Source organism: Drosophila grimshawi, unplaced genomic scaffold, assembly GCF_018153295.1.
Source record: "Drosophila grimshawi isolate 15287-2541.00 unplaced genomic scaffold, ASM1815329v1 contig_1367, whole genome shotgun sequence".
In the NCBI taxonomy this organism is placed as follows: Eukaryota; Metazoa; Arthropoda; class Insecta; order Diptera; family Drosophilidae; genus Drosophila; species Drosophila grimshawi.
In genome coordinates, this window is record NW_025062889.1 from 4,637,134 (window position 1) to 4,777,446 (window position 140,313).

Consider the following 140,313-nt stretch of genomic DNA (forward strand, 5'->3'; position numbering starts at 1 on the left):
AGCAGTATTAGTGGTGGTGTTGTGTGGTGCTGTGTGGTGGCTGCAATGCGGATCTCGCACCAAATGCGACTTGTTGGCAAAACCAAACAATAAATAAAAAGAAACAGTTGATAGGGTTTAATGTGCACTTGGTGTGCGATTGGTTATAATTGACAGTTCGCTTGGTTAGCTAGCTGGCTAGCTAGCCAGCTAGTAGCTGTCGCTCTGTCGGTCTGTCTGTCTGTCTGTCTCTACGTCTATCTGACTGTAGCTGGCGACGTGCTTGGCTGCACCACTGCACCGCTGGTGCACCACCAAACCGACTCGTCGTTATGTCTGTTACGTTTCTTGGCAGTTAATTGCCAGGCAGGCGCGCACATTGATTTACTAGTGGATTTTTATATAAAACTGTCGTATTTAAGTTATAATTATGAAACAACATGGCGTATGAGCAATGCTTACCGACACCAACACACACACACACACAATACAACGCTTTTGGCCGTTTGCACATCTGAATTTATTGCATTGCGCATACGCCGTGGGGGCAGCTAACCTAAGTTCACACTTGCTTACAGCAACAAAAAATCCACATATGTGTTGTATTTATTTCTTTGACTATTTTTCACACTCTGCGGGCGTCTTTTGAACCTTGAAATAAAAGTTTTCCCACACTTGCAATGGAGCGATTTTCGATTTTCCTTTTGCCATTGCCATCTATCTGAACGCCAAGCTCCAAGCTGCAAGCAGCAAGCTCCAACTTCAACTCCTAGCTCTTAACTCTTAACTCTGGCTGGCTAATCCAGCGCCTGATTCCCAGCCAGCCCAAAATGGTAACAGACGTAGACTTTGTGGCAGCAAAAAACTAATGAGCAACAACAACAACAACAACAGCAGCGCAGCAGCAGCAGCAGCGGCTAGAAACAGCTACAAACACTGGCGAATGCAAACTGCAAACTGCACCTGCCAAACGGGCAAACAAACAGCCAACAACCAACAATAACAACAACAACAACAAGAGTCATTTGAGCGGTATTTCTTTAGGTTAATACAACGAATTTGACACACTCTACTTAATATAACTGTTGCATTGTTTATTGCTTAATAAAAGAGAGCCTTGATTCAAATTAGCTCACTTGGATCATATGCAAATCATTTTTTATTGTACTTTATTTTGTAATCATTTTAATTATAGCATTTTCCATTCCTTTTTTAACGAATCTAATAAAGATTACAATAAAATTAAACGTTTTACGATAGATCATATATAAAATATGTACAGCTTTTCTCACAAGATCAGTTGAGTTTAATAAACATGTTCTTAATTTAAGATCCACACAGCATAGAATTGGTTTATGCATGTCTGATGACTACACACAAAAACCTTAGAATATATGTAATTTTCTCGTATTTCAACTTGACTTAACAAGCTGCCTGTGCAATCGGGCATACCCCTTCCTTAAGAAGGGGTACAAACTGGCGCTGCCCACAGCATCGTTGTCGTCATCCTCCTCGACTTGGACTTCTACGTTGTTGGCGCTTCGTTAGCGGCTGCCGTTTTATTTCTGTTTGTATTTCTATTTGTATGTGGATTTTTCTACTTTTTTTCATCGGTTTTTTTGTACTTCAATTTTTTTTCAATGCTCGATTTGTTTTTTACGAGCAAATTGTGCAAATATCTTAAAGCTTAGCAAAACTGACAACTAGATAAATTTAAATGAATTTCTGCGCTCATAAGCTGACAGCAAAATGGGCTGGCAGCTCTGTTAGCCACGTTAGTTAACTGCCTGTTGGCCAGGGCACATTACCGGCATGTACAGAGCAAAAAACCAAATAGAAATGAAAAGAGAGAGAGAGAAGGAAAAAAAAAACATTTAATTGTTTGATACCAATTATGTATTTGTCAAGTTAATTGGTATGTCAACGCAACTTGTTTTTAGTTAGCCACAAGTTGGCCCCGATGGTGGCTTGGCGGCGTGGTGTTTGTCTCGTGGTGCCATCAAAGCAACTGAAACGACCACCGCCAAAGCCAAAGCCAAAGCCAAAGTCAAAGCTAGCAAAACGCCAGACGCATTGTCAATAAGCAGCAACAGCTGCCAAGACGCTATCGCTGACGATGTGGCTGAGGATGAGATACCGACGCAATGCCAATCATCCAGCCATTTTACACCAGCTCTTGGCCTGGCCAAAAACAAAAACCACCATGTTAGTTACAGTTGGCGATTGCGTGTTACCCTCTAATTAGCTCTAACAAAAATTACTAATTAAAAGCAACAAAATTATTATAAATAAAAGGCTCATTGATTGTTCTGTAATTTTTGTGCTTGCTTAGAAATACTATTTACTATTTTAACATTAAATAATTAATAATTAAGTAGTAATTTAGCTATAGGCCCTATCAGTTATGCTATTTCTAACTGACTTCTAAGCTTTACACATAAACCTAATATCTTCAAATAAATGAATTGTACTTAAACTCTTACCAATTTCCAAAATTCATAAAGAAGTGTTTTAAATTTGATAGCAACTATAGTCTTCCCGTTGATTTATTGTCTGCCTGAGTTATCTACCTGATCTGCTTCTGGTGCACTCATTTCTGCATGCCAGTATCTAGAACTCTGCCTCTGATATTCTCTATGTAATATATACTTTATGGATTCATAAATCTGTGCTGTTGATTGTCGCATAAATAAGCGAGATAACATGGATATCCCTTTCACCGATTTATAATTGGCTACAGGGTATATCAAATAGAATGATGCCACAAACGGCAGCCGCGTGAAGGTGTGAAAAGCAATGCGAGGTAGGCAAAGACTGCAAAGACTGTGTTTGCAACTGCAACTGGAACTGGACCTGTTTCTGTATATGTTTTTTTTTTTTATTTTTTTTTTTTGTATTCAGTTTCGTTAGCTTGTCGCACACTGATTGTCAGCGCGTGTTGCTGCCGCTGTTGCCCACCGATTGATGCACTGGCAAAAGCCAAATGGCGGCGTTGATGGATGTGCCACTGGCCAGTTACGGGCACAGGCAACCCAGATCGTAGCCAAACACCTTAGCTGGTGCTGCTGCTGCTGCTGCTGCTGCTTATCTGTGCAATCTGGAGCGCTTAACAAATGCTTTACGCTAATGACAATTTTGTTATACATTTAATGCATGCACAGAAGCCAGCCGATAGCCGATAGGTGATAGGTGGTAGGTGGTAGGCGGGCAGAGATGGAGGCGATGGCGGCAGAGACATGGCGTATACGCAATGCCGATTGACGATAGCCGATGGCTGCGATAAGGCGACACACAGACAGCCGCACAGCCGATGGACAAGTCGATAAATAAATTTATGCACAACCAAAGAGGCGTAAAATGTGCCATTTGATTTAATGCCCAAGTGTGTGTGTGTGTGTGTGTGTGTGTGTGTGTGTTAAGTGTGTGTGCGTGTATTTTTCGCAATGATAATCGATTTATGGTGTGTGAAGTTTGTTTCTGTTGCTATTCGTTTTGTATTTGTTTCTCTTTTTTTTTTTTTTGTGTCATTGCTAATTGTGTACAAATATGGACAAAAGCGTGGACACGAAGCAGAAGAAGGCTTTCCAAATGGTCAGCACTCGGTAAGTAGGCAGCAGCCAGTTGGAGTCGAGGCTGGCGAGCAGTTAGTCAGCATCAGCATCAGCTTCAGCATCAGCTTCAGCATCAGCCTGAGTAGCGGAAAGTTGCCCAACAGGCGTTTTAAAATGCCTCGCGGAAATAATTTATGCATTTCTTTTTGTCTGCAACAGATAAACGATGCGACGGTCACTTTAAGCGGTTGCAACATCTCTCTGGCTGTCTGTGTGTGTGTGTTTGTGTGTGTTTGTGTGTTGTACTAAGTAGAATACACGTTCCTTGCATTTTTTTTTTAGGCTGTTAGGCGTTTTGTGCTTAGCGTTGTGATTAATTGATCGTATTTGTTATTGATTAGATGGTAAGAGAAATTGGCTTCTATCGAGGATTACGACATGAATTGCTAAGCGACAATTTGGCAACGATCGATAGACTTAATGGGCCTCAAAGGATTTAAATTGATACACATGAATCATAATTAAATTTCGATAAAATCTATCAATTTGCTATTCAATTTGACAATGAGACAAATTACAATATGAATAGTTTAATTTTATGGCTGGCCATAATTTGAATATAATAGAAAATTGATTGATAAAGAAATCAACATAATTCAATTTCTCAGAGTTAATAGTTGGCTGTGATTTATTTTTATGTTTTATGATTTTATATGCAATCTGAGTTCGATTCAGAAGTCTAGCAGCAAGTATTATTTAGAAATGTTATGCTTTAAATATATGTAAATGAAATTTCCAACCTTGCTGCGAATGACCTTTCATAAATAAATATTCATTATAAAATACAAATGTAAATATTATGTTGTTGAAGTTAATGGCCCAATAGATTAATCTTATCAGATAATATGTTGATGTATTATAAATATATACGAAAAAGCTGCAATTCGTGAATTTTGAGATAGGATTTTTAGTACAATCTAAAAAGATCAAATTTAGTTGCCATCTAAATGACATTAAACCTGTACAAATACCTCTGAAGAGCCGCGTCCTTTGCCACAAACAGAAACGTGCGTCTCTAATATGCGATAGTATCCATGAATTAAAGTCTGGAGAGCTGCTGAGATGGTGAGCTGGTGAGCTGGTGAGCGGTAATTGCCGCGTGTTAATTCAAACAAATGTCGGGAATTGCGCATTTAATGTGAAAATGAAGAAACATTGCGAATAGTTTGGTGCTCGGCCTGGGATAGCCATGTGGTGGATGAGGAATGGAGTGGGTATATTTAATAGTACATACTACCAGGTACCAGGTGCCAGGCCAGGCCGAAGTCAGGCCAGGCCCAAACGAGCTAGCGAGTTAGGTGGAGCGAGTGAAATAAATGATCCCAGCTTCATGTTTAATTTATTTGAAAGTTAACACACATATAACAACTACAACAACTACAACAACCAACAACAACAACTACAGAGAGTCGCGACGCGCCGCCGGTGACTGTAAAACAGTAAAAACAAAATACAACGGCAGAGATGCAACATGCGGCATGGGGTGAGCTGCAAACTGCTGGGCAGGGGGTGTGGGAGAGGTGGGGGATATCTTGGCCAGCACGGGAACGGGCATTAATGCGTCGTAATCACACTAAGCAGACATTAAATGCGTTTTCGCTGTTTGAGCACCAGCCCCGAAGTCGGGACAGAGCCATAGAAAAGAGCCATAGACATAAGGCAGCCAGGCGAGGAGCAACAGCAACAACAGCAACAACAGCAACAACAGCAACAGCAACTTGCAACTAGCAACAACAACAGCAAAGAGCGCCTAAATGATTGATAAAATAATTGCTTGCACGTGATGCACACTTAGCAAATGAACAAAAAAAAAGTGCAAGAAGAAGGCAAAACGATGGCGAAAACAGAGAAAAAGGAGACGAATCGAAATAAAAAGAGAAAGGTTTGCGGGCCTCACGCAACGGATCGAGGAACAAGTCCAAGTGTCGAGCCCAACAGCTTAACACAGCCAGAGGGGATGCCCCAAACTTCAACTTCAAGCTAAAAACAAAATAGCAAATGAGATTAGCTGAAAGCTTGGCAAGAAGAAAGATTTACATTGATGAGCACTGAAACCTTTAAACAAAATAATTGATAACTGAAGCTGTAATTTCAATAATATTTAGCTAGATAAAATGAAGTTCATTGAAAGCTTAAAAGAGCTATTAAAGCTGCTTGTTATTCAATTACCAAGTGTAGAAATTAACACAACGACAGCTACTTATTTTGGCCACTTGTAGACAAATTTCTTGCTCTCCTAATTCGACTGCAACACAATACGAAAATACGAAATTCTAATGCCTGACTTGTGCTCAACTATGGCTAACTACCATTTTAAGCGAGTGTCATTAGAACTCCAAAAAAAATAACAAAAAAAAAAAAAAAAAACTGTATCAAGTCGACAAGGCCAAAAAAGAAAAAAATGAGCATGAAAAATAACTGAAGTGAGGGCATTGAAAATCTAACGAATTATAACGTGGGAAACAAACTGAGGGACGTTGGCAGCACAAATTGCCGCAGTTAACGGTTCCTGTTTCGTCGCAAATTTGGCTAAGGCAGCGGACATACAAACACAAACATACAAAAACAAAAGCAAAAAAAAAAAAAGAGACAAAAATACAGAAACAGAAACAGAAACCGAAAGACAAGCTGAATGAAGCATCCACCAAGCCAAGATCCAAAACCGAAGCAGGCAGTCAGCCAACCAGCCAGCAAGCCAACCAGCCAGCCAGGCAGTCAGCTTGGCAACGATTGCCACGACAAGTGGCCCCCCGCACGGCTCCTCCAGCAACAGTTGCAGGCCACAGTTTGCCCGCCCACTCGTGCGCCACATTATTTCATGCAAAATCATGCCATGGGAACCACGATGTCGCTTCTCCCCAAATACAGCAGTCTAGAACTATTATCCAGTCTCTCCATCTCGCTCTCGCCCTCTCTGTCTGATCAGCCTCCGCCTGGTTCTACGCCTGCTGACTGCAACTAATGCACAATCATCGCAGATTATTTCATTTAATGTCAATACAAAAACAGCAAGCGAGCAAGAAGCATCTTTGCTGCTGACTGCCTGCCTGCCAGCCAGCCTGCCTGCCTGCCTGCCTGCTTGCTGCCCCGTTGTGGCAACAACCACATTCACATCCACATCGACATCGACATCTGCGGCATCCTGGCGTGCACTGAAAGCTGAAAGTTTGACACTCCAATTCTCAATGCCGCTGGGCAAACAAATTGAGTGGAAGCGAGTGCTGCAAGCGAGAAGAGGGCGGTAGGTCGCCGGAGAGGACAGGGGGCGATGTGGAGAACAAGCCCGTTAGTGTTTTGCAAACGAGTTTAAACTGCTGTTGACTTTTGAAAAGTCTAAGGGCCACAGACCAGAGCCCAGTCCCATTCCCAGTCTCAGCCTCAGCCTCAGCCAGCTCCAATGGGCCACAACATTGCTCATACGCTCCGTTTGACCTTGCAAAATCGACGTTCAACGATTTTCCTTCTTTTTTTTTTGGCACAATATTTTTCGTTGTTGTTGTTGTTGTTAGTATTTTTTGTTCAATCGATTTAGTGTTTTTTATTTATGGCTGAGCGTTGTGATATTTATTTGCGGGCCCGTCGCTGATGGTCGCTGCGATCGCATCCGTCATGCGCCTTCTTCCCCATATTGAAGTGTGCAATCAATTTTAAACCAGTCAAGATTTGCATAAGCCACAAACGAAAAAGAAAAGAAAACGAATAAGAAAACATGGCCAGACAGCTATAAATGAAGTAATCAACTGAGACGAACACTGATAGAGTGAAATGTATACAATTTGGTAAGGATGCGAATGATGGACTACGGCACACCAGCCCAGCCACATAGTAAGGGTATACAGAATGCTTACTTAGCAATTGAATCACGTGACTGCCTTTTTATCTATTCTCATGCATTCCGTTCATTTTCTAGTACTTATTGAATTGCAATTTAAATTTTATTATTGCTTTAGCCACAGACCTTAAAGTTTTTCTTTTATTTTCAATTTAATTATTTTTATCAAAAATTGTAAAGTGTCTGAAAATTATTGGTCTTGCTAGCTGCAGCTGTGGTAATGGCAGAGTCATTAAATAAACGGAGCTTCATCATCTCTTCCTCTCTCTCTTTAATATTATTATAACCCTGTCAAAACTGAACCTTATTTCAATCCACAGGCTAATCATGTCATTATTTATTTACTAGTTGAGTTCTACAACTAAAATTGTCTTCCTATTTCCAATGCTGAATATAAATATCTTTAGCTACTGGTTAACTCCATCTCACAGCAATTGTATTCCCTTGTTGAGTTGCCTAATCGATTCGATGTCATTTAAAACTGCTAAAGCAATGTCATCCTGTCCAGTTAGGTAAACTTATCTGTGATATATGTTTAACAAGATATGGCCAAAGAACAAGTGGCTTCGATAAGACACAAACAAGACACTAAGCCAACTTAAACTAACTGCCATAGTTTGAACAAGCAAACAATATAAGTTAACAGATATAACAACAGTAACAACAGCAAAATAAGTAAGTAAGTAAAAGAAACGCAAGTCCTAAGCAGATATCGGACAATCGCTTAAATTAATTTGTTGTCACCAGTTTGTTGAAATAATCTTTAGGCAAAACAAATGTGTGGCCCCGGCTTGAGGCCAAACTCCGATCTAACAACAAAAGCGGTCCAGGTGGGTGGTGGCAACAGCCACCAGCAGCAGCAGCAGCAGCGACACATGCCCAACAATTGTTGTTGTTGTTGCTGTTGTTGGCTGGTTGGTTGGCTGTTGTTGGCTGCCTGGCAAGTTGGAGCACTCGGACCGCAGCCCAACCCAAAATTGTTCACCTGTCAAATCAGCGCGCTGCGATCTTTTATTGGCCACAAAACAGCGGCAAAACGGCCAAGCGCCAATTGTTGGCCACAGCAGCAGCAGCAGCAGCAGCAGCAACAACAACAAAAACAACCAGATTTATTTATTTAAGCGTTCAAGTTGTGCACCCATTTGAAATTGCTGCCCGTTGCCTCGTAAAGACTTAATTAAGCCCCAATCTCAACTAACGTTTGGGGCAGTCTCCTAACCTGAGTCTCCGTCTCCGTCTACGTCTCCGTTCCCGTGTCTCAGTGTCTCCAGTGTCTGTGTGTCTGTGTGACTGTTGTTCAGCTGCATTCGTTTAGCGGCGATAAATTTATGCGGCTAATTTGGCAGCGTTAACTCAATTTGTGACCACAAAATGCACAATTTGTCGCGGCTTTTGATTGCCAGCATTCGGATTGGCCAGCAAGCAAAGCAAACAGCGTCGAGTCTGCCGCAGTTCCACATTGAGTTGCAGTTGCAGCAGTCTGTGGGCAACGCCCCAATAAGCTCTGCTCTGTTTGCCGCTTTTATTTATTGTCTAATTATAGCCAAGGCAGTTTGGCCAGACCAACAATAGAAACTGCAACAACACCAACAGCAACAGTTACACCGTACAAAATTTGTTGATACTTTTTTAAACACATTTTTGTCAATTTTTTTCAATTAGATTGAAAATATATTGTATCGAAGGTCAGCGAGAGTCTTAATTTAAGGCCAAGTTTAGTGGGAGCAGTTTAGTTAGTTTGGCTACCAACGAGAATAATATTAAAACCTATCATTTAACTTTAAGCTTTCTTAATTATATTTCAAATACATCCCGTTTTTTGAATTACTTAACATATTAATACAATTTGTATGGTTATTGGAGTCTGTCTCTTGCCACATTTGTATACTAAAGCAATTATTCAAATTGATATAATCTGCTCTCAAACGATTAAGTTTATATTCATTTTATGGAATCTGCTTCCGTTAAGTCTTTAACTGGCTTTATTGACTGAAAACTTTGGAGTTCATATTTTAAATTTCCGTTAACATTTTTGTGTTCGTCTGAAAATATAAAACTATATTTTAAGTATACATTTTCATATAGCTTACATTAATATAAGTCAGAGTCACCAAACTTTAAATGCACAGATAGGTAAACCAAATTGCCAGCCAAATAAATTGTTTACAGTGTAAGAGGCAGTAACGAGATCTGCGCAACGAAATCGCGCCTCGAGCATCTCCTGGCCGGGGCACCCATGCTGCGAGCTGCGAGCTGCGCGCTGCAAGCTGCAAGCTGCTAGATGCTTCACAAGCGGTACTCTGCCTCACGCTCACGAGTGCATCCAAGGCATCCTTATCAGCACAAACAAATCTTTGCCACACAATTGACTGTCGGCTGCCCCAGCGGTTGCTGCTGCTGCGGCTGCTGCAGCTCTATAAAATGAAAAGATTTTCCCATAGTTTGCCGCTTCATATTTTAAACAGATAAAAGTGTGAAGTGGCTAAAATGTGGTTCAGCTATATGCATAAAGCTGGCAACATTCGCCGCCTTATATGGCCGTCTAACGGACGGGGCACGCACTCTCTGCCTCTGTGTCTGTGTGTCTCTGTGCCTGACTCTGACTGTGACTCTCTGGCGAATCGCTGCTAACTGGGCTCATAAATCTCAGCAATTAATTTTTAAAGTGTTGTCGACGCTTGGCAAACTCTGTACAAAACGCTGTTCAAACACAAACACCAACTGCAACTGCAACTGTTGACAACTGTCAGCAACAACTACTTGCAACAAGCACGCGGGACACTCGAGTTACTCATAAGTGTATAAAACACATTGCTCACATTTGTTTAGACGCTTTGCGTAATAATTAACGACTGCACAGGCTTTAATTAAATCGCAACTAAAATCCATAAAACGAAAAGTGAACCACTAATTAACAATATGACATTAAGATACCCTGCTATCTCTGACGTGTTTTGTAATTCGCTTTTGGTTTTTTCATCACATTTCGCAGCTGCGGAAGGATAAAAAATGGGAAACGAGCAACAACAAAACTTGTTAACAGATTGTTTGGTATTTAAGGAGCTATTTACTAACTTTAACAGCTGCAAATAATCGCTTCTGATTAATCGAATGCCTTTCTTCAAATGTAAATGCATTCAGTTTGAAGATATTCCTTGAAGACATTACTTCTTTTATTATATATGTTCGTAAGCCATCCAATCAATTAGGAAAATAATACGCCATTTGATTATTGTTTCTATCATTTATTATTAACCGTATTATAATATTACAAAAATACTCTTGATTGCACTTTACAAAACCCACTTAAAACTTCTACAAATACTCGAAATTCACATATCAATTTCAATAATTTACTTGTTATACTCGCAAAGATTTAGGCAACTTAATTTGTGGAATTTGGTTGGAATAAATAATGAAAACAAATACACTTACCATATATAAAAGCATAAATATTTCAAATGACATACATCTTAATATGGGAAATACAATTGCATTGCATCGATTTAAAGTCGCCAAGGCAACAATTTCACTGCAAATACTTTACAAGCACATCACATTCAAATCGTTAGCCAAAATGCGCTCAAATTTTTTTGTTGTTTTTTTTTTTGTTGTTGTTATTTTGTTTTATTTTCCAATAATTTGCGCACACAAATATTTTCACGAACGTGGGAAAAGCTCAACTGTCTGCACTCAAAGTGTCCATGTTGTAATATGCCTCCCCAGACTCAAACTCAGGCTCAGGCTCAGTCTCCTGTCTCTCTCTCTATCTCTCTCTAACTGTCGCTCTCTCTCTCGCAATTCATGTCAAGCTGCAAATTCAACAAAATTCGAGCGCCGCGAATGCTGTGTGTGTTGCAGTTGCAGTTGCAAACGCAGTCAACCAATTATTTTTATCGATTTGGTTGCAGAGACGCAAGTCGGCTTTTCATAATCAAATGTGGCTGCTGCTGCGGCTGCTGCTGCTGCTGCTGCATGGTTGAGTGGCATCACCGACGCAGCTAGGTGGACATGTGGTAGGCGCAAATGTGCGACTTGTTGTACGATTTCGAATTGTATTCACATTCACGAATGATTGAATGCATGCATGAATGACTGCTGCCGACTGCTGCCGACTGCTGCTGCAGATCTCACTGTCTCTGTGCGAGTGTTGAAAATCCTTTCAATAAATAGCCAAAGACAAGTAGCCGTTAAAACGCATTCAGCGCCGATTCAGTTAACCTGGCTAACAGTCTGTCTATCTGCCTGTCCGACTGTCTATTTGTCTGTCTGTCTGTCTGTTGTTGTTGCTGTTGTTGTTTGGCTGTTAGCCTGCTCACTCAGTTAGCTGTTTGTGTGCTTTGATTCATGATGCTGCTGGTTGGCAACTACGTCTCCGTGTGGCATGTTTCAGTTGTTGCGTTTTTGATCGCAATTTGACAATGCGAACAACAGCAACAGCAACAGCAACAACAAACAACAACAGGCAGACAGAACGACAGACAAACAGACACACAGACAGACAGATAGTCGCTAAAGCGTACATGAGCCCGCTTGTCATTTAACATTTTTATGATTTTTAACATGCAAACCTGGCTAAAGGCTTCAGTCTTCAGGCTTCAGTCTTCTGGCTTCAATCCTCAGTCTTCAGGCTCACCGTCATTAGTCTTTAACTTAGTCGACTGGGCGCATTTCTACATTGAACTGAAAATTGGTCTTCGGCTTTTATGGCTTAATTGCGTTGGCCATCTAATGAAACGATTGAATGGCAGCAACCACAGGAAGTGTTTAATTGTAAATGGAAATAGATATTGCCCAAGTGTAACTCACATGGCATATCAAATGCTAAAATGCATAGCACAACTTCATTTTGGTTGCATGCCACACGTTATCATTTATTTCTAATTCTAGTTTTAACTGCGGCGCTGAATTCCCTTGACAAATTGTATATAATAAAAGTCGAAACTTTATTAAGAGTATTTTGGTTTTAGTTTTTGAAACGATTCTCAACAGATTTTTAAATATTTGGCATAATCCTGTCTAATTAACTAGACGATTAGTTAGTTATCTAGTTAATATCTGAAATAATCTCCCATCTTTTTCACATCCAATTGACAGCTTACATAGCGTGTTTCATTGCACTTGTGGCATCAACTAATTACTGCATTCAATACCAATTAAACTTAAAATCAGTGTGTGCTTAATGAAATTCACACCTTATTTGACTTCCACATACAAAAACGATTCGAATAATCCAAACAAAAACTAGAGAAAAAAAATGTTGCTCCAATAAAAGTCAGGCGCATAATAACCAAAGCAGTGAGAACTGTTTGAGCTGGCTGCCAGTTGCTGATGATGCTGCATTCGACTCAATCTCAGTTCCGATGATAAACAAAAACACAGAAAATCACCCATAACAACAGCAACAACAACAACAATAAGAAAAGGGGCAAGCACGGCGACAGCAGCAACAAAAAAATAGAACGTGAGAAATAATATTCGATGAAGCGCCAAAGTAAACGCTTCAAATGTTGTTCGTTTTTTTTTTTTTTTTGTTGTAACTCTACTGCTGCTTCTTCTTGATTTTTCAGTTGTTGTTGTTGTTGCTGTTGTTGTTGTTGCTATTGTTGTTTTGCAGCCCATTTTGCGCCTGGTACACGCTACTCGTTTGTGGCAGCGAAAAACCTTTTGAAGGTTGATTGTGAAAGTCACGATTAACGGAGGAGTCACAATCGAAATCGGAGGAGGAGGCGTAGTTTTTACTTAGTTTTTTTTTTTTTTTTTATTTCTCTACGGTTTCATTTTATTTATTTTTATTATTTTGTGTCTTTTTTTGTTGTTGGTTTTTGACTGATTTAGATTCAGAATCATTAGGTAACATTCAAGTTGCACGTATTTTAATTTGTCGGTTTGTCTCAAAGTCTCAAAAGGTGACAAAATATTTGTTTTGCCATTGCGATTGCAAGCTGCAGTTTCTTTTTCGGATTTTCCTTAGTGGCGTATCATTAAAACGCCGTTTGAAATGCACCGACTAGACAAGAGTGAGACAAACACAGGCAGGAGATGTGTGTAGAACACACCTTATAGACATCATTTTGGCAGCATTGCGAAATTGTCGCCAGTGTGTGGAGACACACCCAAGATATAGAGAGCTAGCTGGCTTTTGGATGTGGCACAAAACTTTGGCGCTTTTATTATTATTTCTTTTAAATCACTTGTGAGGCAGCTTCCAACTGACTGGCTGACTGACTGACTGACTGACTGGCTGACTGTTTGAGTGGCTTGCCACATTCTACACCTCCGCATTGTGTGGCACCCACACTGCCAAACACATGTATGCTTGATACGTTCTTGCCGCACATTTCGCTTACAACAAAAAACAGAAAAAAAAAACGCAGATCCACACCCCAAAAGCAGCAAATACAGTGAAACTTCCGTAAGCAGTCGACAGTTTAATGACTTTGATGACGCAGCGTGTGCTTTCAATTTACGGCCGAGAGTCAAACACAACACACAATTGCAACTGACACTCTGCCTCTTTTTTTTTGGGGGCCTCTTTTAGGTGTTGGCTTTTTTAGTGGGCGTTTCTAAAGCTGCCTGAAGTTGATTGTTTCCTTAAGCAGATTTGCGATCAGCATTGGCAACCAGCAACCAGCGATTTGAAGAGTTTGGGTGTAGCAAGCCAACAATCTGCGAGCAAATGCAATAAAATACCAAATCGCTGGAACTAATTAAAATAAAGCAGTTAAATTGCAAATTACGATTTTTACTGGTCTTAACTACACTCACACATCGCTGCGAACGGAAAGTTGATTTATGACTGTGGAAAATGCTGATGCGGTTTTTCAGAATAGAATTTGAACATGAATTTCGGCAGGAAATCGTGTTTCTAAATTTAAATGCACTTTTCAGTTGGAGGCCAAAACAATCACGAAAAGGCCTTTGCTGTGGAAAATCGGTTCCGTTTTGAAAAAGTTATAATTGTGGCAAGTTTGAAAACTTCCTTTGTGGACTGCTTTAAGGGGCAATTTTAAAGTAAAATGATTTCAACTTTAAGTGCTGTGTTGATGTAGATACTAAACTCTTTACTCTTGAAAATCGGTTCAGTTTTAATAAAGTTAAAGCTACTGAAATCTTAGAACTGCCCCAAGTTGATTTTGAAATGATTTTTTCTTTAATTTTATTAAATTTGAGTGTAGAAAGAGCATTTGCAATGCATTTTGCAGCTTTAAAGCACCTTAAAATCTGCCTTGAATAACGCCTTAAGCATATTATACATATTAATTAAATTCTATAGAGAAAAAAACCAAATTCGACTTAAACTGTCACAACATCGTTCAATTCAATGTTCTATTGAGTTGACAACTGCCACTGGCTGTGGAAATCAACATAACTCATACGCCATGTATGCGGCGCAATTGATTTACATGTTTTATTGATGGCTTAGATGCGATTGTCGTGTACCCCAGCTCTGTGTGTGCTATGCATTTTCATTAAGCTGCAATAAATATTTGGCTACCATTTTCGGTTTTTTTTTTTTTTTCTTTTTATGGCCAACATGTGCCGCGAAAATGAGCCAATTAAAGAAATGCAAACAGCAACAGCAACAACAACAGCAACAGCAGCAAGAACCATAACAACCTTGCGACCAATTCAGTTAGGTAAAAAAAAAAACCAAAATAACAAAATAAAATAAAATTGGCACACACAAGCAGTGTTGTTGCTGTTGTTGTAGTTGCTGTTGTTGTTGCTGGTCAGAAGTAAAACCAATCAAGTGGCGCACAGTGTCACTATTACCACCTGACATTTACACAAATCTTGCTTTATGCCTCAACGAAATGAAACAACAACAACAACAGCAGCAGCAAGAGCAACACAAAACAAACAAACAAACAAACAAACAAACGGTCAAAGCGACGACTTCCTAACAACGCCGCTCGCCGCCTATCGCATGGCAGCGATCAAAAGTGCTTGGACTTGGACCCAAACCTGGCTAAGACACGGCCAGGCCAGGCCAAGCCAGGCCAGGCAGAGGCAGCAGAAACCGCAGCAGCAGCACCACCACCAGCAGCAGCAGCAGCCACGGCGGCTTATCTTAAGAGCCGACCAACAGCAGCAACAATAACAACAACAGCTAAACTCTTTTGTATGCGAAGCATGTGGTGGCTGGTGCACCACTGCACCACCGCTACACCACTTGCAGCCAGCCAGCTAGCCAACCAGCCTGCTTGCTTGCCTGCCTGCCTGCCTTAAACTGATCGCTAACAATCAATTTATTGATTGAGGTCTCAGGTGTAATCGATAAGAATGTTTTTCAGCTTTGCTTTTGACTTACTGCTCTAGTTTGCTTTTTTTTCTTTTTCTTTTGGATTTTTTCTTCTGATTTTTGCTAACATATGACATGACTACATGACATTATCCGATTCACATTTGTTTATCTATTATCTGGCATCGCTGGGGCCACCGACTCTAAGTAGTTGCAAATCTTGGCCAAGTATCGGCAACAACTCAGAGATGGACATGTGCACAGCGCACAAAAGCAATCGTAAATCCCATTTGTTCAATTAATATAGACATACATTTCAGATAACATTAGCACAACGTTTTTTTTTTTTTTTTTTTTTGCTTTATATTTAATTCAATTAAAGTCAGACTCTGGAATTCTACTGTTAAAAAAAGATCAAGTCATTGTTCAACGCATTCCTTTATAACACTTGTCAGAATCTACGAAACTCTTTCAAATAACTAGACTATGAATTATGCTTGGAACATTCTGGCTTTAAGTGTTATTCATTTTGAATTTATAATTCGAATTTTATGATAAAATCTTTAAAAAAAAATAGTTTTCGATATGAATACAGTCTAGATTTGAATACAATTTCCTCAATTATACACTTAAAAAAGGGAAAAGGGCACAATGAAGTTGTGCAAAAGTAAATACGCATCTGCGACCCCATAAGGCATATATATTCTTGATCAGCATGAAAAGATAAGTCGATTTGGGCATGTTCAACTGTCTGTCTAATCAGCAAACTTATCATTTATTAACACAAATCAAAATCAAAACCAAAAAATACATTTGTCTAAATTCAACAAACTGCTTTCTTTATAAATTTAATTAGTAGCTTAACATATTAATTATAAAAAGAGGTCAGCAAGCAATAAACAACTAAATTTTTGATTAGGCTAACTAAATCATTAATTATTTCTGATAATTCACTGACGCTCACGCTGTCATCTCTAGGACGACTATTAATTAGTCAGTGGCTCATTGATTAGATGGCAAATAATAAAAAATGAGGAAAAATGAGTGCATTGCAGTACACAAATGGCCAACGTGGGCGTACCGCACACTCTCACACACACACACATAAACACACACTCACACACTTTATAGTTTTTGGCCATTTTACAGTGGCCTGCTACAGATTTGGTTAACAGTTAACAAGCTTATCGCTCTCTATACGGTAAACAAAGGTGACGCGAATGCAGCTGTTTTTTTTTTTTTTTTTTTTTTGTACCCACTAAAAATACACATAAACAATTTAGTATAGTATTTTTTGTGCGCTCTTTCTTTTTGGCCATGCAGATAATTAAGGCAAGACGTTGCCAGGCCAGAGTGGCCAGCTAGACAGCTAGCCAGCTGCGGCTGCCAATTTCGGACCCGCAAGGAATCACAACACAGTGGTTCACCCACTAGCCTATAGGCAGCAGCAGCATCCACAGCAGCAGCAGCAACAGCAGCAGCAACAGCAGCAACAACAGCAGCAGCATCCACAGCAGCAGCAGCAGCAGCAGCGGCTTTTGTTGTTGTCTTGTTAGCCGCCAGATAATGATCAGAGCGTGGAGCGGGCAATTTAATGGTTACTATTAATAACGTGATACGAAATTGGCGTTAATTTGTAGAAACACAGCCGCAAAAATCCCGCTGACTAATTTGAGCAAAACTAAAAGTGTAGCACTGTGTGTGTAGCACCGCCAAAAAAGGATGTGAATGTGCTCTTGTTGTTGCTGTTGCTGTTGCTGTTGTTGCTGTTGTTGCTGCTGTTGTGTGGACGAAGTCATGAGTCAAATTTTTCTGTTTACACGAAGGCTCCATTTAGGAGTATGTGCGCGGGTGCTGCTGTCTGGGCACGAATTGGAGGCGGATGCAAAGAATTCTTTCACAGCTACGTACAAGCCAAAGCCAAAGCCGAGTCAAGTCAAGCCAGGCAGCCAGGCAGCCAGGCAGCCAGCCTATTGTTGCCTGCTCTTTATATAAGGCCAAACAGTTGTGGCAGTGGTTGGAAAGGCCTGAAACCAGTGCAGACACCAGTTCATACAGTCAGTTGTCCCTCTGTCCCTCCGTCCCTCGGTCCGTCTGTCTGCACACATGTTGCGCCCCAAACAATGCAAATTGCTAATATGCTACAGCATTTTGGCGGTTTTTGTATGGAGACAAATTTTGCAAACAAATTTTTCTTATTTTTTTATTTTTTGTTTTTTTGTTTGTCGGCGCACTTATGACCAATAAATATGCAACTACAGTATTTTTGTTTATTTTTTTATTTTTTTGGCTGGCATTGTCTGGCGAAACGCTTGCGAAATTAGCTGCCAACTAATGAGCTACACGAAAATAACGAAAACAGCGCTCGATGCAGATGCGATCGATTTGTATCAGCTCGACAAACTGAGCTGCCTGAGCAAATCTACGTAAATGTACTTATGTATATTGGTTTAGGTTTTTTTTTGTTTTTTTGAGGAGCAGCAGACAGCTTGTGTCGTGGCTTATGATTCGTTGTCGTGTGGGCCGTCTCTATCTGTGTCCATATAGCTCGCACTCACAGCCAGAGTCAGCCACATCGATCGTCAGCACACAGAGAGATCGCGTCGTTAACATGTTATTGCACAGCACTTTTGTCAGCTTTCGAATTGTTTGCTCACGAAAGCGTGGATCTACTTACCGCTCTATGCTATATCCTATATGCTATATGCTATATGCTCTATGCTCTATGCTCTATGCTCTGCACTGCTCTATGGTCTATGCTCTGGGCCCAGGCCCTGCTTGGATTGCAACTGCGTCTTGCTTTTTGTTTGCTGTTTATTTTTTATTTATTTATATAGATATATTTGTTTGTGTTTTATTTTTTTTCGCATGCTACTCGCAGGCTGGGAAGATGCGCAGTTTTACACACACACACAGTCGTTAAAGCCTGGCTAAGACACACTGTGCAGCAGGTTTCGTTTTTGGTTGCCCAGCTAAGCCACATGGGCGTTGATTTATGGCTCCACACGGGCCACACTTTATGAGGCCCAGAGGGATGCAGTGGCATGCAGCATGGTGCGCTGAGCCACTTGTTAGTTAGGCGTTAACTGACGCCAAAAGCAACGCATGTCGCTCTGATCAGTCTCAGGTTACTGAACACTGTTGTGCTTACAGCAGCGAGAAAAACAATGTCAAACTATGGCCAAGACCGGTGTACTTAGCAAGGCAAATTTTCAATTAATATTAATAGACACATACAAGCTACAAGCATATGGAGTCTTAACTTGATTCAAATATAGAAGAAAGACAAGCGAAATTGAATGTTTAAAAATAAAACATTTTTATGCTCTCGACTCGGATAGCGATCAAAATAGTTGATTGTATTTATTAATACAAAAACAATAATAATCGAAAGAGCCAAAACAATAATATTTCATAATTTAATATTTAATTACTCAATTAATGTGTTGAAATTATAATTCATGTAAACAACACTTTAAACATATTATTTTGGCTTAGCAATTTATAAGTATTTCTAAAAATATATTTCAAGTTCTAACTGTACTACTAATCCTCAATATAAATGCATTAAGTGACAACAATGTTGCATAAAGTGCCAAGCAGTTGAAGCACGAAAATGTTAATGAATTGTTTTTTATAGTCAAGCCAAGTTTTGGCCAAATTATTAGACGTATGTAGGCAGTTAATCGGTAATCAAAGTGCCTGAGAAATCCCATGAGGAGCAGTAATAGAGGCATCGGTAATAGAGGCATCGCCAACCGACGACATTAAAATCATCCTCAATGCAAAGAAGAAGATGAAGAATAAGTAACTGATTCCCCACCCAAATTGTTGTATACACTCCCCGCCCTGCGTTGCATACCACAGCCGCACCCTGTGTTGTCCAGTGTAATTTTTGGTTCGTGTGGCATATGCTGCTATAACATTTCGATGTTGTTGTTGTTGCATCTGTTGCAGTTGTTACTTGTTGTTGCTGCTGTTGTTGTTGTTGTTGATGTTGCTGTTGCTGTTGCTGGTGTGTCAGTTGCACGATTGCCAGAGAGACAACGTGTCTCCAGTGTCATCAGCATCTCCATTTTTTGTCTGTTTTTCTATGTTGTTGGTATTTTTTTTCTGTTTTTCTGTTTTTGTTTTTTTTTTTTGGGTGACTGCTGCCACCGTCGTTTGGTTTTGGGTTTGGATCTAGGAGGTTTCTACTAGCTGGGGAGCTCGGAGCTGGGAGCTGCAGTTTGAAGTTGGAGGCGACGCTGCCCGTTGTTATAGTGCAGAAAAATTACTATGACAACGCTGGAAACAAGTAAACCACAGTTTACATTCACTCAATTTGGTGCGACAAGCTGGCGGGCAGAGGATGAGAGAGAGAGGATGGGGAGAGGTAGCGGATGGGTGGGGAGCGGGAACACAGTGTGGCAATGGCAGAATCGTGGCGTGGTGGTGGCACGCTCATCTTCAATTTTTCTACGACGACGTCTCTTTGGGCTTTGGGTCGGGCTCACACTCGTGTAGCAAGACTCCCCTTACTCCCCCCACAAAATGCCCCGTTCCCCCTCAGTCAGACCACGACTACACTGGGGGTTAAAGGGAAGACAGAGAGAGAGCGGGAGCGCGAAAGAGAGAGAGAGAGAGAGAGGGAGAGAGAGAGGGAGACGAGTAGATCTGCGCAGCAAGATGAGTGGTTGGCAAAAATGTTTGAATGCGATCACGAACTTGACCTTTCACATAACCTCAAAAAGGCAGTCACTCAGTCAAGTCGCGAGTCCAAGTCAACTTCGAATCCGTTGCTGCAACAACATACGCGCCATGTTAAGCAGCAGCAGCAGCAGCAACAGCCAAAAATAAGAACAAGGAGAGACCTGTGTGCAGTAGAAGACCTGTAAGCCTGTATGTCTTTCCTGCCTGGGTGTCAGCTACAAACTGCAAACTCGAGCATAATTAAAAAACAATCGCACTCTCTCTAACTCTCTCTCTTTCTCTCTCTCTCTCTCTGTCTCTGTCTCTGTCTCTGTCTGGCATTGTGCGGGCCAAGGCATTTGCAGTCAAGGAGCGGCATGTTTGCCTGCCTGCAGTTATGAGTTGTTCGTTGGACTCGACTATCGCTCGAGATGCCAAAAAATCAGCAGCCGCATCGATGAAGTGCAGCAACGGTAACACTACAACAACAATCACAACAACAACAGCAACAACAACAACAACATGCAACTAAATCTTGCATATCATTCAATGAAGTGGAGTGGTTGGTTAGAGTGGAGCGCAGTGGATTGGATTGGTTGGCAATGTTGCAGCGTCTTAAGGTCGTTCGCTTTGGCAACGACCCGCGTGTCGCCGCATCTACTTAACCTGAAAGCCTATGCCCCCAAGTGCCCAAGAAGAAGAGTAGAGGACTACAGACCGAGTCTTTGGGTCTCGAGTCTCGATGGGTAAGGCACCATCCAACATTCAACGTTCAACATCCACCAGGCAGCGTCACCAACGCCTGCACCAGCTTCTTGCTGCTGCCCCCCTCTCGCTCTTTCGGTCGGTCTATCTCTTTCTCTGTCTCTCCTAACCGGCTATGCGGCTAGTTCAACAGCTTTATTTATGGGCTGTTTGGGTAGCTTAAATAAATCAAGTTGTAGTTGTTTCGCTTTAGCTGCAACGCTTCCCAGCCTGCAATTAGACTTGGTGGGAATTCGCACTCGAGCTTATGCGAATTCTGCAGACGGTCTTTTAGCTCGGCATTTTCACAGATTTTTTTGTTTTTGTTTTTGTTTTTTAAACTATACCCTGTAGACGTTAATCGTTAGAAAAATTATAGATGGGTTTTTACCGTTACTCATCTATTTTAGGGGATCTATTTCTGCGCTAGTGTTAACTTTAACTTAACTGTATTAACCCGAAATCTGCCAAATTGCTTTATAATTGGTTAATAGGTGTAGAAAATATTTGGAAAGCTCTTTAAGTTGTATTAGGGAGAAAACAAGTAAAGTTGTAGAGCTTATAGTATATAAAGATCATACATTTAAGGCATAAATTGAATTCAAGATCAAGAAAATATATATTTTTTAAGTTTTCCTATCTTGATCAACGTTTAACTTCCAGCTGCTCAAGATTGGAGAGAGATTAAACCAAAATCTTATTTTATATTAGCCAAAGCACTTTTACAGGGTATTTTCTAGTCAACCAGTTGAATATACACATTTTTTTTGTGGCTGTCTTTTGTGCCTCATTCAGTTCATTCGCAGTTTGGGGCTATCGGCTATCGGCTATCGTGGCCGCTGCCTAATTGCATAATTATTTAAAAGCTATAATTTATGTAGCCAAATAGTCAAGTGTATACACATCCAATACCAATACCAAATATATATAAGGCGATGCTGAATGACCGTTAAACTTGAAAATTAAGCTGAACTCTGTCTCTCTCTCTCTCTCTCTCTCTGTCTCTCTCAATCTTTCTGTCTCTTTCTCTGACTACCACACACACAGCACAGCATATCACAGCCATTATGTGCCGTTTGTTTTACAAATTTTAACGCTATTTAACACATTTGCCACAGTTCCGCAGACAAGTCGCGCGTCTCTCGTTGGTAGCACGCCATAAAAATCGTGGACCTTAAACCATTAACACGTGAACCCAAAAAAAAACGGAGACAACTAACTGCCGACTAGAGCCTCTCTCTGCACTTCTCATTCAGGCATTCCGTATTGACAAAATTAATGATGCCCTCACTAATATCATGCCTAATTGATTAATATGCACAGTCGCCGACTCGACTCTTTATATTTTCTGTATTATATACACAAATATATATAAACACTTCTTTTTTTTGTTTTGTTTTTGTTTTTTTGTTTTTTGTTTTTTTGTTTTTTGTGTGTGTAACTCTTAGTCGATTTTCTAATGAACGCAACGCGTTTTTGGCTGTTAGCTGTTAATCTTACTGTATAGCCATTTAAGGCAGCCAACAGCTCTGCTTCTTAATTAAATTATGTGTACCGCTGTTGGGCACCCTACGGCCAGCAGCAGCAGCAGCAGCAGCATATAACCACATAACCATATAACTATCCATCTATTAATCTATCTGTGTATCTGTGTATCTATCTAAGCAAGGCAACCATCCATCTCGAAAGATAGTCTCTCTAGGCTGATGATGTCGATGTCGCTGCTGATGATGAGTTGAGACTCCGGAACGGGTAAAGTACCACAAGAGTTTTGGGGCGTTGCTGTTAACTTCACACACACACACACACAGTGCGCCAAGTCAAAGAGAAAGGCTGCCAAAAAGGTCAAATGGTCAACAGCTGGTGGTCGGTCAAGTGGTAAAACCAACAAGAACTAAACAACACCAGCAACAACAACAATAACAACAATAACTACAACGACACACGCTCTCTATGGGCTTGTTAGTTGCGCTAGATTGTGGGCCTGCCTACCCTCTATCCCCCTCCCCACTTCACTTAACTCTTTTTTTTTTGTTTTTGGGTTCTGGCTCAGTGGGTAACTAACAGCTGTGGCTCATTGTCGTTGCGTTAGAAATGGAGCTCCGCTTAGAGAGAAACAGCGTGAATCGGATTTTATGGGCCCACAAGTGATTTCCATGATGATTACGAGCGTTTGCTTCATGCTTGCAACAAGTTGCACGCGGCCAGTGTTTGCTCACTCGCAGCTCACATTAAATGGAAATGGAAATGGAAATGGTATCGGGCAGAATGGGTAAATAATACTGCGCATGTCTTATCATTAACTAAATGAGCTGTATGTGTTTTGATGCTTAAGCATTAACTGCCGCATTAAAATTTGGATGCGTTTCGATTTTCACTTTCACATCGAACAGTTTATTAATGAATATTTAAGAATTTAGTGATAGTAGGCACTTAACTTATATCCCTGCAGAGCATTAATAAATATATGAAAAAAAAACAAAGAAACTTTAACACTGAAATATTCAATCAAAATATGCAAAATAAAAATATAAACAAAAATACAAAAACAAATATGAAAGTGAAACCGGAACGCGGCTACTTCTGGATGAGTTAGTTTCGTTTCAGCCAAGGACGACGAGAAGCCAATATTACACAAAATCGATAAAAGGTTTTTGTATTTAATTAATCTTGAAACGGCGATTTGCATTTGAAGATAAAATATGCAGATTATGGCGCAAAATGTCACAGAAAATTAAAAACTAGACTTTTTATAAACGTATCTCAAATAAAAAGAATTTCAACGGTTAACTGATTAATGAAGGTGTTTATATCATCTATAAATATATATATATATATGCAGATACATAGCAACAGAGATGCGAAAGTCTTGTCAACAAAGGTTGATATAAAGTCAAATTAAGTTTAGGATGTGTTTTTTTTTTGATGTCATTAATAATCTGTGGTTTTAGAAGTATAGCAATTCTTGTTGATCTTATAATGGCAGAAACTTTCCAATAATCAATTATGAATACGCTTCAAAACCTAAGCTTTCAAAAACAATTTAGTCTACATTTAAATCTTAAGCGTTTGTTGTGGCTATCAGCGAAAACAATTTATTTCTCTATGGCTCGAGCACAGTCAACACTTAAACACTTAAAAGCTACCACAAACTTTTCCAAAAAACTTTCAACTTTCATTAAAGGTTCCGCTTAACTATAAAACCAAAATGTTCTGCTTATCAATTACGAATTATTCACAAGCCACCCACAAAAAAAAAGAGGAGAAAAAAAAACGAGGGGCGGCATCGTGCAACCTGCCAACTGTTATAATTAAAAAACCCGCCTTCATTTTAGGATTTCACCCGAGATGCAAATTGGTTTCTTCTCAATATACATATATTTATATATATTATTATTTTGTTTTTGTTTTTGTTTTTTTTTGTTTTATTTTTTCAGTTGACCCGCTTAAAAGAGTCAACTTCACGGAGATGATGGTTGATTAATTACTCGGAACCACATATGTTAATGCTCTTGGCCTGGCCAAGAAAACGGTAAGTGTTGTCCAGACAGGGCTTAAATATGTATATGTATTTCTATATATATGTGTGCATATGTATATAATTAGCAACTTACCGCGCGGCGAACGCAAACTCAAATCAACTGGTTCAACTTGAACCGGAGGGCCCTCTGCCTGCAAAAGACAAAGAGAGAGAGAGAGAGAGACAGTGAGAGAGAGTGAGAGAGAAGCAGAGATAATGGTTAAGAAAGATCATCATAATCGAGAAGAGCATTAAGAGCGCTTGGCTTATTAGCTATGCAAGTAAACAATAAGGCCACGTCTAATCAAGTTTGACAAAATGCTGCTGAGAACACGATTATGGCCCAAAAGGGAGGGCTGCTTGAGAGTAGAGTGTGTCTATATATTATCTATATATTATCTATATATATATAAATTTATAGTATATGCTGTGAGCTTATCTCGTACACTCGATCTATAACGCTGCGTGCTTGGTAGCTGTTTGGGGCTTATTGAATTCAACTGCGTGGAACCGCAAATGACTTCCGTCGATGCTTCTGCCCCATATGGGAAACCGCAAGCAATTGTTGCGCATTGTGCGCTTACGAAATCTTCGACCAATAAACTAACGGCAATAAAACGAAGCGAACAAACAAATAAAAAATATAAAATACAAAACAAAAAAAAAACGAAGCGAAAAAAAATATGAAAAAAATATTTATATATAATAAAAACTATAAAAAAAAAAGTTGGTATGAAAAACAGTTATTGGCTGCCCGCAGCGCAATAAAACGGATAAATTTTAATTTAGCACTGCATATGCATTGGCCAAAACGATTTGAAGTTAAAGCCAACTTTTGATGCTGAAAACTGTTAAGTGGAGGTGCGAAAGCGCCAACACTTCGACGGCCCGAGAGCTGGAGAGCTTTTGGCCCAAACGGATGCAGCTAGCTTGCTGTGTTGCATATACAACAACAGCAACAACAGCAACAACAGCAGCAACAGCAACAACAACAACAACGAGAATAACAGCAGCAACAACGCTGTGATTTTTGCCCAGTGGGCAACAAAACGACAATTGTCAAGCTTGTAGCGCAAATTATGAAAAAATGTCAGCGTCGAGTGGGCGATTTACAAGCCGGGCCAACTTCTAGATGCTGAGACTTTTAACACTTGGCCACAGCCACGCGATGTCTCATACCCTCTACACATATCCGCTAGCTAATTGGGTATGCTGAAATTTTGAAATCAATTTAATTATTTTCCTACTTTGTTGTTGTTTTCCTACTAATGTTTTGGCTTTGCCGTTGTGTTGAGCTCGTTTATTAAGATAATCAGTAGTTTTTCTTTTAATTTCATGTTTAACACTTGTAATTTTATTTCAGTTGAAGAATCTTTCAAAGTAATTTTGAGCTTGGGTTTTATAAAATTTCCAAAACTACTTAAATTGTAGTCTTCATTTTAATAGGAGATAAGAACCATTTCAACTCTTGTTATTTCTCGTAATTCTTCTTCTAAAATGTCTTGTTGAAATATTATTTAAATCTACTTACTTAGTAAATTCTAGTTAATAATGAAAGTAGACACTCGCTGTAAAATCAGCGTTTCATTCCCATTCGTTCCATTTGAACGTCAAGGGTGCAAAATGATGGTTGTGTGTAGAATTTAACTAGTCTTATTAATTAAAATTTGCCAATACTAATTTCTAGACATTATCTATTGCGCCTTGTAATTTACCAATAAATATCGTATCGAGATCTCTTGTTATTTATGTGCAGTTAATGAAAAGTCGCTCGCTTGCTGCTAGTTGTGGTAATTACAAGGTATTGGACTAGTCGATAACCCCGCCCTCGTGCGAATGCTGCTGCATTTATTTATACAAACAAATGCTCATTGCCTTTGAGAACAACATTAGATTAGATAGTTTGTCTTCGATTGTGTCCGGCAAGAGGCCGCTGGGGCAATTGGCAATTGCCAATTCGCAATTGGCAATAGGCAATAGTGTTGAATCAAATGCATGCAATCTGGCATGACTTTTGGGAAGCTGTTTATTTCTATCTAACGTATTGCATTTGACAACAACTTCATTGGGACCCAGCCAGATACCAGATACCCGATACCAGATACCAGATACGAAGGTCCGAGATGTGAGATGTGAGATTCGAGATGTGAGATTCGAGATGTGAGATTCGAGATGTGAGATTCCAGATTCGAGATTGCAATTGATATGCGGGCCCAGCAACTGTTCAGCCATTTTATCTAATTGCCTTCGCTTAACTGTGCTGATTTATTGTCAGTGATCACTCGTTCTGACCAAGTGAGATACCTCAAAGCCCACCCCACTCTCGCCCGCCACCAAGCCACCCCTGTCCACCTAACATGCCCTTCTTTATGATATTGTTATTGGCGTTGCAATTGTTGCGCTAATTTGTGTGAGACGTGCGGAAATTTCTCATAGGCGCCGAACGAGAGGAGTTGACTATTAGACCTGAATGCTCAGAGCTGTCTACACTCTTCACTCTACTCTGACACCCCTCTCTGCCCCCTCCTTGTGCTCATGTGTTGATGGTTGATGGTCAGTTTTATGGATTGTTCGCCGATCTGCGGTATGTGCGCTGGCAAATGATATTTGCAGCAGGAATTTTTTGGCCAAAGAGCAGAAAAACACAGGCTGCAGAATAAAATAGAAATGTTGCTGATGTTGTTGTGCGGCTCTTTTGCTTTGAGCAGCAGCAGCATGCAATTTGCGCCCCGATTGATGAGTTTTATAAGGCGACCAATTGCAGAACTGGGAATAGTTTGCTAGTTGTCATTAATGCCAACAGACAGACGGATAGACAGACAGACTGTTAGACAGACGGAGCGTAGAACTATATCACTTACTCAACGCGAGTCTGCAATGAGTGTCATACACCAAGTGCAAATTGCATTAATTGATTGGGCAATTACATTGCTTGATGTGATTCGATTTAGGTTTTATAGCAGACCTGAATTCTAAAGATTTATATGATAAAATACGGATTAATTAGCTATTGATTTTTCATTGTAAACGCTTCAGCAACAACAAGGAAAGGCTTTGCCTAATTGATTAGCCATTAATCTCAGTCCGTTTTTAGTGGAACAAAATATTCTTTAGCTGCTCTTGGAACTTTTCTATAATGTAAATATGTCAAATGATTTTTATTTAAGGTTGATTTGTATTATAAACAACAATTCGACTAGTTTTGCGATTTACATTAGAATGCAGAACTAAAGTTGATACATTTCTTTCACAATAAAATCCCGCTTTTTATGTAGGATCTTTACCTGATTTGATGTCTTACAAAAAACTTTGACTTCCTCCCAAGCACGCATCTATTTTACTGAACTTATAACTCAAAATATTTAGCTGCTTATTCTTAAAAAAGGATTTCCCTTTGGAATAATGCTGACTTCAGCCAGACTCTTTTCTGCCGAGCAACGCTGAAGCTGCAGATGTTAAGGACCCTCAAAGTATCATAATTAGTCTAAATTCTCAGCAGATACTTTTGATTTAAGCAAAGATTTTCTTTGATTTGGAATTTATGATTTTTTTCAATTGACTACATTTATTTAATAAATAATATTTAAGCTTAATTCTAATTAGAAGTTAAGCATTTTTAAATGTATATGGAAACTCACCTCCTTTGCTGACAGAGGGTCGGATCCCAGTCCATTCTGCAACCGAAAAGCGAAGAGAGCAAGTAGAAGAAGAAAAAAGAGTGTGTGAAAAATGTGTGTAGCCTAATTATGCAAGCAGCTCTTGGCCAACGAAGGTGTTGGCCAAGTCAAGTCGAGTCAAATCAAGTCGGGGCTTGGGTTTAGGGTCTCTGTTTTCCATAGAGGGCAAAACAAACAGGCCAAGAGGCAAAAGGGAAATGGGAACTAGAGGTAAGAACACAACTTGACACAACAAGGAACTACATAGTTAAGGAGGGTGGATGTAAGAGGCAGGTTTGTGGGGTGAGGAGATGATGGAGAACTGAGAACGGGGGCACATGGCATATGGCGTTGGCGTTGTCGTTGTTTTGGAGTCGAGTGGTGCTTACCATGAAAACCATTAAATTGTAAAACGTCTTACAAAATAATAATTGCCCGCGCAACGTTCTGGCCACGTTACGGAACTGCAACTGCAACTGCAACTGCAACAACTGCAACAACAACGATGACGATGACGATGATGATGACGACGACGATGACGACGACGACGGCGACGACGATGGTGCTTGAAATAATCGCTGCAACTATTGTAGTTAGTCTCTATTGTCGCAGCAGCAGCTGTTGTTGTCGTTGCTGCTGCTGTTGTTGTTGTCGTTGCTGCTGTTGTTGTTGTTGTTGTTGTTGGCGTTGTTACCGTTTGCTTCTGCTGCATGCTACCCGCCAAATCAATGACAACAAAACACACACACTTACACACAACAACAACAACACTGAAGCGCAGGCAGCGAGTGCAACGCACCAAGCGGTCGCTAGTTGCAATTTAAAAATTGGTTCCTCTTCTTCTTCTTCTTTTTTTGTTTTGTGTTTTTGTTTTTAGCGACGGCGTCGCAGCCAACGCGGCGTCAGCAGCAGCGACGTCGACCGCCGCATTGTGCAAAAAGATAAAACAAAAACAACAACAGCGAAACTTGCAGACGAAGCGAAAAGCTTTTCGGTGCGTGACGCGTGCAGAAAGCGGGTGGCGTTGGGCAATCAGGGAAAGAGACGGGAGAGAGTGAGACGGGGAGACGGAGAGACGGAGAGAGAGAGAGAGAGAAGGAGCTTGGTAAGCTTAGGCCATAGGCAAATCACATTTGATGAGGCGGCAGGGCAGAACCGTTAGTTGTTGTTGTGTTTTTTTTTGTTGGTTGTTTGTTGCTGTTCCGTTTGTTCGCTTTGTTCCTATGATTGCAGCTGGGTTTGCAAGGCGTCGTAGAAACGCAATGGAAACTCATAAATACATCCGGTGGGTCACTTATTAGCACTTAGTGCGACAGCTTCCTGGGCGGGGGTGTTACACACACATACACACACGTCGCACACACAGATACACACATTGACAATGTGTTTTTCTCTTGCATATCCGCTCAATTGCCGCGGGCGCAACAAACAGCAATCAACACAACAACAACAACAGAGACACACACAACACACGCACACACACGCGACGACGATGCACACTTAATTCGATCAACAACCGTTGTTGTTGTTGTTGTTGTTGTTGCTACTTTTGCTGGTGTTGTTGCTGTTGCTGTTGCTGCTGGGGCGTTGTAATCACGCGCTAGTTGCTGTCGTTGTTGTTGTAGTTGTAATCAGTAAGAGGCTAGGCACATGCTACGCCCCAACGGGCTGCCGCGTGTTTTCTACGTTTTTCTCTTTTTTTTTCAATTTATTGACACTCGTCTCTACTCACTAAGTATATGTTTTTATGTATGTGTGCGTGTGCAAATTACAGCACATCCGTCATTTTAATTTCACTTAAAACGCCATTTAAATCAAACGCTAAACGCAAATAACACAACGAACAACGCACGCACGAACGGACGCACGCACGCACGCGCAGAGCAAAAAATGTAGTCGAAGATAAGCCGGCAAAAAACGTAAACAGTGCAAAACGACGGCCTGCAAGCGAAACGCATGGGAATTGAAACACAGGCGCAGCAAAAGGAGCAAATGTTGTACCGAATTGAGTCGAAGCGCGACACACGACCGACTAGCGCCACGTTCGCTGCTGGAATGAAACGTAGCCCAGCGCAAGACAAGCAAACATGTTGCGAGCACGTTGCTAACGAACGAAGCTTGTATGAAGCACGGTGTGCGATTGAGTGTATGTGTGTGTGCGTGTGTTTGTATGTGTGTGCGCCAGTTTGTTTGTTTTGTTAAGGTGGAGCTAGGCTAAAATGACAAGTTGGCGCGCATATTATTGGGTGGCCAACTGTTTACATTGTCTCACACACATGCATAGAGCACACACTCATACATGTATGCGAGACAATGTAAACAGTTGGCCACCCAATAATATGCGCGCCAACTTGTCATTTTAGCCTAGCTCCACCCTTAACAAAAACAAACAAACTGGCGCACTCACTACAAACACACGCACACACACAGAGAGAAGCGTGACAAGTGGTTTTTTGTTTTTGTTTTCTGCTATTTTTGGCGTAGGTGTTTGTTGGCGCCAACGTTTCTCATTGGCTGCTCGACGCTCGCCGCTCGTCAATTAATATAACAGCACATAAAGCTTTTGCTGTGCATGTGTTTGACAGCTTTTTATCAACAAGGCTTGTTAAATGTGTGTGTTTTTTTGTTGGTTTTCTTGTTGAAGCTTAATCTTGGCAACTGCATCTACGCAAACGAGGCGAATTCGGCGCTGCGCAAGCTGTGGGAGTTTTTTTCGCGCTCTCTTTTTTTTGGCTATTCGCTTTGACTGCACCGTTAGCCGGCTGATCCACTTTTCCACGCGCTTTGACGACCATTTTTGGTAACAATAAATCGTGATACATCATCAAAAGTCAATTCAAATATGTAGACAACTTTAGTTTGTTTTTGCTTTGCGCGGCTCTGCTCTGCTCTGCTTGCTGACATGCCGCAAATGCCAGCAAGGCAACAACAAAAAAATATTTTAATTTTAATTGATTGTCGAGCGAGATTTACGTGCACCAAAAGTTGCTTCTCACGCTAACAAACACACAAACACACAAATACATACATACATACATACATACACATCGCTGATGCAGGATTAGGATTGCAATTGTCAAAATGGAAAGCACGCAAAATATACAAAAAAAAAAAGAGGAAGGCAGAAAAACTTTTAAGTGCGCACATTTCTTATAAGAAAATGCATTTTTTGCTTTTTAACGTAAAGTTTTTTGTTTTGATTTTTTTTTGTTGCTTTTCGCATCTTAAATCAACATAAACGCAATTGAAATCAATATACTACGTGACTTAAGCGTGGCCAATGCGTAAAAAAAAAACGGCAAATCACTCAAAGCAAAACAGAAAAAACACAACAAAAAAAAAACAAAACCAACAAAAAATGCCAACAAAATCAATCAAAAACACAACAAATGATGTGCCATAAAAGCACAGCTAACTAGAAAGTGCTGCATACTTTTGAGAGCTGCGCTAAAAAGTTGCCATAAAAATGGGAATTTATGACTCAAATTTCCTTTTGCTTTTCCTTATTGCAGTCCTTTATTGCATTATGTTTGTTTCTCTTTCACACGTTTGCGATCACTCGGTTAGCTAAGACAACAACCGTACCGCTTTTTATGTTGGCCGCGCCAAAGTATGCAATGCATTTTGAAACGAAGAGATTTTGTTCTGATCAATTTATTAGAAATAAATTAAATTAACAATCAATTAACATGGTATAAAGATAAACGCATTATTATTGGTCATATACTGTTGGAGTTGCCCGCCAGGTAAGCAAACCCGAGCTGAGAAAAAACCCTCGCAGTGGTTTTTCTGCAGGACCTTCGCTCGCTTTTGGGTTAGGTAAGCGCGTCAGGACACGAATCCGGCCGTATTTTCCAGCGGAAGTTCGCGTCGCGCATTAATCGGGTATTTTTGCTCCGCAGGCAGGCGGATAATTATATCCGGAAATTTGACTTTCTCGCTCGTATTTTGTGGATTTTTCTGTGTGTTTTTCTAGTTGAGATTTATGACTGTCTAGTCGCATGTGTGTGTGTGTATGTGTGTGCGCGAGTGTGTCTGTGTGTGTGTGTGGGAATTTACTAATTACATGAAACCTAATGAAACCTTTTTGTGGTGTTTCCCCATTTGGATTTTTAATGCAGGGTTGAGGACTTAAGTTCCACGACTCGACAACTAAATCGAAATAAATTATTAGATAATCGACTGGATAAACTTAGATTAACAAGAATGTGGCTAAAAAGCTAAAAGATCCATAGCTAAATCCACCAAAATATCGAAACTATAACCATTATTTTTAATGATATACTTAATTTAAGTTAAATCATAATTAAATTCACGTATTAAAGATGACTTAAGTTGGTCTTTAAACATATACTTCTCAATAACAACGCCCAACTTTATTAAAATAATTTTAATACTTCTTTCAATGACAAATTAACTAATTTCATGCATATTATTGAAATAAAATCTTTAAATTAAGCATTTAAATTTCTTATCTTTCGAATATTATTATTCCAAGCTTAGCTTAAAAATACAAGCTCAGATTTATCATTATTTTTCCCAGTTTCTGCGCTATTTTTTATTTGTTTTTAACTTCTTGGCCATTTCTTACACATTTCCCAGTTGCTTTTTATTTACAAAGAAATCGCAAAAATAAAACCAAAACCAAAAAAACAAAAGAAATAACCCAAGTCTCTCTCTCCCCCTTTGTCCCTCTCCCTCTCCTGTCTCCCTCTCTCGGCGACTAAAAACCCAGGCGCCGAAAATTGCAGCCGCTGAAAATCCAAGAGCGAAAGCGAATTGAGCACTGACGTCATACCTGCCGCAACGGCCGCCATAGGCCCAGCAGCAGCGCTGCGTACGTTTGCGTGCGCGAGAGCGAGACAACTGGTGTGTGGCGCACGCAGCGAAGAGCGAGCAGCGAATGGCAATTGAGCTCTGCGCAAAACATCGATCTGAGCAATGGCCGGCAAGGATCGTGCGTCAGTTGAGTTTCGTCATTGCCGCTGCGCGCACACACATACCACAATTAACGGTAAACTTAGATCGCGGGGCGTGAAATATATAAAAAAAAAAATATTTAAAAAAAAATATAATATAGAAATACTTTATATGCAATTGTGCAACGTGTTGCAAAGTGAAACATACAAAATTGAGTATCAAACGATGAGCGCACGCTCCGCGTCCCCCAAGGTGCTGCTGGACATTAGCTACAAGCCAACGCTGCCCAATATTATGGAGCTGCAGCACAATGTCATCAAACTCATCCAGGTGGAGCAGCAGGCCTACATGCAATCGACGCCACACTACATGCAACACCAGCAGCTGCAGCAGCAACATCCGCAACAACAGCAACAATATGCGCCACTGCCAGCGGATTATGCGGCATATGGCATAACGGAACTGGAGGATACGGACTATAATATACCCAGCAATGAGGTGCTCAGCACCAGCAGCAATCACAGCGCTCAAAGCAGCCTGGAGCTGAACAACAACAACAATCAAAACAACTTTGAGCAACAGCAACAACAGCAGCAGCAGCAGCAGCAACAGACGACGGCAGCAACAGTTGCTGCTGCTGCTGGTGCTGTTACTGCTGCTCCACATGGCTATATCCTCAATGAGCATGGCAAAAGGGCGCGCGGCAGCAGCGACTACAACGATTGCCAAACGGATGTGTTATCCTTGCAGCCCGAGCACAAGAAACTGTTGCAACAGCAGCAACAGCAACTCTATGTGGACTATTTGCCCACCACGGTGGATGAGGTGGCAGCAGCGCAGACCCAAACTCAGACACAAACTCAGGCACCAACAACACAACAACAACAACAGCAGCAGCAGCAACAAAATGGCTGCATTTCCCCACTTTCGCACTCCCATTCGCACTTCGATTTTGCCGGCGATGAGGAGTTGCAGGATCACAAGCCACATATCTTCAAATATGGCATCTATCCGCAAACAATTGCTCCCTTGCAACAACAGCAACAGCAGCAGCAGCAGCAACAACAACAGCAGCAGCAGCAGCAACAGTTGCATTTTCAGAGCAGCTATAGATCTGGGTAAGTGAAATCTATATATATAAATATATATATTATCTGAGTTGAGATCTTGTGCAGATAAATGCATCAAGTTAACAGTTGTTGGCATTAAATCTGAACAATCTTACGATTGTTGCTATGACAGCTAAAGTAAAATCCTTTTGAGTCACATCCTTTATGAAAAATGGAAATATAATATTCAGAAAATTCGTGATTTTTTTTGTTGACATTCGAAATTTGTTTAAAAAACACTGAAAACATGCCTGAAGTCAGCAAAAAATATAGTTAAATTATTGAAAGACAATCTTAAATAGTTAATCCCAAAGAAAATATAGATAAGATTATAGGCACTCTCATATCGATTGACAATAATACATCATGTCTGTATATATATGCAGTCCACATTCTTTTATTATTATATTATTTACATCAATTATTTAAAGTGCATTTTATACAATTTTTTATATGTATTTAAATGGTTTGAAATTAGAATTAATAACTTTGCCAAAACGATTTAAATACATATAAGAAAATACTTACAGAAAGTAACTTTTCTCTGAAATTGTAGCTGGAATTATATCAATTATCAATCATTAATTAATCAAACAAAAATCAGTAAAATATTAATGAAATTCCATGCACATTTAAGTTTATACAATTTGACAGACAATAACAATATATATATATATATTTATAGTTGCTATCTCAATTAAGCATTAATTAAATATATCGATCCTTGGGCACTTTCACATTACAGCCAGAATTACGATGCCTACGAGCCAGCAAATAGTCTGAATGGCAGCACATATTCCAGCTCCGATCGTGATGATATGGAGTATGTGCGCCAAACGGCGCTCAGCTCTGTGGGTGGCTATGCCAAGAATGAGGATGAGTTGGAGGATATGTCGCCGACGTGTCTGGTCGATGATAGCAGCCTGATGGATGCCAGCGATGTGGCTGGGAAAGCGTTCCGCAAACCGCGTCGCCGCCTGAAACGCAAACCGAGCAAAACGGAGGAAACGGACGAGTTCAGCAATCAGCGGGTGATGGCCAATGTGAGGGAGAGGCAACGCACCCAGAGCCTCAACGATGCATTCAAGTCGCTGCAACAGATCATACCCACCCTGCCCAGCGATAAGTTGAGCAAAATCCAAACACTCAAGCTGGCCACAAGGTAAGTCTAGTCTCCTCCAGCCGGGATTTTGCTGAGATACCTGGTCTTAACTACAAAGCTGGAAATTTGGTGGCAATTTCAACAAATATGCATATATTAAAAAGTATTTTATGTGGCCAAGAAACAAGTCCAGTTCTTAAAGAAGACACAAACGCTTCACAAACAAATTTGAATTTAAATTCAAAAGTCATTTTTAAATTCATTTAAAATATTGGTAAAAATATCTCATTTTTTCGTGCTTAAAATATTCGCACTTCAAGTTCATTCAAGTCTTAATTTATTTACTTTTGAATTCAGCTAAAATATTCAAATTTCTTCTTGCTTTAAATATTTACACTTGAAGCTCTTTCAAGAATAATATTTATAAAAAATATCTACAATCTTAATCTTGCTTATTTCAATTATTTATAGATATATTTAATATGTTTACTAATCAAGCTGTTCGCAACTCTTTTCTTGTTTATAGATACATTGATTTCCTGTGCCGCATGCTTAGCTCCAGCGATATATCGCTGCTGAAGGCGCTGGAGGCGCAATCATCGCCAGTATCGCCGGGCTATGGCAATAATAATATGAATATTAATGCCAGCACACTGCTTAGTGCCGCCAATGGGGCCGAGGCTGATCTCAAGTGTCTGCGCAAGGCGAATGGAGCACCCATCATTCCGCCCGAGAAACTCAGCTATCTGTTTGGTGTGTGGCGCATGGAAGGCGATGCCCAGCATCAAAAGGCATAGGCAAAGGGCTGGGGAAGTAGTCGGACTTGGAGTATTAACAGGAGGAGGAGCAGGAGGAGGAGGAGTCGTATCGATTGCCATTGGGGCTTCCAGTTACTGAACAAAATGAATACACACAGCGTGAATAATTCCAATGCAAGTGCCAAAATCGAGCACTTGCAGATCTTTCCATATCTTATAGATGACTAAGCTAAACACACATTATTTAAACAAAATATGAGAAAAAAAACACAAAGAAAAAACCAACTATTGTTTAGGTATAATTTTATGTACTAGCGCTAACTAAATTAAATTGTATAAATTAAACAAAACTATAAAAAAAAAAACAACAAACAAACACAATTTTTTCATTTCTTATTTCTTTCTTTTTGCCCCAACAAATTAGGCGCGAAAATGTTCGACGTTGTCGCCATTGGGGGGGTCTCGACAATATATGCAATATACATAAATTCACATACATTTATGTAGGATACATACATACATACATACAGACGACGACGACATACTTAGAGCGTAACGTCATGCCACAGACAGGCGGCAGCATTTATGTATCTCAAAGATACAAAATGTTGTATCTGTCGCTCTCTCTCTCTCTTGCTCTCGCTCTCTATCTAGCTGCTTCATGGGAAGAAAAACAAAAATCGAAAATGGCAACCGGAGACGGCAAGAAAGAGGGTTGCAAGCTGGGCAGGGGGGAGGAACACCATCCACATCCGGTGATTTATGTGCATTTGTTTAATTCTCTTTTTTTTGTTGTTTTCTTTGTTTTTTGTTTTTGAGGTTTTCTTTGGAGTTGTTTTTAATTTTTGTTTTTATTCCGCTGCTGCACATAAAAAGTGTTTACAATGTGTACACAAAAGTATTTATGTCGCCAAAACTGGCTATTTAAAATGCTCATAATTAGCTCAGTCAGTTGATTTAGCCCGTGGAAAGCGCTTCAAAGGCGAACCAAATATCATTTTTAGTTGCATGACTTAATTGCTTTTTAAATGACAGCTGGCATGAGCAGTTTGAGTTATATACAAAGTACGATATCCCATAGATATATATATATATATATATATATATAGACATACAGTACAGAGATAAATATCCAGCCAGACCAGCCATCGTTGACAGGTTGTTGCAGCTACTGCACAGCTCATAAGTGGGCTAGATCAAGAACATATATGCATATATATATATATATATATATATATACAAATAGATACTCACTTTGCACACTTGTGAGTGTTTTTGAATAAGTGCTACTAAAGTGTGTGTGCCCATCTATCTTTCGCTATCTAAATCGTTTGAGGTGTCAGCTGAAAGGGGTTCATTTTGAACCTAGAAAGTCAAGTGTTTGTATCTTAAATGGAACAAGCTTCAAATTAGATGTCATTTAAGGGTTGAGCATTTTGAAAAACTATAATTTTTCTTTCTTTTAAATGAAATTAATCTAGAAGAAAGTATATTATATAGAAAGTATTGGAAATCATATTCAATTCAGTTTTAGATGTAGAACGATCTCTAAAATGATGTTTATACTTTGTCACTTATAACATGAATTTCAACAGAAAATCCGTTTGATCAAATTTAAATGCATTATTAATCTAGAAGCCAATCCATTCATAAGAAATTATCTTTTTTTTTTAAGATTTTAAGCACCACAATTGAATTTTGATGGATAGACTTCTTACATGAATTTCTAACTGAAAAAGTGTTTTGCAATATTAATCTAGAAACCAAACCATTCACAAAAATGTATTGTTTTTGAAATTAAATTCAGTTTCGTCAAAGATATGACTGTAGAATGTTGGGAATCATATCCATGTGGATATTTGAGGCTAGACTTTCAGCAAGAACATCATTTAAAAAAATAGTTTTTAAACATTGATGCAGTTTTAATCCAGAGGACAAATCATTTATAAAAATATATTGCTATTGAAAATTGGCTTGGTTTTGACAAAGTTATGGCTACAGATGAATTTGAACCGTTCCCAAGAGGATTTGAAGTTGAAACTTTTAACAAGAATTTCGACTGAAAGTTGTGTTTTCAAATTATAATGTAGCATTAATTTAATGAACAAATCATATTCAAAAAGACATTATTTGTTCAAATCAGTGGACAAATCTTAATCAGTTTGGATCAATCTTTAATTATAAAGTCAATATCCTAAACTCAATCAGCGATTGCACTTGACTTTAACCCCTACAAATAAATGAGAGAATTTTGAATATTTTTCTTGTTATTGGATACCAAAAACTCTTTCTGTTTTCGAAAGCAAGACAACATTTTTAGTTCCACTCAAATGCAATATCGAGCTAGAGTTTCCCTGAAACGAAGTTCTTCAAACAGAATAGAATAAAGAAAACCACCTTGATGCGATGCGGTGACTACCCCAACTCTGAAACTGTCAACGCCCCCCAAGAAAAATACGTAGTTGATTTCTTTACCCATGTTTTGAATATTCAGGCACCTAAAAAGCAATCGAAGATCATCTCAAATAACGCGGCGCATAAATTGTGTAACTAATTTTAGAAAATGGGCATGAGCTGCTCACACACACACACACACACACACACACACACACACACACACACACACACACAATACACACACGATCCTCACAGCAAGGACGAGCCATTTTCAAATTTTCTTTCTTTTATTATTTTTGTAGGTCTTTGTTTTTTTGCATGGCCAATTCACATGGCTGTTAAGCAGGATTGCTTTGCGTTGTTGTGCGCACATGGGTAATCAATGGCATGTGCTATGCGCCTGCGAATCACAGCGAGGACCTGGCCAAGGACCTCATGTCGTTTACCCACCAAGTTTTCCCAAACATATGTGACAGCAAACAGCTCAGCTCTGAGTTCGACTCGTAAATGAAATGAAAACAATGCGTGTGGGAGTATGCGAAGGATGCGTGTTGTGCTATTGTCCTTTCTATTCTTTTCTTTTCTTCTTTTTCTTCCAACTCGGCTGAGGCATTCCCTGACTTTAAGTAGGCGCCGCCTGGCAGCGCCTAATGGTTCCCTTTGACTTTGTAGCTATGTTTTTTTTATGTTATTCTGATTCATTTTCAGCGCTTCATTCAAAATGCCTGCAAATGGGCGTTGAACCAAGCAATGCTCATATAAATCATAATGATTGTTTCCTCTTTTTTTAATATTTATTTTGTAGTTTGCCTGCCATGTTCTAGTTTTAATTAGTTGCAGTTTTTCACTGGAAGTGAGTCGACATGAATGAACATTAAATTTATCTACACAAATACTAAAAATGTTGTACTAAATAGCCATAATCGCTGAATGTACAAAGAGAAACCATAAAGCTATTCATTTAAGACTCATATTTGCAATGTTTTCAAAGAAAACTTTAACAGCATATTTTAAATAGTTTTGGTTGTTTGTTTAAGCTTATAAAATGTATATTTATTTATCCCAGATATGGATAAAGTGCCATCAAACTCGAAGAAAGAAATGTGTGAGGAAAACTCAGCTTGCAGTAAGACTAAATAATATTTAAATCGGCAATCGCAGAATATAACTTAGGGAAATGCACACAGTATATGTTAAATATTAATGGAATTTATTTATGATTTCTATGAATGGCTATATTTATTGGCAAAACCATAAAAACAATATCTAAAAACAATTGCGGGTAGTTGAAGAGCGCAGACAAACATATATATATATAGATACATGCCCCCATATATTGGTGGCAACACGGTGTGTCCAAAAAATATACGAAGCGTTTCAGATTTCAAAGTGCGAGTAACGAACAACGGAAGCCCGAAACGTAGATCGGGCACAAGCAGGAGATGGAGCAGGAGCAGGAGGAGGAGGAGGCGGAGGCGGAGGAGATGGACTGCTCCTGCATTGTGTGACCCAGAAGGCACCCGTACTCATTTGTGGCCCGCTGATTGATTTTTAGTGAGAAGCAGCGCTCCTCGCGCTCTGTCTGCCCCACACAGTTGGTAGTTAGTAGAACATCTGCTTCATGCAACGCTGCAAGCGACAAAATATGCACAGACTGAGTAATTAAAATCAATATAGACTCGTTTTTCGAGGTGTTCACACACATTTTTCAGTTCGAACTGGGCCCAACAACAGCCAAATGCAATCAACAGCAAATGTAGTCTGCCAGCCTCGTCTTCTTCTTCTTCTTATTGTTGTTGTTGCTGTTGTTGTTGTTGTTGTAGTTGTTGTAGTTGTTGTTAATATTATTGTTGCGAGTGCATTTGGCAATCAATCAACGATCAAAGTTCATAAGTTGACCCAGCTGACTAATGGCAAACGCCCGACTTGCCATCGAACGTCAACAGCAGCAGCAGCAGCAGCAACAATCAGAGCAGCAGCAGCAGCAACAACAACAACAAGTTACGCTAATGTACGAGTCGATCTAATTTGTATACATTGACGTACACACTTACATCAATATGTATTTTAGTGTATTAGTATCTGCGTACATCCAATAAAAAAAAAGACTTGTAAAAATGTTGCTGCTGACGCACACTGAACGACTGAGAATTACCCTGTACATATTATACAATTGGAGAATTTCGTATGCATAATTTTTAGCAGAAACAGCTCGTTTTTAGTAGGTTTTTTCACAAGTCGATTTCAAAGAAATATTTTAACTGGTTTCAGTCAATGTTGTTAGCTGCCAGTAAACATTTTTTGGCAACTCCAGAAAGTATGCTATATGAAATAAAACACGTTTAAAAAATGATTAAAATGCAATGCATGCGAAATCTATATATAAAAAAAATATAAGCAAACCAATTTATATGAAATCAATATATTAAAATGGAAGAATTTTAAAAAGTTCTTTTCACACATTTTAAATTATTTTAAGGATCGGTTTCTCACTCACTCTCTCTCTGTGTCTCTCTCTGTCTCTCTGGGATGTCCTATCTAATATGTATCTTTTCTCGCCATCTCTCTCCCTCTCTCTTTTCTCTCTCTCTCTTAGATCAGTATATATCTTGTCTACAAACTTACCCATGTAATGTTATTATTAAAAGAAGCTTAACCATCCCTCTATCTCAATCTACCCCTCTCTCTCCCCTTCTCTCCTTTCGCCAAACCCTCCCATGCAGTGGATATACCCTCTAGGATCATTATTTTTAGCGTAGTGTATAAAAATCGAGTAGTCGCACAGAGGCGTGAAAGGGGGGTGGCAACTGAAAACAAACCGACCAACCAACCGACCGCTTGCCTGCCAGCCAGCCTGCCTGCCTGACTGCCCCTCCGTACTGTGTCCGTCCGTCAATTTGTCCGTCCGCTTTGGTAGCGGTTCTCTCGCGTCGAGCGCATAAATATTTTGCTTTTATATTTTTTCAGGCGAAGATGGAAGATGCGCACAGCACACCAACACACACACACACACACACATATAAGCCCCTATATGTAGTTGTAGTTGTTGTCTATAAACAAAAAATGGGTCCATAAAAAAGCACAGAGCCCAAAGACGGACAGCGACGCTGGCAGCGACGTCACGTCAGCGTTGGCGGTCGCCAAACGAATAAAAACAAAAAACAAAGCAACAAAACAACAACAACAACAACAACAAATCGCCGCACTTTTTGTTTATTTACACAAAAAGATTTTAGTGACTCGGGTAGGCAGCCAGGAAGTAACTAAGTAAAATGGTTGTTTGAACTCCCCAGCCAAAAAACAAAACGAAAAAATGAAAAAAAATGAAAAATAAAATACCAAAAAAAAAACCCGTTTACAGAGTTGCTTTTGCAAAATGGTTGCCTGATTGGTAGTTGTGCTCGTCGTCGTCCTGCTCGTCATCAGCCTCTGCTTATTTCTTCACAGTTTTCTGGGAAGAGTGTCCATCATTTGCATCATTTGATGTAAACGCTTGACACTTTGCGCCACATCCAGAGGCGAGCAAGCCGCAAGCAGGCAACATCTGGCGGCAAACCCGAAAAGATTAATTTCTGACAGCGCGGGAGCGTCCCCAAACGCAAATCATACATGTATACATACATAATGTATATGTATATATATATATATATGTATGTATGTGTAGAGTTTTATAGTTGCTGATGGACACTTTGATGCGCGTTTTCCACGCCACGCTTTTCACGGTCGCGCATCCATCAATTCGTTGCTGCCGCCTGTCGTAATTTAAGACATTCAAATAGAAATGAATTCGTATTACATTTATTTTGTTTTATTTCTTTCTTTCTTTTTTGGGTGCCGGGCGTCAATGGGTCTCTAAAACTAATCATGTGCCAAGCGCGGAGACATAAAACATCGCTGCCACTTGACAATATAGGAATATATATATATATATACATATATTCCTCTCTCTCTTTGTTGGATTTGCTGTTTAGTACTTCATTATAAGCGCACTAACGATGTTATTTTAATGATCTCAGACCAAAGAATCCACTTGACAAAATGCAGCAGCAGCAGCAGCAACAACAACAACAGCGCCTCAAGTGTTTCACACAAAAGGGGCAAGAAGTCTCTGAAGGGTAACACATATAAATACATATTTATATACAGCCCTACATGCACATATTTATATATATATACATATATATATTTATGTATATACTTTGCTGCATTTCATTTTCCCATTTTTTTTTTTTTTTTTTGCACAGGCAGACATATTTATGCGCCTGGCAAATGTGTGAAAAAGTCCGTTTGAATGTCGGGCATTTCTTTGGTGCCTTGTTAAATTTGTTGTTGTTGTTGTTACTGTGTATATATAGAGTTATAGTACTTATATATCTGGTCGGGGTACTGTTGATTGGCATAGCTATAAAAATTCTTAGTGCCCCCATGGATGAGATGCCATTGAAAGTTGTTGTCGAAAGATGATGCCCAATGTTAGCCAGGTATTCCCACATCAAAAGGGGAATATGCAAATAGTGTGTAAATCTGAAGCAAGTCCAAGTTAAACAATAATTAATCAATATTATATTAATTTGTTGTTTTATAATTAGTCACACACTTGATAAAAAAAACTTGCATAAAATATTAGTCTGCAAATAAATTATTTAAACAAGCATTTAATATTTGTATTTGTTTATATTTAGCTAGTTGATTGAACTTTTGCAAATTGCTGCGAGATGCACTAAACCTGTAAATGATTCAGTTGATGTTTCTATACACAAATAGTTTATATATAGTAAGTATACCTATTGCAGGGAAAAACACTGTGACGTCCCTGATTAGCTGCCATATTTTGTAATCGGTTTGCAATAGAACACAACTGCATAAATTGATGGGAAAGCCGATTTGTCGATGAAACGTAATTAATACCCATTAAAGAAGAGAATAGTGTCGGAGCTTGCTCGACTAATCAATGCAGTTGCTTAATCAATATGAGTAACTATTTATTATCAGTTTATTCTTACTACTAATACTTATATTGCTGATATTCGTTATTCAACATAATTCCAATAAGTGCTGGCAACTTCAGTTTTGCTTTTGTCTACAGATATTCATTATTTATTTTCGTCTTAAACTCCAAATCATGTGTTTTGCCATTTACAATTAACCTCGTTTCAAAATCCCCGATGAGTGCTTGCAATGCATTTGCGCGCTGCTCTTGAGACAATTTAGGCTAGTCATGCAAGTCTGCAGAGCGAACAAAATATATATATGTATGTAAATTGTGTGTATGTACAAATGTGCGTATGCTGTACAAAATCTAATAAGCATGTATGTATGTAAGTGCATGTTAAGCTTTGCTCTTGCACTTGTCTGCACACAGGGAAGGGAGAGGGAGCAAAGCAGCGACAATGCAACGCATGAATTGTTTGTATAAGAGAGATAGAGAGAGAGTCAGTGATGGAGAGAGGGAGAGAGACAGTGAGAACGGGAGGGAGCAAGCGTCGAAAGAAGAACACAAAAAAGAATGCCGAAGAGTGCAGAGTGAAACACGTGTTTCGAATTAAATGCAATCGTCTCTTCCCCTGCACGTCTCCCCCCACACCCCCTCCACCTTGCACTAAGTCAACCATCTACACCACTCTACTCGGCTGCGTGCAGAATTTCTAATAGCAATTTCTTTGGCCTCTCTTTTTCGCTCGCTGTCTTCGCTGGGCGACATTGTGCGATGTGCCTTTTTACGTCCCTTGCTGAAATGTTAACGGCAATTGCTGAGCGAAAGACAAACATATAAAAAAGCAGTGTGAACAAATACAATAGACGGGAATACCCTACAAAATTACACTCAAAAGTATATCTACAAAGTAATAGTAGTAAAAATATACAAAAAAAAACTTTCCTTTCAATTTTTACATTATGCATTTATTATTATTTCTATTTAAATTGTTGTGTATTCGTGTCGAGTTCTTTGTGGACTTCGAAACAGCAAATAAAATTCAGTTCCGCATAATTAAATATTAGACGAATTTAAACAGGTTTTGTATGGTTTATATTTTTTGTATTCTTTAAATGAAATAAAAACAGGAATATTAACCGGCAGCCAAACAAGTTACTTAACGAGCCACACTGATTACAGGGTATATTTGCAAAGCAGCAATTTGCAAGTGCGTGCAACAATATGAAAATATGCAGCCAAGGAGATAAAAACTTCAATCAAAACCAGCAATCAAATTGTGTCTGGCGATACTTAATAATAACAATGCAAACGCACACAAATACAAACACACACACAAACACACAAACACACACATACAGTTGCAGCTATGCGGCGAAGTTAACATTGTTTCAACCTGTTGTCGACGCTGACGCTGACGTCGACGTCGACAGCAACAGTTGCTGCTTTGGCCTTTTTCAAGCCAAGCTTTTGAGCCGCAGTTGACGAGCTGAGCTGCTGGCCTAAAGACGCGAAACCGGCTGAAACCGACTGAACACAAAACATGCTGTAAATTTGCAACCAAATTTGAATGTGCAACAATAAAAGTTCTAAGTGCGTGAAATATATTTCTGTAAGCTTCAAATAATATATTTGCAACAAAAAACAAACAACTCAACTCAATTTTTGACTTAAATTGAGTTGGTTTGTGCTATTTCTCATGGCTTATCGATTTATATCTTAATCTGTGCTTATTGTCGGCATATAAATAAAGTGCAAAAAAGCAAAAAAGCATCGTGAGTGAAACAAGAGAAATGAACTCAGTGAAAGTGAAGTAGTCTCATCATCATTATCAGCGAACAGCGAAGAGATTGTTCAAGTTGTTATGGCCCGTTGTTGGCTTGTTGTTGCTGTTGTTGTTGTTGTTAATGATGCTGCCTGCTGCTAATGGGATTTGGGCTCCGTAATTGTGATTGCAACTGAAACAAGGAAACGACGCCAACGACAATGACAACAAACAATACTGAATGTTTGCATGTGCAAATATCACAAACAGCACAAAGCAAATGCAGATTTCGACTAATCTTTCAGCGAACAACCTGCCAAAAGGCTGCAGCTGTCGTTCATGCGTACAAGTATCGAGATATGAGCTATGTTTATGCATGATAGAGCCTGTGAAATAGAGCATTAAATCAATTGAGCGAGAAGCGAATAGTAATTAGTTGCTCATCACAGCATACTTAGCTTTTCTAATGTTTTTGCGATTTATATATGTATTAGTTGTTCATGGATTAGAACTATCTGAAAAAAAGTTATTTAATCTGCAAAAGAAAGCTTGTTTTCGATAAAGTCATGACTCATGATGACTCTTTCATGTCTAAACTCAAGGATGAGTCTAAAATAAATGTCAACCACATCAAATGATCATAAATATTTGTGTAAAATCCGCTTGAATAACTTGGTTTTTTGAAGCAGTATATTAGGCAATAAGTATAATAAAACTTAACACATAGTTTCTTCATAAATATTACCATAAATATACATATATATATATATATATATGTATATACGCAAATTGAAAGTCTACAAAATAGGGTTGGGCAACGCTTTAAACAGTTTTAAATCGCATTTGAAACAAAATGCTTCCCATTTATCTCACCTTAAGCGCACTGGCTTGAACTTTAAGGTTCAAGTCATAGGAAACATTAAAAAGCAATCAAAATAAACAGTTTTAATTCAAGTAGTTTATAACAGCAGCTACGATGCCAGCAGATCGTAAAAAGGGCGTTTAATGAGCTGCTGAAATTGCATCCGTCCATGCAAAATAGCCAAAAACTTGATAGCCAAACCTAAACGCATAAATAAAATTCAGCCACCGTCAGCCAACAACCGGCAACTGGCAACTGACAACTGACAAAAAGCATAAAGCCCCTCCCAAACAAAAGGAAAATAAGGTGTTTAAAATTCACCTTGAGTCTAACCAAAATAAAAGAGCCCAAGTCGCAGCCTCCACTTGCGGAGCCACAAACAACAACACCAAAAAAAAGAAACAACAACAAAAAAGGCAATCTTTCTCTGTGCCAGTTGGCCACAATTGGAGTTCACAGCTCGGCACCGGCTAATTACCCGCAATTTCATTTGAAAAGTAACAAATAAGGCAAAGCAGCAAAGAGTAACAAATGCTTAACTTAATTACCCGCAGGTAGCCTGCTGCTCTTAATCAACACTGTTAATCGACTGTTAAGCCAACTGTTAACCGGCTGTTAAAGTTAATCAGATCGCAAAATGAATGATGCTGTTGCCCCTGGAAACGGTTCGACAGCCTTGAACTCCACACAGGTAAACTACAGATGGGAACGTACACCTATCATTATTATATGTATATATTTATATATATATATATATATATATATATATACAGCTCTTTTTTTTTGACTTTGTGCTTAATCTGAAACCAACCAAGTGACTTTTGCGCTACAGAGCACCAAAAATGCGTATCTGCTAAACCAGTTTTTTTCCACGGATGCTTGTTTTGTATTTTTTTATACTGTGTAGGCCACAAATGGGTTAGCGGGTTTTGTTCAAACTCACCTGCAGCATGTAACAAAACAATCAGCAAAGAAGACTTTATTGACCCAGTTTATTACGTAACCCTCAACTGCAATTTTGTTTCCCAATCACTCATCGATTTTGGTTAGTTATTAAATGTAGTTCAGGGTCATATGTCATGTTAATTGCCCCCCTCATCACAACTACAAGTACAGGGTATTAAACGGGCTAACCCCCTTTGCAAGTGCAACACATTTTATTCTTTTGTATTTGGGTTTGTTTTTGCTGCTGGCAAATAGTCGCACATAGTGCAGATAAGCATCTACAGACAGACATAGTTTTCAGTTAACTGAAACTTGTTTCAGTTTAGGTTGGCAAGCGATTCAGTCGCATCTTAATTGTGATGCCGTCGTTTATTTATTATTATTATTGGTTGACTGGGTTTGAAAGTCAAGTCCATGGCGTAGGTCAACACAAAACTTGTTGACACAATGCCAATTTTCTTCTGTTTTGAGTGCTGGCCAGTAAAACTTTAAAGTAGCCATTTGCCTAAAGTTTGCTTACCGAACAATGCAATTTTTTATACAATTACTGACAGTAGTAAATAGGTCCTAAATAGTAAGCCTAAAACTAGTTTTAACTGGCTATCATAAAACATTAATGAGGAAGTAATTGTTATTCACTTTACACTTATTTTTTGGGTAGTTTTTGTAGAATTTTAAATAGCAGCTGATCTAATAAAGAATAACAAACAATCAACACTCAAACTTTACGTTAATTTCAAGTTATATCCGTACACGTTAAAAGTATTATTTACTTGGCCATATTTGTTCTTAGAAGCATTAATGATGGCCAAAAAAGATGGGCTCGCTTTAAGCTGTTCAATTGATTTAGTAATTGCAGAGATTCCACAGATATATAAAGATGTGTGTAGAATTATTGGAAATGTTTGTTTATTTTATTAGAAGCCTATTAAAATTATTATGAATATTAATGATATACATGGAGAATACATAGATGATAAATAGTAAACTCGGATAGCTATCAGACCTCAATATACATCTTAAGTATATTATTATAATATACTTGACATTTATTGTAAGAAATAACTGACATTTCAGTCACATCAGCTTAGAATTGTTAGTCAACTGTGCTGAAAGTCAAATATAAGTTGATTATTTGTGAGAGCCTGGTCAATATTTGGCCATCATGATGAAAAGCACCGACAATGTGCAGTCAGTTGAGGAGGGGGGCGTGCCGCCTGACGCATTAATGCGCATTAATATCTGGCACAAGGTAAATTATAAATATGTTGCAAGCTGCTTGGAAAACACACACACTCATAAATCGCCGCAGATACTCTTCTTTTTGTTGGGTTTGACCTGTGCCCTCACTGTTTGTGTGCTGATTCGGTTGGCCAACAAACTGAAAGCCAATGGTCAACTTGAGGATGTGATTCACTTCGAAGAGGGCTCGATCCACATCGGTCGCAGACTTGATAATTAGACACTCCTCGCACTAGACGTCTTTAACCAATATTTACCAACATCAAACGCCTTCTGTTTAAATAAAGCGCTAATTGATTGAATAATGCGGAAATTGGGCTTGGGATTTGATGTGCAAATTGAGCAAACAGCAGTTCAACAAACTATTCGTGAGGAAATGCTTTGACGCTGACAAAAATATATATTTAAGAAAGAAAACTATAATTAGCCATAGGCATTCTCGATTAGACTACTATGAAAACTCGTTTTTGATGTTACCCTTGACACATTTACACATTAATTATTGATAATTGGCTTTAATTAGTCCAAGTAAAGTTCAGCAAAACAAATGCTTGGAATTACCCCAGTTCTAGCTCTGAAGATTTAGAATCTATATTTATATTTCTGTGTCTATAAAATAGCAGAGATATGAGAAAATATTCTCAATATTAAATATATATATAAATAATAGATAGAATTGAAGTTAAAAATGATTTTAATCTGTTTTCATCACAATTCAATTAAATTAATGAGCCAATAGTTATTAACTCTGAGGAGGGGTATATTAATTACAGATCTTAAATACACCGACCGACAACTTTAGCTATATACCATTAATTACGTTCCAATCAAGACTGCATGACTTGCATTTTCTTAAGGTATTAAGTATTTAAGTGTATAGAAATCAATTTAAGTTCCCCTCTTTAAGCTACGCCTTCAGCACTTCGTCAAACCTGAACCGATATTCAATAGCTATACAGTTTTGATCATGGTTTTATCCGACAGATGACTAAATCTGAACCGATTAATTCTATATAACAATTTCAGACTCCAACTAAAGATGTTCAGATCAATATAGAAACTGCCAAAGAGGAGCCGAGTAGCAAGGGCAACTGTTGCAGCTGGATTGTGCTGGTGGTCTTGGCTGCTGCTCTAACTGTGGCCACCGCCATGGTCTGGTATTATCAAGGCACTTGGTGCGGATTGGGTGCGCTCTACGGCAGTCTGGTGCTGCTGCTGCTGGTGAAGCCGGGCTGGCGCTGGTTCTACATAGCAGCCGTCACGGGACCACGTGACACCATGTAAGTGTGACCCCAGCAATTAGATGCACTGCCTCCAAGTACTAACCGCCATTGTTATGCCAACCAGCGCATTGATTGCCTACATTCGAGTGTTGCTGTTTGTGAAGCGACAGGAGCGCAAGAATCTCAATGTGGGCGACATCTTTGAGGCGAATGTGGCCCAGCATCCGGACAAGTTGGCCATTGTCAGCGAGACCCAGAAGTGGACCTTTCGCCAGGTGAACGAGCATGCGAATCGTGTCGCGAACGTCTTCCACAGTCATGGCTACAAGAAGGGCGATGTGGTTGGGCTACTGCTGGAGAATCGCGCCGAGTTTGTGGCCACTTGGCTGGGCCTGTCCAAAATCGGTGTAATTACGCCGCTGATCAATACGAATCTGCGTGGACCCTCGCTGCAGCACAGCATCAAGGTGGGCAACTGCACGGCGCTAATCTATGGCATCAGCTACAGATCGGCTGTGATGGATATAGCCAAGGATCTGCCCGCCCATGTGGCGCTCTATCAGTTCAACGATGAGGCCAACTCAGCAAAGGCAGCCACCGAGGGTCTGTCTCAGGGTTTGGCGCAACAGTTGAATGCTCTGTTAGAGTCGGCAGCCAAGGATAAGGTTGCCGCTGGCGCCAGTCGTGCCGATCATCAGGATAAACTCGTCTACATCTACACGTCGGGCACCACAGGTCTGCCCAAGGCAGCTGTCATTACCCATGCACGGTAAGTGCAATTATCATGCATACATTAATTTATATTACAGATGTAAAAGGGTTCTTAGTAAACCTGCCTGTTGCGCAAATTCAAGTGTCTAATTGGGGTTTTCCATACGGGTCAAAGTATGCAACTTATGAAAGCTCACAAATTATATATTTTTTTTTATTATTATTGTGCATTTAAAATTTAATTGTATGCATTCGGCGTAATCCATAATTTCCCAGCGAACTCTGTTAACCCCTCGAAAACTAACGTAAATATTTTTTATTACTCGATTCGTCTAGGTTTTTCTTTATAGCGGCTGGCATTCACTACGCCTTGGGTTTCCGGGACGATGATGTGTTCTACGCCCCGCTGCCACTTTACCACACAGCTGGCGGTGTGATGAGCATGGGGCAGGCTCTGCTCTTTGGCTCCACTGTTGTCGTACGAAAAAAGTTCAGCGCATCCGGCTATTTTGCTGACTGTGCGCGCTTCAATTGCACCGTAAGTCAACTGAGAGATTGGGTTAATCCCCTACGGGAATGCTCACTCCATTTTCAATTGCAGATTGGCCATTATATTGGAGAGATGGCGCGTTATATCTTGGCAACGCCGGCGGCAGCACACGATCGTCAGCATCAGGTGCGCATGGTCTTTGGCAATGGGCTGCGTCCACAGATCTGGACGCAGTTCGTCGAACGCTTCAATATTGGCAAAGTGGGTGAATTCTATGGCGCCACCGAGGGCAATGCGAATATCATGAACAACGATAGTACAGTGGGCGCAATTGGATTCGTCTCCCGTATATTGCCACAGATCTATCCCATATCCGTCATACGTGCCGATCCCCATACGGGCGAACCCATACGCAACGCGAAGGGTCTCTGCGATCGATGTGAGGCCAACGAGCCGGGCGTCTTTATTGGCAAGATTGTCAAGGGTAATCCGTGTCGTGAGTTCCTCGGCTATGTGGATACGAAAGCCTCTTCGAAGAAGGTAGTCCACGATGTGTTCTGCAAAGGCGATATGGCATTTATATCGGGCGATCTATTGGTGGCCGATGAGCGGGGCTATTTGTATTTCAAGGATCGCACAGGGGATACCTTTCGCTGGAAGGGTGAGAATGTATCCACCAGCGAGGTGGAGGCACAGCTCAGCAATATGATCAACTACAAGGACGCCATTGTCTATGGCGTCTGCATACCACAGACGGAAGGCCGCGCCGGCATGGCCGCCATCTATGATCCCACCAGGGAGGTGGACGTGTCCACGCTGGGTTCCCAGTTCGCCACAGCTTTACCGAACTATGCGCGACCCGTTTTCCTGAGATTCCTGCGACGCATCGATTTGACGGGCACGTTCAAGTTGCGCAAGGTGGAGCTGCAGCAGCAGGGCTTCAATCCTGCCGCATCCGAGGATGAGCTATATTATGCCCAGGCCAATGGCAGCTATGCAAAGCTCACGCAGGACATCTATGAGAGGATTCAACGCAATGAATTGCGCTTTTGAGTTGAGGATAAGTCTACTTTTAGCTTTAAGCTCCCATATAAGACTAATAAGAAGGCGGAAATCATATATATATATAAATATATACATAAGAAATAAGATGTTTTCGATCAGCTAGATTAATTTACAGCTTTAGGTAAATTGCCATCTGGCTCAACAAATGGAGGAGTAAAAAATACATAATGAATACTTTTCGGCTTTTTATTATTTAGCTGGAATGTGAGCAAATATATTGCATACTTTCGGGCAGCGCACAAAAGCGGCATTTGCTGACTTGTGCTGCATACTTCAGGGGATGTGAACTAAGCAATACGCCCACAACTATTTGCAAAAATGGCTCGAACTCAATTCTTACAGATCTTCGAAGAACATGGTGAGTTATAATCATAAGGACAACCCCTATCGAACTACATTCGAGGATTATTGGTTCATCTGAGAACCCAAACACTTGCAAAAATTTCAGCGTAGGACGAAGGAAAATGAGCCAAAATCACAAAATCCTCAGTTTCTCGAAAACTACAGGGACGATTTGGATGTCCTTTGACCAGTTGGTAGCCCTGGTTAAGTCAAAAACGAATGTCCTATTCTGAATTCTGTCGAAGTGCATTCAAAGATTATGAGGTCATATGGGTAGCCAAGTCGGCACACATATTTTAAGGCAGCTCTTACATCTTTCTGCTAAAGTTAAATTCTTAGGTTTTAGTTGATAGATTCGTGTGTATTGTGCTAGCGTATTAAATAATAAAAAATCTTAATGGAGAACAGTGGAACAAATGTCTAGGCTTAAATACTTTCAGCATAAATCGCAGCAGCAGCAGCAGCAGCAGCCGCATCCGAACTCAGTCCTTGGGCGGCACATCCTTGACGAGATCGGATCGCTTCTGTTGCTCCATGCGCTGCTCGACCTGCTCGAGTCGGTCGCTCATCGCATCCAGAGAGTTGAGCAAACCCGCCTGGATTTCGCCATAGCGCTTCATGGCCAATATCAGACTCTCCTCGATCAGTTCGCTCTGCTGGGCATATTCCCCATTGTTCTCGGTGATCTGCTTGAGTTTGTCCAGGCACTCGCTGGGTATACTCCGAAAGTATTCCGCACCCAGTGCCGGCTCCAGTTGCTTCACCCGCTCCAGCTGCTCGCTCTGCGCATAGAGTTCGGGTGCCACAGCATTCAGATATACCTCCTTGGAGCGCACCTGTTGCTGCTCCTCCAGGTAGTTGGGATCCAGATACTTCTCCAGTTCCGCCGCCCGCCCCACGCACTGCTGCAGCTGGCTGCGTCCCGTTGTCGCCTCACTCAGCAAGGCGTTGGCCGAGCACAGCGAATCCACAATGTTTGCCGTCTTCGGATTGCAATCGCCATCGCCAACATGTTGTTCCGGCAGTGGGCCGAGTACTCGCGTCAACGCATCTATTCTCTTTTCCAGTATGTCGAGGGCTTCCATTTTTATCGTCAAATTTCTCTAGGAAAGCGGAATGATGTCAGTGCAGTCTGCAAAACAAAAACACACAAAAATACCAAAAACGCGTCGCATTGCAGTTGCGGTATTGTACAACACTAAACAATATACATATCGATAGCTGACCTATCGTCAAGCTTTTACAGCGAAACGACTTTTTGAAAAGTAATTAAGAGAAATTGAATATATTTACATTTCTTTCATTTCATCAAAATTCACAATTTAAAATTTTCTAGTGATAGTTGCTCTGCATCCTTGTTGATCTGCGCCGAACTATCCTCAGAGATGATGCGTACCACATCCGCATCCAAGTCACCATCTGCCACGCTGTCGTCCAGCACACACAGCAGTCCATCGTTGTCCACGTAGGGGAAAAAGAATTCGGGCTTATCCCAATTGGAACGCTGCCCAATGCTACAATGCGTCTCCTGCTGCATGTGGTCGGAAAGCAGAGCAAATTCATCGAATTGCAGATCACAGCAAATGCAGCGCAACAAGCAAATCTGCCGACGTATAAAGTTGACAACCTTGATCTTCTGATAGAAATTCAGGGAACTGGTGACGGCATCAAAATCCAAGTGATGCACATCGATCATGTGCTTTTTTAGGACTGAGAACTGAGCCTCTTCCAGTGGACAGTAAAGGCACTTGATGGAGTGGGGCTCCCCATCAGCTGCCCAATCGGACCAATCCGAATCATGATCCCCATCCGAGTCCTGGCGTGCGAAATGCTTGTCAAAATCAACGCTCACGTTGTCCTCGGCCAAGGATCGACGTTTCGCTCGCTGCTGCTGCTTGCGTTGCGCTGGCGCTTGCTTCGCTCGATTGTAGTTGACCAGAAAGAACTTATCGTACTCCCGGCGATTGGGATTGATGCGCTTGTGACCCTTCTTCCGCATATGCTCCTTGAGTGTGGGACGATCCTTGAATTAGGAATGTAGAACATATCGATATTTGGATTTGCTTTCTCGATGTTGTCGATATTGATATCGATGTTATGTGCGAAACACACCACTTATTAACCGATATCATTATAAATATTCATCGCTTATAAAAATACTATCGTACATATACTATTGATATGTTTCGTTTAAAGCAAATACCTTGAATATCTTCTCGCAGTACAAACACAACAATTTGTTTATATTCTCCTCGAGCTGATCGAGCAACTCATCCACGAAGACCAATTTCTCCGGCTTGCCCACCAACAGGAAATGCTTGTCGAACAGATGATCGAGGTAATCGGCGCGCAATCCCTTAACAACTGTCCGACAGAAGAGGCATTCCTTGCTGAAACTACGATCCGTCAGCTCGAACTGGTGCCGCTCGAGGGCTGCATTTAGGCGCTGCTCCTGCAGCCGCTGGCGCAGCTCAAAGTCCTGCGGCAGTATATCACAGAGCAGAAAATATTTCTCATTCTTGGCATAGCTGCCATCGGGCAACTGGTCCAGAAACATTGTCGTGCAGTATTGCTCGAATTCATGAGCTGCGACGGAGTAAAGTGAATAAAAGTTATGTTTATTTACGTGGTTAATCACACTTACCCTGGAACTCCTTCTCCCAGTACTGCAGGTAGTCCTCCAACACGGCAATTTCATCCACATCCGCAATAACGAGTCGGTGCTCAAGATACAGGTGCGCCAGGCAATCGTCCCTGTCTCCGGGGAATATGTAAACCTTGTCGCATTTCAGGCATTTAATGGCTGTGTTTCGGGTGGGTTTCAGTACTTGAGCATCCTTGGGGACAACTGTGGCCACAGAATCGCCAGCGATTCCAGCTGCTTCCATTTGTTCCATTTGTTGACACAAACGATACTAGAGGTGATAAGCGATTTCAAGGCAGTTTGCGATAAGCGATATCAACTATCGATTGCTGGAATAAAGTTTAGTTTGCTGCATGTATGAAGAAGTCATTAAAGAAGCACATACATAAAAATAATGAACTATTTAATATAATATAACTACACGAATGAAGTTGCTTAAACCTGTTGAATATTCAACTGATGCGCCAGTAATCGATATATGAACGATATAATTATGTGAACTAGTTCCGCAGAAAAATACTCGAATCTTGCAACACGTGTGTTCCTCGGCCATTTTCCTTAACCTGGCACCGCGTGCAAACGTCTTTCGGACATCGCTTGTGCTTAAGTGTTAAATAAAATCCAAATAAAGATGACTGACGTTGGTAAGTGTAACCAACGCATAACACAAACAAAGCGCGCCAAATGCGAATAAAGCACAAATCATTGCAGACTCGCGAAAGAAAAAAAAGAAAATCAAGGAGGAGCCGCTCGATGGCGAAGATCTTGGCACTCTGCAAAAGCAGAACCAATTCCAAATAAAACCCTCCTCGAAGATCGCCGAACTGGAAACATCGCAATGGCCACTGTTGCTCAAGAACTTTGATAAGCTGAACATACGCTCGAATCATTATACTCCGCTGGCGCATGGCTCTTCGCCGCTCAATCGCGACATTAAGGAGTACATTAAAACTGGCTTCATCAATCTGGACAAGCCTTCGAATCCCAGTTCGCACGAGGTGGTCGCCTGGATCAAAAAGATATTGAAAGTGGAGAAAACAGGCCATTCCGGCACATTGGATCCCAAGGTTACCGGTAAGTGCTGAAAGAATCATGTGTTTTTGTCTGCTAGAGATGAGCAAAGTGGTGATTTGTTGTACGATATTTAAATATAAAGCGCGTTTTTTATATCTGCCAGTCACTATTATCTAGTTCTCTCTGCCGCATGGCACTCTCACTCTCACTTTCTGACCTAACCTCACTTAACCAACACGTGCAATTCGCAGGCTGCTTGATTGTCTGCATTGACCGTGCCACGCGTCTCGTCAAGTCGCAACAGAGCGCCGGCAAGGAGTATGTGGCGATTTTCAAGCTGCATGGCGCCGTTGAATCGGTGGCCAAAGTGCGTCAGGGTCTCGAGAAGCTGCGTGGTGCGCTCTTCCAGCGTCCGCCTCTCATCTCCGCCGTAAAGCGACAGCTTCGTGTGCGCACCGTCTACGATAGTAAATTGCTGGACTACGACGAGACTCGTAATATGGGTAAGTTCTCCATTTCCTTCATCATAACGTGGAGCTAGTGCATCGCTGTCTGGCTTAAGGCAGCGTTGCCAGATCTAAAAATGTATATAAAAATTCAGTATTTGCCTACAGGCAGAGGCAAATGCACAGTTTTGTTTGTAACACACTCGTCTCGTTTTCATTACTCACGTGCTTAGGTGTTTTTTGGGTTAGCTGCGAAGCCGGTTCCTACATACGTACCATGTGCGTCCATTTGGGTCTAGTCCTTGGCGTCGGTGGCCAAATGTTAGAACTGCGTCGCGTTCGTTCCGGCATCCAGTCGGAACGCGATGGCATGGTCACAATGCACGATGTCCTCGATGCCATGTGGCTCTATGAGAATCACAAGGACGAGTCCATGCTGCGTCGTGTCATCAAGCCGCTGGAGGGTCTCCTCATCAACCACAAGCGCATCATCATGAAGGACAGTTCCGTAAGTTTGCTAGGAACAAGGTGTTCTTACTTACCCCATGATATTAAGCCGGCAGACGCTTGTAATTTAACCAGCGGCGTCTGTGACTATGACTGGGAACAGTAAAGCCGCTGATGTGTGTATGTTGGAATTGCGCTTTATCTGCGCATCTGACAAAGATTTATTCAGACTACAAAACATAAAAATTGACACATAAATATTTAATTGAACAAGCAGCAATTAATATCGATCTGTATTTGTTTATTCTTAGGTGAATGCCGTTTGTTATGGTGCCAAAATAATGTTGCCTGGCGTCCTGCGCTATGAGGATGGCATTGAAATCGAGCAAGAGATTGTCATCTGCACCACAAAGGGCGAGGCGATTTGTTTGGCTATCGCCTTAATGACGACGGCGACGATGTCGTCGTGCGATCATGGAGTTGTTGCCAAGATCAAGCGTGTGATTATGGAGCGTGACATATACCCGCGCAAATGGGGATTGGGTCCCAAGGCGTCGGCTAAGAAGGCGCTTATCGCTGCCGGCAAGCTGGACAAGTTTGGCAGGCCCAATGAGAATACACCCAAGGAGTGGCTAACTGGCTTTGTGGACTACAATGCCAAGAAGCCAGCAGCGCAACAACAAAAAGAATCACCCACAAACGGCAACGAAGCCAGCAAGGTAAGAAACTAGAAAATAAACTATATTATAACATTTCGCTATAATAAATTCAACTATTTTCTTTTTGTTGTTGTGCAGCGCAAGCTGAGCACCTCCAGTGTAGAGGAATCGGCAGTTGAACCCGCGCCCGTCACCTCCGAGAAGAAGAAAAAGAAGAAGAAGCACAAGGGCGAAGAGGAGGCGCCAGTTGAGGAGGACGAAACAACTAGATCATCGGCCGAAGTGCCCGTAGAGAAAGAGAAGAAGAAAAAGAAGAAGAAGGACAAAGATAGGGATAGAGATGAGGCTCAGGAATAGAATATTTTCTGTATCACTACTAGTAGACACTTAGGCTTTGATGTCCTCCACTATTTTGAGAGCATTTTTTATATATATTAAGTTTAAAAGTTGTAGACAGCGACTTGTTTAAATTGAGCTGTACAAATGCAAATTTTCAATGCATTTACAAGAAGTGACATTCGCAATGCAATAAATTGTATAATTTTATTGTAAACTATAAAAACGGTTTAATTAGGGTTTATTTAGCATCTTATTCTACACTTAGCGACTGCCTCAACTCTTCCATTTTAAAGGTGAGTTTCAATTGCAATTGTGACTTTATAATATATACGATTTTCAAATGTTGCACGCTGTTTCCTGATGAGCAATAACTTTCGCCCCTAGCTGAACACTTAAGTGAAACTTCTCATGTTGAATGCGAGATTGGTCTTACTGAATTTTGACAGCCAGCACATTTGAAAGTTGTCTTTCTAATGCAAAATCTTTATAGTTAGCATGTTTTTATTTTAATATTAATATATTTATTATACATTACAGCTTGCATAATGGAAACTACCGGTAATGGAGAACAATTATGAGGTGAGTTCACAAAAATTGAAGTACTCATGTAAATTACTCCTCTATTTTGTGATGAGAATTTAACTTTCGCCCCTATCTGAACACAAATGTGAAACTTCTCATGTTGAATGCGATATTGGTCTTGCTGATAATAAAACAAGTCTCCAATCAAAGCATTTAAAACTTTGAAGACCTATATTTATTTATATATATTTTTGTATTCTTGCAGATTCAAAATAATTCCTGGCCTATTCTACAAGAGAGCTGAGTATCTTAGCCATCAAATAAACGGTTAGTACACCTTTTATTTTCAGTCTGTGAAACGCAATTTTGTGATGAGAATTAACTTTCGCCCCTAGCTGAACACTTAAGTGAAACTTCTCATGTTGAATGCGAGATTGGTCTTACTGATATCAAACTTATTCAAACATGATTTTCGAAGTTGTTATTTTCTCAACTAATTGATTATTCGTTCCATTTTTTCAGAAGACACCGAGATGCATTCATTGGGAATTAAGACTGAGCTCAAGGTAAGCATTATCATTCTTAAGACCCCAAGAAAACTTAATTTCTACGTGATGAGAAATAACTTTCGCCCCTAGCTGAACACTTAAGTGAAACTTCTCATGTTGAATGCGAGATTGGTCTTACTGAAATAATATTTATATCACGATAATTTATATAATAAATTATTTGGTATTTTACTAATTCAATTTAATTCAATTTCAGTTCCAAATGGGTTTGTCTTTTGGCTTTGTAATCATCGTCTTTGAGAGGTAAGAATATATTACAAGTCAGCAATTCATTAAGTATTCTTTGTGATGAGCAATAAACTTTCGCCCCTAGCTGAACACATAAGTGAAACTTCTCATGTTGAATGCGAGATTGGTCTTACTGATAATATGATTTTATAACACTAAAGAAGGGCTACTTTTGAAATCTTTAGTAAAGTTATTTTCTTTTCTTTATCTTACAGTTTTCAACACACAGAAGTTTATTCCTTAAAGGCAATTCTGATAGGTAAGCAAAACTCATGTTGATTTTGTTATATATATTGAAATACTTAAAATGATGAGAAAGGAACGCTGATATGTGGCATGATTCACAAAATCCGCAACAACACAATCCTCAAAAATAGGTCCTACTGAAAAAAATACAAATAGAAATAAAATGTATTTCATTTTTAACAAGGTCATTAATTATAAAATATATTTATTTGCAGCTCCAACCAGTATCAGGAGAGGGGAAATTTCAATCATAATCAAAAAGGTGGGTTAAATTTGTATGAAAACATGATCAAAAATCTTCTAGAATGATGAGAAAGGAACGCTGATATGTGGCATGATTCACAAAATCCGCAACAACACAATCCTCAAAAATAGGTCCTACTGAATGCAAAATTAATAATTACAACTTGTCTTCAGTCAAAAATGTAAACACAAAACTAACTTTATTATTCTCTTGTATTTGCAGGTACTGTACTTTCTCCTCAACAAGTGACGTTGGTTTTATATATATATATGTACAAATTTTGACTGCCTGCACAAAAATAAATAAAGAGATTCATGGCAAACACGTGTTGTTTTCAATGTGGGGCGGATAAAAGCGCGTATAACCTGAAAATGTTGTGCTGTGCTTTTTCTTGACGGCTATTTTTGGCGGGAATCAAAATCCAGAGTTGCCACCCGGCGCAACTTAAACGATATTGCTTTTATTCATTTGGCGAATGTGCCGCCAAAGCTTCTAATCTAGGAAGTTGTGCTGTGTTATTATAAAGCGTGCTTCTAAGCACGTGTTGCGTTGATCTAATAAAATGTGAGTAACTGTTTTATTGTGACAATAGCGTCCTCGAGCTTTCATATAAAAAAAAATCCATGTTTCTAACCTGAAAAAAACCAACTAAATAATATAATCAAATACAACACACATCATGTTAGAAACGTGTCTCGATTCTTTTGATAGCTTTGAATATCATCAGGCTAGATTTTAAGCACATTCAACAGGCCTGTGTTCAAATTGAGTGTCAGTTGCTCTGTGACAAGTGCTCCAATATTAAAATGAACAAATTTTCTTACTTTTTTAGTGTAAAATGTAAATATTTGAATAATTTATGCACTAATTGTGTAAAAAGCTTCGTCGCGCTTTTTTCAACAGGTTTAAATATCAGTAGATTACAGTTATAGCGCGCTCTACAACCCTGTGTTTCATTCCACGCTGCAGCTGCCTTGACGGGCTGTTATCGGTCTCCATATTGAAATTCATCAAGCAGTCACCGCCGATACATGTATGTGTCAATTTTTTTTGTGCATGTATTCGCTTGTACGCTTCTGCGACGTACGACATCAGCAGCGAGAGAGCTGCAACTAATTGCGCAGTTAACTAAAGGAAAAGTACAAATATCGAAGAAAGACTTTGAAGTTTGCAATTGGGCACTCTTTGTGAAAACCTGCTTGTGCAGGTGAGTGTTTTAATATCAATTTCGATTTCTATGTGGCAGGACATTTTGTGTGAGTAATGCATATTTTCTCAACGTCATTCGTGTCGTGCATGCGTGTGAAAGAGACGGGTGCTGCTCGGTGCTTTACACACTCTGACACACGTGATCAGCGGCGAAAAGAGTGTGTATCTGTTGCCGCGACGCCATGTTGGATTTATTTTTGAGGTTATCGATTTATTTCGTACGCTTTACAACTATTTGATGTTTTTACTGTCAAACTAATTAACTAATCAATGTGTATATTTACGGTTTTATTAAATTACACAACGTAAGTAGTTCTTCTTGTTGTTTTTTTTAAACAGTTGTGCAATTTATTACGTAATTTCGAATATAAAGATCGCAATCAAGATTGCAAGCACCATATAGGTTATGTAAAGTTTTATTATTTTAATTTTTTAAAAGGACGTTAACAATTGTATTTGTGGCTATTTAAGTAAATAGGTTATAGTTGGTTATCCCAATGGTGTCTCTCTCTCGCTCTCCCTCTGCAGATTTTAATCAGTAAACACGTGCGCACGCACACATGTGCACCTTAATACATAAATATATACATGCGGCACACATATTAATGCCATTGCATTTCGTTGGAACGATTGGGAATGGAATGGGCTCGCACCAAGCACACACACACACACGAACACACCTTGCGTTCACATACACATAACGACCAGCAGCCAAGCAGTCGTCACAGGGCCCGCACAGAGCTGGTTGTGATCGCAATTTATTTGCACGCGTTCTTCTTGAATTTAAATAAAAAGTTGTAATAATTGCATTTATTTTGAACAATAAAAGAATGCATTCATGCGCAATGGTTATAAACATTTGCAACTGCTGGCATTAATTTAATGTGGATATGCAATTGCCGCATTGTGAAAATAAACTTAGCGTGTAAAATGTTTTAGTTGTTGTTGCTGCTGCTGCTGCCGCTGATGCGTGTGTGTTTGTTTGTGTGTGTGCGTCAGCAATTCAAAGGCGCTTAATAATAACAGTGGATTGTTCGTTGCTCGTTGGCTTTTTACCGTTTGTTGTGTGCTTTGAAAGTGCGTAAATATTTATGCATGTAAATAGCTGTAAATTCGCTTTCCTGTTAGCTATTGCGATACACACGCTGCTTGTAGATTTCGATAACGAGTCGATAACAGTGTGTTTAATTATTAAGGTCCTTGGAAGACAATTGATGTACATAATTATTAATTTTAATTTTAGATGAGTGTGTGTGAGTGAATAGCAAATATAATAGTTCTTTGTCCGCTTTTGTCGTCGCCATTTGCATGCGTTTTCTTTGTATGTGTGTGTGTTTATGTGTGTTGTGTATTTATTAGCTGGCAAGTGTTACCCATTTGCGTGAAAAAGTTTAGGGTTGGCTGAGGGGAAGCACTTTTCTTTTTTTAGGCATGTGACATATTTGAAGTGTGACAAGTGAGACATGTTTTGGACTTGACACATATTTTATTGCATTTGACGTTTGTGATTTTAAAAAGCAACACAACAAAGAATTTTGGATTTACAATTTTACGGGTGGACAACTTTAAAGAAAATACAATTTATAAGTTATCAATAACAGTGTGGCCGTATTTAAACATTAATTACATCACATTACTGCAAAATCATACGTAATATGGTTTTTAAAATTATGATTAGATAAGTTTCAGTCGAAAACTTTATATTTATATATTTTTATAGTCTTAACCAAGAGGGCTTTCAACAGTAGTATCATATTCGGCAATTCCTTCTAGTTTCGTGTGATTTGCATTAAAGTTCTTGGCTCCAGAAACACCAAATAATTGTTTACGAGCTAGAAATAGAAATAAATGTAGTTAATGTTTATTGTAATCTTGTTATATATGACGAAGTTTTTGTATAAAAACGTTTTTCATATTCAACATTGGTATTATTATTGATTTGTTCTCCTTTTGTTTTAGAATGATACAAGAATTGCCGCCAATTGTGCTAAGGGGCAAAGATCTGCGCAAATTTCATCATCTGAGACGCAAATATCCCGTTTCGTTGGAATTCTTGCACAGCAACTGGGGAAATGCGAAACGTTTCATCATCTACGCCCTGAATCCGCGATGTATCCTGCGCAAATATGCGTGGCGTAAGCGGCGTAATCGAGTCGTAATCCTTGAACGATCGCGTCTGCTGCTCTTCGATCCGCGTCGGAAGAACATGATTAAGAAGCGCAAGGCGCACATAAAGCAATGGTCATCGAGCATTGTGGCTTACTATAGAAAAATGGGTCGCATATCGGAGTACGAGGAGACGGAACTGTACGGCGATGAGCTGTCCAAGCAGATGAAACAACAACTGGAGCTGCTGAAGAGCGGCAAGCGCGGACTCTCCTTGATCGAGGATGCCAACAAGAATTTGGAGCTGCGTCAGGACAAACAAGAAGAGAAGAAGGGAGCAGAAGAGACAAGGGAAGAAGATGTGCAGAGCAGCGCAAAAGATGGCCAAATTGAAGAAGAGAAGGAGAAAGACGGAGAACACGATAAAGTAGAAGAGCTTGCTCCAACATCTTCAAAACGACTTGATTCAAAATCTTCTAAAGAACTTGCCTCAAAATCTACAGAAGCGATGACTCCAAAATCTTGCCAACAGCTCACTGTCAAATCTCCAGAAAAACTCACTCTAGAACGTGTTCCAATATCTCCAGAAGTGCTGGCTTCAAAATCAACAAAATTGCTCGTTCCAAAATCAAAAGAAGCGCCAACAACCGCTGGTGTCCGTTGCAATAGTCCTGCCAAAGTAACTGAAAAGTCGTCGGAAAAAGCCGGAGGAAGCAAATTCTTAGACATGCTCATGAATAAAGTGCGCGTCAAGAATTTTGCCAAAGAGTCTGCCATCGCCACGAATGAGGACTGTAGCCCCAACAAGGCAGCAAGACAAACGGCTGAGTCAAACAGCGAATTTTGCTATAATGATGACACCAGCGAGGATTTCGTTGGTTTCGATGAGACCGCCCATCAGCCGGGCATGCTGCTGACTCCGCTGGTGCCGCAGAGCGGCAAAGCGCTCGATGGGAATGGCGCCTTTGTCAGCGAGGCGCTCGAGGCCTACATGAAAGAGAACAATCTGCGTGAGGATCGCGACCGGCTGCTCGAGCCGATGTATCAGGATGGACGCGTCACGGCGCATAGTGTGCCACCGTATATGGATATGCCGGCGGTGCCGGATAGTTTGCAGCGACTGCGTACAGTTGCGGAGAGACGACTGTATTTGCAGCGCTCCAAGAACCAAAAGATGGCCATCATCAACAACGAGGCGAACATCTACAGGGAATTGCAGCGTAAGCAGCGCCAGCGTAAGGTAAAAATTGCCGCAATGCAACAGCTACAATCGACTAGCAGCCAGATGCCCTTCACCCGACAGGGCTGGCAGGCGGCCAGCTATTTGGCAACGGAGCATGATAAGTATTACTATCAGGTTATACGCGTCGATGGACAAATGGTGCGCCTGCCTGGTAGCCAGGGCAACAATACGCACCGCGAGAAGCAACCGCATCACAATCAGTTGAGCGCCAAGGAGTTGGCCCATCTGAAATGCCATAGCAATTGCGTGGATGCATCGGTGCAGGCCGATCTGAAGATCTTGAATACGCGTCAGGTCGATACAAAGAAACTGCAGAAGTTAAACCAATTTCCGCTGCCGGCCATCTTTCGTCCGTGTCCACTGTCACAGAAGCCATATCAGAAACCGCTGGATGATGATACGGCTGCTCTGCTGTTAGCTGGTGGCAGCATGGCTATTGTTAGTATGCCCACCGTTCAACTGGATGTTAAACCACAGACGGGTCGACCCTTGGACGAGATAGCCAAGCGTTATCTACAGTATATACTGCCACATCATGACATCACCCGCGAGTGGGCCGAGTTCAGTGTGTCCACGTTGCAGGAGTCGCCAAATAGTATGCGCGAAGCAGAGGCACAGGCGGCAACAATGTCGATTGCCGGTCGTCGCAAGAGCTTCACGTTTGTGATACCATATATGAATGATCGCAATCATATCCTGGTGCGTCGCGTTGTCGATCGCTCCGAGCAGTTGGACGAGAATTTCACGGCCGCCCAACCCGAGGAGAAGCTGCGGGAATTTGAGTTCCGCAAGCAATTGCCAGCCATATGCGATGCAGTTGCCTTGGACTGTGCCGATGTGATTAATGACATGATCAACACGGTCGCAATCAGTTGCAGCGAGAACTCATTCATCGGCATCGATCCCGATGCAGTGAGTGCTGCCAAGCCGGAGCCGACTGATGGCGATGTGTTTGCCAACAAGTCGATTGGCAAAGGGATTGCAACCAAGCAGCAACAACAACTGCAGCGACGATCCAACAACAACAGCAGCAACAGCAACAATAGCAGACAGCAGCGTTTGACCAAAGAACTGAGGCGTCTCAATGCCACCATTATCGATGCGGCTGCCATTGCCAAGGATGGTGAGTAGTAAATAATAATAAATAAGTATTATTAGACAGGACTTGGATCTGTTTTAAACTGATTGATTAGTTTCTACAGACTATCAATAATTGTTACATTTAATTCAGTAGTTGCAAATATTTATTTATATTTCCACATCAAGTGCTAATAATTTCCTTGACATACTCAGCAAATAAACCATGCATCAAGGATTTCTGCCGGCTGGGCTGCGTCTGCGAGAGTCTGGTCGGAGTGCGACCAACCCGCGAGCATTGTGGACGCGCTGAATGTGTCCTCGAATGCCGCTGCACAGGAACCGAACTAACGCGCATTATGCACGTCGAAACCGATGTGCGTAGATAGAATATCTTTACTCACATCTCAGCTGTATATTAACGCATTCCTCTCCTTTCACAGGGTCGCGGCATTTCCAATGAGGATGCGTTCAATTTGCGTCGCCAGGCAACGGCGCGTCTGGCCAAAATGGAAAAGGATTTCACCTCGACACTGGTGCTGACGGACAACGAGACGCTGCTTATCAATGAGACGCAGTGCGATAAGAAGCGACGCTGCACCAAAGCGCCCAAACGCTACGAGGACTTTGACGACACCCTGGACGACGATGAGGAGCCGTGCGCGCGTCCGACCAGATCAGCCAAGCGTGAGGCGAGCCTCAAGCGCAGCCCCGACAGTGTCAAACTGACGCCACCACCACCACTGTTGCAGGCCAAACCCTGCATTGTGAAGGATGTCGACTATGAGAAGCTGCGCCATTGCCGGGTCGCCTTGCGTCGCCTGCCCGATGTGGCTAATCTGGCCACGTTCTGCATGACCCATCAGCTGTACAACTGCTTCTGCGGCGGCCTCGCCCAAGATGGTAAACCAGTTGTCATTGACAAGGAGGAGGCAGAGCTGCCCGTGCCGCATTATGTGCCCGAGTTGGCGACTCGCGCTCACTACAGCTTCGAGAGGGCACAGGAGACACCGCCACCGACGCACAGCAAGAAGCGCAAGAAGCAACAACAACAACAACCGAAGACGATGCCTGCCAAACCGTCGACGCCGCTACCGCCATTGATACCATTGACGCCGCCAGAACAGCCAACTGAAACTGTGGCCAACCAATCCAACGCGACGTCGATAATACCTGTTCTGCCCGAGCAATCATCGGTCACCGCCGAACTGGACACAATCCTCAGCTATTATCGCTGTCGCCCCGACATGTGCCGTCGCGCCATAGTTATTCCCAAGAAATGTTATATACGCTCCAATCGCCGGCGCAGGGAGCGACTGCGTTTGGAGATCGCCAAGGCGGAGACGCCACGCACTCAGAATCTGATCGAGAAGCGCATCTATAGCGCCGTGCGCTACTATCGCGCCGAACTGGATAATCAGCGGCGCCAGGAGAAGCGGCCGTGGTTGAAGCAACAGCAACAGGAGAAGCTAGCCTCGGAGCCAACTGTGATTGTGGTGCGTGACGATTCCGATGAGAGTGATACCTCCAGTTTGTCGACACGCAAGCGGAGCGCAGAGACAACGGAGGAGCTGACTGGCTGCATGGAGGAGCAGCCCCAGCCATCCAAGCGAAAGAAGAAGGAGCTCAAGGAGATGCCAGTGAAGAAGCCATCGCCTCCCATTACGTTTATACCAATTGGGCCCAAGCCAGCGCCGTCCGTGGCCGAGCTGCCGCCAATCCCAGCTCTGCTATTTCCAACGCCCGATACTATGGAAAAAATGCCCATAATCTCCTCATGCTATTCGCTGTATAACAATGCTGCCATCGAAATGCCCCAGAGCGGCATCATCAACAACAACAATGAAACTGTTGCGTCCACATCCAATCGTGATGAGAATACCGCGATGGATTCGTCGACCTTTCACTCCTCCTGCAATGATGTCATCAAGAAGATGAACACGCTGGTTAGCAAGAAAATGCAGGACATCGATATGGCGCTGAAGCGTGAAAGTAAAATAATACCACCACCGAATGCCGAGATACTCTGCATCATTAAATGGACCAACTTTCTGGGGGCCTTCGACTCGGACTACGTTTTCATTTGGGATGTGCAAATGACGAACTTCAGTTTCCTGGCGGCGACCATAACGAACATGATGCCCGCAATCTGTGGCGCAATTGCTGTTGTCAACACACGCTTTGCACCGGATCCAAGTGCGTTGTCGTTGATGGCCCGGATGCTGCTGGAGGGCCAACGGAATGAGCACACCTCTCGGCTGGCTGTCGTCATGCAGGGCAGACAAGATTATTGGCTGGTCAAGGGATTCCTGCGCTACATGGAGGACAATACGTGCACGAAACCAACGCCACAGTCGCATCCCTTCCTCACCAAGAAAATCAACATATTGTGCACGCTGATGGTGAAGCAAAAGATTAAGGAGAAGAGACCTCAAGTCGAATCAGTCGATAAATCGCCATCAGAAGACGCTCCAGCAGCAGCAGCAGCAGCAGCAGGTTCACCAGTGACAGCCACAGCAACGGCAACGGCAGTTTCCACAGCTCCTTCAGCATTAGGTGCTGCTACTACCATCTTAGCTGCTAAGCCGGCTGCAGCAGGGGAGCAGGTGAAACAGACGCCAATCAATATATGCAGCAATGTTGAGATCCGTAAAGTAATCCAATTGGATGTGCCGGAAATGCAAATACCAGAATTGCAACCGCACGATCATCGCTGGCTTGTGCTCAACTTGTATGACGATTTCTCGCACATCTTTGTGCCGGCATTCAGGGACATGATCTCACTAGATCGCATACACAATGTGATGCACGTGGCGCAGGACACCCGCAAGGTGGTCAAGCTGCAATTCTTTCAGGATGCCCCATACGATGCCTTCGTTACGCCGCTATCCAAGCGCAAAATCTACTTTGGACCACTTCGCCTAGATATGCAGCCGCCGGTGCTGGTGCTGCTCCAGAGCGTCGATGGCAAGATGATGTTGCGTGAGGTGTATCAAAGGGACCACAATATTCCCGTGCAGCATGACAGACGGACCATGGCCTTCTGGCTGATACAGATTAACAAACAGGTGCACTTCGATATTGAGATGTGTGAAAAGGGCAGATTGGCCAAGGTGGCGACCACCTCCTCGCAGACATTGGCAATTCAGGAGCAGGACTTTCAGGCGGCATTCAATGCTGCCATGTGCGACGATGACGACGACGACGACGATTGCGTTATCATCAACAATGATGAAGAGGAGGAGGCGCTGCTGCTGGACGACGACGATGAGGATGAGCAGGATGCGGACGAGGAGCAGGATACAAAAAAGTTGCTGCAGCCAAGTCAGAAGCAGCAGCAGTCTGCTAAAAACGCACAACGTCGATCGCATTTCACCATTCAAACTGTGCCCAACAATGGCGGCGCTCTCCAAATAACATCAACTTTGCCACGTTCCAGCAACTCCAGCGATATTCCAGAACTGAAGACCGGCTTTTTGCCGTTCATTGCGAATATGCCTGCTGTGGGTGGCTTTGCACCTGCCACACAATTTCTTACGCCCCAAGTGCAGGTCACCAAGACTCCAGTGCCACCTCTTGTGGCAAGCACTGACAATGAGTCGCCGCCAGCTAAAATCAGTCGCATCTCTGTGCAGCGTTGTGCGGATGCCAAAGAGACGCCAGCGCCAGCGCCATCGAAAATCAACGATTCGCTGCAACAATTGCTCAGCGGTGGCAATAACAACATACAAATCGGCAGTGGCAGCCGCGGAGTTACCATCACCAAGCTCAAGGCCACCAAAGAGGCGACTAAGGTTCCAGCTGCTGCTACGACTACGACTTCTACTGCTTCTACTGCTCCTGCTACTGTGGAGGAAATTAAAATAGGCAGCAAGCGCAAGTCGCCACAAATCGCTGCAGCAGCCGCAGCAATTGCTCCGGCAGCATCGGGTGGCATGTCTGCTGAGTCCATGCTAGAGCAAATTGATATGCCCAGCTTGGGCAAATTGGAGTCGCTGCTGATGCATCCGTTAGAAGCAACACCAGGAGCAGCAGCAGCAGCAGCAACCACATCACAAGAGTCAAAGACACAAGTGCCAGCAGCAGCAACAAAATCTGCTCCGCGCTCTAAGATGCAATTCCCTCCAGCAGTCGCACAAAAGTACAAAGCAGCACAGCAATCCAAGGCCCAACTTGCTGCTGCAAAAATGCCCAAGATTCAATCCACAAAGATTCAATCTTCAGCAGCACCAGCTACACAACAGGCCAATAATCAATTGCCAGCAGCAGCAGCCGCACAGTCATCAAAGATGACAGGAGGAGGAGCACAACCATCGAAGATTCAATCGCAAACTGGAGCAGCACAGTCAAAGATTCCATCGGCAACAGCTGCAGCTACACAGTCGAAGATTCAGTCACCAGCAGCTGCACCAGGAGCAGCACAATCACCGAAGACTCAGTCACTAGCAGCAGCAGCACAGTCGAAGACTCAGTCATCAGCAGCAGGAGTAGCACAGTCGAAGATTCAATCCCAAGCAGCAGCTGGAGCACAGTCGAAGACTCAGTCATCAGCAGCCGGAGTAGCACAGTCGAAGATTCAATCCCAAGCAGCAGCTGGAGCAGTAGCTCATATCAAGGTGGACACACAGCAGTCCAAGGTTAAATCGCAGCCAAAGCAGCTGGCAAGCAAACCGACCGTTTTCATTGTGCCGCGATCATCACTGCCAGCAGCCCAATTGCCGCCAACTGCTGAGCATGATGAGCAGCCGCCGAGACCGCTCCTCTGTGCCCGACCAACCGATGCAAAGAAGAGCCGATATGGTTATTTTGTGGCCGATGGTTTGCCGCGTTATCGAGTTAAAATGATGGATGACAAGTTAGTGATCAACGTGCCCGAAGAGGGCATCTTCTCCTTCAAGAGCAGTGCGAAGGCCAGCGCCTTTCTTAATCGGTGAGTCCTTAAATACATTTAATACTTCAACTCAGTTAATAATTAACTATTTTTATACTTCAGCTGTTTGTCACGCAAGCCGAATTTAAAGATGCATTTGCCAGCTGATTGGAAATTTTCTCCCACTACCCGCAGCACTCCCATTGTAATCGATGATTAAGACTCAGTAAAAAAAAAAAAGGAAGAACAGAACAAAAAACACCCGCGCATAAAATATAAATTATAATTATAACTGTACTGCATATGCAATATGTTAGAATTAAGTTGATAATTTAAGTAAAACAACTTGAATTATTTAGTTTGTTTAATTATGAAATATGTGAACGGCTTTTATTGAGAAGATGCCACAAAAATAAAGATATAACAAGAACAAGAAATTCATTTCCAAACGTATCATTTCATGTGTTTCTTCCGTTGTTCCAACATTCCATTTCGTTTCAACTCAACAGCATCGGCACGCACAGCTGATGGCAGTGCTCAGTTCTCGTTTTGTTGCGTGCCCAGTGGGAGTGTGTTTGCTGCAGGAGGGCAAACGCAAGGCAAGGCAAAGCTAAAAGTAAATAAACCAAAAACTCGTGCACCGATTATTGTTTATAAATTTAAGCACTCCAAAAAAGCTGCGATAAATGCCTGATAAGCTGTCTACAGTTTAAAGCAAAAAAAAAAAAATATACAAATTATTGGCAACAGAACGATTTAAGGGGTTAGTCAGTAGAAGTACGCAGCCAATAATACACACACACACACACACACATGCACATGTATTTATTATAGTGATGAGCGATCATTTGTCGCTCGCCGGTTTTTTGTTTTTGTTCAAAGCTTGAAACTGTTTTTGTGTAGTTCGTGTTAATTGTCCGTTTTATAATAGACTAACTTAACTTCATGATATTTAGCTTAACAATCACAAGTAGGTTAATAGCTAATTAGAAATAAAATACTAGATTTATGCGCTAGCAAATACCCATCGATTTTATTATTTGTTTTTTTTAATATTTACATAACACGTCTTTTTTTTTCATTTTAAATTAAGTTTTTAGTTACAAAATTTCATTCGTGAAAGACAATAATATCGCTCATCTCTAGCTATATGTAAGTTGCAAGCAAAAAGAGAAAAAGAAAACGTTGCTAATAACAAAATAGCAAGTAAAGCACAATGAGCTTTGCAGTATATTTATTCTTAATTCCGCATTTCAGTTCAAAGAGCAACCCACGTCGAGCACAAGCAATAAAACTGTCTTCAGGCAGCTGAGGAAATAGCTAAGCATCAACAACAATAAAATAAATATCAACTGGAATAAGGACATCGACGAAATAATTGGCTTAGGTATGGATGAGAATCGTGTGGGCTATGTGAGTTTTCAGGATATTCTGTCACTAAATCAGGAGCACTGCAAAGTGCGCGATCGGCAAGCGGTGGAGCGAATAATCAATGAATTTATTTGGGGCGGACCTGAACGGATGCAGATGGTGTCCGATTTTGATTTTACGATTACCAAACAGCGAACGGATGATGGCATCGCAGTGCTCTCCAGTTTTGGCATCTTTAATAATTGCAAATCTCTGCCGCCGCACTACAAGGAGGAATCGGACAAATTGTTTAACAAATATCGACCCATCGAAATCGATCCACATATGCCCATTCCGGAGAAGGTGCAGTACATGATCGAATGGTGGACTAAATCGGGTCAGCTGACCAGCGGCTTTCCCTTCGACCTGGCCGAAATAGATCAAGGGGCTGGCCAATTCAAAAATGCGCTACGTGACCGAACGCATGAGCTGTTTGACTCGCTACGCCAGTTACAAATTCCAGTGCTTGTTTTCTCCGCCGGTCTTGGCAACTCGGTTGTGTCGGTGCTGCAACAGGCGAATATTTTATATCCCAATGTCAAAGTCATATCGAACTTTTTAAAATATAGTGACGGTATGCTGGCCGGCTTCCAGGAGCCCATGATTCATACGTTCAACAAGAACGAAACCGTTTTGGATGGCAGCGAATACTATGAGTTGGTGCACACACGCGATCACATCATTGTCATGGGTGATTCCCTCGGCGATGCGCATATGGCTGCCGGTGTGCCAGCATCATCGCATATTCTGAAAATTGGTTTTCTCTTCGAACATGTAGAGGCGAATATGGAGAAGTATATGAACACGTTCGACATTGTTCTCGTCGATGATCAGACAATGGATGTGCCGAGAGCACTGCTCGGTCTGATCGAGAGAAGGCATCAGCTTCGCCATCCACACATCGCACCGAATGACGCCGCTCTCCAGCTGAGTGCACTTTGAGTTTCCATGGGTATTTTGGAGTTTTAGTTGTTAATTGGCCTGAAAATACACTACAAAAGCTACTAATTAAATGGTTTACAAATAAACGATAAAGAAAAACAATCACTCATGTTTATCATCGGTATTTATGTGCATGTTTCATAATAAAAAGACATTTGTTTAGAAACGCATTAGCGTTAATTACTGATAACAACTAACAAGATTTGCTTTAACTGATTGATTTCACGCTTTGGGCTCCTAAATACAATCTAATATACTGCGAATTTGTCTAGATAAACTTTATGATTATTGTCTTAAGTGGAAGCAAGAGCGAGAATTGTATTAACAGCATTTTATCAAGGGAATACAATTGTGGCTACGCTCAGTGTAAAATTCGGAATACTTTTTTTTTTCGCTTGTTGCAGTTTACGAGCGAATCAGCTGATCTGAGTGGGTGGCAGCTGATCAAATATCTGATTAGCGAAATAACAAAAATATACACATGCAAATATGTATTTGCAACGCGCAAATAGAAATAGGGAATGTGACGCATTTTTATGAATATATATATATATATATATTTAAATATATAGTTAACAATATATGTTTACTTGGCGAATGCTCAAAAGTTTCAAAAAATCATAAACAAGAAACCAAATTAGAATCGCTAATAATGGTGACATGCATTAAACCATATTTTTTATTGATTATTATTGTTATTTCTTGTTCACTCTGAAAATATAATTCATAGTCTGGCAAAATGTACACACATTGCGACTTATCGCTCAAAATGTGAGAAAATATTTAGAAAAGTAATAAAATCAAATTGAGTAAATAAAAAAAACAACAAAATGCAATTAACAATCAAATATAACGTGCGCTGTGCTGTTCAACTGACTCGTTGATATTTACCAACACTGCCGTACTGTGAAGTGCTGGACAGCGACTGAACAGCTGGCACGTTTGCCATTAATTAGTGCTTTTGTGCAACACAGTGAAAATATACAAATCATTCGTATTAGCAGTGTTTTTTTTTTGTTTTTCTATACGCAGCCCGAAAAATTAACATAGTCAAGTGAAAAGAGTGTATTGCAAGTTGAAATTTAAGCAAGCAACACATACACACACACGAACAGCTGCTGTTAGTTGTTGCACGGAGGCAGTGACAATTTCCCCATCAGGCAAACATACGAATTATGTGTTGAGCTGAGAGCGATTGATCAGCTGGTGGATATTACAACAATAACAGTAATAGCAGCAGCAGCAGCAACTGCAGCGTCATGTTTGGCTTCGATGGCGAGTATCGGCGCCGTCCGGTGCAAAGTCTGGGTGGCGCCTCGCAGACCTGCGACCGAGACACGGCCATACGGAAAGCGGCCTTGGAGCGCCAAAAGCGCAACGATCTGCGACAGAAGGCGAACGGTGCTGTTGTCCTGCAATCCTATGCCCGCTCCTTCATCCATCGCCAGCGACGCAAGCGCGCCGAACGCGAAGCCTTCGATGCGTATCTGCATGCGCATCGGGATCGCGTCACCGAGGATGAGAGCTTGTGCTTCCTGCTGCGCCGCCTGAGCTTCTTCTACAGCATTCGTGTGCAAAAGGACAGCGAGCGACTGGTGGGCAGCAGCTACAATATATATGCATATATAAATACTAATTAATGTCTTTTTTTTAGATTGAAATCTGTCAGCAGATCCTGCGCAATCCTGTTCGGCTGCTGCAGCATTCAGCGCACGATTCCGTTTGGCTGCTGCGCGTCTGCAAGCTGCTGGATGCGTGCCTGGTTCAGTTGACGCTGCCGCACTGTGCTCAGGCCATACCGCTGCGCATGCTGGAGACATTCACCACGGTCGCCGCCGTGGAGCGTTACGTGGAGGATGAGACGTTGCTGTACAAGTATCTGGCTAGTGTGTTCAATTTCCTAATTCAACGCAATTATTTTGTACGCTTGCGCCAGCTGCTCGACGAGAAGTGCCCGCCGCTGGACGGTGAGACACTGGTGGCGCCTAGTCCGTTTGTCGATGCACTGCTGCAGCTGCTGCTGCGTCCGTTGACGGTGGCACGACGTCTGCCTGGCGGCGAGCATTCCCAACTCTTCTGTCGCAAGTTTATTAGCGACATCTTGGCCATGCCGCATACAGAGCCAATGCGCTACTTTGTGCTTCCCTGTCTGGCAGAGAGTGCTGAGTTTCCCTTCTCTCTGCTGATGCACTCGCTGCACAGTCTGCTTGAGCTGAGCACGGCGACGAGCGCTGCTGACTCTGCTGCCATAGATGATGGCGAGCGCAACTCAATGTTCTATGGCGTCACTCAGTCCATCGATGTGAAGCAGTCCAAGCCACAGTCTCGTGAGCTCTTCAGCTCATTTCTGCTCAACTCACTGATGGTGCTCGATCGCCGGCAACTGGGTGAGTAGCACAGAGTAGTATATCATATACATATCTGTCTAATCTATTGCACACTCTCCCTGCTGGCAGCCACATTGGAGCAGAGCCAACTGCTGATTGTCTATGTGCGCGTTATTGCCCAAATGATGCCTAATATTTTGCAGCTGCCAAAGTCAACGCTGCGCACGCATGCAACACCGCATCACCGCCACACAGACTCCGATGATGAGGACGATACGGATGAGTCCGATGAGGAGGACGAGGATCAGCCAACGACACGCCAACTGGACTATGATATGGAGCAGTCCTGTCGCACCACAGCCGAACTGAGCGCCAAGGAGCGCAATTGTCTGCTGGAATCGATAGCCATACTAAACGAAACGCAGCGCGTGGATTTCATTGTGCAGCAAATTGAGCCGCACATTGAGCACAGTCAGGTTATCTATGCGCTCTGCGAGATCTGTCACAATCTGATGATATACAATAAGCATGCGGTTTACGAATATAAGTGCGTCTCCATATTATATGTGTCTCCAAAACGATTCTAATGCCAATTTAATCTTTGTCCATCTAGACTGCTTTACACATTGGCCTTTACGCCAAAGTTCATACGCGCCGTTTGGTTCAAGCTGGCCGCCGAGTCCACGCAGCTCGGCTTCTCAGCGCCGCTCACACTTATCTCCAAGGGTGTTGTGCGTGAGTATAAAAACGCAGCTTAAATGAAATAGTGCTCATGGCATTAGATTCTTATGTTGAGTAGCCATTTTCACACTCTTGTTCACTCTCAATTCCAATTGCTTTCAGCAGCCAAGCAGCAGGGCGTGGATCGTACTATACCTTTGTTGGCCACGTTTTGCATGCTCTTTGGACGCCTCTTGCCCACGCTGCACGATGTGGAGTTCGTGGAGAATAAGCTGCTGGTGACGCCAGCCCTGCAACATGTGCGTCTGATGCCATTCTCTATTGCGGAAATTGTGCAAATGTCCAAGACGTTGAAGGACATAAGTCTCGGCCTCGTTGAGCTGGCGTTTCGCAGTGTGCTCGGCCATACGGATGCGGATGACAAGAAGCTGCGTCATCAGAAGCAAATCTGGGCCAATCTGTTAAATGTTGTGGTATTCGTGCTCAATCAGATACATACTCGTGATCTGCGTCTGGGCTTCTGTCCGGAGGCACATTGGACAGTCTCCCGCTTGGATTTGCCGCTCGATAGGCCAACGGATCTGCCCTTGACACACAGCAGTCGCTTGCGTGGCATACGACCATTTCAGCCTATACGAGACTTTACGCGCGAGGATTTCGAGAACGGGCCGCCCATGTCAACGAAACAGAAGCGATCCATTACCATCCTACGCGAAATACCCTTTGTGGTCGCATTCAATAAGCGTGTGAGCATACTTCAGGGCCTGGTCGCGGCCAACAAGATGCGTGTGCAGGGACATCTGCAGGCCTTTCTCCAGGGCCCCTCCATTATGATAACGGTGCGCCGTTCGCATCTCTACGAGGATGCCTACGACAAGCTACGTCCCGAGAATGGTGTGTACAGCTGCTGTATAAAAATGTTTGTGATTGTTTTATTAATTTGTTTTTGGATTTACAGAGCCGGACTTGCGTTTAAAGTTTCGCATACAGTTTGTCTCCTCGCTGGGATTGGATGAGGCGGGCATTGATGGTGGCGGTGTTTTTCGCGAATTTCTATCGGAGCTCATTAAAACCGCCTTTGATCCCAATCGTGGCTTCTTTATGTAAATGTGCCAAGCATTTTAGACTACTAATCTCTTACTAATCTCTAATTTTTCGTGCAGGGTGACAACGGACAACAAATTGTATCCCAATCCCAATGTTGCCGATTTGTTTGGCGACTTTGAGAAGCATTACTATTTCATTGGTCGCATTTTGGGCAAAGCAATTTATGAGAATCTGTTGGTCGAGCTGCCGTTGGCCGAGTTCTTCCTAACCAAATTGGCCGGCAAATATTCCGATGTGGATATCCATCAATTGGCCTCACTCGATCCAGAGCTATATCGAAATCTGTTGTATCTCAAGGACTATACGGGCGATGTGAGTGAATTGAATTTGGATTTTACGGTCGCCAGCAGCTCGCTGGGACAGACACAGGTGGTGGAACTGAAGCCACAGGGCCAGAGCACGCCGGTCACCAATTCGAATCGCATCGAGTATCTGCAACTGATAGCCAACTATAAGCTAAATGTGCAGATCAAACGACACTGCAAAGCCTTCCGCAAGGGACTGTCCAATGTGCTGCCCATCGAGTGGCTTTACATGTTCAGCAACAAGGAGCTGCAGATACTCATTTCTGGCGCTGAAATACCCATCGATCTGGAGGATTTGAAGAAGCACTGCAAATATGGCGGCGAATATACACCCGAGCATCCCTCAATCGTTGCCTTCTGGGCGGCTGTGGAGGGTTTTAATGATCTACAACGACGCCAGCTGCTCAAATTTGTCACCAGCTGCTCGCGTCCACCGCTGCTCGGATTTAAGGTGGGCCGCAAGGCATAAATTAGTAAAATAGTAACACATTGTATAATAATTATGTATATATATATGTATTTGTAGGACTTGGATCCGCCGTTCTTCATACAGAACGCTGGCGACATGGAGCGCCTGCCAACGGCCAGCACCTGCACGAATCTGTTGAAGCTGCCGCCCTTCAATACCATTGAGCAGATGCGCGAAAAGTTGCTATATGCCATACAGTCTGGTGTGGGTTTCGAACTTAGTTAAAATGTATACCGCTCACCCTCACAATCTACACACACACACACACATACACATACACATACATACATACATACTAACACACACACACACATATCGAATGCAATAAGGCCACACACCGACACCGATCGGAGTTCGCCTAATCCAGCAGCAGCAGCAACAGCAGCAGCAGCTGGTCAAGCACCAATTCCACTTCATTTAGAGTTGTACATTATGATTAACGTACTAATTAATTGTCTAATGTAAATGTATGGAAGCTTATGAGATATGTTTTTCCAGGTTTTTCTTTTTTAGTTAATTTCTTGTGTTTTCTTTCGTATTACACAATATAAATGTAAAAAAAACAACAAAACAAACCAAACTGTATTTTGTGTACAAATCTTTAAGCGTCAAAAGTGCGAAATCCCTTTAAATTTATAGCCCATTTGGGTGCCAGGTTATTCATGTGTGTGAATGTGTGTGTGTGTGTGTTTCTGTGTGTGTCTGTACACTGTGCTATTTCCGTTTCGTTGCAACACAAAGCATGCGGAAGTGCATGCAAATGCACACAAGAGTTGAACACTAGGTGCCGGAGTCCTGCTGCTGTCCAGTGTCCTTGACTTGATTTAACGACGACTGTTAGTTGAATTTGTATTTGATTACAAAACTGTATTTAACTTCCTTCTTTTTTTTATGGGAAAAGCAGTTGAATCTTACGTATAAATATTGAATCTTATATGTAAAATAATTCATATGTTCATACATCTGAGCATAAATCTTTTTTTTCTGCTTCCAAAACAAATGTTTATAATTGAATTAATAGTGAAGTTATATAAATCACAATATTTTAAGATAAAAGTGGGAATTATTTAGTGTGTTGCCACAAATAATAAATGGTCTGTTAAGGTCTTATTCAATGAGGCTTTAGTCCTCAGAATTTAATGTATAGGTTCTTGCACAGAAATGACGAAACTTTTTCCCCTCTCACAAAATGAATTAAATTGAAATTTCAAGTTCAATTTTGTAACTTTATCTATTATATTCTTTAAAGTTAATCGAACAGCATTAGCCTTTTATAATTACAAGGAAAAACTTTTTTATTCTAATACTTAAACCATTTTTTAATAGCTTGATAAATTCTATAAATTATTTGTGATTTAATTGGCTATATTCGGTGGCCTGTTCTATGATGCGCTCGTAGATAATGTGCGGCGCTGTTGTTGCATAGAGGAAGTCAATGTGATTGTATCCTTGCACCTGATAGAGCTTAATGCGACTGTTTTTCAACTCGCGGACAAGACGCAGCACATCCTTGCGGGTGGACAACGCATCCCGATTGCCATGGAAAAGCATCAGATTCAGGCGCACATTCTGCAATTGATAGGCAGGAGGTGTTGGCTGCCCGTAGTGCTTGGAGTTTAACCTGGCCGAGCGATAGTCAAACTGCTGGAATTTACCTGACAGAGCGAGAGAGATGAATAGATAGAGAAAGAGAGAGAGAGGGAGAGATAGAGAAAGAGAGAGAGAGCATAGAGCTGCAGCTGACAGTTTCGACAGGCAGCAGATCCTGTCAGTTGTACATGAGTTGTGCATTGTCTTACCGCTGTTGATGAGCTGACCAAAGTGCAGCAGTTGGCCACGGGAGATGCCCGCCGGTGTCGTCTCCAGAATCCGTGGCAATATGCTCTGCAATATTGCAAAAATTTTCAATTGATGAGGCCCAAAAGCCAATGGCCAAAAGCATTCAAATTTACGACCAGCCCCCCAAACCCGCCTCCAAAACTGACTGTCAGATCTTTGTGTGTGTTTGAAAAGCTGCTATTTCCGTTTCAGAATGACACAAAGCACACGGAAGTGTTTGCAGGTACAATACAAACACACACACACACACTAACACACACGACCTGTGACACATGTGAAGCCTGAAGGTCCTGTTTCGCCCCCTCCCTGACCTGAATTGACTTAGCGACTCATTGTTAATGTTGTTCTTCTTCTGCTTTTGAAATGATTGGACTGATTAGGGCTTTAAAGCATTTTAAAAGATTGCAACCAACTTGCTGCAAGTGCAAAATTAATAGTATAATCCAGCAAGAAGTAGAAACTGTCGACAGCTAATCGAAAGTTAAATTGAATTAAATCGGCAGATTATTTTTCAATTCTTTGCTTGCTTTGGTATTTATTTGTGTACTGCTGAAACGAGAATGCATTCGAAACAAGAAAGAATGGATAAAAATGATAATATATATATACTTTTTGTGTAGAAAGCTAATAGTTTTTTAAGCTGATTTAATAATACATTTAAAAATAAGCATTTTTGAAATACTGCCAGATTTCGTATTATTATTAATATTTTTAATGTATGTTCTCAATATTCCTGAATAATTAAATGTGTCATTAAATGTGGCACTTAAGCAACTGGCATCGACTGAAAATCTCTCTTTTTTCTTGTTGGATTGTTTTGACGGTTCCTCAGATTGGTGTTGGGTGTGTCTCACGTCCTGCGGCGACATGTTTGGTTTTGTTTTGATGCTTATTTGATTTTCCGGTTGTCCGCTGCATTTCATTTCATTTCATTCTTTTTCTCCGCTTCTCCGTTTTTTTCATTTTTATTTTTCTGGCTTCTTTTCAATTGCTGCAAGTTGTGGCAAATAGTTTTGTATATCGCTTCACAGCCGGCAGCTTGTTTGCTTTACTAGACTTCTTCAATGTGTGGTATTTGTTTCATTTTTAGTGGGAGTGTTGTTGTTGTTGTTGGTGTTGCTGGTTGCCACAAATCATGCTTCACGCATTGCAGTTGCACAGTGTGTTGAACTTTATGTGGCGTAAACTTAAGAGATGGGGCGCAGTGGGGATAGAGCTCTCAGCTAAATATGCACAAATATTTATTTGCGCGGGCAGCAAGTATGGGCAAGGAGACAGGAGGGGGTGGGGGTTGTGGTGGGGCATGTTTGGCAGTTGTCACAGTGGCAATATACTGCCCCTCCTTAGGCCCCTCCCCCGCCCATTGCTGCTGTAGGTAAGTCATCGCCTGGTGCTATTTGCTTAGCAATTTTGGTGCCTGAACAGAGTCGGGACCTGCCTCAGTTGTCGTCGTCTACTTGCTGTTTGTTTGGCTGCTTGTTTGTTGACATTTTTTATGGGAGCCATGACGATCCCAGAGATACGACACGCGATTGCACTTTGCTCCGTGGCTGGCGCTCTGGTGACTCGACTTTAAATTTGAGCTGAGAGATTTTTCTTTCTTATTTCTTAGTTTATTGTACGGGCAGAGTTCAATTGAGAATTTTGAATGCTGCTTTCTAGAATATTTTAGAGCGTTAAATTATATGAAAATAACAGCTAAAACTTGATTGAATAGTTTAAACTATAAAAAGGGTGTCAAGCTGCATCACAGTTCCGTTTCCTGTTCCGGCACATAAAGTGTAAAATTTCTGTTGGAATTTATGGATTGGTTTCAAATTTTGTACGGTATTTCGTTCCGTTATTATACTAGACTAATAATATCGTTTCCTATAACTTTTTTTCTTTCTGAATTAAAACTCCAATTATTTTTCGAATTTCTTTTCAAATTTTACCTATTTTTTTTTTTAACTCCCTCTTGCGTTAACCAATAAAACTTTATGTGCTATGCAAAATATTTTCGAAAACAATGCAAAGAGTGTTGTTAAAGCAAAAGTTCGTAAAGAAATTCATATTTCGCTCGAGCTGACAGCAATTCATTCACTTGGCCCAATGTTGAATAACTCAATTTTACACTGCCTGCCATCAGAGCGAGTTGAGGTATAAACCAAAGTTTTTTGGCCGCACTACAAAAGATATTCGGAAACTATCTATTGCCTGTCAAACTTTTGCACCTCTTTCGGGCCAGCTATAAAATAAAAACAACTGCCACAGCTGCTCTTGCCACATACACACACACACACACACATGATGTCTTACAGCTTACAGTTAGCTATTTCGTGTTTTTTTTATTTTTTCTTTTTTTTATTGTTGGCCAAAGCCAATTGCCAGGACCCTTAGCCTAATAACTAACAAGCACTTGGCGCCAACCTCTTCGGGACGAGCATCTCGTTCGCTTTGTGAAGCGGTTAAGCCTTTTGAGCACGCGCCCAACAACGATGCACAGATAAGCCATAAAGTTTGGCTAAAATAACATGAGCGCGATTTATTTGCCATATTTCATGGCAAAACAAAATTTAAATGTGCCGTGTGCGCAAAAAAACAAAAAGTGTTTAAGGCAACGTGGCGTATACGTAATGTGTGCTGTATAGTTAACCGTTGGAGAGCTCGGGCCAGGGGTGTGTGTAGGGGTGGGGGATGGAGGAGCGGGGTTCGTGACCAGGCAGCTGGCGCTGCTAGGGCCAACAACCAACGGCAGGGCGAGGCAAAAGTTTAGCGCACCTTTTGGTGCACATTACAGCAAAAAAAATCCCTCTCGAATGTCAACGAATATAAAATGCTCTTACGGCGTGACCAAGACAATGCTAGATATAAGTGTGGCATGCGTTTGACTAACACAAATGATTCAAATTATGAGAGTTGCAGTCTGTCAATTGGTTTAAATCAATTAAAATGTGCTCAAAATCCCAAATGTGACAAACTTTATGAGCAAACTAAGCAACTTTTGCAAATAAGTGCGAAAACAAACGTGCTACAATAGTTGGCACAACTGGCAGGATGCTGGGCAGGCAGCTCGTTTACGCATTTAAATTCAAATAACTTTTATTACTAAAACTAAACCCGGCACTTGAATGTGTTTTCTGTGTGCGTGTATGTGTCTGTTTGTCGTGTGTGTGTGTGTGGGTGAGTGTGGCACACTCCTGAGTGTAATAAAAACTTTTCCATACAACGCAACTTTAAGGACGCTTTGTTGGCTAAATTATGGCTGCATATATAATCGTAGTACTCACACGATCCAGCGGATACTCGCTGAAGCCCACATAGAGCGATGTGAGCAGAGTGCAGAGAACGGAGGTGGGCAGAGCGGCGCTGCACAGCAGCTGACCACCCGCCTGGGTCAGTGTGGTCGATGGCAGTAGCTCGTGCAGACCCAGTTGATTCAGCAGCTCCTGCAAGAAATGACAATGGATTACAAATGTTACAATCGATTTGAATCGATTATACTCTGATCCCAAAGTTAACTGATCTGATAAAAGAGTTTACTGGTAATCAAACTTTCAGTATTGTAGCTGTTCATTTGATTTAATCTGTGTGAAATGTTGTATGGTCTTAAATAGTGGAAACTATTTAGGTTTACCGATTTCAACTATCGAACTATCAACTACATAAATGTTTGTCGATTTACCTGCGCTTAGAGAGCATGAGAATTAAATCGAAACATTTTTACTTAAATACTTTATACATATTTTGTACCTTGTCAAAATATGAGATTTAAAAAGTGGAAAATATATATGTTGGTTGATCGATTTCAACAGACAGACAGACAAATAATAAATATACTCCTTCACTTTTGGAATCCGAGTTTAATATCAGAGTAAGTGCTATTTGCAGCATTAAGTATACGCACCGTGACGACGCCTGTATCGCTGGCGAGTAAACGCAGTGGAGGGCTGCTCAAATGTTGCAAATACGCAATGGGTGCGAGTAGAGCAACGCTGGCGAATCTCGCATTGAAAGCGGGCTGCTGCGAGAGGAGGACAAGCAGCACCGTGGTGCCCTGTGAGTGGCCCACATAGTGGAGGCGCTGATGACCCGTCACACGCAGCACATGCTCCACAAGGGCTGGCAGATCGTAGACGCCAATCTCGTGCCAGCTGAAATGCCAAAATTTCGCCTGACTGGCCGACAAAGTGCGATGTCGCCGCGATTGTGTTGTGCCCCTCGCATTGGGCAGCCACACATCGAAGCAGCGCGCATGCAACTGAAATGCCAACGCGCCTGCGCGGCCAGCTGCCACAAAATCACCCGCCGAACCGATGAGTCCATGCATCAGCAGAAAAGGCAGCTGGCTGGGGCAACTGTAGTTACGGGGCGGCGGAATGCGTTGCATTGTCAGCTGATAACCATCGACAGTTTCCACATGATGCACTTCACACTCGGCTCGATTGTGTTGCACTTTCTCGCATATCGCATCCAAAGCGAACGTATTCTGGCAACTAAGCAGCTGGAGTCCGATTGCAGTAAGTACATACAATAAGCAAACACACATTTTGTGGCACCATTCAAAATGTATTTACTTTTCTCTATTTATTGATATTATTCTTGTCAACGTACTTAATTTTCAATATTACTCTCATTTTACTTTTATTTATTTTTGGTTAGCTGAACTAAGTTTAAAAAAACTTCCACTCGCACAATTTTTGTTTATTTATTCACATAATACTTGTCAACCAAAAATATATATATTTTAAATTATAGTTTTTACACACAATTTGTTTTTATTTATTAATTTCATTGATGTCAACATATTTTGTAGTATTATTTACATTTCATTTTCAATTTTTATTATTATTATATTTAAGATTATTCCATTAATTATTTAAACGATTTCGATGCTTAATTCACTCCATCTCCAAGATGACTATCTAACGTTCAATTTAAGCTCACCAAGAAAATAATTGATAATTTACAAAAAAAAAAATTCACCCAGAAGTATTTAAGACGTGTTCCGCGCATTAAACGCGACGTTCGAGCTTCGACTGTGGCCCAATCGTGAGCTGTTTACAGGTTTTATTAAATGCGGCGTATACGTAATGTAAACAGTTAAAATGGGAGGGAGAGAGAGAGAGCTAATCGCACACAGACTTACATACAGGGCCATCGCTAATGCCACCATAAATAAACAAACATTGAGCTTTGTGTGTTTTGTTATAGCTTCCATTGATCAATTGAATAGGCCTTAACAATGTATTACAGCTTGTAGCAGGAACTAATATATTTCATATATTACCCTTTTACCCTTCTGGAGAGTATTGGAATTTCGTCGTCAAGTTTGTAACGTGTTTCTCAGAATAGAATTTCAGCATGAATATCGGGAAAGAATCCCTATGCTAATTGTGAATGAAGTATTAATTTAGAGTTGAAGCAATTATCGAAATCTAATCACTATTGATCAGCTGCAAAGATTGACCAATCTCTTTGAGTATAATATTAATATGATTTTCAAGTCGGAGCCAGAGCAATAATGATCCATAATAATGTTAATTTGGTAACGCAATTTACAAGAAATGTAGTTAAATGGTGTTAAGTGTATCCGAGTTGTCTGCTGGCTGGCAATTCAAAATATAGTAGCATGTTTATCTAACTTTTGTAATGGCCAACTTGTTAGATTTATGCCAAACACGGCCGACGTGTTAATTGCAGAGTCAAACGAATGGTTCAACATAAACAACTCTCCACGTTGGTGGATCCGTGGGTCAGACGCGCCTCAAACGAGGTGGCCAAAAACGATGGTGATGCGGCCTTGTCGCCCTAATTACCAATATTAATTTACTGCAAAATTTTGTGTGGTTGAAACTCTAGCTTCACATCTGGCATATAGTACATACATATGTGTGTGTGAGTGTGTTGTGTGTTGTTGTTGTTGTTGTTGTGTCAGTTGAGACTGCACATGTTTAACGGCCTATGTGATTTACAATTTGAATTGCGTCTACGTGTTGAAAATGCAATCGTGCTAATTAAAATGACCGCGATAGGGCGTGTGAAATTATTACATAGCAGCGCCAATATGAGAGTTTGCTAGAGAGACAGAGAGAGAGCGAGAGAGAGAGAGAGAGAGGAAGTGAGAGAGAGATGTTCTGCAGGAGGGGCGAGGCACAGTCACCGGCGAAAGCTCAGTGCGGTCAGGCAGCTGGCAGCAATGCGTTGGGCTCTCTCATCAAATTTAGTTGGTTTGGATGGCTCTCCATTGACGTCATCAACAAGTTGAGGTTGGTCATTTTGGAATTGCATTCTGGGCCTCTTTGAGCGCTGACTCGCTGCCAGTTAATTTGTTAGGAACATCATCATCATCCATCAGCCATCAGTTATGAAATTTTGATGAAAATCGAATGTTTCCAGAGTCACTCGATTTCTATTTGTATAATAATGTTTATGATTGAAAATGCAGCTAGTCAATTAACTAGCAATAGCATTTACTATTATTATTTTCATTTTAATTATTATTTTTGATTCGAAAATAAACCAATTAAAAATCATTGAGTGGAATTTAAATAATATAATAGTAAATGAAATAATTATTAGATGTTTACTAAATGATTTAAAATAAAATGAATCACAATCAATTTGCATTTTAATACACTGCACTCATCAATAATGGATAGACAGGGTATTGTGAAAATCGAATACAAAGAAAACCGCAACCAAGTTGCGCAAAACTTAGCAGCGCAAAGCAAAAACAATTAAATGCTTATCCAAATAATATATAATAATGCATATGCAGATTTTAAATAAATGACTCCAAAATACCTCAAAAATATCTCTAGAGAGAGTATCAGCTATCTCTTCTAATTTATATTTGTTGTTGCAGCTTTTGGCTCATTGCGATCCACTCTAAAAATGTAATGTGTTAATTGTGTTTATATTTGCTATGTGTTAAATAAATTGGAGTGTATATTAAAGTAAAATTAATGGATTGTTGCTGCCAATTATGAATAGCTGTTGTTGCCCAACTTGTTAGCTTTTTTTTATAACTTCTGTTTTGTGTTTGTGTAAGTGAATAATGAAAGAAAGAAGGAATTAAGACAAAGATGCTGCTGCTGCTGCTGGTAAGTGCATTATTTGTAATATTTTTAACTTTACCAACATACACAGAAACATTTAAAAGACAATCTTCCGGGATGTACCCTGTACCCATTTACAATTAATTACCAAGAAATAAGATGAGGACTTGTGAACGAACACCAATTACGCTTTAATAGGAAACACAGGCAAGATTATAAAACATTATTTAGATTCTCATATGTAATGATAAAAAGTTGTTTAAACTTTAAGTAAATAATCCAAGCAATAAGCTGAGTTATTATTATCTTATATTGTATTATATGCTTATGCACATAGCTAAATAGATAATATCTACTTAATTAATAAGCTAACTCTTCACCCCAGTTGATAGCTTGTTATTGTTGGGTTATCTATTTTAATTAGATGACCAACTATTATGATACTTATCTAGACTGTGCATCCATTTATCTGTTCTCATCCATTTATTTAGACTTTGCATATAGAACGACTTAATTAAAATTGCAGTGCTCATTAAATTGAATGCGATTCCTCAAGCAAAATTGCCAGACAACGACAAACGTTGCACCTGCCCCCAGACAGACAGACAGACTGATAGACAGACAGACAGACAGACTGACAGACAAACAGACAGAATGAAATACTGACGCAAAACAGAGACAAAAGATACGGTCGAAAGGATGATGCAGTTGCTTCTGGGCGAAAAGGGAGAATGGCAAGTGGGTTGGGGGGGGATTGAGTTGATGACGACGTTGATGATGACATTATCTCATGCTCATTGAACGCAAATGTGGCGTTTTGTCGCACACCATAAAAGATGAGAAGGGTGGGGTGGGGGATGGGGTGCAGCAACATCAAAAACAAATGCCAGAAGAATAAAGAGTACGAGTATCAACAGAGCTGAGAAAGAAAACTGCAACCGAATTTTTGTTTAACGACACTTTTTGCCAGACATTCATTCTGCACGACACTGACAAGCCCTCCATTTCCCCCACCTTTCCCACCTTTTCCACCTGTCTTCTCCTTATGTCATAGGTTTTGCTTGGCTTTGTTGTGTTGTGTTAAAAAATGCTTTTGTAATATGCCAAAACCAACAACAACTGCAACAACAAAAACAATAGCAAGTGCAATCGGAGCTGAGGTTTTGCGTTTCTCGGAAAAGTGTAGAGCACAAAAGACCAAAATAAGCAGAACAAATGCAAATCGTGGTTTGAGTTATGTGGAAAATGAAATACTCTCTTTTCTGGATTGTTATTTATCTTTGCGATAGTTTTATTACTTTTATTATTTATGGATTTTTATCTATTTTTTGTTTTGTTTTCAGATTTTTTTTAATCATATTTAGATAAAGGTAAACATTTATATAAGTAGTAGAATCGAACGACATTAAGTCAAGTTTATATATGTTTAAGTCCCTTGACAATCTCATTAAAATGCCGAATAGTCCCTCTTCAAAAGTTGAATGATCGCACAAATCGGAAGAGTGCATACCTTTAACCCACCCACACACAAGTGGTGCTGTGGTGCCAACTGTGCTTCAGTTCAGTGACTTATTTGTTGACATAATTTCAAGGAAATTGCGCGCATAAAGTTTTCCGCACAGCGGTCAAGTTAGATTTGTTTTCTCGTTTTTCATTCTTTTGCGAGTTTGTTTTTAACGAATTAAGTCGACAGTGTTGCCTAAGGCGGCCTTTAAATTGACTTTAATCGTGGGGCAGGCCGCACAGCCCGACCATTAGTCACACCCACTGGCACAGTGGCACTGTGGCAGACTGACAGACTGGAAGGAGTCGCTCTATTTGTGTCTCTGTCTCTGTCTCAGTCTGGCAACGTTTACGCCAAGTACTTAACAACTTTAATGAGCGACGGGCTGCAAAAAAAAAAAAAACCAAAAACAAAAAACTGCCGAGCATCTAAAGTAGCCAACGCGCACTTAATACTAATGGCCGTCATTATCCTTTATCCTTTTGGCTGTCGCAACAACTGTCAGTGCGGCGCTCTCGCTCTCGCTCTCTGTCCATCACTATCGCTCTCTTTTGCTCATTGGCGAACTGTTTATCTAGCCTTTTGTTAGCACGCACATTTATTAGGCCAACCAAAGTCCGCCCCCAAAACGAGAGTAAACCAACTTGTCCAAAAAAAAAAACAAAAATAAAGATCGCTCGAGGAGAGAAAAGAAACGGAAAAGGAAAAACAACAAAACAGACAAAAAAAAGAAAGAATTAACTTAACTCAATTTAAAAAAGTTTTCGCTTTCATTTTATTTTTTGTTTCTGTTTTTTTTTTTTGATTATTTTGTCTGTTTGCTGTTTGTTGTTTGTTGTTGTTTGACAAAAAACGAATTAAGGCAGCAAGCAAAACTTTAAGTAGCTTTTGTGTTGGCGAAAGTATTAAAATCGTTTCTCAAATGGAACTGAATGAGACAGAGTGCCACAAACCGCTCACCCCCGATTTCAATCTACCCACCACTCTCCACACAAAAGTAAGTGGCCAAAAGGATTCCATGCGCCAAGTGTCCTTGAGTCATATTTACTTAGCTTTGGCTCAAGGGCCTGCCATCCTTCGGAGCCCAGTGCCCAAGACCAAGACCAAAACCAGGCGCAGCTTTCAAACCCCAAGTCTTTTCCCCGACTCAGGGTCGAGTTCGTTTTTTTTTGTGTACGCAATTTACGCAAGATTTTTGATTTTGCAGCTGGAAAAAGGAATTTTCACCAGTTTTAACATGAAAAACCCAAACCAAAAAACCCTCGAGTTAAGTAAACCAAATTTTGTGTAGCACATCTAATATTACAAAATGGTTCGGTTTGGCCCAAGTGGATGCAATTCAGCTGAGGACTTCAACTGTTTAAGTTCAAATGTAAAAAAAAGAGGACTTAGAACATTTGATTGAAAACGGAAAGTTATATTTGCAATATGTAAGTTTCAATTGCACAACAAGTCAAAGAAAATCATTTTGTACAAGTAAGTACTTGAAAGATACTGGGAATATTTAAACCACTAAATCAGAGTAGATATTAGAATTTAATAATCTGTATGCCAGACTTTTAGTTGGTTTTCACAATCAACATCCCAGAAAATTTAATTTATTTTATATAATTTATTTTAATTTAATGCTGAAGGTAAAATACAAGCAAATTTCTTTTAATTGGTTTTTTATTTATCGATGTGTTTGAAGAAAATTTGTTATTGACTGTTTTATATTTTAATGACACATTTTTTTATTCATTTCGCTAAATAATGTTTGGCATTGTGTACTAAATTAATTTCAGGTTTGATATCAACTAGTTTAATTGATATTGATTACTTTGGCTGACTTATTTATTTACTCATTTTCAAAGCTAGAAATGATTTATGTGGCTTAAAGTTTTCTTTTAACAAATAGTTTAAACATTTAACTATACATATATATTGAATAAATAAATCGATATCATTGAATACATCTGCAAATTTGTGAAATTTTCCGCTGCAAATAAAATTCCAAGTACATTTTGGTTGAGATTGCGTTTAATCCGCTCGCTGTTAAGTTGTTAAGGCATGCTTGTTGAGTCGCGAAATGCGCTGCGAGCTGCTTACACAATTTGCCACAAAATCAGAGTAAGATCTAACCTTTCAAGTGGGGCAAGCCATTAAGTTTTTATCTTTGCAGCAAGATGTGCGCTCTGCAGCAACAACAAATATTCGTTCGTTTGAGACACGCAAGCAGCTGGTTGTTAGGTGGATGCTGACAGCTCAAGGATTGCGCAGCAGCACCACCTGGTTGCACCACCCGCATCCGCGGGCAAAGTCACGGCAACAACAAGAACAACAACAACATCAACACCGGCGGCATAAATCGCGCCATGAGTTTCAACTTTCAGCAAAGATGTAAGCCAAGTTAATTGCTTTTTGTTGCCTTGCTACCTGTTTTCTTTTTGTTGTTTTTTTTTTTGCGCTGCAATGTCAACAATGAAACTAACGGCTGCTCCAGCTCTTATTTGCCGTTGCTATTGTTGTTGTTGTTGTTGTTGTTGCAGTGCCCGTTGCTGCTATTTGAGCAGCTCTTCACAAAGAACAACTTGGCAGCAAACGGTAACTTGGCTTTTAGCTGGGGCGAGCAGCGAACGCAGCCATTTTGTTGCCAGCTCGAAAGGCTCTTGAAAAGTCGTTGCCTAACCTTAGGCACAGTCCAAGTGTTCTGCTCCTGCTCCTGCTTCTTCTTCTTCTTCGTCTTCTTATTCTTCTTCTGCTTCTTCAGTCTCTGTTCCATTCCATTCTGTTGCAGAAGCATCTTGACTGTCCATGAGTCAGTAAGATCCGCCCATGCCTCCCCTCCGCCCCCATTATTAATGATTAAAATCGTCAATGGAGCGACGACTTTGGCTACAATCAATTTACAATTCATGTCGTTGGCCGGCGCCAAAGCAAAAAGTCGCTAGAAATCAGTCAACTGTGAATATTGCAAAATGAGCTTCCGCCTTCGCATACACTTCCGGCAGCAATTTCCGTTTCCTCATTACCTTTTTATACCCTGCACAAGAAGAATGCGCCCTAAAATGTCTGTCGGGACGGGCCTAATCTGAGTTTGGAACTTATAAATTTGGTATGCAAATGTTTTTTTTGTTATATATTTAAATCATATTCAAATGATGAATACAAGGGAACTAAGCTACACTATTCTATACTCTGCTACGTGGTATCTGGCCGTAAATCATTTTCGATTGCAACAGTCTTATGCCACTTTTGCCATCTTTTGGACAGTCCTTTTTGGTTGATGGTGGCTGGTGGCGGGGAAGGAGGGGTGAAGGCGTTTGCGTGTGCGCGCGCCTTCATATGACAATTTATTATGCTCGCAACTTCAATTTAAATTGCTTGACAATTATTATACAATGACGAAGAGAAGAAGGACCACAGCGCGACATCATCATTGTTGTCCTCGTCTACAGACCCAAATGCGAATTCGACAAATTTATATGTGCTTAGTGGCAAAGTCGGATGGGGGAAGTGGGAATTGGGTGGGGGTGTGAGTGTGGGTGTGGGCAGAGATTGGTAGCGAGGCCAGACGGGTATCCAGAATTAATGATGGCAAATTTGCAAAGTTCACAAATTTCTTATTAGTTGTTCCAGAGCTGACGTTGCTGGCGAGACTCGGCCCCGTCTCGTCTCTGCCCATGCTGTTTGCCCGGCTTCATATTTCATTTGAGCAGCTCAGTTTTAGGGCAAAGTGGTCCGTTGCGCCTCCATTTGCCATTTGCTGCGGTTTTAAGTTTTCGCACTTTGGCCGCCAGCATCAAACGAAAATTTCCCAAGCGCTCTAATTTGAATTTTAATTGAGGTCTCTTTGTGGTTTTTCTTTATTTATGTTTTTTAATGGTTTCCATTTTTCGTTGTTTCCGTTTTATTTTTTTTGTTTTTTGTTTGCCTGGTTTGGTTGCTTTGAAAATTAACAATAATTATAAATAATTATTATGCTGTTCAGCTATTGGGCTACGTGACGGCTTTCATTATAATTAAGTTGGTATATTGGGGCTGGGAATGAAGAGGTAAGCTATAAGTGGGAGGTTTTTTAAGTAAGCAGAGCATAATAAAAGTTCCTATTTACAGTTATAGGAATATGGTTTCCCTTGCGTGTTGAAGGACTTGTCTACGACTTGATCAGCAGCACTAGCCGAGGCGAGCCGAGCTTCCCAGTAAATGTAGCACATTGCTATTTTGGCATTTATTCCGCTGCATAGAACAAAATGTTAAAGTCTTTTATGTATTATACATTTGCATATGATGTAAATAAAAAATTTACGAGCAATCCGTTTGAATGCATGCAAAGCTCATCACACAAAACGTATAAAATTCAAATATAGTTTTACAAATGATGCGAGTAAAAAAAGCACTGCAATTGCATTGTCCCCCATGGGCGACAATCCAGGCAAACACTGTATGCGATAAAATATATATTAAAAAAAACTGAAAAATAAAGTAAAGCCAAATGCAAATTGTGTCATATATCTAGTCGGAAATGGAAATATCGTTCGCGTATATCGCATGTAAATATAAATTTAATTGCGCAAAAAAAGTGAAACAAATAAATCAAAAAGAAAATGCACAAAAAGATGCGATGGCAATTGCAATTGCAAGTTTTCGCGATTGCAGATATAATTAATAAAACCCGCGGCTGCCATAGAAATTGTAAATTGAATTGACAACGGTTTACATTCGGAAATGGGTTCTGTTTGCCTTTCAGTTTGTTTATATTCTCTAAAAGAAAGTGTGCTGAAAAGGAAATCAAATATGCTGATGAATGAAATCAATTTAATTAATATACACATCGAAATCTGTAAAAACTTTACGGGTTTAATTAAACACAGTGCAAATGGTACAACAAAGAACAGGAATCAAAATGTAACTTTTAATTTGTAGCAATTGAATTTTAACCAATTAAAGATTAAATCTTATGTATATGAAGTGAATTAATATTCATTCAAAATAAAAATCACAAAATGGAAGTAAACTATGTCTGGAAAAATAAATGCAATGCTTAAACTTTGTAGGTTTTATAAATAAAATAGGCACGCTGAAGGAATCTATTTGATTTAGTAGTTAGATGCTGAACACTTCTTGTCCAAGCGCCTCAATTTGCTTGTAGTAAGGATATATTGTTAAGTAAACAAGTTTTTTATACAATATCTCACATTTCTCATCTGTTCACCATTTTTTTGCCACGTCTGAAAAATTCCACAAGTCAAAGTAAAACAAATATTTTCTTAGTTTTCTTCTTGCTTTATTTTCTATGATTTTTTTTTAATCGCATCCGTTTTTCTTAGATTCCACGCATTTTCTACATTTGCAACGCGGCCTAAACTACTTGGCTAGCCTAGCCTAGGCTGACAAGCATTTTAAAGTTATTAAATATATATTGACGTTTATTTGATTTACGATTTTTATTTGGTTTTAGTTGATTTATGCTTTTAGTTTTAGACATTGCACGATTTGAATTTAATTTTCATTTGGTTTTCGCGTTCGTTTTTTATTTCAGCCGATTGCGTGACACAATTCTTCCATTAATTGTATAAACTCTTTTTTCTTTTTTTTTGCATTTAAGTAATTATTTAAATACAAGCTTAATTTATTGAATTAATTTTAATTTTAAGCCCATTTGCCCGGCTCGCATAAATTGCTGGCCTAATTGTAGTGTTGTTATTTTTTGTTTCTGTGTTTTTGTTTGCTGCTGCTTATCGATTTAATTAGTAATTTGTTTATAATTACTGTTTACCGTTTGCTACAAAAAAAGCTCATTGCGTGTTTTTGGCTTGCATGTTTTTCTAGTGTTTTTTTCTTATACTTTTTTAATATATATATTTTTTTATTACTTATTTTTTCAACTTGAAGTTTACCCCTAAGCTAAGCGCAGATAAATATATATGCTACACACATATAGACACATATTCATTCTAAATACACATAGAAAAACAGCAACAACATCAATATACGCTTGTGTGTGTGTTTTGTATGTTTCGTGTTTTGGTGTGTCTTGGGATTTGTTGTATACATAGAAAACTTTTTAATTGTTGATTTAAAAAAATAATTAGTTGCTTGTGTGTTTTGCCTAGTAATACAATAAAATGCCCTTGGACTTTGCAACTGCGTTTTTTTTTTTGTTTTGGCATTTCATTTTACAGTTATGAATATTTATTCTTTGTTTACTTGTTTTTTTTTGGTTTTTTTTTGTTTTGTTTTTGGCAGGTACCTGATACTTAAATATCAATTACGGGGAGCAGGCTGTGTTTGAAAGCAACTAAACTATACATTTATAATAGGCCTTGTAAAATATGTGTATATAATATGCATAAATATGTTGTTTTGCTATGTATTTTTTTATGCATTTTCGGTTTTTGATTTTGATTTCGCCTGCGTGTAAAAGCGCCTATAAGCGAGCTATGCACAACTGCAAAAAATGTTAGTGATTGATTTGCTTATTTTTTGTATACATAGTTCTTGAATATACATATATATATATATAATATATGTATATATTTATAAATACACCGATACAAGTATGGCAAAAAACTTTGAGTTCACTTCAAGCCTACACACGCATAAATAGTATATATATATACATATATATATATATATTATATTTATTTGTTAGTTTTTACGTTTTATTATAATTCTAGCTTGTAAATATTGATTTTGTTTTTCTGCTTTGATTTCGCTTACTAATATCTAGTCCTTAAAATATATGTAGTTTTTTTGTATTTTTTTTTTGTCTTAAGTAGCTTTGGTTTAAGTTGGTTTTCTTGTTTACCATTTGTTTTTTTAAACACTTAGGGTTTGGCAATTGGAGCTCCGGCCTTGTTTGGCGTGGGCACCATTTGTTGCGCCGAAAGACTCCAATTATTGGACGAATTGTTGATATACGTTGCGGTTTATGCTCAAAAGTGAGAAAGTGACAGAGAGAGATAGAGAGAGAGAGAGACAGAGATAGAGAGACAGAAATAGTATGTTATGTATGAAATGTTGCTGTAAGTGTTGCCTAGTTGTAGATTAGAACGTAGCGTTGAGTTGAGACCAGCTGTTTATGAACCCGATTCAGCAATCAGCATATCCAGAATATCAAATTATTGCTGAACATAATTATTAAGAAATAAATAACAAATTGAATAAATAAAGAATACAAATTAAAATAAAGAATTAAACCCCTCAAAAGTGAATTTTTTAAAGTTAGTAAATTAGCTCTGTTCGTATATACACTGAACCAATCAATATGATGTCAAGGTAAATATATACCCGATGAGAAAGACATATCTCTAAAATGGTGGATTTTATTGCTTTGCAGAAATCGATTAAAATTAGAGAACTTATATTCTGAAAGGGAATTTTCTAGTTCTTATTATAGCTGACATGGTAGATTACCGGACATGGCTATGATTGATTGATTGATTGATGGCGAAGAATATGTATATGGGAGTCGATGGTGTTTCTTCTGCTTGTTACAGACATGTACGCAAATCCATTATACCCATATTACACACAAAGGGTTCAGGGTCGACAAAATTAAGTTTTACGTTAAAAAGAAACATAAATGAATAATTAAAAAAGTTGTACACTAATTGTGAAAATGATGCTGCTGACATAAATTGGTCCTAACGCCATGTGATGCCAGCATAAATCGATGCTGATGCTGGTTAATGGAAACAACAGCAAAAATTTGTTTGTTGAGCTGTGCATATTTTAAGCTTAAAGGCTTGCAAACATGGCCGTTTAAACAGTTGAAAAACAGTCAAGCACGCACAGCACAGCACACACACACACACACACATAAGCATACAATACATATACACGCTACTTGGCACACAATCACATGCTTCGACAAGCACAAGTTTCAATTTGTTGCACTTTTTAAGCATTAAGTAGCTGCCCAAGCGCCCGGACTTAAATGTTGTGTGTTTCACAGTGTGTGTGTGTGTGCCTGTATGTGTGTGTGTGTGTGCGTATGTTAAAAGTGTATATTTATGTGTGTGTGTGTGTGTGTGTGCGTTGGCCAGAAAAGCGGTTTAGTTGCAATTTAGCTTTTAACAGCTACTAGTTTTTTGTAGTTTTGTATTTTTGGAGTTATTTGTTTTGGGTTTGGTTTACCCTTGCAGAGTGTTCTTGGATTGCGTCATCAATTCTGTAACCAGATCAGATTTCTTTACAAATATTCACTTTTTGACTGTTGTAAAAGCAATGGTTTAAAGTTCACTTGCTTTTATTCGAGTCACTACAAGGCAGAATTATTGTATTTTATTGAATTTGAAAAGCACTTTTAAATGGTTGTCAAACTGGAACTGTCACGAATCCATGACAGGTGTTGATGTTATTGGTTATTGTAGCACTAAATAGTACATTTTTATGGTTTCGGTTTTTAACAATCAGACAAAGTAAGTAAATTGCTTGGCTATTCCTTCAATACATATTTAATTCTTAGAGGAAATTTATTTATAGGAATTTATATATGTATATAGACTTCTGCAAGGGTATTCAATATTCAGCATGCCGAAGTTTTCAGTTCGTTTACATATTTTGTTTTTATTTTGAACTGTGTACGTTTTTAAAATGTTATTTCTTGTTTTCCCATTTTCGTTTTCGTTGTTTATACAACATCGAAAGCACACGAATTAAGCACGTTTAGAGCATTTAGTTAAAATTACAAATTACTTACTAATACACACATAGAAATTTGTTTTTTTGATAACAAAAATAATAGAGAAAATGTGACAAAAATTTCTCAGCATTGCGCAGTTTCAACAATTTTCATACAAACATGTATTTTTATTGAGATTTTTGGAGCGCGCGCTGAAAAGTATGCTAAGCTTTTTGCTTAATGCTATTTTGCTGCTATCACGTGGGCACACAGAGCATTCTGCAAATTGCGCTACTTAAAGGCTATGCTTAGAGAATACAAAATACACTCAGCCGACAAATTGTAATACGTATATGTACTATATATATGTATATATATGTATATATATACTAAAATGGGGACACAGGATCACATTGACTGCCTATGAGTTGCTGTTGCTGTTGCTTAGATTGGACGGCGGCGGCCATTGCCGCTTGATGACAGCAAAGTGTGTCATTTGAAAGGTGTTTGTCAGCTGGCAGCGACGCTCGACAAAGCCAGTTAGACAGTAGCCCATATTGTAGTCCTCCATCGAGATGTTCGATGTCAGATACAGTTTAAACTCATCATTATACGCCAGCTGTGATTTCGAATTTGACTGTCCTCGACTGCCAGAACCAACTCCAGCTGCTGCTGCTGCTGCTGCGGTGCCTGTTGTTGTTGTTGCTGCTGCTGCTGTTGATGTGGTGGCTGTTGCTGTTGCCGCTATTGGCGGCCGGCGAAAGTGTCCGGCAATCAGTAGCGAGCCCTGCTGCTCCATGGGCAGCATTCTGGCCTTGGTCGCCTGCCGTTGCGTGCCAGCACATTCGACAATGCGACAACGATTTGGCTGCCACCAGCAGGGCGTGATGGTCCAGTAGCTGGATGAGGCAGTCCTCGCCCAGCCCTCCTCCGGATACAGCAATATCTGTGTTTGCGACAAATGCAAAGAGAGAAAGAGCCAGAGGCAGAGAAGGGGATAGAGAGATATAAAGAGAGAGAGAGAGAGAGAGAGAGAGAGAGGGTTAGTGAGATTTTTAGCCAGCTACCAATTGCAAATTGGTTTTGTGTGCCGCAGCTACTGCTGCTGTCGCACTTTAATTGAAAATCGTAATTAAAAAGTGCAAACTGCCCTATATTTTGAACATTTGCACATCCGCTGCAGCCAGTTAGTCATTGTTTTTAATTCCTAACCAAACGCAATTGTTGTCCTTGCTCTTAAGTGGCACTCACTAGTTAATTGCATTACAATATATCGACATTTGCCTAGGGAAACTGGTTGCTAATAATTTGTGATATTTTTATTGTAGTTGTTCGTAAATGATGTGTACAGAGTTTAATATGCTTTGTCTAAATTGAACTGATTTGTATGAGGAATACACTTTTTATCATGGCTTGGACTCTAGATTTAAACTACATTAAGCTCTGAAAACACAATGTTTCTTCGTAATTCATGGTTTAGACTCTTTAATTAATCTACAATTAATACACAATTTATCGTCGTAACTTATTTAGGTGAGTTATTTTCTGTATACATTAAAAAAAATTATTTATATGTTTTTTAAAATTTTTTTATTAATGGAATTTAAATTTTTAACAGCTACCGTGGTTGAATTTTTTTGAAATTGAGTAGAGAAAATGCATTTAATTATGGTGTATTTATTTTTATATTATTTTAACACTGCAGCAACCGCAAATATGCTTATTATTGTAGCTGTGGCTTGTGGCGGCCATGTGGCAAGCGGCAAGCAGCATTTGGCACATGGTTGCTTTATCAACGGCAGCTCATAAATATTATGTGTTAGTTCGTTTATCATGAACTGGCAGCGATTTTGCATGCGGTCATTGCGGCCACAGCAAAGAACTTCATTATTAATTCATATGTAAGCCAATGTATATTAATGTTCATCTGTGCGCACAACGGTGCGTATGTTTAACAAGCCGTTTCTTTTACTTCTGCCGAGCTGCATAGACAGACACAGAGAGAAAGAGCGCTAATCAAACGCTGAATTAAACGTACAATGGAACGACAGTCGACGCGGCATTATTCTTTAAAGCGATACGTGGAATCAGGGAGACTGTCTGTGGAGCAGGGATGAAAATCTCTGGAATTCAAAAGAACATTTTTTCAACGGAATTGAAATAAAGCAGCCAAGCGTAAAAGAGAAATGAAAACTTGAGCTGCAGAAGCTGCTGCTGCCCCAGTGGCCAGTGGCCAGTGGCTAGTGGCAATGTCCACCGCAGCAGTAGCAGTAGCAGCAGGAGTAGCAGCAGCAGATGCTTTTGAAATTGAAGTGCCTGCAGCTGCAGGCTGACGTTACCGTTACCGTTAGCTGGCGTTCAGGCTTTGTGGCAACTGCCATGCGTTAAGTTTCTGACTTTAAAATAAAATGCTTATGTGGTTTTTCCATTTGTTTTTTTTTTTTTGTTTCTTCCCCATCGCTGTCTGTGTGGCACAGGGGGCAACCGTGCAGGTAAATTGTTTAAAATTAATGCGTCGCAGACAACGCTTAAAAATCCATACATAATTTTCTTTGCATGTACATTTTTCTTCTTTCTCTCTTATTTGCTCTTAACGCATTTAACAAGCGGACGGCGCAAAAACAATGGCGATTGAGCTGCCACAGTCATGGCGCATTAATCCCGAATGCAAACCCACTTGACTATTAATGAAAATTAAACGCTTTTCGAGTGGCCACAGTTAAAAGAATAATGAAAAAAGTCTATATATATGCGTGTATGTGGCGGATGCGGCGAATGCAAATGAATGAATGGCAAACACTCATTAAAACATAATGAATTCTCTGAATAGTTTAAACTAACCAAAGATTCTCTTACGGTCACAAGGACTACGCATGGGATTCACATAAAAAGGGGAAAACCCCTTTGACTGAGCATAATATTCTAATAGATTATAAAGTTTGCTAATTGAAACTAAGGATGTAAAATAAAGTTGCTTAATAAATTACTAAAAGGTTAAAAGGTACATCGAAAGTGGGGGAAATATATTTTTCCGATAGTCTTCAATAATATTTTTTAAACATTGATTACGTATACGACAGGTAAACTAGTTAGAATTTACTCTCAATATTCTACTATCCTTTGTTTTTTCATATTTATGAGATGTACAGATTAAATAACCGCATGGCAGTTAATGAGCCCTTGCGAATGCTGCTCAATTAACCGTAAACTAATTAGTCACCACAAAATGTTTGCGATCAGTTCAATTGCATTTTTGCTGTTCTTACAGTTGATGGTGCAATGATGTTTTTTTTTTGTTGAAACACAACCGCACTCGCTGGCCAATAACGAGCTGTTTGTGTGTGTCTGTGTGTGTGTACATGTCTGGGACATCAATCCCCGTTCAGATTGGGGTACATAGTGAGTAGCATATAGCAGTGCACGTGCTGCATATATGTCAACTTGCCCCACATGGCGAATGCTGCGCTCAAATTGTGCGCTCGTGTTTGAAAGTTTTCCAAGAAAAAAAGGGTGAACAAAAAGAAAAGGAATGAAGATATTTTTAAAACAAGTCGAAAATTAACTACTCTTTAAAATCGAAGCCGAACCACTCTGACAAAATGATTAAAGCATTAGCTTAACTTCATTAAGCAGATCCGCCATATACCAGATATGAATCAAATAAATTTAAAAAATAGAAAAGTAATTGGAAAAACATTGAAAACTGCAAAGGATTTGAAGAGATAATCTAAGATTGAAGTCTTAGTGAACTTTATATTTCATTATACAAATGTAAATATTCAGTTTTTGGATTGTTCGCAATAAAAGTCAAAGAATCTTTTAGCTTTAACTGTTCGACTGAGCCAAAGTTATTTGTTTTCATTGATTGGCAGCAGAGACTGCTTTTTTAAGTGATTTTTGAACGGGTTTGGACCAAGCGACTGTTCTGGACATTCAATGACGACAAACGAATGATCCTTAAGAACCAATTTAGAGCCTTGTTGCTGGGCAGGTTTGGGTCGTTGGCCTCTTAGACGACCAATAACACAGCCAAGATTTTAAATCGGAATCAGACCCTATATAAGAAAATTAATTAATAATAATTAACCTTGATGTGATTTAAGAACTTTAAGAATATATATCTTATATTATTCAAGCTAAATTCAAATAGAAAATTCTGTGCGAGGGTATTACAAAAATAATGTTGTAGCAATAGGAAAGCGCCTTAATAAGCTGCCAAAAATGTGCAGTCAAAATGGGTTAAGGGTTTTGGTAGTTTGGTAGTTTGCCGTTGTGCGAAGTGGTTGGGATTGTGAAGAGGACGGGATGGGGTAGAGGTCACATACGCGCTGCAGTTGGTGCCTTGCAATTGCATTATTCAAAGTTGCCAATGTGCATGCTGCTAAATTGAAAATGCAACGCAACAAATCGCTTGCCACTATCAAGGGTCATAAAATCCGGCACCCACACACACTCACACAAACACACACAAGGGACATTTATACAGTCACACACACACACACACACACACAAATACACACGTGCATGGCAGAGAAAATCACTTCCGCTTGTGGGCTGCTGCAAAACTGCAACGATGGCAATTTCAACGCTGGGGCATCAGGTGGCAAAGTCGCTGGCGAAATGGCAAAATCGAAAACGTGGCTGTGACTGCTGGCTCTGTGGTGTGTGTAATTGTGTTCTGTGTGTGTGTGTGTGTGTGATTGCAGTAGCTACTGCCTTGAAGGCGTCCATAATCGATTTCTGCGCGGCACGCAATTGTTTGTTGACTTTTGGTTTTTTATTGCTTGGCATTTTATTGCCAGCAGAGTAAATAAATTCTTACGACCCCAGCATCTTCTATCCCCCGTCAAACCTTTAGACCGGCATTGTCAGCTGGTAACTTTGTCTATTAATTTGCTTAATGAGTTCATTGACAAATATTGAACGCCTTGCAGACTTGCTGGGTCTCTGACTTAACAAATACTTAAGTAGCTGCCAAGTTTTGCAGCCAGGCAGCGTGCAAAAACTTTTCTCATTTCGTTCGACGGACGCTGACATTAATTAATTAAGTGCTGCCGCAGACATTTCAACACTTTAACAGTCACTCAGTTTGTCAGTTCGACTATTACTTAGTCAAAAATTTGCCACAACGTCTGTGTATGTGTGTGTGTGTGTGTGTCTTGGTCTCTTGCTGTTAATTATCCGCCCTCATAAGTCTGGTGCACAGTGCACAGCACAGCACAGTACCAAATCCGAAGTAAGCTCGAAAATCAAAGCTTCAACACGATTGTCTAAGCACTCGAGGAAAACACAGGCAGGCTGTCGCATACGAAAACACTTGACAACAGACATCCCGCATTCGCAGTATCCATTAGCCCCCCCAACAATAACCCCTGCATCCCAACTGGCCCGAATCCTCTACAAATCATTCCAGCCGTTTGGCTTAGCACACCCTGTAATATGGCATAGGCAAATGTTTCCATGTAGATAACAAATTGAGGAAGTAAGATAAGGGGAAGAAAATAGAATTGAATTATGTAAATATACAAAACGAATACTTTTTGGCATAACAATTGCAACAATAGTTGTTGAGGGTGTCATCTAAATGATTAATTCAATTTCTATAAATTGTTTGGTATTAATTATTCGAATTCTACTTAACGTAACTCAAACTCAATTATTAAAATCTATTTTTTTTCTTTCTATTATTCATTCAAATTGTTCTTTTGCAAACTAATTATAGGATAACTGCAAGTCACTCATTAAAGTCGTGTTTTCTTTAGTCTTTTGTTGCGTTTCTTTTTTGTGTGTTATTTCCAATAAAAGCTTTAATAACTTGACTTTGAGTTTTTCCCCTTTTTTACGTGTGCTTCGAGTGCTTTCCTTGAAATGCGGAAGAAATTGAAGTTTTATTTGTCTTCCTCGCTCAGTCTCACTTTTTCCTATTATCTCCGACTCATCCTCCATTTGCAGGCGTATCAGTTTGTATTCTTCTTCTTGTGCACGCTGGCTAACTGTAAATGAGTTTCAGCTAGCTGTAAACTTATCTTTGGCTTTGTTTTCAATTGGCATCGCAATTCGTATACTGTACTTATTTACTTATGCGCCTCACGCGCTGCACCACGCCCTGAATTTGGAATAGCAACGGGTCCGGCATTCAAATTGGCCTCTAGTTGGATAAAGGGGCACCGCCAGAGATAGGGGCGTGTCAGTTGTGGCATTGTGGAGAGGGAGGAGAGGTGCTGTGAAAAGTTTTAATAAGTTGCTCATTAGCAGAGAAAATGAGGCAGCCGAAACAAAATAATTTACACGCCCAACATCCGTTGCAATTAAACTTGACGCAACTTCAATTTCAGCCTGGCAGAGTATGCGTGCACCCAACCCATTCCGTTGCTCGCCGAGAATGGGCCAAGTTTGCGGCGTACTAGCTGTAAATGTAGATGTCAACGGATGTTTGGCAAACGCCCGGCCAAGATGCTCGACGGCCGCCGCAGAAGTTTGTCGCGAGTATTTTCTAAATTTAATGATTTGTATTACGGCGCAAACTTTAAGCGACGTAACTATTTCCTCACATCCGGCAGCGGCACACCCCTCTGCCACCCAATTCCACCGCACCCCATTCCACTTCCCTTGTACACTTTAGCCAGGCAACAACCCGCAAGTTGGGCGTGTTGTTAAGCGTAACTTTATATAGCAAACTTTTCATGTGTTTCGGATGCGGCTCCTCCCTACCCCTCCCCCACTCCTGACGCGTTCATTTTGATCCACGCTGCGGCGTCGCTAGTAATGCTGAAATTAAAGTTCTTTGCCAAAGTACAAGCGCCGCCAAAAGTTTTCGCACTACTTGCAGTTGACATGCTGAGGCGAAGGATATGCGTAGCTACAAATTTGATATGTTAGACAAGTGATGCGACTACGGAGACAACACCAGCTGCATAGTGGGACAAAATCAAATTACTAGATGGAAAAAAAAACGTTGAAATAAAGCAATGAATTAACATTCATGCAACTATAAATGTTTGCGGATGCAATTTGTAGTGAAGATCAAATGATTGAGATTAGTTGATCAAAATATATTGGCACTTGAAATACAAATAATCAACTATTAAAATTATCTTCTTAACTACTTTCGTTATAAGTCAATTTCATACCTATAACTTATATAATGCTTTGATTAGTTTGTCTGAATATTATACTCGATAACTAAACCAACCAACTAAAACCATTAAACATTATTCTCACTAGCAATAACAGTTTCAACAATATTATTGTTCTAATAATTCAATTTAATTTTGTGTTATCATGATTATTTGTTAAATACAGAACACATATAACAATTATACCTTGGATGCATCACAAAAATAGATCCAGCTGCGAGCATATTATTTCTTATCTCCAATCAAATTGAACTTATCTCTCATCTAGTGCACTTAACACTGTTATTTCATATCAGTGTTTTTCCACAGTGCTTTAATACACATCCCTCACACCACACACATACACACATGTGCCTGAACAAGTATCCTTCTCGTTGGGTTGCCGTGCAACAAGATTAAGCACATTTATGTGACAGAGCTGAAGTCGCGGACGTAGACGATGTGCCACGCATGTGCCACAATTTTAAAGTAGCGTTAATGAAATTTGAGCAGAAGGCTACACACACGGACACGCATACACATGCACACACACACACATGCACACACACACACACATTCACACACACACACATATGTAAATGTACAAGTGAGAGAGACAGGAGGAGCCTGGGGAACTCGATGCTCGTTGTTGGCATTAAAGCGGCACTAAAATGGCTGACAGGATAAGCTGGGTGCAAGTAAACTTTATAGAGCGGATCCCTGGCTCAGCAGATAGCTGTTTAGACAAGTTGAGAGTTATAGTTTTTGTAAGCAGCACTCGTTAAACTGCTAAAAAGTAAGAGTTAAGCACTGCAAAAGTGTAAAAGACAACACGTTCGTTGTTCTTTTTTTCTTTCTTTGAACTGTATATACGGGAAAGGTAATGAGGCTTGAAGTTGGCAAAGTTCTTGAATAAAGTATGCTCAAAAGAAGGTTAGCGGTCATACTTAAAGAGTAGAGATTTAAGACGCCTTTAAGATAGCTCCTAGTTGAAACTCTCATTTGAATAAATTAAGTTGAGATTTGCGTGAAGTTTGATCAAAAGTGAGATTTTTAAATGACTAAAAGTTGAAACACCTATTTAAATAGAAATCATAATTTTGTGTAACAATTAAATTTACATTTTTGTTGGGGTTAAGTTTGTCTGGAGTTTGCCAGATCGAAAGTAAGGTTAAAGATGAAAAAGTGAAGAAAACAATTTTTTTGTGATGAAAATTGTCTGACTCAAATTTGTCCTGAAACTTAAATTCCTTTTCAATAAAGCTGACTTCTTAAGACATTATTGAGTTGAGTTGCTAGAAACCAGGCAATCAGGCTCAAAGCACTGTACTGTCTGACTGGACCGAGCAAAGTAAACTTAGAGTCGAAATTGGATACGTTGAGGTAGCTTGAATGATTCCAAGCTTGACATGCTCATTAGGCAGCCACAAGTTGTTGCTGTTTCTGTTGCTGTTGCTGTTGCTATTGCTGTTGCTGTTGCTATTGCTGTCGCTTTTGATATTGGTGTGCATTGTGTTGCTCAGCAAAGTCCCAGTCACGCTTCACTTCACACATTCAGCAAGAGACTACCACTTCCACACTACCCCGCCCCGTCAGCTTAAAAGTTGCCAGTTGCGCGCTTTTGTAACTTATGCCAAGTCAATGCCAAGTTGCCCCCGAGCATTGGAAAATAGCTCATCAATAACCCATTTGCCGATACGCTAGGCTCATGAAAAGCCTGCGCAGAGGTCAAAGGCGGAGCTGGCGGGGCTGGGGGGGCGTGCCATAAGCGCGGCCTGACCTCCGCTGGGAGCAGCAACCGGATGGAGCTGGGGTAGCTTAACATCGCTTGTACACTGAGTGAGGATAAGGATTCCGAATGGAGGATAGCAACATCCGGTGTTCATATTTATTCAAAGCGTATTCATACTTTAATAGTGCTGGGAATTGGAGTCGGCTGGCATAAATCAAGCGCGAAAATGCGCAAATGCCAAAAGCGTCTGATTTCCCCTCAAAAAAAAAAAGAAAGAAAATAAGAAGACTGTTCAGCAACCAATCAACGAATCAGCAGCTTCTCCTGGTTTCAATTATTGTTAATGACAGGATTCGCCTGCTGTGAGAATTTTCCATTTAAAGCGGAAAATGTGGAAGCAACATGCAACATGTTAAGCAGCCCAAATGAAATGAAAATTTAATAAAATAAAAATATATGATGCTGTGCTGTGCACGCCCCAGCCAAACCAAACGGGCAAAAGGCGCTCAAGGGGGAGAGGAGTGAAATGGGGAGCGGAGGGCAGAGTCGAAGACGTTTGCTTAAATGAAGATGTATGTCAGCCGGGCGTATGAGTAATATGCGCAAATATGCGCATAAAATAAAGCAACTTGTAGCAATTTCCTTCCAGTCGCTACGTTACCCTCAACCACTCCCTCCCATCACACACACACACATACACATCTTGCTACCCCTAGCGCCCCATCTTTGAACTGCCTGCTTTGCCACTTTGGCGGCTCTGCCTTCTTGTGTTTAATTTAGCCAGCCATAAACGTAATGCGGCGCCTGAAGTACGTTCTCCCCGAATTTATATGGCGCCACATAAAAGCCGCTCTGGCCCCACTCGTCCTACTCTGCCCCTCGCCCCCCGTCCGCCTCCCACTTCGTTTCTACTGCGCGCCTCTCGTATTTCATTGCCAAACAGTGCCTAACATAAAATCATTTTATTTTGAGGCTGCTTTAAAAGGCAGCAACAGCAGCGAATTGTTTAATATAAAAGCCAGAATTCAACCCATTTTTGCACTGTGGAAACTCGGGAAGCTCTGGTAAAACTGTTGGCGACTGGCAATGACAATTTAATTGAATTTTCTATTATTTTATCATATACGATGCAAAATGGTCGTCCCTTTGTGTGCTGGAAATCCAATCGATATATTAATAACTGAATAGAACGTTTTAATCAAATCTGAAATACTTTTAAGAGCCAGATATAATCTCTTAAATTTAATTTTTGCGCTATTTAAAAATGATAAAGGACTTTGTAAAATAAAAAACCTCCATTTAGTTTACGGCTGAAAAAAGGAAGAGTATTTTATGAAATAAAAATACCCTCAAGCCATTTGAATTTATGCACGTTTTACATTTTTACGGCCATTGAAAATTAATATAAATTTTAAAATCTATTATCTTTTTTTTGGTAGTGCAATCATTTTTTTCGTATACAAAAAGAAAGAAAAAATGGTTTATAGCAATTGCGCTTTCAGCCTTAAGCTTTATATTTTTTTTAGACATATACATTTTAAAAGTATTATTTTTTATTAGTAATGCAAATGTGGATCAGCTTCGCTTTACTCATATACATATATATTTTTTATTTTATTCAATAATTTCTCTAGAGCTGCTTTTTATGTTGTATTACTAAATTTTTTATTTTTTGTTTGAAGCACACCCCAGAGGCAAAGAGAGAGAGTGGGAGAGGGGCAGGAGGGGGTGGGACTTTGTGTGTTGTACGCCTACTCGTTGCATTGTCCCAGACTGATTTTCAATTCTGTTCAGCTCTGGCCCATTGTGTGTGTGTCTCCTATATCAGAGGCATGCTGCCAAGTTGTCGCCGAATAACGTCGCCATTCCGCGAATCCGTTGGCCTGCCATCACGTTAACATATCTGCGATACCATCCATCAAATATCATGAGTCCACATGTGTGTGTGTGTGTGTGTGAGTGTGTATGTGGGTCTACTGACTCCGGCTGCCTTCTGTCAAGCCGTCAAATTTGCAAATGCCCGCCATTCGCATCCATGCCCATTTTCAACATGCTCCTGCGGGAGTTTGTTTCTTGTGCTGTGGAGTGTATCAAGATATTTTAAAGGCTGGCAGTTTTATGATACACACAGCATCAGCTTTTATCTGCTACATAAAATTTAAGTTATTTTGTTGTCTAGTTCATTGAATTAGCTCAGCACACACAGACACACAGGCACATATATAAAATAAATTGAATTAAATTGATGCGCTACGAAATTGAGCAGATTTGCTTTGCTTGCTTTTCAAGCAGCAAAGGAAATTGCTTTTAATTTTGGCACAAATCTCTTTTTAATTTTTTTTCTCTCGTTTAGTTTTTTGGCAAGACAAAATGAGAGTTGAGCAGAGCACACAGCTGGCTGCTCTCGGACAAATCTTGTTTGGCATCCAAAAATCCGGTCTCAGTTGGAGCCAACAAAAAACAAAAATCCCTTGTTGTTGTTGACAGCACATGTGCCGTCAAAATTGCACACACACACACACAAACACATACACATGCACAGGCGAAGGTAATCAAGCGTCAGCTGTTGTTTTAGAAAAAACTATAGCATACTCTGCGGCGTCAGTCTATAACAATTTTATCCTGCGTTTTGGCCAAATGCTAAATAGATGTTATAATAATTAACTGCATTAAGCCAGCAACAGCAACAGCAGCAGCAGCAGCAGCTAGTTAGCTGCAGGCAGCTGAGTTCTTCTCCACCCGTCAGTTGCCCGCTTCACACAAATTCTCATTCTGCTACCTTGTCCTTTAGCCTGTCCTTTTGCCTTAACGCAATTTGTCACAACAGCCGAGCACTGGCGGCTTGACAGCTTAGCCCCTGCCCCCACCAAAAAAAGAATGCCATGCTTTATTTATGTATATCCTTCGTACATTGTCTAACAAGAACAGCAGCAGTGGCAGCAACAATGCCACATTGAGCCGACAGGTGAAATGAAAGTGAGTGTAAGCACACACCTACACACACACACACACAGAGGCGAACGTTCATTTGAAATGTAAACGGCTTGGAAATGAGAAAAATTCCACAGCATTGACAGCTAGAAACATTTTTAGTTTTGCCTCCTTGCTAAAAGTTTTTTTTACATATTTCTTTTTTATACAAAATGCCAAAAAAATTTGCACAACACTCACATAAAAGGGGGCGTAACCGAGGCGTCGTAGAATGCCGACTCCACTTGCTAGCTTGGCCTGCACTGTTAAAAGAGTTTTCTTTTTTAGTTTTTGGCCATTTTTAGCTGCAAGTGCAGGTGTTGGGCTTACGTATATTTGAGGATGGAGAATTACCATTTAGTATGGGTAGTTGCTCTTCGTCTGCCTTTTGGGCTGCGAGCGATCAAGAGTAGAGATAGAATACTGCTCGCAGGCAGCAGAGTTGGATGAAAAATATTTCACTGTTCACTATATCCGCCTGCCTCTCTTTCTCCCTTCCCCTCCCCCTCAACACACACACACAAAACCGCATAGTTTGCTGTGCATGTGTTTTTTCTTTTGAATAATGTGCGGTTGGAAAAACGTTTCAATTTTCATTCAGAATTGACTAACTGACAAATTGCTTTTTACAGTCATAATTAAAGTTGTTTGAAATAGTTTTTTGTTTGCCTTTTATTTTATTATATTTATTTAATTTTCATTATTTATATGTATTGAATAGTTGAATTTATTGAAGCTAAACTAAAGAAGTTTTTAATTTGTATTCTAAAACTATTTCTATTGGTTTTGTGAAATAAGGCAAAACTCTTTTATACATTTTGTGTTTCCAATTTGATTTTATTTATTATTAAAGTCTTTACTATAAAATGAAAATGTGTCTTCGTGTTTTGCTTTTGTAATTTCTTAGCTACAAATTTGTCTCACAAACAATTTTTTTCATTAAATTCTAAAGTCTTAAATAATGAAAACTGCTACATATATATATGTAATATATATTATATATATTTTAATATTATTTTGTTATATCTCAAGTATGAAGTTGTTGTATAACTCTCCCATTATTCGGGTACATTTTGTTGTACTTCGCATATTTAAAATTCATTTTTTCATGCTTGCAATTTTGCATTTTTGTTTGCGCATTTTCCCGCTGAGTTATTAACTCGATGTTTACTGCGGCGGCTGCTGCTGGGTCTTTACTGGTTGCAGAATCATAAAACTTGCCACTCAGCAGTTCTGTAATCGCTATCTATTTAAGATATTGCCAAAGCCACAAACTAAAATTACGCATACGCCTTGTGGTATGCGGTTGGGCGAAGTAAATCGCCTTAGCTGATGCTGCTGCTGCTGGTTGGTTTTAAGCCCTAATAAACTAGCTGAAATGCATAGTTAAGCCTTTTGGCTGGTGTCCAAAACCAGGATCCGGACGACGACCAGGACGACGAGGACCCGCCTGTCAGGCTGTAGGCGTGACTTTAACTTTGTCTGGCATTTAAATCAGTGGCGTCGTGAATAAATCTAAAAAGTGCTGCTACTTATCGGCGTCCCTTGGCCTTTTCAACTTGTAGACTGCAGGCTGCCGATGAGTCAGTGTTGGTAAACGTCGGCCCAAAGAGACAGACAGAGAGAGAGCTGCCATTTTCACTGCTGCTATCTCTTTCATCTGATGTTTGTTTTTGTTGCTGCGAATGCTGCTGCTGCTGCTGCTGCTGCTATTGCTTCTTCTTCAACTGCTACTTGCTACAAATCATGATAATAAATTCCAATTTTATTTAGTCAGTGAGGCGGCAAAGCACCCTTGTCATCGTCAACGCTTGTCGGCAGTAGTGGGGCAACTAGCGGGGCGGGGTGAGTGGTGAGGGGGCAGTGGTAGGGGTAAGGTTGCCGAAAAAAAGGGCAAACGCTTCATCTGGTTGGGCAAAAGGGCTTCGAGTCCATTGCTTCAACTACTTGGATTAACGGTTCATTTTTATGACTTTTTATTTTTCCAGACATTTTTTTGTTTGCCAGTTTTTTATTTTTTTGTTTGTCTTTTTTTTTTTATATATTTTGTATATGCAGCGCTGTCACTTTGACTCCTTTTGTTGCCATAGCGAGGCATTCAAATAAATTCACTGTTGAATAGAGTTTTTGTCGTTGGCGTCTGTTTAACTTTAGCCCGAGCATAATCAGGCCTGATTGTAATGAATGCGAACAGTCGGGGCCAATCACCAAGAAACCAGCTCATCAGACCGCCAGGGGCGTTGGGGGCAGAAGGGGGCTTTGGGACATGGTCGGGATGCCAACCGCGTTCTAACCCGTTTGCCAGCATTGCGGTTGTCTGAGTAACGGCAGGCAGCCAAAGCACATTAGCTGTGTGCTCAAAATGTTGCACAGCTCACGCAGCGTGCAATGGCAACACACACAAACACACTGAAGCATTGAGACCACGCAAGGGAATTTAAGGCGAGTTGTAGGACATGTGGCAGCCAACAGTTTGTAGCAAGTTCTTTGCTAATGCTGCTGCTGCTGTTGCTGCTGCTGCTATTGCTGCCACTCTTTTTCGCCTATGTTCGCCGACTCTTCATTGCTTGTTGGCAATTACAACGTTGCAATGTTGATGGTATGTTTTTTGTTTTCTTTTTATTTTTGGCTTTTGGCTTCCCCTTTTTTTTGCATAAGAATATGTGACAGCAACGAAGTGTTTACTGAAGTGCTCAACTTGAAGATATCTGCACTTGGTCAACTCCATTGGATTTTAGCTTTGAGGCATAAGCAGAAGGATTTCTTATTACCTATGAAATTCTTGAGATTTGAACAATTACTAATGAAATTGTTGTCGTGTTTATGTATTTGTAACCGAATAAAATTTAATTTGGTCTAGAGAGCTAAGCAATATAATTGGTATTTTAAAGAAAGAAGCTGTTGCCCTTCTATCCATTTATCTACCATGAACAAAGCAATCTGCTAGTTAGAATTTCTATTTATATAATCATTTGCGTTTGTTCGATCTTTAACTATTGAAGTGTCGCCAATTTGTTTCCACATAAGTTTAACACATCCTCTTCAGTTCAATTGGAGCGGGTATAACAATGTTCGTATACCGAACGCATCTCAAAGATAGACAGACTTCTCTACACACACTCATACATACATATATACTAACAGAGGCGACAGACAGTCAGAAAGAGAGAGAGAGAGAGAGAGAGAGAGAGGGAGAGGGAGAGTCGGACAGCAAGACAGACAGAAGATGGGGCCCAGTCACTTCCGCTTTGCTGGGCGAGGGCTGTCCATTTTATAATACCCTTTTTTGTTTGAGCTCTCACGGCTTTTGTTGCCGGGGCAGTTGCCTGATTTGCATTTGCATTAGAGCCTTGTGTCCGGGCTGTGGCGGTGGCAGTGGCAGCAACCAGCAACCAGTAACCAGTAACCAGCAGAAGGCAGGCAGCAAACAACTAGCTACAGCATAATTATGGACGATGAAAGGACGACGAAGGACTTTGGCCAACTAGTCTGTTATGCATGCGCTGGGTCACTAATGTTGGCACATGATGATTTCTTTCAAGCGGCAAACTTGCCAAAGACTCTTTAGCAATCAGTCGTGCGAGTTGGCTGGCATGGAATGGGGCAGGGAAGGGGTACATGGGAACGGCTGATAAACTGAAAAGAAATGAAGCCTTTAAGCTGCTTTGCCACTAAAGTTTACGATAGTTTTGGCTTGTTTACTTTGTAATAGGCACTTTTGTGCACAAAGTCCAAACAATTAAACCCAAGTACCACACTCTGTAGACAAAATGTTAAATTTCAGTTTATGTCACTATTTAGTGGACAACAACCAAGGCAAAGGTCTCCCTCGCTCTAAATCAATTGGAAAATGGCTTTTCCCATTTACAATAGAAAATATGAAAAGCGTCTTACGGCAATTGAGCAACAGCAAATGCTATAAATATCATGAAATCAATATTTTTAAGCATACAACAAATATTTAACTTTTGTTGCTCTACAATATATTACATAAAATGAGAATAGAATTCTAAAATTAATTCATAATAATTTTACAACAATCAATGTTGAATGTATATTAAATGTCGAATTACGAAAAAAACTAAGAACATAATTAAATAAATGTCTCAATCAAATCATGGAGCAAAGATTTCATTGGCATTACTTAATTTCCTATCGAAATTTCGCCATCGTAATTTGCATAAGCATATTTAAAGTTGATTAGAAGAAATTGTGTCTTATTTTTGATACTGGAAATCTTGTTGCTGTTGCTTAACAAATTCAATTTGTTTTGCTCAGCAATCAGCGCTGAACAGGCAAACATTTGACTCCCTGTTCGAGTCCTTTCTGCTTGGCTTGCCTGCTGTGGGATTAAATGCATTTCAAGGCTGCCTTCCAATGAGCTCAGCTGATGACATAAAAGTAATGACATTAGAGCGCCTTTGAAGGTAACACAGCCAAAACCGCCCCCCAATTTCCGTAATGCAATATAATCCACAGCATTTTGCTTGAGGGGTAGATTTTCGCTTTTTGTTTTTTATTTCGGTGGTTGCAAACGGCTTGCCTAGACCCCCACCCCCCAAACCCCCACCCCTTACTCCGTTGTGGTAAAACAAACAGTTTGGTTTGACTCTTTCGCCCTATAGCTTCATTATAAAATCGATGAGTGTGGGTTGAGGTGTAAATTAAGCCCTGACTGAGGGGTTAAAAAACAGATACACTTGTGCTTAGTGTTCAGCGTTCTTCCGAACAATTTAGAAACTTCGGGGTGTTTAAAATGATTTTCAACCAAACAAAGAACCAACGAAAAGTTTATTTAATAAAGTTTATTTATGCTCGAAATGATGTTTATCTGCGCAACTTACTAACTAGTTGATGTTTAAAGAAAGTAGCTTGAAAAGTTTTGCTCGAGCTTAATGATATAAAGTGAATTAAATTAGTTTGAATTATAGATAAAAGCGGTGTTGTTTATAGCACTTAATTAAGATACTGACAAACATTAATAGTATTGAATTAGTAATATAAATTCTGAGAAATTGGCTTTGAGAGCTTTCTTGTAATCTATGAGTAATTAGCTGCTGATTAAGCTTGTAACTGAATAAGGCCACTGTTTATTTGATTTATATGAAAGTATTAACAACAAAATAAGAAATTTGGTAAGCACATTAAGTCCTTATAATATTTTTACTTTACTGTTGAATAACTTAAAGCTTTACTAACTGATCACAATTTGATGCACAATAATCCTCTCGTCCCAATCAGTTGTTTTTGGGCATGTGGCTTTTAGACTCAACTCGTCTCCAGCAATTATCAATTCGACTTGAATACTGGCTCAGCTTAAGGACTTATCTAGCCTGATCTAAGTAACTGTCTGACAATTGTAAACAAGAGCTCAAGTCGAAACTAGTCTTCGAATTTCCATTTCTTCTTTTTGTTGTTTCGCCACAAAATCCCCATTGCTAATGCCCCGATCCCGTTCCCTCCCCCAAGCACTTCCTTTCCCCCTTGGCACATGCAAAATGTGATTCTGCCTTGCCAGTTAATGTTCTCTGGCAGCCTGGTTGTCTCAATTTTTTTTTTTTCTGTAGCTAGTGCTGCAGCTGCCGCTACTGCATTCGCTTGGTCAGTGCAAAATAGACTGAAATTGATGATGTCACTAGATAGGGCGAATGAGTTTTTCATTTTTCACTTTTCACACGGAGAGCTGTGCTGAGATGGGTCCAGCTACTCCTGGAGAGGAAGAGAGAGAGAGAGAGAGAGACGCCAGCTCCTCCACGTTCGTGTTGTTTAACAAATTCATCCTGTTGCTTGCGCTTCAGTGCGTGCCGGATAGCCAGCACAATGCATTGTGTCCTGGAGCAGTAACTGGCGCTGCTTTTGCACACACACACACACACACACACACCAATACATTTTCATATTTACATATGTGCATGTATTTGTGCAATTTTGGGCCAAGCCATTGTTGTGCATCGACCTGTTTGATTGGCTTGCTTTTTGCACGTTTTTAATTAGTGCTGGGCGCCATAGAAGAGACGGTAGCAAGGTGGATAGAAATTGTGGCATGTGGCAAAACGTTGCTTTAAGTTGCTGGCACATTCAACAAAAGTGAAATATTTCATAAGCGCATTGCGACCCCAGTCACATTGCCAAATGATTTATATGCAAAGTACTCTATGACTATGAGCATGAGTTTCAATATAAGTATTATAATGTGTGTACAAGTTTGTGTATGTGTGTGTGTGTGTGCGGAGCCGCAACATTCTATGTGTGTGCACCTTGGCAGGCGCCACAAACAAAAGGCCAACAATCGACTCAATTCCACACGACTCGTTACAGCCACAGCTACAAATTTTCCAAATTTTCTAACAATAGCGCACACATATGTAAATGCACACACACACACACAGACACACTCACACACACTCACACACACACATAAAATGTGAAGTGAAATCACTTGTGTATTGGTTTGCATGCTCGCGGTGTTCGGCAACACTCTGAAGAGTTAGCCTTTGAGCCAGTGCTCTGAAGTGCTCTTAAAACCAAGAAATGGTTTTGCTGATTTAAATGAATAGTTTCAAATATGTTTGGGGCTTAGAATTTAATGAAAATTGTATCGAATGCTGAAAATCGAATGATTTTAGTTTTTATTTATGCTGATTTATTTTTTATTTATTTCTGCAGTAAAATATACACGATTGAAATGATGGTTTACGATAAAAGAAAATGATTGAACAACACACTTGAAATGCTTTTTTTAGTTTGTCGAATGAATGATGACTGCGGCGTGTAAAAACCTGCAATATATATTTTGAGAAATATATTGCTTTATATTCAAAAATATTCTTGCATATTGAATTAAGTGTTTGCTTGGATTGTTCCCTTTGGCTTTCATTGTCCCCTTTCAATTTGGCGAGCATTAAAAATATAATAGAGCTGTTTATGCTTTGCCAAGATTTATATTTTGGTACATAAGAGTCTAAAGAGCGTCGGAATTTACGGCTCAGGTTTATTATGCGATTATGTGGCTAATAAAAAAGTTATTTATTTCTTATGCAAATTTAATATAAGAAATTGGAATATTTTAACCATATTTAGTTTACTCCCAAATAAACCCAGCCTGTTATCATATTGTACATAAAATGTTTGCAAATAATCTGCTCTAAACACATTCAAGTTTTGATACACATTTTCCTGAATATTAGGCTCAAGTGTATATCACTTAATGGCAGTAATATATCTTTTATTTTTCAATAAGCTAACGATACCGCCAAACAGCAAGTATTAAGCATATAATAAAGCCTGTTAATGTGCTTTTGAATCTACAGATATGCTTATTGTAATGCTTGAATTTATTATTGTAATATATTTTTGTGGGATAAGAAGAGAATGTGTTAACCGAATTTATGGCAAGGTATTCTCGCTGGGATCCTTTTTTTGTGGCAAGGCAAATACACTCCTTTCTACTCAGAGACTGTCAGTTTAAACTGTCAACTCTTTGCTCTCTGCTATGCTATGTAAATCAGTTTCTTAAATGTGACAAAACATTTTGCACAAGCGTCTTTCTTTTGCCCTATCACATTTATGCTTGTCACCCTTTAAATCAAACACACAAACACACACACGCCGATAGTAACATTTTGTGGCACTCACCTTATTGGAATTACCATTGAATTTCAATAGCTTCTTGCAAGATTTGCCGCGACTCTCAAAATAGATTTCCTGTGGCGTGCGACGACGTCGCTGCGCTGCCGGCTGTGTTGTTAGTGTTTTACGTTGCATGAACAGTGGCTCGCTGTGGCTGCACTCGGTGCCTGCCACCGATTGTGTCGCCTTGTGGCGACTCACGCAGAACAGGCGACTCAAGATGCCGCAGCAGCCCGTTGTTGTTGTTGTTGCTGTCCTGTCTCTTATTGTTGTAGCTGCTGTTGCTGCTGCTGCTGTTGTTTCTCTTGTTGCATTGTTGTTGGCGCAACAGCGGGCGGATATGGTCATTAGGTTGGCATTGTGGCGTGTCTGGCGATTGACATCCATTTCCATGGTGCGCAACAAAAAACTGTTGCCTACTTTGCTGCGCGCTGTGTTGATGTCTATTATATTTTCGTTGCTCACAATTATTGGAGTTGTTTTTGTTTCGGCTGCTGTTTAAACAGCCCAACTTCCGCACACTTCCGCTCACTTTAAAGTTTTCTTTTGTGTGTGATTATTTTTTGTTTGTCTTTTTTTTTTGTAAATATGCAAATTGTCAGCCGGAAGTTTCAGCTTTCTTTTTGTTTTATATCGCTGTGTGTATCTCTCTCTGTGTGTGTGTGTTTCTTTTTATGTATTTATTTCATTTCAATTAAAATACCAGCGTGCTTTTGTGGCAGGTGGTTCAATGTCGCTATTTGCTGTTGCTGTTGCTGCTTCTGCGGCCGTTTTGTTTGTTAACGGCACAACAACTTGGCGCCCTCACACGTACAAATACAAACGCACGCTCACTCACACACACACACACATACATAGATAGACTGTAGCTTACGTCGCAGTCTCCACACACACACAATCACACTCGCACACACACTGAAGCAGAGCAGCCGCGACGTTTTCAGGCCGAGGGCAGCAAGCCAACTGATAGCAATGCTCGCTTCTGATTTTGGCTCTTCTCAGGCACAGCGCACAGCGTTGCCAGATCAAGTTGAGCGCAAGCAGTGCGCATGCCATGTGCACAGTGAGTGCCAAAAGCATTCACCTTTCGCCCTTTGTTCACTGCTTGTGAATGAAGCAAAGAATTTTGCCTATTTACGCTACTTGCTGCTGCCGCTGCTGCTGCTGCTGCTGCTGCTTGTGAGCTGAGGGACTGGTGCTGCTGTGCAAGGGGATTTGCGAGGAGGGGCGGTGGGGTTGTGGACACAGCAGTTCAAAGTTGTAGCGCATTTTGCTTTATGTGTGTAATTGTTTGGCGGCAGTCGAGCGGCGCCTCATGCTATGCAGCAGTTTTTTTAATACCCTGCGAGCGATTATGAAAGGTGTGTTTGGCTTGGCAGTAAGCAAATCAGATCGAAAGTGAAATCACTTAAAAATACAGTTTTTCAGTCTATATGAAATATGATTTACTGAAAACTTATTTGAGGATTAAGTTCTTTTGGATATTAAGCATTCTTAAATGGTATTTTTCATTACAATGCTGTTTTAATTGATCCTACATGAAATATAAATAAATTAATACTCATTTAAACTTGCTTTGAACATGAAGTTATGCATTCTTAAAGTGATTTTCTTTAATATTCGTTATAAAATACATTCATACATTTTTCCAAATGTCTCACTGGATAAATAAAATTATTTTAAGCGCTAGCCATGATTTTATAAACTATGAATTTCTTTACTGATAAAAAATATATAATTATATGTAAAATAAAATATATTTATATAGATATATAATAAATATATTTATATATATTTTATTAGTAGCAAGGATGTAGCTATCCCTGTTTGAACAAACTTTATTCAATTATCCTCTTGTTATTTAAAGGCATCTTTTGTCCAATTCAAATTTTAAAAAAGGACTCATGATAATCTTATAATAATATAATAAATTTTTGTCTGCAACAAAATGATTAAGAATTTATCGCATTGCAGGATATTTTCGTCGGCGAGTGCTTCGTTTTGCTTTATGCCAAATTCTCCTGTTGTTGCAGTGTTCTGATGGCAGATTACCAACTAAAGTGATGAGAAGGCACACATTTCATCAGTGGAGTGTGTGTGTGTGTAACTATGTCTGTGTGTGTGTGTGTGTGTGTGTGAGTGAATGTGTTTGTGTGCAGAGTGTTGTCTGTGTGTGCTCTGTACGTAATTTCAATGTTTCAACGTAATCTTTGATTTGATTATGTTGTTGAGCTGCCTCCTATGTGTGCACAAAACGTGCCGAGATGTCCTTCTCTCACACTGTGTGTAAAAGTTTACTCTGGGGGGAGGTGTGTGTTTCTCTGTGTGTGTGTGTGTGTCTGTGTGTTCGTCTCGGCCACTTCCGGCTGGAGCTATAAACGGATTATAAAGTAATTTAATGCTTTTTGTTGTCTGCCCTAGACAAGATACTAGTCGACGGGTGCATGCACAGCAATACAAACTTTTAATGTTTGTTTTCTGGCATATCATATCGCATTAGATCACATAACGCATACGCACCGTTGGCCGGGCTCTATTTAATGAGTTCGAAGTTTTTGGCGGTTGTTGTTTCGCTTTAGTTGCCGGCGTTAGGCCAACCATTGAGGTTTTATGTGTAATTAATGTTGCAAGCGCTCTGAGGCAGCTGTTTATCCTACTACCTCCTACTGCTGATTCTCTGCTCCTCTGTGTTTCTGTTGGTCATTTTGGCAACATGTTTATCTGCCTCAATGCGCAAATACATATGTATGCCATATAGTCGCACATTTATGCCTAGCCTGCACACACACGCATTTAGTTAGATTGTCACATTAATTTTGTACGTTAAGCTGTCAACGTTGCCAACATTTTTGTATCTCATTCGTGTGTCCAGCGGTGGCAAGGGTCCTTTATATTCTTGTATTTTTTTCTTCTTTTTTCTCTTTTGCTTCACGCACGTTTTGTGCTCGCCTGTCGATTGCCTTGGCCCCAAACAACAGCATGAGAAAAAAATAAATATCTTGGCAATTTCTCTTGCTTTCATCTCGGGTCCAGCAGTAGCAGCGATAAGTGCGTCTTAGTTTATCTTTATGTGTAGGCTTTGCATTAGTTGTTTGTTGTTGTTGCCCCTCATCTAATGCTGCTGCTGTTGATGCTACTTCTGCTTGTAGCTGTTTGGCAAATAAATACGTTTGATAATGTGGCACGCACATTATATTGATGGCTTCTGGCACTGACCCTTCTCTGCTTCTTGCCCCCCATACATACTCCCCTGTGCTCGCTTCAACTCTGACTGGCGTTAAATTGAATGAAGTGCAGAAGCATTTTAGATTAATGCAACGCTAGGGAAATGACGGGTGTGGCAGAGATAAATACCAGTACCTGAAATTATTTTAAGTGCATTCCATTGACGAGCCATTTGGGAATGTGTGAATTGATGTTTATTAGCAAATTTCGTAACTAATGCAAATGTGGCGAACATATTTGCCAGCCATCTATTCTATGGATGCAAATTCAAGCAACGCTTTGTGGTTTATTGAACTTCAAATGTATAAACAGTTTATGGTATTAATGCCAAGAAATAGTTGCGTTATAAATCAATAAAATGAACCAAATATTAATTTTTTGAATTCGGCATTCATATTTTATCACAAGTGTGAATGTAATTCTTTTCGAATACTCTTATCAGAATAATCAAATTGCAGTGCAACTTTTTCTATATAATATTTTGAGCTCCGCAGGCCTGCACACACATAAACACACACACACACACACACACACATGCATGCACTTGTGAGTGCAGTTAAAATTGCCAAATTCGCTTCAAATGCCACATAGGACTAAACTTTTTCATGAAGCAGCTGCAAGCGCTACACCTCCCTTACCTCCCCCCCTCCTATCAACGCCATGGACCCTTCGTTGCTTCACAGCTTACAATCAGTCTCAATTACGCAGCATTTTTGTATGTGTCGAACGCTGTTAGCAATGAAAACTGTGTGCAACTGTAGCCGAAACTGAAAACTTCCATTGCATTTACCAAAAAAAAACAACAAAAAAAAGCAACTGTTGCCTAATTGCAAAAATGCTGCCGGGCAAACACACGCACACACACACACAGTCCAACTTTTTCGTAGCCGAAGCACTCCGAAAAAGAAAAGTACGCTAAAAGCTTAAACAAAACCTCAATAAAGCCGATGGGCATCTGCCTGGATGTGTGACCAAGCTACACGCTTGGCAGGGCATTGGGGTTTGGGTTGGGGGTTGGGGGCAGTGGTGTCACTGTAGGTTGTTACAAACTATTGAGGCGGCAAATGACAAACGGAAAAGTTTGCGGCGCATGCGCAGCTCCAGGACCAATGCCCAACAGCAATAGACTGAAGCGACAACAACAATTACAGCAACAACAACAGCAGCATGTAAATGACGCTCTTATGTTGCAATCACGTGATGCCATCTCTTGGTTTTTTTATATACCCTGTGCCCATTAAAATTTCGGTGAACAGGGTATCCATGCAGTTGTGCTTAGGTTGGAAACTGCATCAAGGAGTTATCTGAGACTCCATTGATACATTTATTTATGCGGGATTATGACTACATAGAGTATATTCATATATTCATCAGCAATATCCAGATAAGGCTGAAATTTAAATGAAATTTAGCTGCATAAGTTGGAATAGTTGGAAGGTAAGGCTTTGAACAGTAAACATTTAAAACTTGTTCTTATATTTTACTATTTTTAAATCCTAGAATCACTATAACCCATCCTTAATATCCATCGGGACCCTTCTAATAGTTTTCTAGAATTATAATTAATTTTTGTGCTTAACATTTTAGCTCAAAATAGTGTTCTGAAATTTAAAAGAAGCCTAAAACTTAAAATACTTACTTACTGTGTACAGGGCATCGTCCAGCCTGTCAGTCAAGTTTAGATCACTTTAACTAGTTTTTTGATATTTTTTCTTGTAAAGTCCACTTATTTTTTGGTGCTCTATGCAGTGAAATTTTATGATTATTGCCGTGACGGCCAACAAAAAAAACAGAGAAGTTGCCCACAAAAGTTGTTACCAAGCACGGCTCATGCACTTGGCCAAATGTCTCGCTTTGATGCTTCCGTTAGTTGCAGCTGCTGTTGGAAGGGTGTAAGTGTCACTTATGCCTGCTCATCCTGACAGGATCAGAATGGAGTTGCATTCCACGGGATGACGACATCGTTTGAAATTTATGCAAATGCACGGAATTTGTATGAAAATTGTTTTATTTCTGCCTGCACGCACACAATCACTCATAGCCAACACATACACACGCACACGCACACACACGCACACACACAGACACACACACACACACACACATACACGCATACACTCACTTAATGCACGCGCGTGTCATTGTCTTGTGCTTAAGTAGAAATTACTCATACTACGTGTTGGCCGTTTCCCTTACTTGTTACTGTTGCTGTGGCTGACTTTGACGTCGCCCGGTTCTGTGTTTTATGCAAATTCGTTGCTCAGCGCCACAATGTTATTAAAAAATGATAACAAGCTAGTGCCCCAAACAACAACAATAACCAGAACAACAACAAGAACAAAATGGCGAAACACGTCAGGATACAACGACAACTGTCAGTTGGACTGGCTGCGGCTGTTCCCATGTCAAGTTTTTAGCTCGCTGCCCCCATTGTGGGTGTTTTGTTGTTGTTATCCTTGCTGCTGTTGTGTTTTGCATGCGTTACCAGCACAACTATGAAATTATGCAGTGAAATATGTTGCCACAGTGAAAAAAGGAAAATAGCAAGGCACGCTGCAAACAAATCACATAACATTGCCTTGCCCATAACGATCCTTTAATGCTCTTTAGCTGTAGGATTTGCAAAGGCTTTTATATTCTATTCTGTGGGAAAACGTTGAATTTATTAAGTTAGCCAAATAAGAAGCTGGTAAAAATGGTTTATATATGGGATGGACGCTAAGAACTTGATAAGAAATTAAATGGAAACATTTCCGGAAATGGAAACATTTCTTTAAAGCAGCTTGCTAATCAAACAATCTTAAAAATCTTCAAAACTCGCTTGCACATGAGCTTAAAGTAATTCGAGATTGCTGTATAAAAGTTCTGGCTGAGATTGTTTCACTAACGACTTCAAAAGCATCCAAAAATAATTAAAATTCACAAGAATAATTTTAATAAAACATTTGCTTCATAGACTTCACATCAAAATGTGTTTTGAGCATGAGTCCAATGTGCTGTCGAACCCGACAAGGAGTAAACAACTAAGTAAAGCGCACAACAGAGACAGACAGACAGAGAGAGAGGGAGAGAGAGATAGAGAGAGAGAGAGAGAGAGAGAGACAGAGAGACAACTCAAGCTTGCGTTTGGAAAAGTGTGTGTATGAAATAACAGTTGTTGTACAAGAAAATATGACAGATAGACAGGCAGCGACGTCAGCGTGCTGAGGATGGCGACGGCAATGCCAACATGTTGCCAGGAAAAACCGGCAACAGCAAATACCACCACAGCAACAACAGCAATAATAAGAACAACAACAATATTTGAATTGCAGTTGAAACTTCAGTTTGCGACCCCAGTTGAGTTGCGTTGAGTTGAGCCATGTTACAAATGTAAAAAGCATGTCAGAATTTTAACTTGCTGGAAGCGTTAGTTGCGATTTGAATGCCAAATGCCTCAAAATCAAAGCATTTTGACAATGCCAGCAGCTATGGCATATGGCATAGAATCTGCATTCCAAAACCTTTAACTTTAAATTCATCATTTTCTATTCACCATAAAAAATAAGCTGCCCACAACAAATATTAAAGAAAAAGATTCTCAACACTTGTTTCTATTTTATATACTTTTCTAACTACTTTCTTGATCTTCTAATCACCATAAATAATGAGCTGCCACCGACATATATTTATAAAGAAGATCCCAAACACGTGTTCGAATATTTTTGACATTTATCATATTCTATATCATGCATATTTTCGATCTACTTGCCTGATCTTCTGTTCACCATTAATAATAAGACCACAAATGAAATGTTGCTTAAAAATATGTCTGCAAAATTTGTTCTAACACTTTTACCATTTAACATTCTCATATAGATTTTCTATTTTCTCTTTCGTGCAATAACATTTTTGACACGCATTTTATTTAGTGTATTTTAATTTTATTCGACTTTTCTTTCGACATATCCACAAATAACAGCATAATCCGGAAATAACTGAGCGCTGAGAAGCACTTCATATTGAAAAGACAACAAAACAAAACAATTAATTTATATTATTGTTGAAATACTTTTCGTTGGCAGCGTGCCAGCTATTTTGAAAACTATTCGCACATCGTATATTGATTATAGTACTTATGTACTTATAGTACTCTTCAGATTATCATCAAAAACGTGTGTACAACTAATTGTTTAAATTATTATTGCTGGCATGTGACACTAAAATTGGCAACAAGTCAGATTCAGTATGTTTGATGATGCTTAGAATATGAAATACTTAAAACACGCCAATTAAAATAGCATTTTGAGTCATGCTTTAAAAAATGCCGACCAAGACTTAGACCGCTTGTATATTAATAACATATATATACAAAGTTAAGGAGCTGTACTTAAAACTCTGTTTAAAAAGTGATTAACTTTGTTCATTTTACAAAAAAAAAACTAAAAAACAAAATCTAAAACACTTTTCTAGGATTCCATTTAAGATACTAATAAATAATATATTAGTTAAATGATAAAAGCATAATCAGATTAATTGAGTTTATTTCCTAATGTCTTTTTATTGTATTTTACACAATCGAAAATAGGAATAATATCACAGAACTATAAACATTGATGTTATTCTCTAAAATGTAAGTAAATTTATATAAAATTACGTTTATCGTTATTTGTGTCCCTAAATTGTAGAGTCTATGCAGTTCTTTTTAGTCTTTAACTATTTTTTTTTTGCATTGGTGCTGACAGTTTTGTGTTGTTGTCAGATTTTGTGTCGCATTTTAGCGTCATGTCAGAATGGCGCTCTGTCGCCATTGCTTGCAGCCATTTGATTGTTGACAATTGCAGTGTTGTTGTGGCTGCTTGTTTGATGGTAATTTTTTGGCAAGCATTTCATTTTTGGCATTTTGGCATTTCGTTCAGTTGAGTTCACTTGCTGCCATTGCTAATTACATGGCATATGACCTCAGTCAGTTTTTTGACACGCCTGCCACCCTCTCTATATGTATATATATATATATATATATCTATCTGTGTCTGTCTGTGATAAGGACATTTGAGCAATCATTTCATTAAAAGCACATATACACATAGACATTTATGTATGGATTTAAAATACAAGTTTATTGTTATTGTGCGCTATGTTGGCCGTAATTTGGTAGCTTAACCCAAATCCAATTAAGTAACAAGCGTAAGCCACTTGGCAAGCGACATCGACGACACATTGGCTCGTTTAACCCATTAAATGTCACATATTCACACATACACACGCACACATACACGCACACACACACACGCACACACACACACACAGACATACACACACACACACACACACACACACACACACACACACAGTGCTACAATCATAGCTGAACTGCCAAAACCCAAAGCTGATAATTTCAATCAATTTTAAGCCACAGTCACAGAGAGCCATTTTGCAGTTGGGCGCCTCTTGGCCTGCAATTTGGGCCAACTGAATCGAGTGGCTGCATTGCAGCATTGGGAATTGTTCTGAGGCGATGTCCGCATCGTCCTTTGTGGGTGTCTCCCTCCCTCTCTCTCTCTCCCTCTCTCTATCTCCCTCTCTCTCTCTCACTCTGAGTGTTGTTCAACTATGTAATTTGACTTGTTTGCTGGACAGCCGCATGCCTTATGTTGTTTTTGTTGCTGCCTTCTAATCAAAACTAACCCAACTCAAAAGAGTCAACCAATTAGCCGGTACCCTTGTGATAAACAGTTAGGCCAGCATTCAAAAAGAATGAAATGGAAATTGTTACTGCCAGTTTTTGTTGCGATACCCTAAGCCAAAAACTTAATCACAAAAGGTGTGTGTTCAACTAACTGTGTTCAACTCCATTTATAGCCATCAAATACGAGTTTAGATTAGTCTTTCTTTCTTTTAGATTAATATTTGCTTAATAATTTCATTTGAAATGTAGTCTTGTAGATCTAATCATTTCTAATTTAATTTTGAAGAAATATTTCCATGAGTTTTTCAAATCTTTTGGAAGATATGTGCATTGTATTGTTTGCAGAATTTTTGAATTAATCTTTTGTTTTGTTTAATTTTATCAGCATTTTTTACTGGCTTTTTTTTTTATATTTTGTGCAACATGTTTGCAATTGTTTTACTGCTTTTATTATTATAAAAAATATGTATAGATACCATTTTCTATCAAATAGATTACGGAACTTTAATATATTAAAAAAGTACTTTTATTTTTTGCTCGTTAATATAAGTTAGTTTAAAGTTTTAAACAATAAGTTAGCTTTATATAAATAAGTAAATTTAAACATAAATTTAGTTATATTCACTTCGTTGGTTGTTATTTTCAGTATGTATTTAAAATGTCTTATCTAATATTAGTTAAGGTATGTACAGATATTAACAGGGTATAACTGGATACTATGCACGACAGGCAACATTAACTTTTTTAGCCTGCGGCTGTGTGTTGTTATTGTTGTTGTTGTTGTTTTGCGGTTTGTTTATGCAACGGACCTCCAACGATTTCGCTTTCGATCGTGCCCCAAGCAAAGAACTGGGACTCGGTCTCAATACTGGAGGTCTCTTCTCTCTCTCTTTCTCTCTGCCTCGCCACAATGCCGGAACCTGGACACACTGTGTGTCCGCCTCTCTTTCTCTCTGTGTGTGTGTATGTGTGTGTGTGTGTGTGTGTGTGTGTGCTTGCGTGTTTTGGGTAATTCTTGCTTACTTTGTTTTGATTCCGAGGTTTTTGGGTTTTTGTGCCTGTGTCCCAGGCGCTCGCTTAATAACGTTATTTTCTGGTCATTGTACTTTTAATGGGCTGCATAGCAGCCGAAGCAAATCAAACACTGCCGATAATATTGTTGTTCTTGTTGCTGTTGTTGCTGCGGCTGCTGCTGCTGCTGCTTCTGCTGTTGGCGTTGACTATTGCCATTTGGCATTGGTTTTGGCAACGGCATCGATCATCATCATCATCAGCAGCAGCAGCAGCAGCAGCAACAACAGCAACAAGAACAACAATATTATCGGCGGTGTTTTTTTTTCTTCGGCTGCTGTGCTGCTGATTATTAGTAGTATGACGAGAAGATGACGTTATTATGCGGCCGCCGGGGGCGCCGGCGCAACAACGAAAAAACCTCGTGGGATGATGATGATGATGGAATATGTAGGCTCTTATAAACTTGAGCTTCTGGGTGGCGACGCGTAACAGCTCACAACATACACACACACACACACACACACACTGACACACACACACACACATATACGCATACATATATCTATACAGATACAAAAGCTCTTTCATCGCATGACAAGCGACAGAAACGTTTAAACAAAAAGGCCAAGAAAAACAGAAAAACAGCAAACAGAAAACAAGCCACGGCGGCGTCAACAAAAACAAAAAAGAATTACAAAAACAAAAAAATAATAATAAAAATAATACGGTTAAAATTGTTGCTGGCATCAATTAATGTGTGTGTGTGTGTGTATTATTTGACATTGACAATATTGTTTTTATACGAAGTCATGTATAGAATAAAGCATGACCAATGTAAAGAGTGCCCTTCGTATGCAGATACCACAGAAATGACTATTCACGATTTAAAGTCCCATAACTATGCCTAAGCCTGTATCTATTTCCATGCAGTGCCTTTTAAAACATGGCTTAGTCTTCAGAGACTACCTACTAAATTTACATTTGGATATCCATCTACAAATTTGAAATGATTCATAAACTTCTTACCGATTATAACTTTGTCTCAAATTTAAGCTTCATTAAAAATATCACCAAAATCGTGACTCAAAACTATACAGATCTGAAAATCTTTTCCAAAATTCCGGCAGCTAAGTTGGTCAATGAAAAATATTTATTACTTTTTGTTAGCGCTCTTCCTGAATTCATGTTTATTTTTCTCCAGCCATCAAAGTGAAATACTCGCAAATGTAATTATTTTGTTCTGAAAGTTGTACTTAAAAAAACACTTTATGCTTAAATCAAAAATTCCTGAACATAATTAGTCGTCGAAGTTTCAATTGAACTGAAAGTTTTTTGCGAAAAAGTTAAAGACGGCAACAAGAAATATGTAAAATTCCGTTGCTTGTTGATGTCCTTCTACAGAAATTAATATTGTATTGGCTGTTGTGCAAAATTCATTTCTTTCTGCCGACTTACCTACAATTGAGGCTGTTCTTTTGCCTTGCATCCTTGTTGCCTGGCTGCCTGGCTGCCTGACTACCTCACAGCCTCGTTGCCTTATCCTGCTGCTGCTGCTGCTCATTAGCATAAGTATTCTTATCCAATATCCTTTTTGCTTTCACAATGCCTGGCTGCGCATTTTGAATACAAGTTGCCGTTGCCATTGCTGTTGCTGTTGCTCTTGCTCTGTTGCAAGCATTGTCTCTGCCCCAGTCTAATGCAAGTTTTGTGTTGCGAGCAACGCTAAAAGATTTTCCAGCTGCAATTTCCAACGGAATGAATCGCTTGCCAATAATCCCCAGTGACAGTTGGCAAAAATGCAATTAAAAAATTTTCACTTTGTCGACTTTGTGTCTTTTATATATATATATACATATATATATATATATATATACATATATATAAATATGTGAGTGTGCGTGAGCTTTGGGCTCTTTCGATTTGCTTGGCATAAGTTTGACAGCAGCTGAGCCCTCGCAGAGTTTGCCCCACTCCAGCTTCACCTAAAAACATTCTTTCATTTAATAAAATGCGTGCCAAGTTGACAATTTCAAACCCTCCCCCACCATTCCTATTCCCATTCCCATTCCGATGGTATGCCAAGGGGCCAAGGATGAAAGCATTCAGTGTTCAGTGTTCAGCGCCCAGCAACGCAGGACTAAACTGAAAAGTTTTTCCCTCAATTTGACTTTGTCCATTTCATGCGCCCAGTTTGCTGACACGCCCAGCTGTCAGTCTGTTTGGCCAGAAGGAGGCTGGGTCTGCCCGCAACCAGCAACCAGCAACAGTTGTCTTCTAGATCCAGGTGCCAGGCGGCATCTGTGTAGCACACAGCCTTGGCGTGTGTGCCACATTTATTTGCGGCCCGCGGCGCCCTAAGAAGGTGTTGTAATGTGCTCGAACAACAAGTCTTCGGCAATTTGCATTTGTCTATGCGTTTTGCATCGGGCTGATGGGCTGCGTGTAAACAAATAATCTAGCTACGCCTGGCAGCTAAAATGCCAAGGATGGTATGATGACTAGTAGGTATTTGTTAGTTGGTAGCCCAGTTCAAACGAAGCCACCGAAAACATATGAAGCAGTGGACCACACGCACAACAATCGAGTGGCAAAAAACGAAACAAGTCACAGTGATTGGGCTAATAATGCCCGACTATGAGATGCCCTGTACTAAGTGAAATGTTGAGTAAAGAAGTCAGAAGTTGTAAGCCGTTAACTGTGAGTTTATTGTAGTTTTTAATACTTAAACAGATCGAATACAAATGGGATTCGTTTGTTGACCACTTTTTTAAAATTATGTGTTTTTTTCGCTTGAGTTTGAAAATAGCAATATCTTGAAAATGAAATAGCAGCAAATATAATTAAATATTTATAGTATATGTTTCCATAGATGTTGAGACAAGTTCAGGTAGATCATAGACATAGATTGTCTCATTCTCTCGTCCATTGATGGAAGAGCTATTGGGTAAGAGGTTGCAATCCATGAAGTCTCTCAACAATAATTGTAATATTTAATCAAAAGTCAGTATATAGTTTGAATACAACTTTAAAAAGTCTTTGTCAATTGAATAATGATGTAAAGCAGAGCTTGATGACAATGAGAATTAAACTAATGCCAATTTAAAAAAAAATTATAATTAATAAATAAGTCAAGCACTCAATTATAAGCCGCTAACTCTTGCAACAGATGGTCGAATGGCTATAACTCAAGCTTTAGCTTCTTAATAACTTTTGGTTACAGGGTATACGAAATACAAACAAAATATATTTATATATATATATATATATATAAACTCGGACAGGCAAGAGCCTCGCTCGCCGTATTGATTATTGTGATCTGCCGTGTGCTGCGAGTTTGTGGTTAATTATGCAGGCAACTTGGGGTATCCAGCGAGCAAGAGAGAGATAGCGAGAGAGAGAGTGAGAGGGAGAGAGTGAGAGGGAAAGAGAGGGGGAGAGTGACATAGGGAGTGAGTCGAGAGGGGCGCGACTGTCATTTATTTTAAACGATTCTTTTACATATGTCGGAGGCTGTCGCCGCTGCAGCCACCAGCGTCAGCAATTGTTGTTGTTGCTGTTTTTGTTGCTGCTGCTGCTGCTGCTTCAACTGCTGCTGTTGCTGCTGCTGCTGCTGCGAGTCGTTGACGTTGGCATGCCAATCATTTCGCGTTGATGAAGTGCTAGTGTGAGGCAAAAATGTTGTACCAATAACTTGGATGCAACCGAAATAAGGAGTTGAAGCAGCTGCAGCAACAGTCGATAATGGTGCTGGGAACACTTTAGTAATACGATTTGGTTCACTTTAATTGCCAGTTACGCGCCACTCAATATTGGCGTTTCAATTTATTACATTTACATACATTTACATTTATAACATCCAATTACTATAATGAATCTGCAATATTATTTCAATTGAATCACAAGTAATGTATTTATTTATATAATGGTTTCATTTGCAAGCTATCAAAACAGAAAAAATACTACATTAAGCAACAATCTGGGAATATTAATGATTTTTCTAGAATATATATATTTTATTGATGGGAAGTTTGTAACACATTTTCGACCCTAAAAAGCAGATATATTCTTGATAAGTTCTTGTGTCACCCGCCATCCGCCTATTATCATACAGTTCACATAGAAATAATCGATCTGTTTTTTCAACTTAGAGTGAAATTTAGATCTCAGTCAACAAGTGAAGTTTGTTTTAATTTAAATACATTTTTCTACAGTTGTCTACTGAATACTGAATATATGAATATTATTGTCGATTAATAGGCATTCAGTTATTTATGCATGTATTTGTATTTACAACTCTTCCTTAAGCCGACAGCCAACCAATTGGAAAGCCATCTATTTTTACAATGTTCCCATCGTTTAACACAAGCCGCAAAAAAAAGTGAACTCACACACTCACTCATACACTCACTTACTCGCTCATTCAGGCACTCGTTCCACCTTTTTGTCAATAATTAATTTGTTGAAAAATGCAACGCGACGCCGCTTGGGCCACCACCAGAGAGACTGTGGCAGAGACAGAGGCAGTGTCGGGGGCAGAGTCGGAGGAAGAGTTGGAGCCCAAAGTCGGGGCTGACAGGCCGAGCAGCGCCTTGCATTATGCATGAGCCTGGCCTGGTCTGGCCTGGACTGGCCTGGCGGGGAACCCAGAGCTGGACTTGGATCTCAGTTGGGCTCTACCCATCCTTGAGTTATGCGCTTTAGGGGCGCCTCCAAGGTTACCCCTTTCCGTACCTCCATTTGTCTTCCTCGCCAACATTGTTCCTGTCTTCAACTGTTGCAGTTGCTGTTGCTGTTGTTGTTGATGGTTGTTGGCCTCGTTTGCCTCTGTGTGCCGCTTTTCTAACTAATTTGCTGTTAATTTGTTGGATGTTGGTTGCCTCGTGCTTCGAGCCAGGCATCCAAAAATTCATTTCCTGCCATATACGCAACAAATTTTTGGCGTTGTCAGAATTCCGGGAAAACCCCACAACGCAAAAACAGGCAAACACGTAATAATGCACAGGTAACTCGGCCAGACAGACAGACAGACGGAGAGACTCTTGTCTCAGTCGGCGTCAGCATTCTGTAAGAACGCAAATTAAAATATAATTCACAAAACAAACAATAATAAAATACATGAACATTAAAAGGAAATGATTTGGAAACATTTAAAAATGTGTTCTAAACGAAATTTAGACAAAATACAGCAAGCCAAGTTTTTATATAGTTTTTCAAAATATTAACAATATTCTTGGCGTAAATTTTTAATATATATTCACTATTTTATGTTGTTAACATTTTTGGATTATTTTATATTTTTTTATTGTATATTTTATATATTTTAAATATTGTATATATTTGTAAGATTATTTTTCTGTTGTATAAAGGATGGAGGTGTTTTTGGCACAAGAAAAGATATTATCTTTTATGCTCAGCAATCAAATCAATGTTGAACGCAAGGAAAAGTGCCACAAGCGACTCGCTTCTAACTCCTTAGATTCTCTATTTTGTGTTTCTAATATTTCGAAATAAACTTTGGAAGATTTGCGGCGTCCATGGTACATTTACAATTTGTACAATTGTGTATTAAGTTGCTGGCTGGATGTATTGCGCCGTATATGTAAAAGAAGTGAAAAACACATGTACTTAAATCGATGCGATCAGCAAAATGCTCGAGTCGAAGGCCTGTGAGAGTTTCGCAATGTTTGGTTTTTGTAGACGAATTGGGGCGGACAGCGGCGGACACGAGTGGCGGCGAATAGGGCGACTCGATGGTGCATTGTGAGAGACCGTGTTGCTTGCAACAGGCACGGCACAGTCGTGGTGGCAGCTCGCTGGGTATCTGAGCCAGCTGAATCTGAATCTGAAACTGAATCAAATGTTTATCTTCCGTGTTTTCTGGTCGCCACTCGGATTACAATTGCCGCTCGCTCACAGTTGCTGCAGCTTGTTGCGGCTGAGTGGCGCTCGGTTTTTTTTTTTTTGTTGCTTTTTTCTTTGCATTGAAAGTCACGTGCCGTGCATAAAACCAACGCTTTTTATGTTTCACTTGTTGTTGCTGCTGCTGTTGCCTTTCAATGAAAATGAAATTCAAAAATCGAAAATGTTGGCGCGACACTAACAACAGCCGAGAGGGGGTAGCAGAGGGGAGGTTGTACGTGGCACAGGGGCAGAGTGGGCACATTGGGTTGTAAAAAAGGGAAACCGGCGCAGAATGAGTCGAAGCTGTCAACCTCATCAATGGGGCAGCCCCCGAAGCAGGCACATTAATTAAGGCAAAGAAAAAAGCATAAGAAGGCTATATATAAAAACACACACACACACACACACACACACATAAACACATTCACATGCACGCATACACATATGTTTGCTGGCTGCGCAGCTGCCACTTCGGCTAACATCTTCGGGCTTTTGTGGGGCGGCATCTTCGTTTTGCAGTCGCTGCTGACGCTGGCTGCGCAGTCAGCGGCAGCAGTTTGGCGCTCGGTTTTTCGTTTGCTTTGCGCACGACTCTCATTTTGTGTTTGCTCGTCAAGGCAGACGGAAGCAGAAAGCTTCAGCTTCCGACCTACGCGCGTGTCTGTGCTTTGTTTATGTGACTGTGTCTGTGCGTATGCCTGTGCCTGTGCGTGTGCGTCTGTGTATGTGTGCTGCAAAAGCAAACCGTGTGCAAATACAAATACCGCTAGGCTAACGGTACCAAACAAAAACACAGCGCAAGACAAACGATGCGCGCTCAAAAAATTAACAACACCACAGCGTAGGCAAAGTGAGTGAGTGTGCGAATGCGAGTGCGAGTGTGTGTGTGTTTTGATGGCAGGCGTGTGCCGTTAATTGCTCGGCACGGCGACAACAGGTGGCAACCCCCTGCCTAATGACAGGGCAATAGCAGCAGCCCCAAACACCCATTTTGCAATAGAGCGTTGCCCAATTGCTGTGGCGCACGCAAATTCGCAGAACTCTAATTGCCAAAAGAAGAAAAAATATAATAAAAGGAAGAAGAAGAAAAAGAAAAGAGAATTTGTGCAGGGGGCGTGTGGCCAGCAATTAGCAAATCTAACAGTTCCAAGAATCGATTCACTGCAGTCAAAATTAATTGGCTGCCCTCAGCCAAAAAATGAAAAAAAGAAACCAAGCCAAACACTTGAAACAAAAAATATGTACTTATATATATATGCATATATATATATATACATATATATATACTGTGCTGCCAAAAATAAATTCTTCTTTTTGTCCATATATTCGGCCAAAGCCAAAGCTAAGGAAGTTGTCACAGGCAGCAACAGCAGCAGCAAACAGCGGCGACGTGTGTCAAAGGTTTGACAGGCCTTAATTGTGCAAAGAAGAAGCCGCAGGAGTTGGGGTTGGGGTTGGAGTGGTTGTGCTGTCAGCGTGGGGGCAACAAGCTCTGATGTGAGTCCTCCTCAGCAAAGCTGCCGAAGTGGCCAAGCAGAAGAGTTAAAGCAGTGGGATAAAAACACAAAAAAAAACAAAAAAACAATTGAGCAGAGGAGAGAGGATAAGCTGCCTTGATGGAAATGATTTATAGAAATAGGCATAGAAAATATTTGGGAAATTGCTGGACTTAATCTTATCAGTAAAATAAGTAAACCCTAAATTCTTTGGGACTTTTTCCAAATGAGCTGCTTGAAATGCTTTAAGCTGTTTCTTTTTAAGATTAAATAAAATCGCTTCTGACTTAAGAGCCTTCGTGTTTGCCCCCTTAAGTGGATTTTATTTGAGTACATTTTCTATGCTACCCTGTAAATATCAAGATTCATTCGTGTAAGTTGTAATTAAATTTCCTACGTTTTCTTCAATATTTCCTTTCAATTTCTTCTACTTCAGTTTTCATATTACGAAATCCACTTTTCAAAGGTAATTAAGTCTTCAGTGAGATGTCTCACTCAATTAACGTCGTTGGGTAATCTGAATGAGCTGAGAAACAGGTGTTTTATATATGCACACGATGGAATAGTATAAAACTTTGCAGCTGTTATCCAGCTGTTTAAGTGTTAGTTTCAGATTCTATATTGAATTGAATTGAAAATAGAATAGAGTTTTTTGCATTTCTAAATTGTGAAATAAGTTTTGCTTCGAGAAACCTTTTTGTTTTATGCATTTGTGGAACACTCCTCTGAGCTGCACTCTCACCGCAAACCAAAATCCAAACTCACTTAAATCTCAGCTAACACTCAACGTAAAATTGCCAAACAAATCCAATTCAAGCCAATTGCGAACAGTTAACAGCCCATAAACTTTAGAGCTAAATAATCAAAAAACAAAAACAAAAAGAAAATAAAAAATAAAAATGCGACGGCAACATTTGGCCAAGCAGCCAGGACTTGTGTTGCTGCTGCTGCTCCTGCCACTGCTGTTGCCACACTTGGGGGCGGAGATTGCACATACACCACTCTCGAGCAATCGCATCAACCTGGAGCCACTGGAGGAGTCACAAGAGGAGACGCATCTCCTGCCGCCCAGCTGTCCGCAGCGACAGGCCTACGAGAAGATGTTAAACAGCATCGATGATGTCGAGGATCTGTATGTCGATGTGCCTGTGCACATTGCACTCGAGCATCGCCAGAAGAAACGGTGAGTTAAAAACAAATATCAAAGTCCAGATAAGTCAAGAAAAGTCAAGAAAAGCCATGTATCCTTGTTCGGCGAGCTTGCGTGATTGCAATGCGCCTAAGTGCGTTGGCGACGGCGCCTGTCCCACAAATCAAATTATAACCACGCAATAACAAAATGTGGTATCTAGAGGACCAAGGATGTCTCGGCCAGGGGAATGGGGAATAGCAAAGAAAAAAAAAACCAACAAAAATAATTTATAACCACGACGTGTGGTTGGCCAAACAAAAACCATCACCAGATTTTTACAGTTGCCATAAATATTAGCCGTGTGTGTCTATCTGTGTGTGTGTGTGTGTGTGGCTCTTCTTCTTCTGTTACTACTTCAGCTTGTTTGTCTAAGTAGTGTACATGTGTGTGTGTGTGTGTTTTGTTAGTGTTTGTGTTCTTTTTCTGTTGTTTTTGCTGCTAGGCCCACAGCTGCGGCCGTGTTGCACGTGGCGTATGAGCAACTTTTTTTTCTTTTCTGTATTTTTCTTTTCTTTATGTTGTTTTTTTTATTTTATTTTTTTGTTTTGCCCTCGTTTGGGCCTGGGTCAAGAAAAGCTGTCACGTTTTCGCTTAGCGCGCGCCTGGCAGGCATTTTGTCTTCTCGATTTGTATACTCTTGCATATCGTTCGGGTGCGTTGACTTTGTCAGCCAGTCAACGCAGATTAGATGTGGAAGTACGTTTTTATTTGATTGCAGGAACAACAAATAATATAAATAATTTGCAAATGTATTCATACTTCTTTTGTTGCTGCAATCCTTCGCTTATAATAATTTTATATTTAATTTTCAAAATAACTATTCTGTTTTCTTAACTGCCTTTGTTTTCATTAAGTATGAATTACGAGAAACATGGGGTATATTGTTAATTAATCTAATATTTGTATTTATTTTAAAAAATCAACCAATTAATATCTTATCTTATATATATATTTAATAGTGTCTGTCTCTGCAAGAACATATCAAATTCGATAGGGCTCGTCTGTCATTTCCTTCTTGAAATTACTTTTATATATTTCAAACATTTCTGTCTTTTATTTCGCCAAAGAACGTGCGAACCTTTTGAAGTTATATATTTGTTTCTTGTTTAGCATTTTATTCGTTTTTTAGTTTTCCGTTTTTTGCCTTTTTTGCTGCTCTCAAATGACTTTTATCATTCTGGCATAGAATGTCAAACATTCAAATTAATATTGTGGTTTGTTGTCGTCGTTCTGCCTCTTGTTCTTCTTGTTGTTGTTGTTCTATGTGGAGTGTTTTTGGTTTTATTGTCGCGCGACCAGAGTGGCCAAATCGACTGCTCCAGTTGCAAGTGTTGCGGCTCCAGTTCTATGTCCACAGCTATTTCCATGTCCATGTCGATGTCGATGTCCATCATCAGTGCTCCCCGCTTGACTCTTCAGCTGTACGTGTTGCGCGCCTCGTGTTGCAGTTGAGAGCGTGTGAAAAGGAGCGACGGAATTGTGTGCACACAATTTATAGCGCGTGCAGTCATTAAGAGTTTTGCTAGAATTAAGCGATCTGAACAGCCTCTGGACTGAGGATATTGCCACAACCGGCGGCTCCTTGGGCAGGCGCAATCAACACAACGCATCGCCTTCGTCGGCTTGTTAATAATTTTTGCGCAAACAAATCATAAATATTAATTTAACGACTTAATTCGACGGCGCTCACAACAAAAAAAATGAAACAAAAAAAAAGTTAAGCAAAACAAAACTGAAACTCGAACGCCAAGTGGAACGGGTGCTGGAACTTGAATTGGGACTGGGCCACGTTCTGTGTGCACCATTGACCACCTGTAGCATCTGTTGCATACAACAACACACTGTACTACATATGCTACACACACACACACACACACACACACACACACACACACACACACACTACTACGCATTTCGCCAATGGCCCGAAAATCAAAACAAACAACAAAATAGCAAAATTGTTATAAATGTGCTCGTTATTGTTGTTGCTGTTCCTGCTGCTGCTGCATTTTTATGAGCGCCGCAGGCTCAAGCGTTGTAAACAACTTTTATTGCTCCAGCGAGAGAACTGCTGCAGCCACCTACCCCTGCCACCAGCAATCCCCTGTGCACGCTCCCAATGAGCTGCTTTATGGCGTGAAACTATTTATTTGTAAGCGTATCAAAGAAGCTACAATAAAAACAGCACCAGCAACAACAACAGCAACAACAACAGCAACGAGCACAACAAAACACAACAAATAACACGAGACTACTAAAATTTGTTTTGACCATAAAAATGCAGTGCATAATTTTGTTGGTTTTGTGCCTGAATAGTGCGCAGACCTTCAGCGGCAGCGTTGACGTCTGTTTTGTGCCTCAAATAAACTTATTGTTTGTATTTATAGACATCAAGACTTGTCGCTGCAAATGTATCTGTATCTGTAGCTGTAGCTGTATCTGTATCTGTAGCTGTATCTGCATCTGTTGCTGTATCCGTATCTATATCTATATCCGCGAACTGCAAACTGCAACTGCATCTAGTGCATCCTACAACAGACAGACATTTGGGCGTCGCGACTGTCGACGGGGCGAGACAGACTCCCCAGTTTGCTTAGTCAGCGCATCAGACTGCGCTGCCATAGTTCAATAGTCTAAAATTTCACCAAAAACCAAATCAACACACACTGCCACACACACACACACGCACACTTTAAGTGCGCACTGTGCCCATTTTGTGAGTGCTTAGTGAGTAATCAAGTAAATGTGAATGTGAATGTGAATGTGAATGTTTATTTCACTGTTTCGACGCTGGGCATTATTTGAATCATTCACACAAAAAATACACAAAATACATACAAATTCGAAGAAGTCTTGATCGAAAAACATTGTTTATAGTCATAAATCGTATAGTTCATTGATTTATTATTGTCTTAAAATACTCAAAAGGATAGGTTGGGCTAGGTTATGACTGTTGTCAGTTGGGTAGCAGAAAATTTCCGTCTCTAAGTTTCAATAGGAATAAATTGATCAAGTTTGTTGTTAGCAGGAAATATATGTAAATATCTGTACATAATTAAATATTTTGAGATGAATAAGGGTTTGGTATCTTATCTGAAGTAATTCAGCACATAAGGCTTAGCATTTCCAACACGAGTCCGCATTTCCGGTTCCGGTTCCGATAAGTAAAGTGTAAAGTTTTAGGTAAAGATTAGAACATTTTCAAAATATTTTATTTACTGTTGAGTTTTATTATTGTACTAGGACATGGACTAATAATATCAGCTCCTGCAACTGATTCTTGAAAGATTTTGTAGCTTTTGTATATAAATCTATTAGCTTTGTATGAGTTTATTTGAGTGTATAAGATTAAGACACTTAAAGATTATTTAAGTATAAGAGTAAATAAACAAATATATATAAGTATATATACTCTTTAGTATTATCTGGAATACTTTCTTCTTATTCAGTTTCTGTTGTTGTTTCAATTGTTATTTTGAAAACTTTTATGCTGACTAGTTTTTGATGTTCCGGAAAACCGTTTACATTTACAATACAGTTTATTTTTTTGTTGAGATTTCTAATCTACCCGAAATGCTATTAAAATAGTTGCAATTAGATATAAAGACAAAAAAAAAAGAGAAAGAATTGAAGTGCCAAAGTTTCAAGCGGAAAGTTTAGCGCTTATTCGTGGTATTTTTCTGAGCTGACAATAATTTAGAAACTTTTTTTTTTAAATAGAGTCGGTAAATATGCAGTTTGTAACAATATTATCAGCGACAGTTGACACTGACGATATTTGCGTTTGCTTTTCAAATCTTTTTGCTGTGCAGGAAAAACTGTGTTCATTCAATGCTGATTGTCAATTTATGGAGGGCATTTAGAGGGTGTCGGGTGGTGTTTTGGGGATGGCAGAAGTTAATGCAGGGCTGAACCGAACAGAACAGAACAGAACAGACCAGCACAGAACAGACCAGACTCCCAACACCGACCAACTGACTGCCTGGTTGCCTGGCTGCCAGCCTGCCTGACTGTCTGCTTGTTTTTCATGCCGTCGCTTTTGATAGTTGCAAAAATAGAATTTTGTCGCTGATTTTAAGTATTTCGCGTGAAAACTACTACAACAAACCAGACGAGACGAGCAAGCAGACAACGAGGAAGACGACAACAACAACAACAACGGGGGGAAAGACTGCGACGACCCCAACACAGCAGCAGCAGCAACAACAATCACAACAACAACCACAATTGACGTCGTCTTCTACTTCTGCATCTGCGCATTTTCTTCTTTATCTTCTTGCTGCCTTCTGCTCAATTGCAAATTTATGTGAATTGAGTCAATTTTTATGGTTTTAGCTAGTTGCTTAGCTGAGTTTTGGTTTTGTTTGTTTTGGTTTGTCTGCATTGTCGGCGTTGTCTGGCTGCCTGGCTGCCTGACTGACTGACTGACTGGCTCCTTACAGGACTTTGCGTCGCTTGACGGGCGTAAAGCGCACAACTGGAGCCACCGCTTTGCGCACTTGCCGCCGCTCCCGATACCAATTGCCAGCAGCACGTCGACGACGACCACGTGATCGAGTTCGTCGCTGCCTGCGTTTGTGCCGGCGATACCCGTAGAGCAGCTCACCGACAAACGTCAGCGATGCACTGCAAATGCCCACAATTAGGATGCCAAACGGTCCCTTCAGATGCTGTGTGGTCAGCACGATGACCGTTTCTGCGAAATCGGGACGCATCTTCGCAATGCGATTCAAATACGTATTGTTATAGCGAAAATCGGAATCAATTTTGTGTATAATGCCCACATCGCGCATATATCGAATTAGCATGTTCATCTCGTAGAGAAATGGAAAGCCGGCCTTCGTTATCATCTGTATGGGACTGATGAAGACGTTGTCGGGAAAAGCATAAATGTCATCGGCATGTGTACTCTGCATGATGTACATGCGACTGCTGAGTATGCAGCGTAATCCTTGCTCCACCGCTACTAGATTTACGCCGTGCGGACGAAAGGATCGGGTGTCGTTGTATGCATTGAATATCCACATGTCATCGTTGTTCTCAAACCAATCCCTGCTCTCCTCGTCACCACCGAAGGGTATGCCCGCTGCCACCACCTCATGCAGCTCGTCCAGTTGATGCAATAGGCCCGGATCCTGAAAAGTGGCTATCAACTTGGATGTATAAATGGCGACCACATTGAGCCCATAAATCGTTAGCATCAGAAACAGAATTCGTGTCGCATCGCAAATGGGACGCTCCTGGATGGCGGCGCATATGGATACGGCCAGGGCATTAATTGCGGTTAAGCTCAGTTGCTGGTAGTACGGTGGCTCCGGCAGGAGTGTGACCAACGCATACCACAATAGCCAGCTAATTAAGAGCACCACCAGAAAGGCCGTCCAAGTGTACACCTTGAAGATGGCCACCATTGCCAGCCAGGGCGGTCGTTTCTCTGCCAGCTGAACGAACCATGTGTGCGCATCCTGCAGATAGGTATCAGTGCCCCAGAATATGCCGATCACCTCATTGTCCGGATAAAAGCCGCCCAAGATGAAATCGCACTCGCCATTCGACAGCTTGCCCAGCAGACCATTCCAATTGCCCTCGTCGTCCACTTCTCCACGCGTTTCCCGTGTGCAAGTTTGATTTGTCTGCCAAAGATAATAACGAATTCAAGCATTTAATTGTAAGCCATCCTATGCCAATATACGCACCACAAACTGCAATCGATTGCGCATAAAGCCCAAGATTCGCATCTCGATGCCAATGACGCAGTCCTCCTCGACGAAGGGCGCCGCAATCGCTGCACAAACGTAGAAGGTACAGTTTTTCGGGCTGAATCCGTTTATAAAATCCTGCATGGCCACCTGCACGGCATGTGGTGACGGATGCAATTCTCCGTTGCTGCAGTTTCCAACGGTTTGAACGCTTGACACGCGACAGTCGACATCGCTGTAATAATCATTGACCAGCAGATTGTAATCTGTGGGTGTGTCGGCAAAGAGAAGCGCCACACGATGCACATAGTGTTCGGTGCGAAAAGCACTGAAGATTCTTGTTGCCACCGTGAAGGGTTTGCCCATCATCTCGGCATTGTGATAGAGCACCAGAAATCGTGCGCCCGGATTCCAGGAGCGATTCTTGCTTACATAATCGGTCACCAGACTGCGCA

The 140,313-nt window shown here is 40.3% G+C and overlaps 13 protein-coding genes, 1 long non-coding RNA gene and 6 other non-coding genes across 34 annotated transcripts in view; 14 read left to right on the forward strand and 6 right to left on the reverse strand.

Annotated features, from left to right (window-relative positions):
- Positions 1-24,708: 24,708 nt before the first annotated feature.
- Positions 24,709-28,763, reverse strand: LOC116805040. Its single transcript, XR_004364989.1, has 3 exons — positions 28,648-28,763; positions 28,241-28,276; positions 24,709-24,754 (listed from the first exon to the last, which is right to left on the reverse strand). It is a non-coding gene; the product is annotated as an uncharacterized LOC116805040 (long non-coding RNA).
- A 4,534-nt stretch (positions 28,764-33,297) lies between these two features.
- Positions 33,298-36,460, forward strand: LOC6560489 (protein twist). The gene is made up of 3 exons (XM_001985711.2): positions 33,298-34,296; positions 35,033-35,449; positions 35,916-36,460. The coding sequence occupies exons 1-3, from the start codon at positions 33,350-33,352 to the stop codon at positions 36,184-36,186; spliced, it is 1,635 nt and encodes a 544-aa protein (XP_001985747.2). The 5' UTR covers positions 33,298-33,349; the 3' UTR covers positions 36,187-36,460.
- An 8,529-nt stretch (positions 36,461-44,989) lies between these two features.
- Positions 44,990-51,954, forward strand: LOC6559845 (long-chain fatty acid transport protein 4). 3 transcript variants are annotated; one of them, XM_032735137.2, is made up of 6 exons: positions 44,990-45,070; positions 46,659-46,795; positions 49,318-49,571; positions 49,639-50,283; positions 50,562-50,763; positions 50,827-51,954. In XM_032735137.2, the coding sequence occupies exons 2-6, from the start codon at positions 46,742-46,744 to the stop codon at positions 51,766-51,768; spliced, it is 2,097 nt and encodes a 698-aa protein (XP_032591028.2). In that variant the 5' UTR covers positions 44,990-45,070; positions 46,659-46,741; the 3' UTR covers positions 51,769-51,954. The 3 variants fall into 3 exon arrangements, with proteins under 3 accessions (XP_032591028.2, XP_032591029.2, XP_032591030.2); XM_032735138.2 differs by having other exon boundaries at positions 44,991-45,089; XM_032735139.2 differs by lacking the exon at positions 44,990-45,070 and adding an exon at positions 46,311-46,601.
- LOC116805087 lies at positions 48,181-48,593 on the forward strand. The gene is made up of 2 exons (XM_032735140.2): positions 48,181-48,301; positions 48,362-48,593. The coding sequence occupies exons 1-2, from the start codon at positions 48,215-48,217 to the stop codon at positions 48,509-48,511; spliced, it is 237 nt and encodes a 78-aa protein (XP_032591031.1). The 5' UTR covers positions 48,181-48,214; the 3' UTR covers positions 48,512-48,593.
- A 514-nt stretch (positions 51,955-52,468) lies between the features above and the next one.
- LOC6559846 lies at positions 52,469-53,268 on the reverse strand. Its single transcript, XM_001985713.3, has one exon. It carries the CDS (start codon positions 53,205-53,207, stop codon positions 52,605-52,607), a length of 603 nt encoding a protein of 200 aa, XP_001985749.1. The 5' UTR covers positions 53,208-53,268; the 3' UTR covers positions 52,469-52,604.
- Positions 53,269-53,391: 123 nt separating this feature from the next.
- On the reverse strand, positions 53,392-55,040 carry LOC6561003 (zinc finger protein 277). Its single transcript, XM_001985714.2, has 3 exons — positions 54,767-55,040; positions 54,326-54,708; positions 53,392-54,145 (listed from the first exon to the last, which is right to left on the reverse strand). The coding sequence occupies exons 1-3, from the start codon at positions 55,017-55,019 to the stop codon at positions 53,438-53,440; spliced, it is 1,344 nt and encodes a 447-aa protein (XP_001985750.1). The 5' UTR covers positions 55,020-55,040; the 3' UTR covers positions 53,392-53,437.
- A 158-nt stretch (positions 55,041-55,198) lies between these two features.
- LOC6560969 (H/ACA ribonucleoprotein complex subunit 4) lies at positions 55,199-57,885 on the forward strand. Of its 2 annotated transcripts, none has more exons than XM_001985715.3 (6): positions 55,199-55,410; positions 55,478-55,840; positions 56,032-56,283; positions 56,460-56,734; positions 56,985-57,392; positions 57,471-57,885. In XM_001985715.3, exons 1-6 carry the CDS (start codon positions 55,398-55,400, stop codon positions 57,687-57,689), a joined length of 1,530 nt encoding a protein of 509 aa, XP_001985751.1. In that variant the 5' UTR covers positions 55,199-55,397; the 3' UTR covers positions 57,690-57,885. The 2 variants fall into 2 exon arrangements, with proteins under 2 accessions (XP_001985751.1, XP_032590512.1); XM_032734621.2 differs by having other exon boundaries at positions 55,383-55,410; positions 55,463-55,840.
- LOC6560970 lies at positions 56,767-56,908 on the forward strand. The gene has a single exon (XR_047067.1). It is a non-coding gene; the product is annotated as a small nucleolar RNA snoR639/H1 (small nucleolar RNA).
- Positions 57,886-58,022: 137 nt separating the features above from the next.
- On the forward strand, positions 58,023-58,116 carry LOC6561200. The gene has a single exon (XR_047068.2). It is a non-coding gene; the product is annotated as a small nucleolar RNA Me28S-Gm1083 (small nucleolar RNA).
- A 176-nt stretch (positions 58,117-58,292) lies between these two features.
- LOC6560904 lies at positions 58,293-58,387 on the forward strand. Its single transcript, XR_047069.2, has one exon. It is a non-coding gene; the product is annotated as a small nucleolar RNA Me28S-Gm1083 (small nucleolar RNA).
- A 167-nt stretch (positions 58,388-58,554) lies between these two features.
- LOC6560905 lies at positions 58,555-58,649 on the forward strand. The gene has a single exon (XR_047070.2). It is a non-coding gene; the product is annotated as a small nucleolar RNA Me28S-Gm1083 (small nucleolar RNA).
- Positions 58,650-58,798: 149 nt separating this feature from the next.
- On the forward strand, positions 58,799-58,892 carry LOC6560906. Its single transcript, XR_047071.2, has one exon. It is a non-coding gene; the product is annotated as a small nucleolar RNA Me28S-Gm1083 (small nucleolar RNA).
- Positions 58,893-59,039: 147 nt separating this feature from the next.
- LOC6560907 lies at positions 59,040-59,135 on the forward strand. Its single transcript, XR_047072.2, has one exon. It is a non-coding gene; the product is annotated as a small nucleolar RNA Me28S-Gm1083 (small nucleolar RNA).
- A 1,384-nt stretch (positions 59,136-60,519) lies between these two features.
- LOC6560941 lies at positions 60,520-70,426 on the forward strand. Of its 3 annotated transcripts, none has more exons than XM_032735434.2 (5): positions 60,520-60,687; positions 62,649-65,161; positions 65,332-65,492; positions 65,559-70,045; positions 70,109-70,426. In XM_032735434.2, exons 2-5 carry the CDS (start codon positions 62,650-62,652, stop codon positions 70,203-70,205), a joined length of 7,257 nt encoding a protein of 2,418 aa, XP_032591325.1. In that variant the 5' UTR covers positions 60,520-60,687; position 62,649; the 3' UTR covers positions 70,206-70,426. The 3 variants fall into 3 exon arrangements, with proteins under 3 accessions (XP_032591325.1, XP_043071696.1, XP_032591326.1); XM_043215761.1 differs by lacking the exon at positions 60,520-60,687 and adding an exon at positions 61,638-61,659; XM_032735435.2 differs by lacking the exon at positions 60,520-60,687 and adding an exon at positions 61,653-61,766.
- Positions 70,427-70,529: 103 nt separating this feature from the next.
- On the forward strand, positions 70,530-72,600 carry LOC6561021 (7-methylguanosine phosphate-specific 5'-nucleotidase). Of its 2 annotated transcripts, none has more exons than XM_032735436.2 (2): positions 70,530-70,601; positions 71,243-72,600. In XM_032735436.2, the coding sequence occupies exon 2, from the start codon at positions 71,375-71,377 to the stop codon at positions 72,335-72,337; it is 963 nt and encodes a 320-aa protein (XP_032591327.1). In that variant the 5' UTR covers positions 70,530-70,601; positions 71,243-71,374; the 3' UTR covers positions 72,338-72,600. The 2 variants fall into 2 exon arrangements, with proteins under 2 accessions (XP_032591327.1, XP_001985753.1); XM_001985717.3 differs by lacking the exon at positions 70,530-70,601 and adding an exon at positions 71,084-71,137.
- A 625-nt stretch (positions 72,601-73,225) lies between these two features.
- On the forward strand, positions 73,226-77,796 carry LOC6561022 (ubiquitin-protein ligase E3C). 2 transcript variants are annotated; one of them, XM_001985718.2, is made up of 8 exons: positions 73,226-73,932; positions 73,992-74,724; positions 74,794-75,211; positions 75,278-75,399; positions 75,508-76,239; positions 76,304-76,448; positions 76,509-77,208; positions 77,284-77,796. In XM_001985718.2, exons 1-8 carry the CDS (start codon positions 73,597-73,599, stop codon positions 77,449-77,451), a joined length of 3,354 nt encoding a protein of 1,117 aa, XP_001985754.1. In that variant the 5' UTR covers positions 73,226-73,596; the 3' UTR covers positions 77,452-77,796. The 2 variants fall into 2 exon arrangements, with proteins under 2 accessions (XP_001985754.1, XP_032590026.1); XM_032734135.1 differs by having other exon boundaries at positions 73,227-73,932; positions 75,511-76,239.
- A 642-nt stretch (positions 77,797-78,438) lies between these two features.
- On the reverse strand, positions 78,439-84,087 carry LOC6560142 (lipase 3). Of its 4 annotated transcripts, XM_001985719.2 has the most exons (4): positions 82,952-84,087; positions 82,335-82,493; positions 79,026-79,110; positions 78,439-78,881 (listed from the first exon to the last, which is right to left on the reverse strand). In XM_001985719.2, the coding sequence occupies exons 1-4, from the start codon at positions 83,591-83,593 to the stop codon at positions 78,571-78,573; spliced, it is 1,197 nt and encodes a 398-aa protein (XP_001985755.2). In that variant the 5' UTR covers positions 83,594-84,087; the 3' UTR covers positions 78,439-78,570. The 4 variants fall into 4 exon arrangements, with proteins under 4 accessions (XP_001985755.2, XP_032590028.1, XP_032590030.1 ...); XM_032734137.1 differs by lacking the exons at positions 78,439-78,881; positions 79,026-79,110 and adding an exon at positions 79,782-80,648 and having other exon boundaries at positions 82,952-83,626; XM_032734139.1 differs by lacking the exons at positions 78,439-78,881; positions 79,026-79,110 and adding an exon at positions 80,682-80,723 and having other exon boundaries at positions 82,952-83,624.
- Positions 84,088-96,592: 12,505 nt separating this feature from the next.
- LOC6561344 lies at positions 96,593-116,247 on the reverse strand. The gene is made up of 2 exons (XM_001985721.2): positions 115,670-116,247; positions 96,593-97,163 (listed from the first exon to the last, which is right to left on the reverse strand). Exons 1-2 carry the CDS (start codon positions 116,054-116,056, stop codon positions 96,639-96,641), a joined length of 912 nt encoding a protein of 303 aa, XP_001985757.1. The 5' UTR covers positions 116,057-116,247; the 3' UTR covers positions 96,593-96,638.
- Positions 116,248-132,214: 15,967 nt separating this feature from the next.
- The window catches only part of LOC6561345 (protein NDNF), a 12,331-nt gene continuing 4,232 nt past the window's right edge, over positions 132,215-140,313 (forward strand). For 2 of the 5 annotated variants that reach the window (XM_032735261.1, XM_001985722.2), the window contains exons 1-2: positions 132,215-132,321; positions 133,744-134,150. In XM_032735261.1, coding sequence (XP_032591152.1) covers positions 133,867-134,150 — 284 coding nt within the window. In that variant the 5' untranslated portion in view covers positions 132,215-132,321; positions 133,744-133,866. Of the gene's footprint in view, positions 132,326-133,743; positions 134,151-140,313 lie in introns of all 5 variants that reach the window. The other 3 variants (XM_032735263.1, XM_032735265.1, XM_032735264.1) reach the window with 3 other exon arrangements.
- LOC6559448 overlaps positions 138,596-140,313 on the reverse strand; it is a 2,166-nt gene continuing 448 nt past the window's right edge. The window contains exons 1-2 of the mRNA XM_001985723.1: positions 139,856-140,313; positions 138,596-139,792 (exon numbers count right to left, since the gene is read on the reverse strand). The exon at positions 139,856-140,313 is cut by the window's right edge and continues 448 nt beyond it. Coding sequence (XP_001985759.1) covers positions 138,596-139,792; positions 139,856-140,313 — 1,655 coding nt within the window. The remainder of the gene's footprint in view (positions 139,793-139,855) is intronic.

Excerpts from the sequence above, each read along its gene's own strand:
- LOC6560142 (XM_001985719.2), bottom strand. The coding sequence starts at position 83,593 with ATGTGTGTTTGCTTATTGTATGTACTTACTGCAATCGGACTCCAGCTG. Across the intron at positions 82,494-82,951 it reads GCGATACAGGCGTCGTCACG|GAGCTGCTGAATCAACTGGG; the intron begins GTGCGTATACTT and ends CATTTCTTGCAG. Across the intron at positions 78,882-79,025 it reads TGGTCAGCTCATCAACAGCG|GTAAATTCCAGCAGTTTGAC; the intron begins GTAAGACAATGC and ends TCGCTCTGTCAG.
- LOC6561003 (XM_001985714.2), bottom strand. The coding sequence starts at position 55,019 with ATGGAACAAATGGAAGCAGCTGGAATCGCTGGCGATTCTGTGGCCACA. Across the intron at positions 54,709-54,766 it reads CTGGGAGAAGGAGTTCCAGG|CTCATGAATTCGAGCAATAC; the intron begins GTAAGTGTGATT and ends ACTCCGTCGCAG. Across the intron at positions 54,146-54,325 it reads ACTGCGAGAAGATATTCAAG|GATCGTCCCACACTCAAGGA; the intron begins GTATTTGCTTTA and ends TCCTAATTCAAG.
- LOC6561022 (XM_001985718.2), top strand. The coding sequence starts at position 73,597 with ATGTTTGGCTTCGATGGCGAGTATCGGCGCCGTCCGGTGCAAAGTCTG. Across the intron at positions 75,212-75,277 it reads CATGCGGTTTACGAATATAA|ACTGCTTTACACATTGGCCT; the intron begins GTGCGTCTCCAT and ends TTGTCCATCTAG. Across the intron at positions 76,240-76,303 it reads CAAGCTACGTCCCGAGAATG|AGCCGGACTTGCGTTTAAAG; the intron begins GTGTGTACAGCT and ends TTGGATTTACAG.
- LOC6560969 (XM_032734621.2), top strand. Across the intron at positions 55,841-56,031 it reads ATTGGATCCCAAGGTTACCG|GCTGCTTGATTGTCTGCATT; the intron begins GTAAGTGCTGAA and ends TGCAATTCGCAG. Across the intron at positions 56,284-56,459 it reads CGACGAGACTCGTAATATGG|GTGTTTTTTGGGTTAGCTGC; the intron begins GTAAGTTCTCCA and ends TCACGTGCTTAG.
- LOC6559845 (XM_032735137.2), top strand. The coding sequence starts at position 46,742 with ATGAATGATGCTGTTGCCCCTGGAAACGGTTCGACAGCCTTGAACTCC. Across the intron at positions 49,572-49,638 it reads ACGGGACCACGTGACACCAT|CGCATTGATTGCCTACATTC; the intron begins GTAAGTGTGACC and ends TATGCCAACCAG. Across the intron at positions 50,284-50,561 it reads GCTGTCATTACCCATGCACG|GTTTTTCTTTATAGCGGCTG; the intron begins GTAAGTGCAATT and ends CGATTCGTCTAG.
- LOC6559846 (XM_001985713.3), bottom strand. The coding sequence starts at position 53,207 with ATGGAAGCCCTCGACATACTGGAAAAGAGAATAGATGCGTTGACGCGA.
- LOC116805087 (XM_032735140.2), top strand. The coding sequence starts at position 48,215 with ATGATGAAAAGCACCGACAATGTGCAGTCAGTTGAGGAGGGGGGCGTG. Across the intron at positions 48,302-48,361 it reads GCATTAATATCTGGCACAAG|ATACTCTTCTTTTTGTTGGG; the intron begins GTAAATTATAAA and ends AAATCGCCGCAG.
- LOC6561021 (XM_032735436.2), top strand. The coding sequence starts at position 71,375 with ATGGATGAGAATCGTGTGGGCTATGTGAGTTTTCAGGATATTCTGTCA.
- LOC6560941 (XM_032735434.2), top strand. The coding sequence starts at position 62,650 with ATGATACAAGAATTGCCGCCAATTGTGCTAAGGGGCAAAGATCTGCGC. Across the intron at positions 65,493-65,558 it reads TTATGCACGTCGAAACCGAT|GGTCGCGGCATTTCCAATGA; the intron begins GTGCGTAGATAG and ends CTCCTTTCACAG. Across the intron at positions 70,046-70,108 it reads GCCAGCGCCTTTCTTAATCG|CTGTTTGTCACGCAAGCCGA; the intron begins GTGAGTCCTTAA and ends TTTATACTTCAG.
- LOC6561344 (XM_001985721.2), bottom strand. The coding sequence starts at position 116,056 with ATGGAAATGGATGTCAATCGCCAGACACGCCACAATGCCAACCTAATG. Across the intron at positions 97,164-115,669 it reads TCAATGGTAATTCCAATAAG|ATATTGCTGTATCCGGAGGA; the intron begins GTGAGTGCCACA and ends TCGCAAACACAG.
- LOC6560489 (XM_001985711.2), top strand. The coding sequence starts at position 33,350 with ATGCAATTGTGCAACGTGTTGCAAAGTGAAACATACAAAATTGAGTAT. Across the intron at positions 34,297-35,032 it reads CAGAGCAGCTATAGATCTGG|CCAGAATTACGATGCCTACG; the intron begins GTAAGTGAAATC and ends TTCACATTACAG. Across the intron at positions 35,450-35,915 it reads ACACTCAAGCTGGCCACAAG|ATACATTGATTTCCTGTGCC; the intron begins GTAAGTCTAGTC and ends TCTTGTTTATAG.